Below are 144,179 nucleotides of genomic sequence, written 5' to 3' on the forward strand. Positions count from 1 at the left end.
TTTGTTGCTATATGAAAGCAGTTGTTTTTACCTACACTATTCACATAATCAGTTTGTGAGAATCTTCAGAAAATCTTTAGTTACATAGATCAGATGTGCTGGGTTATATGCTTTAATAAAGAACAGGTCAAGACAGGAAGGTAAATTAAGGTCATCTGTATTTCACATGTGTTGTAATCACCTTTGTGTGGATCTCTGTTTATCTGTGCTAACAATTGTATTCACCACTGTGTTCATCTCTGTGCTCACTACTGTTTTCACCATTGTGTTCACTACTGTTTTCACCACTGTGTTAATCTCTGTGCTCATTACTGTTTTCACCACTGTGTTCATCTCTGTGTTCATCTCATTGTTAATCTCTTTGTTAATCTCTGTGCTAAGGCAGCCTGGGTTTTTTGTGTTAAAGTAAAACACATTTTGCTATAAGCCCAGACGAGTGAAGTAGACCCTACTGACGTGCCCTCACTCTCCCATTTCATAAGTCACTTCCATAAAAGCCGGACTTCCACTACAAAGCAACAACCATGGTACAGAACACTTCTGGTCCAAATTCAGAAAGTATGTCGGGAAGATTATTTTGGAAGTGGAAAAACACAGAGCTCCAAAGCTCACGGGGGCTGGTCCAGGCCGTCAGCTCTGAACAGTAATCCAGGCTGCAGTGCAGCTGTGAGCAACATCAGTCATCCCTCTCTCCCTCTCAGTGACCCACAACCCCCTCCAGAACCGCTCATCACGTCCCTCTGGAACTAACACACCTGCACAGGTGACCTGAGATCACCGGAGCAAATACTGCCCCTTTTTAATGAATTAATGTTTAATCATCTGAAGTTTTCCTTTCTTTATAAGGTTACATTTAAGACAGCAAGCAGACCACTTATTGGCCAAGACTACCTCTCACACTTTAAGTTACCTCTGCTCCTCTAAGAATCAGATACTTTTATCTAAAAGCATTTTAGAAGCTCCCTTTCTCCTGTAAATAAGCATACAGAATAAAAGCTTTTGCTCTGTCAGGTATGAAAAGTACTTGTTCAAGGCCCCACACTGAGGTAAACCGGATCGCCGTGTATGTCAGCGTTATGGACGTCAACAACAGACTCTTTTAGTTTGGACTCTAGGAGGGGAAATTATATTAAAACCCTGTTTGTTTTACTACAGCTCATCATCTAGCTCTATTATCCCCCCTAAACTCTCCACCAAGTTGGAAGATCCAGGACTTTGTCATCCCTGTGATCTCCAGCTTCCTGACAGCCAGACCCCAAGCAGTACGGGTAGGCAAACATGTCTCCCCCACCCTCACCCTCAGCACTGGAGCCCCCCAGGGATGTGTCCTGAGACCCCTGCTGTACTCACTGTACACCTGGGCTTAGTGTGGCCACTTCCAGCTCTACCACCAACATGATGTTTGCTGATGAAACCGTTCTGGTGGGCCTGATCTCAGATGGTACCTGGAGATGACTAAACACCTGGGGCTCTGGTGCCAGGATAATAATCTCCTCCTAAACGTCAGCAAGACAGAGTAGCTGATGGACTGTAGTAAGAAGCAGGAGAGGAACCATCACCCCGTCTGGATCAGTGGAGCCGCAGTGGGAAGAGGAGACAGCTTCAAGTTCCTCTGAGTCCACATCTCGCAGGCTTCAGCCATCCCAACAACGGCCTCTTCTCCCAGAGCCTTCACTCCATAACGCAAACACAGAGGGTGAGGAGGAACTTCTATCCACAAGTCATCCAGGTCCTGAATCAGAATCAGGACCATCCAGCACATCACACTGTGTCGGATCTGGAGTCACTACCTCCGTCCGCCACCAGAGGTCACAATCACCGGAGTTTTAGGAATCAGCTGTTTTCTGTCAAAGTTAATTAGAACCAGTACTAAAGCCTGTCTCCTCCAGCCCTACTTTGAGAAGTATTGCCATCTCTTTATGAGAGACTACTGAGCGTATTCCAAGTGAATTTTCTGATTGTCTTTCTGGTGCTCGTTGATCTCGTTCTGGTTTTGTCTTTTGCCCCTGTCTAGCCCTCCAGTACTTCTGCCTGACCTCACCCGAGTCCTCTGACCTGGCTGTTGGTGTCCTGCCTACCCGTGACCTGTCTCTCCCCTCTCTGTGGCCTCTTTGTGTATTTAGTCTTCCTTTAATTAAAGCACCTCTGCTTGCACACTCTGCGCATGGATCCTCATTCACAGCCTGATCTCCAGGCGTTACAGTCGGTCCTTGCACTCCACACTTTACTTTACTTTACACCTCTGTTCATTACAGCTCTCATTTGCACATTTTCCTATTTCTACACTGTACTGTCCTTCCATTTCTATCATTTACTGTGTATTTTATTCTCTTATTTATCCGCTGCACGAGGTGCAGGAAAGAAAACTTCTAATACCGCAATGCACCAGCACTGACTTTGGCGTAAGTCCAACTGGGGTTGTTTAAATTATGAGATAAGATCATTTCTTTAGAATGGATGTGCCATAGAGAACTAAATGCGGTTTAGTTATCTGGTTTTTTGCGATGATGACAACAGTGTTATGGACGTGTCAATCATACAGTTGCACAACAGATTTCATATGATGATGTAATTGATGATTTTGCAACAAAGAAGGATCGAAAATCAAGTTTTGGATTGCACTTGCATGGTTATTAGTACCTGAAGGATTTGTGCAATTTATATTGGTATTTATATACTGTATGTAATTTATTTATTTATTGCTTTTTTTCCTCTGTTCTTGTTTGCTTTTTGTATTAAAGATTATATGATAAATAATTGTAAGGGGGGGGGGGGGGTCGGTGGCAAGGGGTGGTTTGCCCAGGACGTAAATCTAGCCAGAACCGGCTCTGCCAAACGTACACTGAAGTTAAAGAACTAGCTTATAGTTCCACCTCTACATTTCTACCACCGTCCGAATACAGGTATGTCCACGTCTGACTATATGGTGAGCACGTCTGTAGGTAAACTGATTAATAAAAAAACTGACTAATAGAAAATCTCACCTGTTCACTAGATGAACTGGTACTAAATGCAAACCTGTGCTAGCAGATTTGAAGGGAGACCTTTATTGTGTGAACACCCTCCTGTGGGCCATGCTGTATATGGCTACATATCCCGCAGTGCAGGGTAGGACCACCCTACCCCGAGCTTCTCAACATCCCGCACTTGTCCTGTGTTCAGGCTCCTGAGACATCATATCTAATAAATAAGAACAATCATATTGAATTAGATACTGTGAACTACAAATATAGCTTTAAGAAACTATCCACCTTGAAGACATATGCGTGGTTGTGTGTGTGTGCTTTTACACACAGAGTCAGTCCACGCAGAGACTGATCATGTGATCAGACGGACGCGTGAGCCCTCTATGGCCCACCGAGCCCTCATGCCCTACACCTAATCAGTGATCCATGAAGTTCTACGATCCGCCAACGCCCTCAACATCACTCCACCCAGAGTAGCCAGCAGAGATACTACAGTAGTGCAATACCTCATTCCTAAGGTGAGATGCTATAATAGTGCGATACCTCATTCCTAAGGTGAGACGCTATAATAGTGTGATACCTCATACCTCAAGGTTTCAGCCTGACTGCCCTCTCCTTCTTCTGTAGGGAGTGACTGTGTTTCTCTTGGTGACACCAATCATATAGGATAGGAAGGAGTCCAGAACACCTGACCAGTTAAATAAGTAATATTAGGCAAGGCAAGGCAAGGCAAGTTTATTTATATAGCACCTTTCATACACAATGGTCATTCAAAGTGCTTTACAAATGAAAAGAAAACACAGAAAATGTAAAACAATAGATTTAAGAAATTAATCACATATATAAAGAAAAATATATAATAAAATAACATAGAATGTAAAAAAGTACAGTAAATAAAATAATAAAAAGTAAATAAGATCTAAAGGGGGGGAGCAAAGATAAGAACAGTAAAAATAAAATGTTAGACTTAAACATAAAAAAAAAGAAACAAACACAATAAAATCTAAAATAGGAAGCATGATTAAAACAGTAGATTTAAAGGAAGTTAAATTAATGAAGATAAAAGTGCTGTTACAGAGTAAAGGTAATTAAACTGAGCTGAAGGCCTGCTCAAACATGAAGGTTTTCAGTCTGGATTTAAAGGTATCTAGTGTTGGGGCTCTTCTAATGCTCTCTGACAACCGGTTCCATTTCTGAGCGGCGTAGTAGCTAAACGCCGCCTCTCCATGTTTAGTTTTTACCTTAGGCTGCACTAACTGACCAGTTCCTAATGATCTGAGAGTTCTGCTCGGCTCATATTGTTGGAGCACATCCAATAAATATACTGGTCCTACACCATTAAGACATTTATAGACCAGTAATAGTACCTTAAAGTCTATCCTGTAACATACGGGTATCCAGTGTAAGGATTTAAGGATGGGAGTGATGTGCTCCCTTCTTTTACTCCTAGTGAGAACTCTGGCAGCTGCATTTTGAATCAGCTGAAGCTGTTTAATTGTCTTTTTTGGGAGTCCAGTTAGGAGCCCATTACAGTAATCAATCCTACTAGAAACAAAGGCGTGGATAAGTTTCTTATCTTATCCATATTAGACAGTTTGGCATTTATACATTTTAATATTCACCATTTTAACACGCACGCATGCACGCACACACGCGCACACACACACAGAGCTCTCCCCACAGCAGAGGCATGAATTTAAGTGCCTGACTGGAGCAGTGAGTCAGCAAATTATATTTATGAATTGATTATTTATCATAATTTGTTTTATTTAAATAAAAAGCGGCCTACTTAAGTAAAGTGTGACGCTGTGTGTGTGTGTCAAGTGGTGATTAGGAATGGTGAGGGGTGTGTGTGTTAGTTAAGTGAAGGTTAGAAACAGTGAGGTGTGTGTGTGTTAGGTAGTGGTAAGGGATGGCGAGTGTTACTCTACGTGTCTGGGTTAGAGGCCCTGACTCCCTGTGACATCCTGTGTTCTGACAGGTAAGCGCACCTGTCCAGGTGTGCAGATGGTGTGTTTGGAGCTCTTCCTCTTCTTCAGCTGTCTGATGCAGCGTTTCAGCGTCCACCCTCCTGACGGACACTGCCTGGTCTTAGCGGGCACAGTGGGCATCACCACGGCCCCTAAACCCCTCGAACAAGTTTACTGTTCATTAATAATGCCATATTATTAACAGTAGAATACCCTACATCAGGGGTAATCAACTATATTGTTCCGCGGGCCAAATTTGGCAGATAGCTCTGACCAGCGGTCCGGAGGACGGGGGGGGGGGGGGGGGGGGGCGGCGAACGTAACACTCGTGACGGAGTGTTTTTTTCAATAGCGCTGAAATAAATGCTCCGGTTTAAAATGTATTCTCCCGTCAAAATTAAGAAATATTTTTAACAAATTATTCTGGGTCCGGATGGGATGGCATTTGGGTCCGTATCCAGTTAATCAGGAATGAGATTGGGTCTGGACAGGACTGCGTTCGGGTCCGGATCCGGACCGCGGTCCGCCTGTTGGTGACCTCTGCCCTACATGAACACTAGATGGCAGCATTTAACCCGTGTTGTCCAAACCATGGTCAACAATGTGGAACAGATGTATTTGTAGTAGGGGTGGGTGATATGGGAAAAAAAATGTAGCACGATTTTTTTGCATAAAATCACGATTTCGATTTTTTATCACGAAATTCCATAAAAAAAAATGGGGGGCTACAACGCTTTCTTTCTAAGCAGATTTTAATAAGTGACACTGATAAAGTGCACTATTGCACTAAATATACAATATTTCCCAGCACGTTAAACTTAATTAAGTTAAATATTTATACATATAGTAGAAATGATTCAAAATAATTCGCTTTTTTATTTTCAAAACGCCCATTCTTAACGTCTTCACGTTCTCTCTTGTTTCGTCCTGGAATTACAAGAGGCTTGTGTAGGAGTTTCACCTACTAATCCTTTAAAGTAGGTATAATTTGTTTTACCTTAATTATTTATCAGTCTCATTAATTTAGAATCAGTCTCATATTCTAATTATACCAGAACCACAAGTTTAGTTATCAACTAAAGGTAATTAATGGTTTGGTATCTGAAGGATTCAACTATGAATTCTTTGGAGGTTTTGGCAACAACCACTTTTGAATGACATCAACACAGACAATTTGGTGAAAATAAATGATACATTTATTTAAAACAAACTATTCTAAAACAAACAGCATCAACAAGGATCAGTATATTTACAGTGAAGACTGGGTATCTAGTGTGTGTGTGTAAAAAGGGGAGGAGAGTAATGTGTGCGCGTGTGAGGAGGCAGGAGTTGTAGTTTCAGTTCTCCTATGGAGAATAAAGCAACTAAAATGGCGCCAACTTTAAACAGTAGAGCAGCGCGACTGTGTTAATGAGCTCAGCTGGTTTATTCCAACGTGGTCAAAACAAAGAGTAATGGAGCTGGCTTACTAACTAAAAATTAATGTGGTGTGTCTGAGAATGGAGAAGACTACAAGTTGTTAATTAATCAGATAAATAAAAGATGGTGGCATGCACAGCAAAGAGAACTTTGTATATACAAATCTTGATGAAGACTATCTAAACAAAGTTGAACACAAAACCCCGAGAAGGTTTTAGTTAAACTTAGATAAGTCTGCAGTTCAAGTAACTATGCCAATTTATTAAACTATGCCCAGCGGTTAGACTCTCACGTGTTGAGGTTTGTGGGTGGTTTTGTCATTCTCACTGAATTCTCCTGAATTAGGAGGGAATTTACACCACAGGTTCCTCGTTGATAAACAGCGACGTCGTCCAGGTGTGCTGGGAATCGTCCTTCTGGATATGAAGTCCAGGAATGAGAGTCTCGTTCACGGTTTAACAGGGAATTGATCGCCGTTGTTTCAGTCCGTGTGGCCGCGTTAACAAGCTTGATTGAAGTAGTTTGGTGAATCGGTTGTCGCGGTAACGTTGATTGGTTGCTGGTTTGCACCGTAAGTCGGGCTCGTTAATGAAGTAATACGACTTTCAGCTGTTTGCTGTTAGTCGTTGCAAAGTTTGTGTGTTCTCAAAGAAAACCGGAGAGAGAAAAGGCGGAGCCTCTCTTTAATAGGTCTAACCTCACTGTCAGTCAAACCAGAGAGAGAGATATAGGCCTTTCTCTCGCTTCTGGGGTCGACATTTCCGGTCTAGACGGTTCTGTGTAAAATCATTTACGTTTGGAGCATTCGTACTTCTGCCATGGCGCAAGTGACTAGCAAGTGTTTTTGCAGCGTACCGCTGTGCTCTAATTCCAAACAAAAACAGCCTTATTTGAGTTTCCACTCGTTCCCAGCTGACGAGGAACTCAGAAAGAAGTGGTTGATAGCCATTAGAAGGAGTGAGGGGCCGAATTTCCAGGTTATTAGGAACAGCACGCACGTGTGTAGCGCACATTTTGAGCCGCAAGACATCTACGTTACGGCAAAGAGCAAAACGTGGCTGAAGAAAGGTGCTATACCGCGTCGTTTTAGCTGGACTCAGCCAGCGAGGCAGTCTGTGTACAGCAGAGTGAAATCCCGCCTAGAGGCTTTCCGTGCACATCCTAAGTACAAGACTGTCTGGGCTTTGGGTCTAGAGCACACACACACACACACTATGCTAGGATACCATAATCGGACACATAATTTTGTATGCTATAATACTAGAAATGGGAATAATCACCAACCTCTTGGAATGTTTTGTACAAATATGCGTGCCTTCAGGTGTTTGGTCAGATTTGTTGTGTTAAGCTAGGTTTATACTTTCGCGAGTGACCGTAGCACGCGTCCGCACACCTCGCTCGAACCGCTTGACCGAAACGATATGTGGTAGTGTAAAGAAACACCCCTCAACAACAGGGGAAGAAACATTTACCTGACCAATTTTAATGTTGCTTTGTTTCAGGTTTGAAAAGTGCTGGAATTTAGATTAAAGTGCTTGAAAATGCTTGAAACAAATAAAAACCCGTGAGCTTTGACCTCTAGCTTGTGTGGTTCCTCGCTTTTTTTTAAGGACCGGTAGCACCGAGCCCTTACACGGATCTCCTTATCTACAACATTGGACACTGAACACACAAAATCCAAAAAAAGCCAATGAATGGCTGTTCAGGGTATTTAAACACCTGAACTGTAGACACACCCTTACTTCCGTCAAAGCAAGCTTGTTCCATGTGTTGCCAGTGGTATTGCCACCTGCTGGTTTAGCATGGTACCTACACTCGTATTTGTTAACGTAATACAAGAGAACTGTTCAGTCAGACAGATATTTGTTGTGAAACGAAGTAGTTACAATTTCAAGCATTTTCAAGTACTTAGCCTAAATTCCAGCACTTTTCAAACCTGAAACACAAAGCAACATTAAAATTCGTCAGGTAAATGTTCCTTCCCCTGTTTTTGAGGGGTGTTTCTTTATACTACCACATATTGTTTCGGACAACACTGCAAAGAACGCGGAGTGACACGGCAAGTTTAAGTACCTGTATGAACGTTTCCGCCGTTCACGGGGGTTCGCGCGAGGCGTGCGGATTCACGCGCTACAGTCATTTGTGAAAGTATAAACCACCGAAGCTGTAGCTTGTGAGGCGGCTGCCCCCGCTGCCCGCATTGTTTCACTTTCGGCATATTGCTTGGGATGCCTACGTCTCAAGTGATTGAATACATTTGTTGTACTGGCATCAGACGTTTTTACATGTTCTTTGCACACCTATTTGCACACCTATATCGCTGTAGTTTGGTCTTGGTCAGTGGAAGAAAATCCGAACCAATTCCATATTACAGAGGTAAATTTCCTCTTCGTTACCAGCTCCTCGGTTTGGCTTTCAGCCATCATTGTCCACTTTTAGTTTTTACAAATACAACATGGAGGCGTGGAAGACGCACAGTTCGCTGTGATTGGTCAGTCCTACGTCGGCCCCATCGGCGGGAACCAGCATAAAAAAAAGTCATTGCGCTGATTGGCAAAGGCGATCTATAGGATTTCTCTAATTTGGTAGATCGCCTGCGATTCTCCACTTGTCATCGCCATTCACGATTTTATATCGTCATATCACACACCCCTAATTTGTAGTCATCATACAAAATATATCATGAACAAATCAGCAAGTCATCCTACCTGATGAAACTGAAATGATTTCAGTTGCAATCTGATAGACATAATTACGGAAGTGTATTGCTTGTCCAGCGAGCAACCAGTCATGTTGAATGAATGAATGAATGAATGTTCGATTTATATAGCGCCTTTCCAGATTCCCAAGGCGCTTTACAATTTAACACAGGTACAAGTCACAGACAATCAATCACACACACACCGGCAAGAAGCGGCAGCCAATTGCGCACAGCGTACTCTCTACCGGAAGCCACAGCCCCCTGGGGGACTGAATGGGGTGCAGGAAGGGGAGAGAGGACAGACCCTAGTGGCAAAGCACCATCCACCACTGGGCATACAAGCACACACACGCACGTACACAGACACAGACACTACTTTTTATTGAACATAGAGACACAGACACACACTCAGGGAGAATTTTTTGTTGACTGCCAATTTACCTAACCTCCATGTTTTTGGACTGTGGGAGGAAACCGGAGATCCCGGAGGAAACCCACGCAAACACAGGGAGAACATGGAAACTCCACTCAGATAGGGACTTGAACCCACGACCCCAGTGCTGAGAGGCAAACGTGCTAACCACCAAGCCACCGTGTTGCCCAATGTTGTATACAATCTCATGTAGGTGAGTAGCGTCTCAGGCAAGTAATGCTGGTTCTCGTTTCCAAGAGTAAATATGCACTATTTACTGAAATTCGTACTATTTTATTATTTATAACATTCCTTGTTAATTGTTAGAATTAATACTTATAATATATTTTTATACATTTTGGGATTTTGTCATGTAAAAAATCATAAAATATATATTTTTTCTGCCGATCGAATTCCGCAGACAACCGGCGAAAAAGTGAAGACCCGCAAATTATTTTTCCCATTAATATCTTTAAAAAACCGTGAAAGAGTGAATTCACAAAAGCTGAAGTGCGAAGTGTCGCAGGATCACTGTAACATAATACAAAAAATAAGTATGAACTAACCTACAACTGAGTGCAAAATAAATATTAAATTAAGAGCAACATTAAGATAAAAACTGTACATTCAGATGAAAATATCAACTTAAATGTGCAATCAAAAAGAAAATGTGAGTGAGTGGCAGTGCAAACGTGAATCACGTCCTTAGCAACAGTTCTCTGGGTGACAGTACGTTCAGTGAACGAATCAGAGAATGAACGATGCCATTTGTCTATCCTCCCCTTGTATCATTTCATTCATCCCTCCTTAATTTTCAAGATGCAGTGATGAAACTTTGAAATGACTCAATAGCTGATGCCCCAACATAAAAAACATCAGAATCAACTACACCACAGTCAATTGCCCCTAAACAGTAATTACCCCCACAGGCAAATACCCCCTCAACAACCACCACCCTAATATCTAAACGAACTTTTAACAGGAACAGTAATCCTAATAGCGATCCATAATAACCAACAGCATTTAACATAATTCCTCATAATTGACCAGGTAATCAACCATAACAGACAAAGAGCCTTTTATTGTGTTTTCACCTTAAAATAGCCTATTTCAGCATTTCAACATTATTTCACATTTACATTTTAGCAGGACTTAACCTCATTCAGCAGTGTTAACATTTAAACCTTAACCATCATTTAACAGGTTATTGTAAGGAATGCCACCAGATCTGTCCCTGCCAGCCTCACCTGTCACTAATCACCACGCCCCTTTTTTGACATATATATATATATATATATATATATATATATATATATATATATATATATATATATATATATATATATATACATACACCTTCCCACCACTTCCTAGTCGTGAAGTATTGCCGTTTCCATGCAGCATACCAAGCGTTTCCATTGCCTGTTCGATCTCCTATGTTCTGACCCTTGCTCACTCCCCAGACCTCGTCTCCTGCCCAGTCCTCCTGTACCTCCTGGATTCTGCTCTCCCATTATGACCCTGGACCGTCCCGACCACCCCAAGAGAACGCTATCACTACTGATTTTACTGCTAGTGATTCATGCGCCGTTCTATGTAAACGTGATTCATTTAAATAACGCGGTATACTTCTGCAGTTGGATCCTTCTCTTTCTGGTCATATACGTTACAGTTATCAACATTTAACCAGCATTTAAAGCCATTTTACAGTGATAACATTAAAACAACCTTTAACATCATTTAGCAGGATATAAACATTTAACCAGCCTTTAAAGTCATTTTACAGTAATAACATTAAAACAACCTTTAACATCATTTAGCAGGATATAAACATTTAAACAGCCTTAAATGTTATTTAGCAGGTTATCAACATTTAACCAGACTTTAACATCATTTTACAGTAGTAACATTAAAACAACCTTTAACATCATTTAGCAGGATATAAACATTTAACCAGCATTTAAAGTCATTTTACAGTAATAACATTAAAACAACCTTTAACATCATTTAGCAGGATATAAACATTTAACCAGCCTTTAAAGTCATTTTACAATGATAACATTAAAATAACCTTTAACATCATTTAGCAGGATATAAACATTTAAACAGCCTTAAATGTTATTTAGCAGGTTATCAACATTTAAACAGCCTTTAACATCATTTAGCAGGTCAGCAACATTCATAACAGCCTTTTAGCTGCTTTGTCAAGCCAAGATAAAGTTTGTTCACAAACTTTGCTTTTCTAGTTTTAATTTATCTATGATGTCCTTAAGAACTCATGTGATATGTCAGGGTGAAAGATGTGATTTTACATGGACAAAATACAACCTTATGATTTGTCTCTAGAATATGAGCTGTTTGTTTTTATACCAACTCTTTTTCTGTTGTGTTCATGAATAATTGATAAATACTCTTGACACAAAGAATCTGACACACAAGGCACCATAATTCCCCACACAGAATCAACAGGTCAAAATCAAATGCTAACTAGCTAACTGAGTAGAGAGCTTTGCAATGTTTAGGCATTCAATCGTGCGTTTGAGCCTATATCAGTGGATATTTCAGTTCTCAAACAAATATGATTAAGAGTTTAAGAGATTGACTTGTCACGTCAGTCATTTCCTTTTACATTTAGGGCTCTTATCTAGAGCGACTTACAAAGTGCTTTGTATCTGTTCACAGAATACATCCTAGATAGTAGCACAGATAGGCTAGAATTCAAGATACGCTTGACAACTAAATTACAGGAATCAATGTCATTACCTAGTGTTTTGATTAAAACAGGCTCACTTAAACAGTAGTGAGTCAAAAAGTGCAAAAAACCATAGGCAGACATACCGTTTAAGAACAAGTGTTATCTGCATTTAAGATAAGATAAGATAAGATAAACCTTTATTGATCCCACGAATGGGAAATTCAGTTTTCCCAGGACCCCGGTGTAAAGCACCGAGAACCTAGAGTGGCCACGCTTCGGTCGCGGCCGTACAGAGTAGGGAGAAACATAGAGATAGACATTAGGAGGAGACAAAAAAATATGACCACAGATTATTCTCACGAACAGGACAACAGTCTGTGTGCACGCAAAAAATCCCTATAGCACATACAAGCATTTGATAACACAGACAGTCAAGCAGAGAGAGGCGTGATTCATTCAGATAGGGAGGGGGAGCCAGAGGCCTGGCGATCAAAGTTCCAAATAAGAACACATCCTCAACATCTTCCAGGGAGAGAGGCGCAAGACACAAACTACGCCATGTCCCTCCTGAGCCAAACACATATGCAGATGAGGACGATCCGTCCAGACATGTGGGTTCTCCCACACCATGACTCCTCGTGGAAAAAATAGTGTCAATTGCGTTGAGACCACCTGATCAAATCCATTTTCTTTGTTAAAGTTCGAGAAACAACGTCAGGAAACTAAGACGAGACAAACTAAGCTAGCTGAAGAGGGAAGGGAGTGCAGGAGCAGAGAGAAAGTGCGACCGCCTCTCTTGAAAGCCAGAAGAGAAACATTTACATTTACATTTGCACATTTACATTTTATCTGCAGTATTAGTGCTCATTTGTAGCCAAGCATCACAGTTTTACATCTGATGTGTGATGCTACTGGAAGCCAGTGAAGAGATCGCAGCAGAGGAGTCACATGTGAGAACTTGGGTAGATTGAAAATAAGTTGTGCTCTAGTATTCTGAATCAGTTGTAGAGGTCTGATGACTTGTAGAGGAAGACCTGGTGAAGCTAAGTAATGTTAGATAGAAGGACCAAGTTGGCTAACTATAGGCAGAGACTGGATATGCAAACTAGTATTAGAATTTCAGCCTTCAGGATTCAAAGGAGTTCAAGACGGGTTATTTGTAATCCATCCATTTTCATCCGCTTATCACCTAAAATAAGAAAAAAAAACCTGACCACTAATTACTAACTACACACAAACTGCAGTTTTCATTTCAAATTCTAAAAGACTGCTGGCGATCTTACCAGAACACTATCAGAGAAACCAGAAGGGAATATTTGTCAAATATGGAAATGGAAAACTGTCATAATCCTCATGTGCTATTTAAAACGATTGACTCTGTTCTTAAGGCTCCTCAGCCCGTCAGTTTGGAGGCATCACCTGATGTGTGATAATTTTCTGCACTTTATTGATAAGGTTGTCACTGCAAGAGCTCTTATTACAGTTCCTGCCTCTGGCCCCTCTTATTCTGTCCTTGGCCTGGCTGTGTTTGATAGGTTTGAACCTGTGACTCTGTCGCACGTGGAGGATGTGGTGGGCCATATGAAGCCTTCAGGTTCTCCCTGTGATATTGTGCCTCCACTTTTTTTAAGAGGTTTTTCACAGTACAGGTTTTGGCACTCTGTCTTCAGGTATTGTTCCTGTGAGTTTTAAACATGCTGTAGTGCAACCTTTGCTCAAGAAACCTGGCATTGACCACACTGTATTGGCTAATTATAGGCATATTTCCAAACTGCCTTTTCTATCAAAAATATTGTTTATTATTTTTTATTATTTAAAAGTTGTTTACGCTCAGCTAAATTTGTTCCAAGAAGAGCAAAATATCCTGGAGGTTTTTCAATCTGGTTTTAAAACCCTGCATAGTACAGAGTCGGCATTGATTGATTAGGGTTTTTAATGATATTCTCCTGACCAATGATTCTGGTGACCATGTGATTCTTCTCCTGCTGGATCTAAGTCCTATCTGACAGACAGAATTTCGTGTGTGACCTTCGCTGGCTCTAAATCCTCCTCAGCTCCCATGCCATATGAGGTTCCACAGGGCTCTATCTTAGGACCCCTACTTTTTTCCTTGTATCTGCTTCCACTGGGTTCCATTTTCAGGAAACACTGCATCTCATTTCATTGTTATGCTGACGACACCCAGATATATGTCCCACTTAAAAAGAGAGATACCTCTATAAAACCACTTCTGCTATGTCTAAATGGTATTAAGGACTGGATGGCTTTAAACGTCTTAAATTTTAATGAAAAGAAAACAGAAGGGATGGTGTTTGGCCCTAGTGGTTCCAGTGAAGCCTCCCCTATTAATTTGGGCCCTCTGACATTATATGTGAAGCAAACTATCACTAACTTGGGTTTTAAAATAGACAGTGATTTTAAATTGGACCGCCAAATCGGTGCAGTGGTTAAGTCCAGTTTTTTCCATTTGAGGCTGCTGGCAAAGGTTAAGACAATCATTTCGCACGAGCACTTTCAAACAGTAATCCATGCCTTCATTACGTCTCGGCTGGACTACTGTAGCGCACTTTATTTTGGAGTCAGCCAGTCCTCTCTCAAACGTCTTCAGTTAGTGCAAAATGCTGCTGCCCGACATTTAACGGGATCACGCAAGAGAGAGCACATAACTCCTATTCTGGCCTCCCTCCACTGGTTACCTGGGCATTTTAGAGTTCATTTTAAGATTCTTTTATTTGTTTTTAAATCTTTAAATGGACTCGCCCCGCCTTACCTCGCCGAGCTGCTCCATCCCCGCACCACCTCAGGTCAGCTGATCAGCTGCTCCTGGAGTTGATGCAGCATATGAAAGGAAAAGATTGAAGTATGCAGATTTGGTGGCTGAGGTAAGAGAGCGGGGCTGGCAAGCACATATTAGACCTGTAGAGGTAGGGGCTAGGGGTTTCGTGGCGAAGTCTGCCACAAGACTACTGGCTGAGTTTGGATTTAGAGGCTGTGTGATGAGAGCAGTGGTAAAGGAGTTCTCAGCGGTAGCTGAGAGATCTAGTCAGTGGGTGTGGCTAAGAAGGGCTGAGGTTAAGCACATGTTGAATGAAATTTGACTTTTATTTGTAACATTCTCTAAATGCGAGTTTACAATGGTAAGAAGTCACGCAGCCAACTGATATAATTCATATCCAATATTAACTATATACAGTACACAGTATTAACTATACACAGACGGCCGTTCGGTCTTCGTAACGCGCCTGCCACATTCCAGCGTTTAATGAACCTCACATTGGGGGACGTCAAAAATTGTGTGGCCTATTTAGATGACATAGTCATTTATACCGAAACATGGGAGCACCATCTGGAGGTTTTAGATACTGTTTTCAGACGTCTACATGAAGCCTCCTTGGTTTTGAACTTGGAGAAGTGCGAGTTCGGTAGAGCGGTTGTGTCGTATTTGGGGAAAATGGTGGGGCAAGGTCATGTGAAACCCCTTGATGCCAAAGTGCAGGCTATTGCTGAATTTCCTGTACCGACCACTCGGCGGGAATTAAGGCGTTTTCTGGGAATGGCGGGTTACTATCGATGTTTTTGTAAAAACTTCGCAGTGGTGGTGGCGCCCCTCACAAACCTCCTCCGCAAAAATGCTCTCTTCTCGTGGTCCCATGAGTGTGATGCCGCTTTTCGGGCTGTGAGGTTGTTATTGAGCAGTTCACCCGTTCTGGCTGCTCCTAAAACCTGTACTCCCTTTAAGTTAGAAGTAGATGCTAGTGACACTGGAGTCGGAGCGGTTCTCCTCCAAGAAGGCGATGATACTGTAGACCACCCTGTATGTTACTTTTCCAAGAAATTCTTGAAGCATCAGCTAGCATACAGCACCATCGAGAAAGAAGCTTTGGCTTTGATGTTAGCATTACAACACTTCGAGGTCTATTTAGGTGACAGCCCTCATCCGATACTCGTGTTTACTGACCACAACCCTCTGGTGTTTGTACAGCGCATGTGCAACAAAAACCAGAGACTCATGCGTTGGTCTCTGATTTTGCAGAGTTTTAATTTATCCATTCAGCACAAAAAAGGAACAGATAATGTGGTTGCGGACGCACTCTCTAGGTGTTGAGCTTCGCCCCAGAGGTGCGTTTTTGTGTGGGGGGGTGTTATGTCCATGTGTATTTGGTGGGGGGTTGTTTTCGTTCTGCATGTGTGTTCAGTGTCTCTTCTAGACAGAGTTGCGCTGCCCGGACGAGGGGGTGGTTCTGCGACCTGTGTCGCGGAATGCGGAAGTGATCGGAATGCGGACGCCGGTGGAATGCGGAAGAACACTCCAATAAATACGGATCATTCGTTTGCGTCAGCGCGGCATGCTGGTTCTAATGCTTGGGACTAGTTTGCCGTCTGTGTTATCGATATATGACTGTGCTGATTTTCCTATATGGTAGTTTAGTTCGGTGGACTCTATTTCTGAGCAGAGATTGTCTCGGCTGTTCGTTGTTTATTAATGTGTTGTATATGTTATGGTTTTGTATGGTGCGTGTCCTGGTCACCCCTGGGTAGGGTTGGTGGCTGTTTGATTTAACATTTTGGGTAGTGGTTGTTCTTTTGTTTTGGGTTTTCAGCCTTAGCCAACCTGAAGACAGTGGGGTTTCTCTTTTATGTATATTTATATGTATATGTCCGTCTATCACCTGTATATATATATATCATCACCTGTAACCTACATAAACTCATTTCACTATGCGCTATTGGTCGTACGTGATCTGTCACTAGAGAAGGTACACCATTATTTCACAGTGTTATGGGCCCAACCTAGACTGGGTCGTAACACATGTCCTTCAGTTAACTTCTGTTTACCCTCCACTGTCTGCAGGCCTTGTTGCATATATTTTCCAATTTAAATCAATATAGGCCTACAATTAAGACAGTAAAAAGACTGTAAAGTAGGAGAAGGAGTTATAGGCTACTGAGTGTTGTCATTACATGAATGCAGATGGACATTTTTCACAGGTAATGGGGAACTTCCAGTTTCTTCTTTCACAAATGAATGTGTTAATTTATGTTGCCTAACAAAACCTATACAACAGAAAAAGTTCAGCTTAACACATAGATTTGCAAACTCTACCTATCTATCTAATTATTTGTATGTGGTCGTCCTCACGTTATCTATCATTGATTTGGGCTAGAGCGACTAGTTTATTAGGTGCGTATCTGGTGTGACAAAGGAAGAGAGAGGTCGAGTGTGTGCGAGGTGGTGGCGCATTTTAGGGCATTGTTTTTAATCGCTCAGGTTTTCAAAAGATCATTTCAAACCGACCTCAGTAAAATGATTTAAAAAAATAAAAAAAAACCCCGAAGTTTCAAAAGGGCACTTTCATTGATAAAGGGCAGAGTTGATGTCTATGTGTGCACGCCACTGGGTGTGTGTGATGTTGAGAGATGGGTAGGATTGTCACTTGGCTTTTCCGATAGCCGTCGGGTAGCAGGGTTGTTGGTAAATTTTGTGATGGGCTACATTGTGAGCTTGGAGGGGGGTGGGTCTGGGACGCCAGACTCCACTGATGGGCCTTCTGGAGGTGTTGGGGGCTCAATTCATGGAAACACCAACAAAGGGAGGTGCCTTCCTGATGACCCCAAGGAAATGCTTGCAAGGTATTGTGTGTGTCCATGTCACTGTTTTTGAAGGTCAGTCCAGGTTAGTTTGGTGGTCTGAGTACTTGGCAGTTGAGGCAATGGACCATGAACATAGTGCACTGTGCTTCTGGATCCTTGTCGAGCCAGTATCAGATTGTAGCTGCTGCTGTGTTCTGTTCAAGTAACTAGTGTGGGCATAGGGTGTGTGCAATCTATCTTGTCTTCTTAGTAGTATTGTGTAGGATTAATAGATCATAGTTGTTGGTTAATACATCCTAGCCAAGCCTGTTGCATGACTCCGGATGTTAGGTGCAGGATTTATCATCTTCCTGTATTATGTTACTAAAACAAATCTTAAACCCCACTTTTATTCATTGGCTTTTAACACAGCAAGAGACTTTGTATGTTTTTTTAGTTTTTACTGTTTTAGTTTAATGCATTGATTTGTTCTATTGATTCCTTTTACTGTTTTAGTTAATATTGTTTTATCCATTTTTTGTTATTATTAGTTTTATGTCTAATGTTCTATTCTTATGTACAGCACTTTGTTTCGACTGCCGTTCTTAAAGTGCTCTATAAATAAAGTTGAGTTCTGTGTTATTACTGTTGTACACACTTGTGTTCCTTTCTTTAACAGTTTTAACAGCTTCTTCTTGACTTCTTTCTCTGCTCTTTCTCTTATTTTCTGATTCATTTCCTCTATTTTCTTACTCATTTCTATGATTAGCTCTCTTTGTTCAGTACAGAATTGATTCATATTCTCTTGTGTCTCCATCATCTCTTTTTCCATTTCTTTTTTCAGCTCTTCTTGTCTCTCCTGATTCTCTTTTTCTACATTCTCATACATCTCACTTGTGTAATGATCTACAAGATTAGTGCTGATCATGTCCTTTATCTTATGTATCAGACTGGTGACCTGGGTGCGGTCTGCCATGTTTTCGTTGTTGAAGACATGGTACCGCCCACTACACCTCTTCAGTAACTGGTTCAAATCATCTCCTGCGTCTGCCAGGTATCCCTCTATGGTCTGGTTCTTTAGGCGGTCTCCTCCAGTGAAGACGATTATGCTGTATCTGAACACATCTTCTCCAAACAGGTGCTGCAGCCTCTCTACTACCTTCTGTTCCTCTACAGTGAAGCAGTCCAGTGTGAGCACCAATAGGAACACATGTGGTCCAGGGGAGGAGAGCACAATTCATTCAACCAGCCTGCTAGACTCTGTGATCTTGGTCAGGTCTGTGTCCAACAAGCCCGGGGTGTCGACCACGGCCACTTTACAGTCGTCAACATCTGCTTTCTCTTTTATACAGTTCTTTGTCACTGACCGGGCAGAACAGATTACATCAAACACCTCTTTACCCAGAATGGTGTTTCCTGAAGAACTCTTTCCCACTCCAGTCTTCCCCACCATCACAATCCTCAGCTCAGACACTGGACACAGAAGGAGGAAAATATGGATCCACTTTAAAAAGGATGGATTTGTGGATGGACATAAATATAACACATACATAAATTAGGTTCTGACAGTAACTGTACCCTCTGTACTGGACTAGGGTCTACCAAACTTCCTAGAAAGATTTGATATAGTAAACAGTTTTAGTCAGTTTTAGTGTTTGTCCTTCACAGATTTTAGAACTTAGAACTGCCACATTAAAATGATCAACTTGGGCGTAACGGGCCAGAGAGTGCAAACAAAAAAGTGCCAGTCACAGGGAAAAAGAAAGATTTAATGAATAACATCCATCAACATGGTGGGCAACACAGTGGCTTGGTGGTTAGCACGTTTGCCTCTCAGCACTGGGGTCTTGGGTTCAAGTCCCTATCTGAGTGGAGTTTCCATGTTCTCCCCGTGTCTGCGTGGGTTTCCTCCAGGATCTCCGGTTTCCTCCCACAGTCCAAAAACATGGAGGTTAGGTAAATTGGCAGTCCCAGACAAACTCTCCCTGAGTGTGTCTGTGTTTCTCTCTGTTCAATACAAACAAGTTGTTGTCTGAGTGTGTGTGCATGAATGTGTGTGTGCTTGTATGGCCAGCAGTGGATGGTGCTCTGCCACTAGGGTCTGTCCTCTCTCCCCCCTTCCTGCACCCCATTCAGTCCCCCAGGGGGCTGTGGATCCCGGTAGAGAGTACGCTGTGCGCAATTGGCTGCTGCTTCTCACCGGTGTGTGATTGGTTGTCTGTAACGTAGCTGTGTTAACAATTGTAAAGCGCCTTGGGTATCTAGATAAGGCGCTATATAAATTGAATCATTCATTCATTCATTCACGTTGCCCGTGTCTGTTACGTGTTTTGCCTGCGCTTTATGCGCTATCTGTGTTACAATAAAAGTGATGTCTGTCGCCTAAAGCCGAGGATTGCATCTCGTCCTTCGCCGCTCCGCCATCGTCACAGTAACACAAGCTACTGCTGGGTGATATGGAAAAAAGATTAGCCCAATATTTTTTCCATACTGATCAATATTTATATATATCACAGCATATAATTCTATAATGCTGCCAGTTTCAATGGTATAGTTCATAGTTTATTTGCAAAAAAACTGTAAAACAAATAATGTAAGAAACATTTAAATGTGCAAATGTTTACCTGCTAACAAAATAAACAAGCTTGCCTTGTTGTTGTTGCCACTTCTCTTCATCATCTATATTCTACCACTTGGGAAGATAATCCATGGCCATGGCCTTAACTTCCACTGCTATGCTGATGACACACAGATTTATGTTGGCACTAAATCCACCTCCACTCTGCCTCCTTCCGCTCTCATCTCCTGCCTGTCGGATCTTAGATGCTGGATGCACTCAAACTTTCTGCAGTTAAATCAAAACAAAACCGAAGTCCTGCTTGTGGGTTCAAAAACTGTGGTGTGCAACCTTGGGCTTCTTTTTGATTCCTCACTCAACTTTGAACCTCACATGAGGTCTTTAGTTAAAAGTTCATTTTTCCATCTGCGGAACATTGCTCGCCTGCGTCCTGTGCTGTCAGACAGACGCTGAAATCCTGGTCCATGCCTTAATCTCGTCTCGTTTAGATTACTGCAATGCACTTTTTCTTGGCCTCCCTAAAAATCCTACAGTCTCTTCAATATGTTCAGAATTCAGCTGCTCGAATCCTTACACACACTAACACACCTTACATATCACGCCTATTCTTCATCAGCTTCACTGGTTACCCATCCCTCTGCGTATACAGTTTAAAATCCTGCTGCTATCATATAAATCCCTTAATGGTCTGGCTCCAGATTATTTAGCACAACTTCTACACCCCTATATCCCAAACCAAACACTTAGGTCCACAGACACAGGTCTTCTGGTGGTTCTGCAATACAAGCTTGTTACTGCTGGTGGGCGCTCATTCTGTGTAATGGCCCCAAAACTGTGGAATGGCCTCCCGCAACATCTCCGCCTCTGTTCATCCTTTTCCTCCTTCAAAACTCAGCTTAAAACTCACCTTTTCTCTCAGTATTTTCTCCCTTCCACCAAGTCATAGTGTGATTTAATTATTTCTAATTATTTTTTCCTGATTTTTTTTTTCTCTCTCTCTCTCATAGGATTTTTGTAAAGCGTCCTTGGGTACTAGAAAGGCGCTATATAAGTCTAACTTATTATTATTATTATTATTGTAACTTTAACATTAGAAATAATGGCAATAAAAGCTGTGACTTCATCACAAATTCCTTTGGCATGGCAGCACACATCTCAAAGATTTGCAGAGGTTTAACCAAAAGAAACAAACATTAAAGGGGTAACCAAGTGGATTCAAAAGAAAGGCCCTGCTACATTTAACTCTGTAAAACCTGCAAAATGTGTTTACTGTAAAGCAGGGTGGCGAACGTGATTTGTTGACGGGGGGGTGGTGAACGTAACATTTGTGACGGAGTGTTTTTTCAATAGCCCTGAAATAAATGCTCCAAATTTAATTCTCCCGTCAAAATTAAAAAAATATAGAATATAGAAAATATAGAAATTTGCAGAGTTAATCAGGAATGAGATTGGGTCCGGACAGGACTGCGTTCGGGTCCGGATCCGGGCCGCGGTCCGCCTGTTAGTGACCTCTGGTCTACCATTTGGTTGTTGTAATAGATATCAGAAAGTGTTGGTGTACGTCACCTGACGGCAAGTGTTTGGACTGTGGTAAGAAATGGGACAGCGCGATCCAAGCGCGCTACCGTAATGCCGCGTGTATTACGCCAAGTGTAGATGGGGTGACCGCAGTGTTGTACGGTGGTGGTGTGTGTCGTAATCAGGAACCTGTACGAACCAGTATATCCGTCTTTTTACAGCTGTACGACACACACACCCCACCAGTTACGTTGGCATTCATATCCACACAAAATGGCTTCAGCGGACAAACCATGTGAGTATTTTCGTATTACTGGAAATATTAATGGAGTAGGTAAACTTTCGTGTTTTGGTCATTAGATTCCTATAGAGTCCATTTCAAGTCCAAGTAGCAGCTTCCATAAAGAGTATATTCGTTTCTAATGAATATCATATTAAAATCTCAAATTTTGGCCAACCGCGAAACCAGATGATATTCGATAATTAAATGAAATCGGTGATTTCACAAACAGATTAGATCGAAATGTGCAGTTATTAGACTTAAACGAGTTGCACTTCCTGCTCAGCGCGACACACTGGCCGTTTCTCGGTGCGCACGTCTAATAAACTATATCGATCGATTAACGATCTCTTTAAAGTGAATCAAATTAAGCTCGAAGACATACGAGAGACATTTTTCTTATAGATGAATTGCATTCTAGGTTAAGATGAACAAACTGATTCAATTTGTCGAAAGCTTCACGCACCGCAAAGTGAAAGTAAAACAGGTTTGATCCGCGCCATCACTTGGATGGAATTTTACAGTCACTTGCAATCGGTCATTGTTATTGGCAGTGTTTTAAAATACTATGTGAAATTTGTTTCCTTTTAATTTAACTTTATGGCAGTCGAATTTTCTTCTGCTCATTAATACTTGATAAGCTCTGCTCTATTTGGCTGGTTTACAGCAAGGCAATATAATTCTTCATACAGAAACGACTTGAAGTCAATATGTATGGTGTGATTTTTGTTTCAATAGTTCCACAAAAGCAAAAGTAAATCCAAGAGCAGAAAGTATATGTTATGAATGCAAAACAGAAAAATATATATCAAAATTATATTTTTTATATAATTGGTTATTTGAAACTTATTTTCGTTTGCATTTTGACAAGTTTTTGGTTCCATTGTTTTTGTTTTTTTGGATTTTCCCAGTAAGGTCTTTTGCTTCTGGAATCTCTCTTTGCTTCTGCTTCGTTTTTTGCTTCTGACTTTTGGAACACATTTCACGTGTGGGAGGGTCTTAGATGAAGGCGTTCCTCTGCAATCTCCATTGGTCACTGATTCCGGACTGACACAGAGCTCTGAGACCGCCTCTGGGACCAAGCCACGCCCACCCCACCAGCCTCCCAGCGTTTTCAAACGTGGCGGAACGCGGTGGTTCTGTTTCACAGCAGCATAAACTGAGTTTTACCATTAAAGTTTATACGAAGTTTATAATTAATTGCTAAATGGTCTGTAGATATTGCAAATGTACACTGTATAATAACTACATTAAGCATGCTCACCAGCACGAGCTTTTTAAAATTTTTAGTGAACTGGATGGAGAGAACCAGGGGCGATTTTAGGATCTGGTCTTTAGGGGTGCCCAGCCCCCAGTGCTCACAGAGGCACATTTTTTCTCACCAATTGAGGCGAACTAGTACATTTATAAATTTTGGAGCCGTATTAGTTTTGCTTTGAGTTGTTTTCCCCTACAACATTCAATCTTAAATCAAGTACAAATCATTGTGCTTTTAGCATGTAAACTGAAAAATTTAATTAACTTGAACGGTTAGTTTTTTTGTGCTTGTTTTGAGTTCAAATGACTTAAAATAGGGTAAAATTCTAAGTAAGACCGATTAAGTTCATTATACTTAAAATAAGCAAAATAATCCTAAAACTTGCAATGCCTAGTAAGTCAAAAATTCTTATCAGAGAAAAAAAGATTTATTGCCTTTAAATGACTTAATTTTACTTGTTAAGAATTTTTTTTTTTGCAGTGAAGAAACATACCTTCTCAACCCAGCTCAGGTGCTGGCTGCCTCGCAGATCCAGAAATGTAGAATGTGAACAGCTAGCTTACGACCAGAACAAAATGCCAAGCTGTAGACAATTCTAGCAGCAAACAGTCGCGTGAATGTGCCAACCAATCAGAAGAGATATAGTTGATAAGTGGACTGGTCACAAGCCTCGAAGCAGGGTTGCCAGATTGGCCAGTCGAACCAAAGTATTGCGCAGGTGCAGAGCAAGTTTTTTGCATAATATAATATTTAAAAAATGTGTTGAGCCAGGGGGTGCTGAGCAACCTGACGGTGGTGCTCTAGCACCACTAAAAATACCCTAGCCTCGCCCCTGGAGAGAACATTGATGTGTGGATATGAGTATTTGCAATATCTGGTATGGCGACGGACGGGGGGTGGGGGGCAGCTGGTGTACGAGAGGTGATGCCAAATATAGTAAAATCCATAATAGTAAAAAATACCAAAATTAAAGCCAAATACCAAAATTAAAGCAATACTGAAAAGTGGCCACCCTATATACAACCAGCTTTGTTCACTCACACTGTTTTTCAGTGTTCTGCAGGTACCACACACAAACACACATCACATGCATCTTGTGCTGTCCATATTTTATTAAGAAGTGAACAATATTCATTGAACCATTGAACATAGAGATACTAAACATAATACATGTCAGACATGACATTCAGACACTGTCCGACTCAGAGATAAAAACAAAAAGATTTTAACTTGGAGGGGTGGGAGTAAGAAGAGTAGTCCATTGAAACGCAGAGTGCGGATTAGTTTCCTTCTCACTTTAGACCCGCGGGGATGCTAGCGAATGATCCAGGAGGAGCGAGTAACTAGTCGCTACTATTGTGAATGTAGCAAAACGGTGACAGAAGCTACAGCAGCGATTAAATTAAAAATAATTTAAAGGCTAGCATTAAACACGCTCTTCCCTGTTGACTTCTCTCAGGGTAATGTCGCGCTGAAAAATATTGACCTGTCTTGTCAATATATGGAGCCAGATCCGTAAACGCGAGCCGCTTTCGCCATTCCAGATGGCTCAGTCAAAACCATTACATCTTAATGAACCAATAAATAACATCAGCGGCAAAATTGAGTGTAAAAAATACCAGGGTTTATCATTTAGAACTACAAAAAAATCTTGTTTCTTATTTTACTATCTACCTATTTTTCATAAGAGTTTGTTTTACCGCAAAATATGAAAACTTCAATACGGCGAATTTCGCCGCAAGGTGACAGATTTTCATGCCTGCATCCAGTTCACTAAAATTTTAAAAAGCTCGCGCTGGTGAAGTGTGCTAAATATTAACCGCCATGCTTAATGTAGTTATTATACAGTGTACATTTGCAATATGTACAGACCATTTAGCAAATAATTATAACCTTTGTATAAACTTTTATGGTAAAACTTAGTTTACATGCTACTGTGAAACAGAACCACCGCGTTCCGCCATGTTTGAAAACGCTAAGAAGCTGGTGGGGTGGGCGTGGCTTGGTCCCAGAGGCGGTCTCAGAACTCTGTGTCAGTCCGGAATCAGTGACCAATGGAGATTGCAGAGGAACGCCTTCATCTAAGCCCCTCCCACACGTGAAATGTGTTCCAAAAGTCAGAAGCAAAAAACGAAGCAGAAGCAAAGAGAGATTCCAGAAGCAAAAGACCTTACTGGGAAAATCCAAAAAAACAAAAACAATGGAACCAAAAACTTGTCAAAATGCAAACGAAAATAAGTTTCAAATAACCAATTATATAAAATATATATACTTTTGATATATATTTTTCTGTTTTGCATTCATAACATATACTTTCTGCTCTTGGGTTTACTTTTGCTTTTGTGGAACTATTGAAACAAAAATCACTCCATAAATATGCTTTTAAATATCGGCAAGATTTTGTTGCGGAAAGATGAGCAGCATCTAAGAAAAGTAACATTACCGGAACAGTATTGTAGTGTGTTATTGACGTGCTTTTCATTAATCACTGTGTGCAATTTGTGGAAGAGGAAGGTTGCATTAAGATTTGGTCACTAGTGATGTTTAACATTTTACTGCAAAAGGCCAAGAGCACAGTTTTACGTGAGAATGTGTTTCAAGATACTTCCTTTTCTGTTGTCAAAAATTACTTGTATGCTTACTCAAATTTCTTTGCTCTTACTTGCTGATAGGTCAGTCAGATACTGCCATTTTGGGATTCCTGTGCATGTTGATTTCTTTTGTGGGTCCTAGATTTACCTAGTAACAGCACTGTTAATCGGAATGAGTAAAGGGCTTTGACCAATGAAATATGCTCCTCAACACCTCCACGGGCGTGTGCATGAGCAGGCGTGTGCACGGCCTGTGATGTGATATAAATATAACACCATAGTGATGTTCATGAGAGTGCTAAAAGTGCTCTTATCACATTGACTGTAATAAATGATCTTGTGTCTGTTTTCCAATGCTGCAGGTCCCTCTGAACTCAGGATCATCCTCCTTGGGAATGTGGGTGCAGGAAAGAGTGCAGCAGGAAACACTCTTCTTGGTGTCCCAGCATTTGTGTCTAAGTTGAGTCCTTCTCCAGTCACGCAGCAGTGTGAGGCCCACACAGTGATCCTGGGGGGCAGGCGGGTCACAGTGGTGGACACCCCAGGGCTCTCCATGGGCTCTGACATGAATAAAGACAGACTCCTACAGTGCCTTCAGCTCACACACCCAGGCCCTCACGTGTTCCTGCTCGTGGTTTCCCTAGATAATTCTACAAAGGACCAATTGGACACAGTGGGGAAAGCGGTGGAGATTTTTGGACAGAAGCTCTATGAGTTCACCATTATCCTGTTCACTTTTAAAGATAAGTTAAAATACGTCTCCATTAAGCAGTACGTTGGGTCTGCTGGGTCTAGCCTCCAGACCTTGATCCATCAGTGTGGCCGCAGGTACCATGTGTTCAACAATGAAGGTTCTGGCCAGGATAACCAAGTGGGGAAGCTTTTAGAGATCATAAATGAACTGGTAGATGCTAGATGTGGTATATGGTACAGTCAGGAGAATGATGACATGGAAGATCTTGAAACATGGATGATGGATCTTTCATTTTACCATGAAGGTAAGTAATAACTAGACATTATTTAACGGGGTCTTCAGCATGAAGTAGTAATGTGAGCATGAAGTAGTAATGTGCTCCAGCACTATACCACCTCTGGCCACCAGAGGGAGCTGATGGACTAATCAAACTAAATGAGCTACACTTACTCAGTAGTCCTTACAAGAAGTCCTTACTTATAAGCAGTTCACTCTGAGTTCACTGGTTGGTGCATTGTTGGTCAGTGTTCTGGTGTACGCATCAGCTGGTATCTCGTAGAATTTTCTGGCCTTTCTCTTGAGCCTCTGATTCTCTTTTTTCTGGTTGTACCTGTTCCTGTTTCTAAAACAATGGACACGTTTGTTCCCCTCTCAGTGGTTTTCCTTCTGGCATCCATTGTTCTTTTCTTCCCACCCAAAGTTTTCAGGGAATTTCCTCTTTTGTTTTCTACCTTTTCCTGGCTGTAAACTTTAGCTTCTTTTTGTTTTCAACCCGTTCCATTTGGCCTCTCGGTTCAGGGGTCAAGGTTCATGTTTTCTTAGGGGCTTCCCCAGGTCCGCTTCCTGGTCCCCACAGTTTTACCCCTCCGTATTGCTTCCACTCACTCTCAGTCATAAATCAACTCAACAACTGGATCCTATAGACCAAAACTGGCTCACCCAGTTAATCTCTGGCCAATCTTTGTTACAAGTAGCAAGACTATTACTGATATCACTATTTCAATTACTGGTTTCATTAATATAAATAACAGTAATATGCACAGTGTTAAAACTAGTCATCCACATGTAGTCCTTGCTTCCCAGTGGTGCAACAAAATGGAGCACCATTATGTTGGATATCATATCTTATATTGGAGGGATGGCATAGCCCTATCAGCAACAGGGACACTGGCCAATCACAGGGGTTCATGTGCTCAGGCATCAGAACGGGGAGCTGTGCCCTGTGTGATATTCTGCCCCCAGAAGTCACAGCTCAGAATGAAGCTGTGATTGGTGCATGTGCCTCAGAGGAGGCGTGACATATGTGACAGACCTCACCCTCACTGGTTGGTAGCTGTGACAGTGGACAGATACCTGACCAATGAGAACTGGTCAGGTAAGTAAAACAAAAAATATATATAGACATTTCCTCTTGTTTATACCTTTGTATGTGTTTGAGTAAGATTAACAAACAAGTAAACATTACTGTTCTCATATGTATTATTGTATGAGTATAATTGGTGGGTTGGCATACTCCTGTAAATAACAGTGACACTGGCCAATCACAGGGGTCGGTGAGCTCACACATCAGAAGATGTGTGATTTTCCGCCCCCAGAAGTCGCAGATGTGACACATGTGACAGCCCTCCCCCTCAGAGGTTGGCAGCTGTCATGTGACAGTGAGAACTGGACACAAGTAAAACTAAAATATGTATAGACCTCCGCATTTTTTCATATCTTTGTATGTGTTTGAATAAGATTAACAAACAAGTAAACAATAGTGTTCTCATGTGATGCATAATGACTTAAAATAAAACATCTGTGCAATTATTTAGGTAGACCTGTAAAAACACCACTCCTACACTCAGGGTTTATATGGTTTTTCTTTTCAAAACTATTTATGCCTTAAGAACTAGTCGGTGGTTTGGCTGTAGACAGCTTGTCAAGTTCAAACAGCAACTTTGATGTAGTTTACTTCAAGTTAGGGAAGATTTCATCTGGTGTTTAGGTTGTTCTGTTATTTTTTTGTCTTTAGAGTTATAGGAAACTAGTAATGAAAATATTTTCTATTAGTAAGGATCGAAATGTATAATTAATCACAAATGACTTTCATTTCACTTTCAGAATTTCGACATGATCTATGGATGTTTCCTCATCGGGTGAAAGATCTGGAAGGTGTGTGTGAGGACACCAAGAAAACATTTAAATAAATAAAATAAAAAAAATATTAATAAAAATGGTTACAATTTTTCTCCATTGCATTTCAGAGGTGCATGACAGACATGGACACCTGCAGAGGAAAATTATTCAACTGAAGAAAAAACAGCAAGGTGTGCGTGTGCATGTGTGGAAGCCACTATGGACACCATATAAAAAATATTTTCACTAGCCATTTTGCCATTACTGTTAAATCGATGAATGTATACTGGAAACACAGAAGTGATTAATATGTAAAGACAGTTTATTGATTTATTTTACCACTGCTGGATCTTAAAGTTGAGTTCTTACTCAGACTTCATGTTTATAGATATTACGTGTTTTAACATTATGCAGTTATAATTCAAATAGCTAGAAATCTAGCAGTGAATTTGGTGTGTTAAAACTCCAACAACATCACTATGCTGATACACTACTACCAGTGCAGAGCAGTGTCTCTGTGAGAATGGACTAACATTCAAATAATTCATTCACATGTGTGTCTGGTTGGTGTTTGTAGTGAAGTTGTTGGTGATGGTGCATTGGGGAGATAGTAAGGATTTTTTACATTTTACATTTCAGAGGAGCTTAAAGTTAAAATAAATCAACAATGGGAGGAAATTGGACATCTGATGTCAATGTCAGGTATTTGTGTGTGTGTGTGTGTGTGTGTGTGTGTGTGTGTGTGTGTGTGTGTGTGTGTGCGTGTGTGTGTGTGTCTATGCACGCACACCTGGACACCACAATGGACACCATAGGAATTTTTTTTTTCTGTGGGCATTTCTGTTAAAAGTAATCAATGAATATTGGAAACACAGAAGTGACTACAGTGCATAGGTAGTTGGCCCTATGATTGGAGGTTGGACCCCGATGATGCTGTGGTCATGAGTCTGAGAGAGTATAATTGGAGGGTTGGCATACTCCTGTAAAATAACAGTGACACTGGCCAATCACAGGGGTCGGTGAGCTCACACATCAGAAGGGGGTGATGTCCCGTCTGATATTCTGCCCCCAGAAGCCACAGCTCGAAAATATGCTGTGATTGGTGCATGTGCCTCAGAGGAGGTGTGAGATGTGACAGCCCTCCCCCTCACTGGTTGGCAGCTGTCATGTAACAGGAGACACTTACCTGACCTTTATAGGTGACTTGCAGATAGAACACACGTGGGGTTTCCTTTTCAAAGCATGCCTTTAAAACTAATCAGTGGTTTGGCTATAGACAGGTTGTCAATTTAAAATTTGACAGCAACTTTGATCTAGTAGTTTAGTGGTGATTACTTCATCATAGATGATTTCATCTAGTGTTTAGGTTGTCTTTAGAATTGTTTTAAAGTAGTAATTAAAATACTGTATTAGTTCAAAAAGGTTGGCAAAACAAGCTTCAGCCTTCATCTTTTTTGGCCTCACATGGTGTTGCACCCAGCTCCGCCCCCTCCTGCCAATCTGGTTTTTGTTTGTCCCTCCTGCTCCTCTGTAAGTCTGCCTACTCATTAATGTTCCCACCTGTTTTTTATCCCTAGTTAGTGTATTTAAACTCTGTCTTGTTCAGTGCTGGTTGTTGAAATATTCTGTTTGTTCGACTCTGTGGGAAGCAAGTTTTGTATCTGTCTGGTTGAATCTGGACTCTATGGGTCAGGGAATGTGTATTTGAATCGTGGTTTATGTAAGTTCATGTTCAGTTCAGTTTGCCTGGTTTTTCTTTTTGTTTGTTATGGATGTCTGTATTGGCTTAATGACCCTTGCTGATCACCCTGACTCTGGTTTTGAGTTTGCCCTTAATAAACCTCGCTCTTCTTAGCGTATGCATCTGCCTCATCACTCCATCATACCTTCAGCATCACAGGAGGGTTGTGGTTGTTTATTTATTTATTGTTGTTATAAATGTATAGCGTTCATTGTAAATGTAACATGTAGCGTTCATATGTAAATGAGGACCAAAATAAAAATCACAAATAACAATCAAATTATTTTCCATTATAGGGATGTTTGGAATGTTCGTTCCACCCTACTTGATGTCAAGACCGTTGGAAATTTTGCGAGGTATGTGTGCATTTTCTTTAAAAAGCAAGGAATTAATGAATACTGGAAACGCTGAAGTGATTAGAATGTATAGGCAGTTTACTGAATTTTTTTGTTTTTTGCAACATTTGTATTGCTGATACACTTGTACGAGTGGTGTCACTGTCTCTATAATGAGAATGGTCTGACATTCAAATAAACTCAGGTACAGATGTTGTATAACCTTTGTGTCAATGGGGAGATATTAAGAATTTTTTTACCTGATATTTTTCATTTCAGATGTGTATAAAGATGAAAGGAAACAACTGCGGAGGAAGATTATTGAACTGATGCCAGAACCAGCAGGTGTGTGCATTCATGTAGGCAACACAATGGACACCATAGGAAAAATGTTTTATTCCTGCAGGCATTTCCCTTAAAAGTAATCAATGAATATTGGAAACACAGAAGTGACCACAGTGCATAGGTAGTTGGCCCTATGATTGGGAGATTGGAGGTTGGATCTCCATGATGCTGTGGTCATTAGTCTGAGAGAGTATAATTGGTGGGTTGGCATACTCCTGTAAAATAACAGTGACACTGGCCAATCACAGGGGTCGGTGAGCTCACACATCAGAAGATGTGATATTCCGCCCCCAGAAGATTGAAATGATGTGGCACATGACGGCCCTCTCCCTCAGTGGTTTGCATGTCATGTGACAGTGTACCTGACCTGACCAATGAGAACTGACTACAAGTAAAACAAAAATATACATAAACCTTCTCTTTTGAGGAGTGTTTTGAGGAGTGTTTGACTAAGATTAACAAATAAGTAAACAATAGTGTTCTCATATGATGCATAATGACTAAAAGTAAACTATGTCCTGGTCTAGGTGTCGCGGATGTGACAAGAAGGGAAAGGGCAGGAAAGGGAAATAACTGCCCAAAAGGAGTATGTAGAAAAATGAATGTCTGATTTATTATATAAGGGTAAGCAGGGTGTGTGTCGGAGGAGACCAACCAGGCCCAAAATAACAAACTACATTGTCTAGAAAGCAAAAAGGATAACCTTATCTATCGGTGAAAATAAAATACACAAATCTACACTAAATGCCTATGAGGGGAAAACCAGGAAAAAACATAAAGGGAACAACAACAAAAAAACAGCCTTGGCGCTCCTACTTCCCTCTATGTACAACACTATGTACAGTACTATTTACAATCAGCAACCAAATCCAAGCCACAATCCAATTACTCAAAAACCCAAATGCAGGCAATAGTCAAATGATCAAACACACACACACACACACACACACACACACACACACAACAGATGCACGCCAAATCGAAACACAAGCCAAAATGTACAACACACCAGGAGATAGCATTCTCTCAGCATCCCTCCATCTTGGGGTTTTTAAACATTGTGCGATCAATCAGAAATGGGCCAGAAGATGCCCCGAGGCGGGGTATGCATCTGTTGATCCAGAAAGGGGTGGAGCTTCTTCTGCCGATGTAGACGTTCACACACGGCAATCCAAAAACATTACATTCCACACAAGACCCATGCAGGGTCATAACATCAACATATCTGTTCAATTATTTAAGAAGGTAGACCTCTAACAACAGCACTCCTACACTCAGGGATTTATAGGTGACTGGCAGATACAACTTCTTGTCAAAATATGCCTTTAAAACTAGTAAGTTGTTTGGCTGTAGACAGGTTGTCAAGTTCAATTTTGACAGCGAATTTTCATTTAGTTTTAGTCATAATTTAGTAATCTGATAATCTGATTCAGTCGACTAAAATATGAAGTGTGTAAAATGTAAATGCTTTTTACACAAAATGAAACATTTGTTAACCAGTTTTGTAATATTATTCATGTTTGAAGGACCAATACACACACAGATATATTTAACATCATCTTAATGTATCTGACCTTGCTTATTGAGCATAACAATAACAAAATGTTGAGGATGGTCTGCTCTGCCAGATAAATATATGCATTGATCATAATAAATATTACATTATTTATAGTGGTGGGACTTTAACGTGTTAATTTCAATTAACTAATTACAGGGAAAATAACGAACTAAAAAAATTAGCGCATTTTAATGCATGAGACACTTTTGCACCGTGGAATGTTGCTCAGTGCACGAGGTCCAGACATACAGATTATATGGACGCACAATAAGATGAGCATGATGGAGATGACTGAAGAGGCTACGCTGGTGGATGGGAAATTTAAATATAAGAAACTTCCAGATGGAAGTACAAACACAAATAGTGTTATTTACACTTTATGTAGGAAGGAGTGCGCTTATCACAGGAGCACTTCCACCCTTCGTTACCACCTCAACGCAAAACATGTTGGGGCTAACGCACAGGTCAGTAATGATAACTTAGCTGCTAAATGTATTCCTAGTACGAGCAGTGTCGCCAGTCAACACTCGACCACATGTCGGGGGCAAGATGGATTGCTGTGGACTGTAGACCGCTCTCTTACAAAAAGCGCTGCATATTGTGTCAGCTGATGCAAGTTACGAACTGCCGTCCAGAAAGACAATGTCAAAGAAAATCCAGCAGCTGTATGATGAGGAAAGGGAAGTAAAAACAGGTTATTGTGAAGAGCGCCACAAATGTGGCTCTGACTGGGGATCACTGGACCTCTGTTAGCAACAAGAATTATCTAGGTGTGACAGCTCATATTATAAATGATGAATGAAAGATCCAGTCATTCACCCCACCCCCCAAAAGAAAATATGACACCAAATTATACTGAGACAGCAAAGAATACACGGAGAGTCGGAGCTCAGTTGGCAACTCCTTTACTTGTGATACCAACGGCTTGTTCCGCGTGGCGGAGGAATACAAAAGTAGTACAGCGCACAACAACATATAGTGCCTTCAGTTACTTATTAGTAGGGCTGAACGATTTTGGAAAATAATCTAATTGCAATTTTTTATCTATAAATTGCGATTGCGATTTAAAATCGCGATTTTTTTCCCATTGTTCCACTTCAGGCCTGTGGTTGGCGCCAGAGCGAACTACTCACTTTTTAGTCTAAGACGCTCAATGCATGAGAGTTGGCAACCCTGCAGGTATAGCAACTTGGCTAAAATATGTGCGTGAGGGCATTTGGTAGCGCATATCCAGTGTGTTTAACAAAGCCATGAAGCCGGGCTTGTTCACTACATTAACGGACATTATGTCTTTCACTATGAACTCCGTTACTGCCCGAGTTATTTCAGCGTGCCGCTTCGAATTACATCCATAAGGAGTTACACTTTCAAACGGTTCGGTCAGTGAACTCTGTCTGCTGGACCGCGGTCAAGCTATCCGCGCTTTCGCGATTCATCCGTGCTTTAAATCTTATTGCGCCTATATGCGTGATTTTACGGTATTTCGCTGCTCACCGCATACTAAAGCTGTATAAGCGCAGAGAAACACTTTTGCGTATTTGAAGATGCAGCACTGGTCGTTGGCATTTTAGCCTTACAAATATCATACGAGGCTTTGTGGTGTTTTTTTTTATGCTGAAGGTTTGTAGTGTTACCTCGCGTCGTAGCGACAGTAGCAAGGCACGTTTTGCAGGGTACCTGACGTTGAGCAGCATCTTTTTAAAAGCCAAAGTAATTTCACACAACTGATGTGCTGCCCCTCTTTGGTATTAGACTTTCAGTTGTGTCAGCTTCTGTCGAGCCTGAAGCCATTGTGCAACAAGTTAAAGTGCGCTGTGTTAACTTCACTTCTCCACCTCCCTGCCTCCTGCGGTTTGCTCCGTTCGTCCTCGGCTCGGCTCGCTCCCAAGTCATGTGACCAGTTTAAATCGCAGCCTGTGCGATTAGACAATCGCGTTTAAAAAAATCGCAAAATTATCGCAAATGCAATTAATCGTTCAGCCCTACTTATTAGAGCTACTAAATTCATGACAAAAACCACAAACTTTCACACCTTACACATCCTTCTGAACGCTTCCTGTCTAAAGGGGTCTTTGGGTGAACCCCACATTCCTGACTTTTAAGGTCTCGTGGTAAACCACATTGATGTAACCAGCAGCTGTGTGTCACACCCCCCAGTCCTTTATGTGTATTAAAAGGGGACTTGGAGAACGCCAGTGTGCACATTAGCAAACGGACAAAATAACCCGCAGCGTTAAAAAATGGCATCCTGCCCCAGTGCCCCGCAAAAACCAGCTTGGACACGCCAAGATGGCGCCAGTGTGTGGCGTCCGAGGAGTGCTACTAGCTGTTTTTATGTCATTATAGGCCGTAAGGTGAACCCCGTTTTCGTTCTGATCCGCTCCGCAATCTCCGAACTACATGCCCGTTAGCTGATAAAACGATCAGGTTATATTGCACTTACCAAAAAAGTTTCGCGTCACAGAATCCTGTACTTTGTTTGAACCGAGACGTTTTCTGAAGAACTATTTTCCTCACGCTGAATGACGTCAAAAGACACCGCGTGACCGCGCTAAACCAATCACGCAACGAATTTACGACAACAAACGGGAAAAAATGACAACCTGCCTAGTGCTGTCAAATATAATCTACAGAAAGAAATCTCCCAAAATATAATTTTATAGTGGGCATAAAATAATTATTATCAACAATATCGTTGATTAATATTATTTTATGCCCACTTTATATACAATAACGCACTATTTAGTATTTATTTGGCCCTCAGAAATACATGAATGAGCATTATCATAATCCTCATTCATGTATTTCTGAATTGGGCCAAATTAATACTAAATATTGCTTTATTTACAGCACGAATTAAATTACAATTATGCAAGTGACCTTTCATGTTGTCAGTTGATCAATTAATGGAAATAATTCCAATAATTATTGATAGCCATCCATGTGTTTGTAACAGGAGCTAAATGAATTCCAAGCAGTGCTTTATTTATAGAACAAACAACTATTGTGCAAGTGGATGATAAGGTTACCCTTTCATGTTGTCATTTTTATAAATAAATGGAAATAATTTTATTTATCAATAATTATCAATAAGGACCCTTCAGGTATTCATTTATTCACTAACAACACATAAAAAACTATCAAAACAATGAGGGTATACACATCAACTGGCATAAACTTATATACGTATATACATAACCATAATAAAAGGAATGACTATGACACAAATAGAATAGAGGTAAAATCTCTCTCTCTCTCTCTCACATACACACACACACACACACACACACACACACACACACACACACACACACACACACAGTGTGTGACATGTAGAACAGAATGAGGGGCTGGATTTCTTGTCATCATGTCACTTGAAGGTTTCCATCTTCCAGTCTCTGTCCTTGATGTGAATGAGGACGCTCTACACACACACACACACACACACACACACACACACACACACACACACACACACACACACTCTGTCCTTGGTGTGAATGAGGATGCTCTGGTCATCCTTCACTTCACTTCACACACACACACACACACACACACTCTGTCCTTGATGTGAATGAGGATGCTCTACACACACACACACACACACACACACACACACACACACACACACACACACACACACACACACACACTCTGTCCTTGATGTGAATGAGGATGCTCTACACACACACACACACACACACACACACACTCTGTCCTTGATGTGAATGAGGATGCTCTACACACACACACACACACACACACACACACACACACACACACACACACTCTGTCCTTGATGTGAATGAGGATGCTCTACACACACACACACACACACACACACACACACACACACTCTGTCCTTGATGTGAATGAGGATGCTCTACACACACACACACACACACACACACACACACACACACACACACACACACACACACACTCTGTCCTTGATGTGAATGAGGATGCTCTGGTCATCCTTCACTTCAACAGCTTCCTGCTACTTGTCTTGTACAAAAGAAAAGAACAAAGGATGAATAAATAGGCAGGCAAAAAAATGAAGACTTCATTTTTCCTGGTGGTGTGGTGTTGTAAAAATGGTGCTAGGTGTTGCACCCAAAAAAAGGATTTCTTGTGCACACAGATGTACAGCACAGCCAGCAACACACAGGGACAGTCCCAAGTGTACAAGTGTGAGAGGGGCAGTGGGGGTGGGGGAATGGACCGGGGGATGGGCCTGCTGCTGTAAAGCAGTGTGTTGACCAGACAGGGCATCAGGCTGAGGAGCCACAATTCTAAACAGGTATTCAGTGGCATATTAACATCAGGCATGATATGACATTTATACAAACATACCCAGTACCCCTGTAGTGAAGACTAAACTTGAGAGTTAGAGCTGGTCACTGGTCTACCCTCTTTTGCTATATTCAACCCCGGTGTGTCGGCCAGAACACCACTTGAGGCCAAAATGCATTCAACTCTTTATTCTTCAGTTCAAGGCAGGGATATGAATGTGAGGTGTGTGTTACAGGATGGCTGTGTATAGTGCAAATGTGTAGTTGTGTGTGTGTGGTTCTGAAAATACAAATACAGATATGAGATGTATAATCTCCATTTACAGATAACAAGCACAAATAGAATAAACAGTACAACTGGTGCCTTTGCACCCTCTGGTGGCGAATATATGCAATTGTCTTAATGACTTAATAACGCTGTACAACGAAATATGTAACTACTCATAACAGCGAAATAGTATGCTATGTAAATAGTTATAAGGTAACAAACATACAAACGTAAGGGTCGGACATAACACACACTGTAAAGAAACAAGTCATCGTAACTGAACTAACTTAATAATCACGTGCTAACCGCTAACAAGTTAGCTAAACCCGTGCGGTGAACTCAAAGCGCCGTGATCACACGAACGCAAACGTGATCATATTACATTACAACTACTACTACATTACATCCTCCGCCATCCAGAACAACAATAAACTTACATTAAGTCATGTACGCACGAACGATGCACTATATACAATCAAAATCCCTCGACGAACATCGCACAATGGGCTCCCCACAAAGACCAACTGAAACGAACTCGTCAACTGCCAGAGTGATGACGTCACGTCCAGCCAGTTAAATGGTTACGCTCCTGTAGGGCCTTTTGTACAACCCCATTAAAGTCAAAGTGTGCTTCATTCTATATCAAAGATCTCAAAACAATGGGGGGGGGGGGGGGGGGGGGTATGGGTATTATAGGCATAGGGATGTTATGTATTGGAAAGTAATTTCACACCCACACACATCACATTATGGCAATTCAGACATACATTGATATTAGAATTAGACAAATACAAGGATTGTGTAGCAGTGTAGGCTACATAGTCATTCAACTTCTCCCAACATCTGTGTGTGTGTGTGTGTGTGTGTGTGTGTGTGTGTGTGTGTGTGTGTTGGGGGATGGGATGCATTTGCATAGACTACCTACTGTGTGGTGGGGGGAGAGGGTGATACACAGTCTTACCTGCAGTTAAAGTCTGTGTCTTTGTCAAAGCTTCTTTATGGCGTCTGCCACCCGCGACGACAAATTTGCAGCCTTTCTTGCAAATTATGCAGATGTCAGGAAGAACGGGGCCAGAGCTCGAGATGGACAGGCTTGATCTGGACCGAAGTTTCCTGGTCGGAGTAGTCCCAGTAGTTTGGGGGTCCTGTTGGTCATCTCCCCTCTCTGTTTCTCGCACGAGACGCCGTTTAGTTCTTTCGATCTCTCGCTGGTCAATAATCCTCCGTTACATGTGGGATGTAAACCCGCATCATCGGGAATTTCTTCAAATCCAGTTCAAGACTGTTTGAAACTTTCTGCTACGTCTCTGCACTCGCCCCGCAACTCTAGCCACTGCCGAAGACTATTTCGAAAAGTATTCCACCTTGTGCTGGTGAAATTCTGTATTTCCTCATGTTTAACAGACGATATATGCATGTAACAAATCTTATGTTTCGAGGATTTCTTTTTTTGAACACTTTTGGACGAGATTTCCTCTTCTTCGGTACTGCTGGATCAACGCGCTGCTACAACGACGTCTGCTTCTGTTTACTAGCTCAGCTGACATACCAGCTATCCGATTGGTCCATTCTGATGACGTCTCAACCGTGGCACCTCTCAAGAGCCAAAGTGTTATTACGCCTACCAGGCACTAGTCCTTCCATTAAACGCTGCGAACAAAATAAGTACTGTATTTTGAGCGGCGAAACTTTTTTTTAAACATCAACATAACTCGTTCTTTTTTATGAGCTGAAGCGTGTTTGGTTCGGATAGCGCGGAGCGGAATTTCTTTTCTGAAGGACTTTTTCGATGTTCACCTTACGGCCTATTATTATTGTGTCTTTTATTGGTCAAGTGCATGCTGTGTCCATTGCTTATGATCGTGAGACACTTAAGTATCTGTGCCCAAGTGCTGGAAGGTTATGTGAATGATCATGCTACAAATGATCGCTTTCCACTACCTCCATTAATGCTGCCGGTGGTGTCTGAAGTTTGTTTACCGTACTGTCAGCAATGCAAACAACGGCGGAGAAAGCGTGGGAGATAAGGTGTCTTGCTGGTACGATCGCGTTCTCAGTATCATCAACACTCAGGTTGGATTATTGATTCAATCGGGCACTGTTTCACTGATGGCCTATACAAGCATTTGGGAAAGTGTCTGGTGCAACGTTCACTGGAACAGAGGTACGAGTGGCTGCAGCCGATTGTTCCAGCGCTGTCTCCGCCTGCGTCTATGTTTGCACGTACGGGGAAACCTGTAGGCCTACTGAAGTCTGGTGGAGTGAACTATAAAAATTTACGTGCAATCCCAGGTTTTTTTCCCCAATCCCATGGATCATTAATATCTTTTTGATGTTAGATCATTGTCAAAAAAAGCATTTGGCATGCGTGACTTTGTTTCGTCCAATGACGTGGACTTTTCTGTTTTTAGTAGAGACCTAGTGAAAACTGGTTAAGGCCTGGTGAAAATTAGCTTTGTCCCCCCAATTATTCTTATTTAAATTCTTCAAGGAGCTTAGGTCAGGGGGGTGGCTTGGCTGTTATTTTAAGGACCTTATTTTAAGGACAAATGCTTCACTGTGTCTGTGGCAGAGCTTTTTCAAGTTTTGAAGTTCTGTCACTGTTATGTGCTGTGGTTTATCACCCTCCTAAGTCTCAAGGCTGTTTTATATCAGAATTTTCAGCCTTTCTTCAATAGTTTTGGACTATAAAGTATTGGTTCTTGGTGATTTTAATATTCATATAGACGATGCTTCTGATAGATATGCGACAGATTTCCTGAACACCATGGACCATTTTAACTGTGTTCAGCATGTTGGAGGCCCGACTCATAATGGGGTCACACATTGGATTTGGTGTTCACGCTGGGGTTGTTTCCTCTTTCCTTGTTTATGGAGGACTTATTTATATCCGACCACAAGTGTATTATTTTTAAGATCCCCCTGATTATGACTGCTGCATGCTCTAAACATTATGTACGGTCTTGCTTTTTAAATGACAGTTCAGTGTTTGCTCTTTCAGATATGTTTATTGGGTTTAGTGATCAGTTGTCTATGTGTACTGATGTAAATGATTTGGTTTGCTCTGTTTTAGATGAGGTTGCACCAGTGAAAACGAGGCTAAAATCTGTTGTAAATTCAACTCCATGGATAAATGAGGATATTCAGCATTTAAAGAGAATATGTAGGAGAGTTGAGTGTGAATGGAAGAAGTCACGGCTTCAGGTTCATTATTTATATTTAAAAGATATGTGGTTAATTTTTAATAATAGGTTTTTTAATAACTGCAAATGTGCATAACCCTAGATTTTTGTTTTCTACTATAGATTTGTTAGTAAATGGGGTTGGCCAGAGTGCGTTGAGCTCTAGGATTGATGTGGAAACGTTTTTAAGTTTTTTTGTAAAGTCAGGGATATTAGAAGTAATATTCTGCTTCCTTCTATACACATTACAGTGGTTCCTCAGATGGCTGTACCTGTAGTTTTAGAGCAGTTTTCTCCTATATGTCACGGTCACAGCTCCGGACCCTTCCCTGTGGGCGTGCCGTTACGTTGTCTGCGTGCTGTTATGTCCATATTAGTGCTTCCGTGGGTGTGGGTTGTCTGTGAGCGTGTTCGTAGTCGCACCTGTGCCTTGTATCAAGATCACGAGGGTTTGTGTTAATCACCTATTTAATGTTCGTTCGCGCAGTGTCTTGTGCTCGTCTTTGTCTAAAGCTACGTGTCAGCGTGAGTGTGTGTGTGTGTGTGTGTGTGTGTGTGTGTGTGTGTGTGTGTGTGTGTGTGTGTGTGTGTGTGTGCTGCTTGCGCTCCACACAGAGCTTACTTGTGTAGTTGTCAATAAACGTTATATGTTCACCGTAACCGTCTTGGTGCCTGCCTCCTTACCCGGACGTTACACTTTATCTCTTGAGGAACTAAAAAAGGTTATGCATGGCCTGCACCCGTCTACTTCTTCTGGTGATATTCTCTCTGCAAAATTCTTTAAAAAGGTCTTTGACTCTGTGGGCATTCACATTCAGTCAATTATCAATTTGTCTCTTGAATCAGGCTGTGTCCCAGACTGTTTTAAGCTAGCGATGGTGCACCCTATTCTTAAAAAAACCGGGTCTGGATACTACAGACTGTGTAAAATATAGACCAATCTCAAAGTTACCTTTTGTCTCAAAAATACTGGAGAAAGTGGTTGCTAAACAACTTTTGATAAGTTTGTCAGGTTTTAGATATAAACATACACAGATACAGCCCTGGTGAGGATTTTAAATGATATCCTGATGAATGCTGATGCTGGAGATGTGTTTGTTTTACATTTACATTTACATTTATGGCATTTGGCAGACGCCCTTATCCAGAGCGACTTAAAGTGAATGCCCACAGAGTCAAAGTTTTAGTGTTGTTGGATATTAGTGCAGCGTTCAACACTGTAGAACATAGTGTTTTAATAGATAGGCTGCAAGAATGGGTGGGACTGTGTTGGAGTGGTTTGTGTCATATTTATCAAACAGAAAATTTATTGTGCTGCTATTTCCTGTGGAGTTCCACAGGGATCAGTGCTTGGTCCTATTTTATTTTTATTATATTTGCTTCCTTTGGGAAATTTGATAAGCCGTTCTAATATTTCTTATCATTTTTATGCTGATGATATACAACTCTATTTATCTATAAAAAGCTATGACATGGTTGCAGCTGGTACAGAATGCAGCAGCTTGAGTGCTTACTGGTGCCAAAAAAGAGAGATTATCACACCTGTGTTGGCTTCACTGCATTGGCTGCCTGTTGCCCAAAGGGTAGTTTTTAAGATTTTGGTTTTGACATACCAAGCCTTGCATGGGGGTGGTCCATTGTATATTTCTAATCTATTAGTCCCTTATTCTAATGCTAGGTCACTGAGGTCCTCTAACCAAGAGCTTTTAGTAGTTCCAACGACTAAGAAAACGCAAGGGGGATTGTGCTTTTCCTGTATGTGCTCCGAAACTTTGGAATAGTCTGCCATTAGACATTAAACTTGCTGGGTCTAAGGAGTCGTTTAAAAAAGACTAAAGATATACCTGTACGTTGGTCATGTTCTTACCAGAGTTCTTACCAGAGCATTAACTCGGCTGATACCACTTGTCATTGTTCTTTAAATTGTATGTATGTTTATGGTTATTTGTGCTTCTTGGCAAATGTCTAACTTGCAAAAACACTAGATAATGACATTGACTCCTGTAGTTTAGTAGTAGTCTGACTCAATGGTATCTTGAATTCTGGCCTATCCGTACTATTTCCTAGGATGAATTCTGTGATCGGATGCAAAGCACTTTGTAAGTCGCTCTGGATAAGAGCGTCTGCTAAATGCCATAAATGTAAATGTCATGGCTAGCATTTCTTATGCATGTTTTGTGATGTCTTATATTATTTGGTTTTATGTACGTGTTTTTTTGCTTGTATTTTTTGGCACTTTGTAGGCCCACTTGGAAAAGTGCAATATAAATAAACATTTACTTACTATAACATCTCCAGGCGATCTGTTGTGGACACGTGCAGATTTTTATACATCACTCTTTTTTTTTCTAGTGGAAGTTTTCTTTATAGTGTAGGAGATGCGGGATCTGTCAGCAAAGCTACTGTATGTCGGTCTGTCCAAAAACTATGTCCGGCATCAAAATGACTAGTGCCCAGTTTTGTGGTGTTTCCTCGGCATAAGCCAGTTATGGACATCAAAGAGGAATTCCACAGCATCGTTGGTTTGTCTTTATTTCACACGGACAATAAAGAAATTAAGCAAAGGAGAAGCAATATATAACCATTTCATTCCATTAATATTTTAAGGACTGCTCGTGCCGGCTGCTTCCTGAGCTGGAGGGCCGGGGCTCCCGACCTGGGATGTCTGTGTGCCCAATGAGCCAGCTAGATAGCTGGCTCTCCTCTTCCTCTGGACCCACGCATTCACCCATTTCCTGCTCCCTCCCAGGGTGGGGGTGGGTCGATAGCACGGGGCTGGGCTGGTGGCATCCTGGGGCTGCTGCCGATCCTTGCTGGTCCAGCCATTTGCCCCCACCGTGGAGGGTGTGTTAGTTTGGATGAATGTGTGTTTTTGTCCTTGTCTCTGTGTGTATAGGAAGATGAATGAGTACGTGTTGGGGGGGGGGATATGGGGACGTGTGTATATATTGGGGTGAATGTGTGAGTACATGTGTGGGGGTATATATGTCTGCAAAAGTGTATATGGGTGTGGGTGAATGTGTGTGAGAATGTGTATATGTGAGGGTCTACATATGAGGGTGAGCTTGGGGGTGTATGTGTGTATACGTATGTGTATAAGGATGGGTGTAGGTGTATACATGGTAAGGGTGTATATAAGGGGTAGTGTGCAGGTATGTAGGGGTGTATATATGGGGGTGAATGTAAGTAAGAGTATGTGTATAAGGATGGGTGTAGGTGTATACATGGTAAGGGTGTATATAAGGGGTAGTGTGCAGGTATTTGCTGGGGCTTTGCTACTGGCCCATGGCGGGGGGGGCTCTGTTTCCTCTGGTTCCCCTGGACCTGCGCTGCTTGGTTGGGGGGGCGCTGTCCGGGGTCTCCCTTTCCCGCCTGCGGGGGCGGGCGTGCGGGGATCACTGGGAAGTGCGGCCCTGGGACTCCACGGCTCCTGGGGGGGCCATGGGCGGGTGGGATTCCCGGGTCTTTCTCTGCCTGCCTCTGGCCTCTGGGGGAATGTTGTCGCAGCTTTCTACCCTTGCTGGCAAGTACATTCTGTACATTTATCCTGTGTTGCACTTTTGTGTTGCACATAAACACACATTCATACATACATATACATCACAGTCATTTGTGCTGTATGTCTTGGGTACACTTTCTGCTCTACTTTGCAGTGGTCATTTGAGCTGGTTGTTTTTTTTTGTTTTTTTTTTTAAATTATTATTATTATATCTTTTTTTTTATATGCGTGTGTATATATATATATATGTATATATTTGTATATATGAAGAGTTTGGTTCCAAAACGCTATAAATCCATTTTGATCAATTTGAGTAAAAATGTGTTTTCTTTAGCAAGAAAGTGGTAGGCTGAAAACCACTGTTTTCTGTTTCAAACTTTCAAATACCATACTAAGGTTAAAAAAACACAAACAAATCAAATCAAGATTTTAATATTTAAAGATTTATTTAAAAAAAACAATTCGTTTTTTCGCAAAACGCAATAAATCCATGCCATGTTTTTTTCAAAATGTCTTGTATATCCTTTGGCATCAATAGAACATTTTTTTTTTGCTGAAAATGTGCAAAATACAATAACAAATAACTGTAAATTGTACATCTTAATATAATAGTTTGACCATTGGGCCTAAAAACACAAATTTCAAAACATTTCATTAACGAACAAGACATTGTCACGCTACAGCCCCGAACCCCTACCTTCGAGCATGTGTTAATGTTGTCCGTGTCTTTACATGTACGTCCGTTGGTGTGTGTGTGTGTGTGTTCACTTGTCTCGTTAAGACTAATGTGTTTTACGCGGTGCTTGTTAGGCTACGTGTATATAATGTGTGTGTTTGTATCGTTTGGTGCTCTTCTTTAACGTGACATTCGTTGTGTGTTAAACCGTGTCAGCACGCCGTGAGCGTGTACTGTGTAGTGTATTCTACTGGTGTTATGATGCGCCGTGAGCGTTTACTGTTCAGTGTGTTTGACAGCTGTTTCAAGACGCCGTGAGTGTGTCCAGCGTCAAGCTCAATAAACGTAGCCTTTAACGCACCTCGTCTTTGCATCCTCGACTCCCTCGGACCCGTTACAGACATAAATAGTATAACTATTAACATAAATAGTATAACTGCTATACGAACAGGCTCCTCTATACTATCAAAACCGTTCATTTTCGCGGATTTTGAGAGTGAAAAACGAGATATATTTTAACAAATTAGGCTACAAGAAATGCGGGCCGGCTCAACAGGTCGCGTTCTATGGTGTTTCCATATGTGGTGGTGCGCTGTGATTGGATGAGTGGAGATGTGGCGTTCTGCACTGTAAGACCGGATAAGTTGAGTTTACTTAAAAAATATTTGTAAACCGGTTGCCTTAAAAAATGTAAGTAATGTATGATGAAAACTTGATTGTATTTGACTTCAACTTTTGAGTAGACCAGAATAACAATTACAAGTTTAATCAACTTAAAATGTTTTGTAATGTTAATTTCTTTGTGTATTGAATATACTTAATGTTTTAAGTTCAATATAATCAATTCTAAGTTAAATCAACTTAAAATGTTTTGTACTGTTAACGTCATTTGACATTTAATATACTTAATATTTTAAGTTCAATATAATCAATTTTAAGTTGATTTAACTTGAAATGTTTTGTAATCTCACTTTCTTTGTATATTTAATATACTTAATATTTTAAGTTCAGTATAATCATTTCAAAGTTGGTTTGAATAAAGATATCTAACAAAATTCATTTATTTGTATAATTATAACTCCAAACTTAAATTCCAATGCACTACATTCTAAGTTGGTCTAAATCAAAATGATCTATTAAAAACATTTTTGTGTACCTGTTAAAAATGAATGTTATTATTTTCACAAGAAATTTTACCAAGCAAAAACTAAAATTTTCACATTTACAGTTTATTGCACTTTGTAAGTTTCAGCCTTTAACAAATGGAAAAGTCAGGGAACATGACATTGTAGAAAACATTTTTCATGACCACATTTTGGCTTTGTAGAACTAACAGTATGTGGCTTGCTTAGAACTTTAACTGGGCCAATAAAATATTGTTCAAGCTCTTTACACAATAACATTCTGATTGGTGCAACATTCAAAACTAAGCACCTGGCTTCCAAAACAGTACCTTATAACTTGAAGCCACCTTTTCACATTGAGAGCTGATTTTTTAGGGTCAGTAATTTGGGTGCCAGCTCACTTTTACCCAGGTTGAGCATCACCTGCTGGACAAAGAGGAATGTGTTTTTCATATACTTAGGATATTCCAGGTGCAGAGCGTAGATCAGTCCAAAAAGGACACAGAAAGCCTAAGGAAGGTTGGTCAGTTCATCTATCACAAGATTCCCTTCCAAGATGATCCCAACTCTGACTGGGCTCTGCTGAGGATTGTCTTCATCAATGCAGAGAATCCCCACTGCAGTTTGGCTGTACAAGTCCTTGTCAGCTGGATCCTGGCAGAGGAAAAGAAATGTAAAAAAATAGAAAGAAAAAAAATTATTATACCCCAAATCTCTAAACTGAACAAAACTAAAGCATTGAATTAACTTTTTCCTGATGCATCTCAGTAATCCAGGTTGAAAAAAATATATATATATTTTTTAAGTAACTCGCTGCTTAAGGCCGTTACAGTATGTCTTAGACAACTTCTGCTGACATCTCAAAATTTTGTTGAACATGCTGACACACCGAAGAAACAAAAAGAAATCATCAGTTAAGTCTCTTGAAAATGTACATTTCCATTATCAATGACAATCAAACATGAAACCTTGCTTAAAATTCTAACCTCATGCCAAACTTGCTGATATTTTAACACACATTTCATGTACAGAGCAGCAGAACAGTGATACGGGCCAGTGTGGCAACAACAACTGGTGCTGAGTTCTGGGCACAAATAGGACAGTTGTTGTGGTAGTTTGATCAGCTGCCGCTGAGCGCAGCTTCTTGAAGAGCGTAGCTCGGGAGCCCCTTGTTGCTTTATTTTTAAGAACAATATTGACAGTAAAACATGATTCTTTGTATGGCCATGATTAAAATGGGGTTTTTGTATTTTCTTTTCCACAAAAAACTTTATTCATAGTGTCAGGTTGAAATAGTTGTAGTTTATCATCTGCAAATCTTAATACAACATAGGATTACAAGATTCTAAATAAGGTTCTGGCAATAGAAGAGTGCTAAACATGTATATATATTTGGAACCATACTGTGACATTACTGTACTTTGATCAATGCATGTATTGATAGAACATGAAAAATAAAGAGCTTTTCTGCCATCAATTCATTGGTTGTGTTTGCATAGCTTGTATTATAATATATAATTGTTATTAACAAGCTAGTTGATAAAATATTCTTAACTTATGTCAAACTTATGCTGCTTACACCAGTGTGTTGAACAAAATTAGCATAAGCTGTCTAAAACATAGTGTGAAGGGTCTTTAAGCTGGTATGTGGTTATAGCTTCCATTTTTGTCCTTACAGTACAGGTAAAACATTTAATAATCAGTTTTTAAATGTTTAAAACAGTTTTTAACAGCCTTTTCTGACCATTGAACTAATTGGTGACACAGATGCTTCAATTGTTTGTCTACAACCTGTTTCGCAACAGACAGAATATTATGTGAAACAATGATACAATTACCATAATATCTCCATTACAGAATCCAAAAAAAGAGCTACAACACTTGATAACTAATTCCAAACTCAAATACTTACATTTGAAGTCCTGAAGAAAGCAGAATGATCATCTCCCAAGATGACTGGCAACCCCCGAAGGCAAAGGCACCTAACATCTGTAGGCTCAGTGGTCTAAAATACATACAGATAAACAAAAAAAATTCTTAATTTTTATGGAACAGATTCTAAAAACTTCACTACTAATTATTTAGATCAAAATTTGAATATTCCATAACTTGCAAGTACAGAAGAAAAGACAAAATAAATGGAAGAAAAAGAGAATGGCACTAAAGATAAGAGGACGATGACAGAAAATTAAGCGAGCAGAAAGTGGAGAAAATCACAGAGGATGATCTGTAATTTTTTGGACAGTAGAGAACCTGTAAATTAAAATAAGTGCAAATTAAAACAGAGGTAAAGAAGCTAAAACACCACAGAGATGACAATAAGCAACCAAGAAACAAGTAATATGAAGCAAATAAAAAAATAGCAACAAAAGAGAAAATGATTTGGGCAAGAAAAAGAAACAAAAGATCAAGATAAAGACACAATCTACTAATCTTTGTAGGAAGACACAAAGCACTCTGAAGTAAACAACAAATATTACCTTTGCCTGACATAAAAGTGCTGCCAAAAGCTGGCCAGTAAGGCCCCTCTTCTTCCTAAACAGTTCCATCAAGCTGGGAGAGAAACGGTCAAGTGCATCAAAGAAGTTGTCTTTGAGATTTTTCCCCACCACTCTGCTGAACTCCTGAAAAACCTGAAATATAGGAAACAATGGATAAGTTTATTAAAAATGATTACATTTTTAAAAATTACCCTCAATACTACTGTACATGATTTGAATGAAACAATTTAATACAATTCTTTAAATCAATATGATTAAATGAAAATTACATGCAAAATATGCTGGAAAAAATGGTGCAGGGGCCAGCTTTGACAATTAGAATGCAAGTTAAAATGTATCAAACAAAAAAAAGAACACATAAGGCATTTAAAACATTTACACAAACCTGGCTTTCGGTGAAAAGAGCTGGCCAACGCTGTACCATCTGGCTAACTGCAGGCTTGTCTTTGACAACTTCTTTTCTGCGAAGTGCAAATGTCACATCCATTTCTCTCTTTACAGTGGATCCATTTGGCTTTTTTTTCATCATTTCATTGACCAAAACCTGACGGCATTCTTCCAGGTTGTGGTCATCCATTCCTTCTGGATAATTGGGTAGGAAATTTATTTCCCCCTTCTTTGGCTTCTTAATGGCTTTGTTGGGAGGGTCGCCACTTGTGGAATACCTTCCACGTTTACCACCATTCACAGACACATCGAGTCGGCCCAGCTGGCGCATTTTGGTTCTATAGTTTCCCATTTTGAACTTGAGACTATTTTTCCATGCATCGCATCCACTAGATGAGCCTTGTTCTTTAAGGCATGGGTGTGCTTGTATTAAGGCTTTTGCAACAGCTTCAAACTCTTCCTTTGCTGGGTAAGCTTTGAATGAATACATGGTTTCTGCCAATTTCTCAAGGATATCATGTTTCAGCTCTTTTGTAACCTTGAGACAGACTCCATCCCTGAAATACAGTAGGTTACCTTGGCGAAGTCTATATTCGACATCTACTGCAAATTTGGGAATTTCAAATGCTTCTGGCCACTGAGAACTTCTTTCAGAAGAGACAGACAAGATCTCTGTGTCTGCCAGGCTGACTGAGTTGCTAGACAGGTCAAGGTGTGTAGTGACAGGGACAAGCTCAATCGTTGGAATTAATTTGATGGTTGGTTTCTCGGAAAGCTCTGAGAGATGAGTGAGGTTACAGAATTCATTATTAAATTCTGGATCTTGGTATTGTAAGGAGAAGCTGTAGTTTGTTTGGAGACGGTCTTTAAGGCAGCCAAGCAAATCTTCAAGTGTGTCCGGTCTTGTTTCCATGGTCATCTTTCTAATATCTCCCTCAGTGACTATAATCCTTGTGGTAAACTTCTGCTGCACAGCCATCTGGGGGGAAATGGCCAGGTATTTAGCAAATAATAAAATGCCTTAGTGTCACCATAAGTTCTCCTTGAACCCTGTACACTGACAATGGAAAGACATCATTTAACCCTGAAATCTTCAAGACACACTTACAGGTGACATCATCACACTGAAGTTTGTATGATCGTAAATGTTCACAGTACCATGCTGTCATTTTATTGCAGACAAACACAATCTCTGCATTAGCTGCAATGATCTTTTCAATCTGGGCAAACTCTGGGAGACCCGAGCAAGAACCGGCAGAGAGTATCATGCCTTGACGGTAATTGATTCCATCTACACAGACAGATGATGCAACAAGCACTGAAGTTACAGTTGCTATGTTTTGCACAATTGACCTCTGAACAGTCAAAGGAAAAGAATCAAGCAAAACAGGGGTAACCTTTGTCATTTCAACAGCTGGTCTAAAGAAGGAGTTACAGTCAAGATGGTAACTGACTGCTTTCTGGTGCTTGGTTGCAAGTGTCATGGTAACATTTTTGAAATTCTGAGTAGTACGTACTGCCCTTTTAAAGAAGCTATGTTTGCCCTCAAAGCGCATTGTCCAAACCTCAGACAAGTTGAGGATAATGTTCCAAATAGTGATGCTTGGGCCTTAAACGGAACTCTGGGAATGTGGACTGTAGCAGGCTCCTGTGTTCTGATATCTTGCAGTTAAGAAAGTTCAGTGTTTCTTCAGTATGCCTTTGTGCTACAACAAGCTCAACAATCTCCTTGAGAAGCATGAGAGTTTCCCAAGTGTTGTCCCCTTCAGGGATATAGTGGCCAATAAGAAATGGAAGGAGCCTTATTAGACACCAGTTCTCATGAGCATTGCCACCAATTGTTCCTTTGGCTGAAAACCCCTTGTCAATAACCTGAGGTTTGTCCGTTTTGTCAGCAAATGTGTAGTTAAAGGACTTAATGGCTTCATTGAGCATACCTAAACTGAAATACTTCTTGCTGATCAGATCTGTGAGACAAAGGCATAACTCAAGGGGAACAATGCCGTCCAAAATATCATGCATGATGTCAGGAGGGTACCCAATGACCACATGGAAGTGTTCCAGACTCTCAGTTAAAGGGCATGCTTCTTTCACGCCATAAATCCGACTTAATCCCGGATCTTTTTTCACCTCTTGTACCTGAATATCATGGGACTCCTGTTCTCGAGCTTGAAAGAAGCCAGAACATACCTCTTGTTGTTGAGCGTCACCACTGCTTACTAAGCAAAATCTGCAGAATTTGTCAACAGCAAAGCTTTCCTGGAAGCCTGCAAGAGAGTGGGCACCAAGATTATCAGCTGCCACAAACAAAACTGTTCCTTTAACACTTGCCCCTAGTTGCTCCAAGTAAACCCCACTTTGTTCTAATCATTTTAGATCATAAATCAGAGGCTGGAGAATTTTTGAGTAGCCACACTCTTTGACTGTGGAGGTGTAGCATAGTAGAGCAAGCTGGATTGAGTTTAGGGTTGACCTATATTTTGCAGGAATGTTGACAATAACCCAGTATACTGCACACATTTTGTGTTTCAGTTTTGATGTTCCAAGAGGATTGGCTATTTCAAAGTCATCAATATAAAGGCCAAGGGCGATTGTGAATTCATCTCTTGCAAGAAGTAAATTTTGTTTAAAGTACTGCCCATCTGCACAAGATCTGTATTCCTGTGGGACACTGACTTTTGCCGACATGGCCTTGTCTAAAACGTCTTTTTTGTTAAGCAACTTCTGTAGCATGGGAACAATGGGAACATATGCAAGAGGTTTTTTACCCTTTTCCACAACATATTCAATAGGATTTACCAGTGGAAACACTTTGCGTACATATGCAGCTCTCTTTTTGGCAGTTCCTAAAGGCCCATCTTTATCACAGTATGTCATTACATTACTTTTTGACACTACACTAATAACCTCTTTCACAAACATTTCTTCTGTGTCAAAACAATATTTCTGTAGTACAGTCATGATCCTCTTTTGCAGAAGAGGTTGTGACAGCTTATTGAGCTGACAGAGTTGCTGGATCACTTCCTGCACAACACTTTCTGGTATGTTTAGAACAGACTGCATCTTTAACAGTAAAGATGCTAAATTGTGCTCAAGCTGCATTTCTAGATCATGAAAATCATCGTCACTGGTTACTTCATTCATGTCCTCCAAGTCCTCCACATAATCAGCATAATCTTGTGCAGCCCCCTTGTCATTATTTACATCATCACCACCTAGTATTTCAGATTTAAAGCACTTCCAGTTCTGTGCTTTGTGTTCTTTACTCTTATGTGCTTTGAACGTGCTGTAAACACTGCTTCCAAAGTTACATTCTTTGTAAGGACATGCTACTTTGTGGTTTACTTTCAGGTGTGCTGAATGTAGATGTGAAAAGAACTCTGTCTCAGTGCATGACTCAGAAAATCCACATGACAAACAGCTAAAATTAACTGGTAAAGTTACACTTGTTTGTTGACTGGGTGTTGTGGTGTGAATGCTGCACAAGTGTACTTTTAAGGCATTTAGTGATTTAAATGTACATAGGCATTCTTCATGCAAGCAAGGAAATAGTTCTATCCTTGCATAACTCCCATGTTTTAATCTGTAATGTTTAAACAAATGTGCTCTCTTATCACAGCTAAAAAGACAGTATTTACACTTCCAAAGCATAGTGGTTACACTACTTAGTTTTATGCCCAAACGTTTAGATACATGACAGTATGACAGAAAATAATAGAAATATTAAGCAATGAATGTTATTTTGTTTTTACTTCCAAACGAATATCGCTCTTTCTCGCCGTAAAAACTGGCCGTATATATTTGTTTTTTATAACGTTAACTGAGCTGAAACAGCACTCGTTTGATTATACTTGCTATACAACCGTAACAGTCAAAGTTGGGCTATTAGCTGTCTCCAACATGCAAAGAAATTAAAATAAAACAAACTGGAAATAGTTACCACAGTAGTGCTAATAGTTAAACAATGTTCTTACCACAAGCAGCCAGTCAGTGAAAATGGGGTGAGCAAAAGAAAGAAAATCGCTACTAAAATAAAAGACGGCCAGTTTCCATTTCTCTCGATTTCTCTGTCTCCAACTTTAAAATGGTGACCTAGCTAACAAAGCTAGCAGACAAACATTCATGCTAAATGCTAAACAGTTCACCGTGCGTGTCTCCGTCCGTGTGGTTCCGAGTTCTGAACTGGGTCACCGAGCGGGAGTAGCAGCCATACCCAACATGCTCTCTCTCCTCAGCTACCTCAACTAGCTCAACCGGTGGAGCTTTCACTCACTCGCTAATTCTCCCACTAGCAGCCCCTCGCACTTACAAAATGTCCAGGTAAAATACTGGTGCCTGATCCAAAACAACATTCAGGTCCTAAAAACATAGAAGCTAACAAAGTTAATATGCTTCAAATAAAAAAGAATGACTCTTCTCACATTTACTTCAAGTCTTCATATTTTATCCTGCACTACTGCAATGTGTTGTTGTTTTAAAGTGCTAAAGATATTTTTATTGGCTCTTTCTTTACACATGTTTTTAGGCAAATAAAACATACATGCGCAAGGAAAGATAATGGAAAAAATACTCACTTTTCCGGCAAATGGAAGTTGTCCAGCAGCAGAAAATTGGCGGCAAAATAAAATGGTGTTTCTTTTGCAACTGGATGAACAAACGCGTGGCCAAAACCAAGTTTTAAAAATGTAAGTCCATTTAACTTAAAATTATCCTCACATGTGAACTTTTGCAACAGATTAGTGGACTTTACTTAAGATGTTAAAGTAATGATATAAAACTTAAATAATTTAATTATATTTTAATTAAACAGTTTAAGTCAATACACATTTCGGGTTAACAGTGTGCGGGAAATCAGGAGTGGCGTTTGTTGCATTTTGGAAAGAAAGAGAGAAAGTAGGGCAGTATTACACGGCGGATGTGGCGTTTTGATTAAAATTGAATATTGGCTTTTCAAGAGTGGTCATATACCATTCTGATTCCGGCTCTAACTCATTTTTTTTTTTAAATGGCGTTTATCGCGTTTTGGAACCAAACTCTTCATATGTATGTATATGTTTATTTTCTTCCCCGCCCTTCTGTCTTTTCCCTTTTTCTCTCTCTCCCTTCTTTTCTTTCTGTATTCTATCCTCTCATGGTCCACCTAACCCCAATAATTGGCATCACTTTATTACACAGAATTGTTATTATTTGATATAAAAACAAAGTTGTCCTCCAAAGATGGGGGGGTGGAGGTGGGCCACAAAAAAATAAAATAAAAAATTTGTCCTTCGCTTTTAACCCATCTGTGCGGTTAGAACACACACACACACACACTAGTGATTACTAGGGGGCTGTGGATCACACGTGCCCAGAGCGGTGGGCAGCCCTAGCCCGGCGCCCGGGGAGCAGTTGGGGTTAGGTACCTTGCTCAAGGGCACCTCAGTCATGGCCTCAGGTCTGGGAATTGAACCCACAACCCGGGAAGTAAGCAGTTGCAGTAGTCCAGCTTTGAGATGATGAGACTGTACAAGCACCTGGGTAGCTTCCTGTGATAGAAAGGGTCGTATTCTCCGTATGTTGCAAAGAAGAAATCTGCAGGATCTGGTCATTGGCCTCTCAGAAGTGAAAAGCAGAAGTCTGCCTGTTAAAAAGTTGCAGACAAAATCCAAAGTTAGCTGCTGTTAATTTTGTGCCAATAACATTACAAATATTATAGTTCTTATGAGCTGAAATATTTACCTTGATTTGGTATAAATGATAAGTCTTTGAATCATCATTTACTTGGTTAGATTCTGAATCTTTGCAGGTAGAAATTTTATTGATATTGAAATGACTACTCAAAGTTCATCTTTGGAAAACAATTGATGTCTAGGGGTACAAGTGTGCAAGTTAACAAAGCTCTTTTTCAAAGAGACAAAAATGTGATATGTTCACCTTATCTGAGTCCCTTTGAAAACCTACAGAGCTTTGTTAAGCTTATACATCTGGACATCAGTTTTCATCCAAGAATGAAAACTGCAAAGCCATTTCAAAAAGGGATCAGACTTCTCTGTTATGTTGAATCATGACAATGACATCTGTGAATAAGCACTTAATCTGGGAAAACGCATATAAACAGTGAAGAGGGTTTCAGGAGGTGGCAGATCCCGAAGATCCAGTGTAGTGGTGCAGCAGGGAGAGTCACTCACCTCAAAATAATGGCCAGATTGATTTGTACTGTGAGCTAGCGCTCCTGCTCTGGGCTGTGATGCTCCTGCAAAGTAAACAAAATGTAGGCCAAACTTGGTGCATATTATTTTTTTGCTTTACATATTTAACATATTAGAAAGCATATTGATGTGTAAATGTAAATGTGCCGTATTTTGTCAATCGTGATTTTTACACCGCAATCGAAATTTGTCCTCCGCTTTTGCCCCATCTGTGCAGTTAGAACACACACACACACACACACACACACACACTAGTGGTTACTAGGGGGCTGTGGATCACACATGCCCAGAGCGGTGGCCAGCCCTAGCCCGGCGCCCGTGGAGCAGTTGGGGTTAGGTGCCTTGCTCAAGGGCACCTCAGTCATGGCCTCAGGTCTGGGAATCGAACCCACGACCCTCCGGTCACAAGACCAGTTCCCTACCACTAGGCCATGACTGCCCCCTTGATTCCCTAAGGGTTAAAATACAATGGACAAAATCTTCACAATGATCCCAATAATGGTGTTTTTATTTTTTACACAAACCATACCTGGTCTCCTTCACCCTTTCTTTCTTCAGTGCAGATCTGCATTAGCTTAACTGAGAAGTGGTCCAGCTGCGCTGTGGACGGTGGCGACCGGTTGGGGGCCGCATCTCCGTGACAATTAGAGACCCAATATTTTCTATACCAAAAATTTTTTAATGTTTAAACGACTTTAGTCTTGTCTCAGGGTATCTAATAAATGAATCAAAATCAGAAGCCATGATGATAAAAGGGAAGTGGCCCATAGAATTATCTGAAATAGCCTAATTTAATTTGTCGCCTAACGGGTTCCGATATCTGGGAATTAACATAACTACGAATATTCCTCACATATATAAGGCAAACTACGGGAAGATATTAGTCCAAATTCAAAATGACTTAAAAATATGGGAAATACTACCACTATCCTTTTTTGGATGGGTCGAAACAATCAAAATGAATGTTCTCCCTAGATTGCTGTATTTGTTTATGTCCCTCCCTGTTTGGATTCCAGCATCTTTTTTCAAGAAAATGCAAAAGATGATTTCCACCTTTATTTGGCAAAAGAGAAAGGCCAGAATCAAATTTACTGACATGCCCACAGATGAGGAAGCTTAAATGCATGTGGGTGACAACAGAGATGGTAGAGTTGTCAGAGACTCAATCTGCAATCACTGCTTTTCACATTAAATCATGCACCACCACCCACCCCACCATCCACCCTGTAACCTTTTAATATACATTACAGTCAAATTCACTCTTATGTTTCATTATGTCATTTTTCCTGTAAATAAATATATTTTAAGAATAAGATATAGTTATGTACAGCCATACCACTTTGTACTATATTTTATCTGATGCCATGTGTGTTTCACACCACTCGGATTAGACCTGGAATTAGTAAGTTCAATAAAAATAAATAAATAAATTAAAACTCAATACAGTATTATAAATGTGGAGAATATAATAATATAATCGCACCCTTCTGCTAAATATAAAAATATAATTTTCACTCACGCATTAACTCTGTTGGCAATTTTTTGACATGCTGACTGCTTTTCTCTAACAGTATTACCGCAGTATAACATTTACGTTTAATAATATCTAAATATTCTGCATACGCAGTCATTAATACTTCAAGCTACAGTGGTGTGAAATACGATGTTTCTGCATTTAAGTCCATGATAAATCTTATTTATCTGCATTCCATTAAGAATGCCTTTTATAGTTATGCATGAACGCACTTCTGTCTGGGTCAACCTACTCAGAGTTGAGCGACCCTGATTACTTTAACTCCGATCAGCCGCTTTGGAACTGAAAACTCTGAGTATGTCAGATCGGGGTAAGACAACTCAGAGTTCAGGGTTAAGTTTAGAGTTTTTAAACCCGCTTTCTGGAATACCCCCAGGTTGGTTATAGTTGTTGTTTTGTGTTTATTTATTGTTATAAATGTATAGCTTTGAAATTACTTTCCATTACAGATGAACCTTTTTGGCTGCAATGTCAGATGATGGAATGTTTTGAAGTGAGGAAAACTTTCCAAGGTATGTGTGCATTTCCTTTATAAAGCAATCAGTGAATGAATATTGGAAACACCAAAGTGATAACAATGTATAGACAGTTTACTGAAATTTTTTTATCACATCTAGATCTTAAAGTTCTTACTCAGACTTCATGCTTACAGATATTACGTGTTTGAACATGCAGTTATAATCACATAAATTGCAATATAGCAGTAAAGTTGATGTGTAAAAACACTAGCAACATTCATTATGCCAATAATAATAATAATAATCTTTATTTGTATAGCACCTTTCATACATACAGTACATGCAACCCAAAGTGATTCACAGAATAAATAAAAAGGAAGCAAAGATTTAAAATAGGGGTGGGACGCGATTAAAAAAATTAATCGAATTAATCGGAAGCTTTGTAATTAATTAATCGAAATTAATCGCATTTTAATCGCATTTCAGTATTTAACATGAGAAATATTAATTTAAGTTTGAATGATGAATGAATCAATGAACATAATCAAACTTCAACATCTTGTTTATTTTTCCACCAGTCTACTACACAGACCAATCTATGAGTGCAGAAAACAGTTCAGAACATTGGAAATTCTGACCAAAAATGTTGTTTAATTTTGGGAGTTTTGCTCAGGATATTGGAAGAATTGAAGTAAATCAGAAGATGTTTTTTAATACCATTTTAGATGGTATACTTTTCTTAAATTTCCCAGGCCTCTGCCACAGGCATCTCCATAGTGCCTAGAAGTGGTCTTCTGCATGCTCAAAGCAAATGACTGGATCTTCCATTCATCATCTATAATATGAGCTGTCACACCAAGATCATTCTTGTTGCTAACAGAGGTCCAGTGATCCCCAGTCAGAGCCACATTTGTGGCGCTCTTCACAATAACCTGTTTTACTTGAGTAATAACCTGTTTTTTTTCCCTCGTTCTTACGTACGAGGTTAAGAAGTACTTGGTGCTAAGAACGTTTTGGGAAACTCACCCCTGGACGGTAGTTCGTAACTTGCATCAGTTGACGCAATGTGCAGCGCTTCTTGTAAGTCTTTATCTTCGACCACAGAGAGCGAACAACACAAATAATATGACGCGTCATGTATAAACGCGTGCGGAGTCGCGCGCTACGGTCACTCGCGAAAGTTTAATTCAGTCTTAATGGTCCAATGAAGGTCATTTAAAAACCAGGACATTTCCTCACTTTAAAAAAAAACCCGGGACGACCGGGACAGGATGTGAAATGCGGACGTTTAGGTCACCCTATCGTACTAGGAATACATTTAGCAGCTAAGTTATCATTACTGACCTGCGCGTTAAGCTGGGCGTACACTGTGCGATTTTTGGCCCATTTTCAGCCGATTTTCACTCGTTTTGGCTCAATCGCGTGTCGTGCATCGTATAGTTTACACAGGTAAATGAGGAGCGATTCATACCTCACGACCAGTGTTAATTTTGTTGACGAATAATTTTCGTCATAGTTTTCGTCAACGAACCTTTTTTCATGACGAAAACGAGACGATAACTAAATTAAAACTATACGAAGGGATAAAAACGATGACGAAATTAAAGGACATTTTCGTCAACGAATAAAAACGAGACGAAAATATTGGCCAGCGACGACATTCAATCAGACCTGATTTATTTTTGTGAAAGGTAGGGATAAGTTAAGAAGAGATCCAACCGTAACTACTTTAGCGTACACGGAGAGGCGGGACAAACCGGGTAACCATCCAATCAGAACTAACGTCTTCACATCGCGCAGAACCCGTTAGGACAAAACTAGCCCGTGAACTGTGGTCACTCATGAAATTAAACTCGACGTTAACTCGACAATGTCAGCAGGGAGATAGATGAGCGGCGATATATGGACACATTTCTCCTTTGACTTTGAGAAAAACAAGATGCTGTGTAAACCATGAGGAATGATGATGTCGGGACAAATACGACAAATGAAACGACATCTGCGGGCTATGGCATTGTTTTACGGCGCACAGTTTTATATAGAATCTAATATGCATTGTTCATAAACTCCATATGTTTTCAGGTAGAGCGGACCTACTGGTCATCAATGTTTTGTTATTGTTATGCTCAATAACTATAAGTTCAGGTCAATAGAGTTGTTTGGAAATTTGTTTTTGTATATATTGCACATACAAAAAATAATATTCTGTAACTGGTTAATAAATGTTTCATTTTGTGCAAGTGTATATAATGACTACTACACCATTTATATTTTAGTCAACTAAATTATTTTGATATTATTCGACTAAATTCTAATGATAATTAGTCGACTAAAACTAGACTAAGACTAAAAACAAATCAATGACTAAATTATGACTAAAACTAAATTACATTTTAGTCAAAAGACTAAGACTAAAACTAAATCAAAAATTTCTGTCAAAATTAACACTGCTCACGACCAACTCCCGATCAGAAATCGCAGCGTCGCAAGAATATCAAACATGTTTGAAATTCAAATCGCTCCTCGTGAGAGTATCGCACTGTTGAAGCAGCTCCACGAGCCGACTCTCCCTGCGATTTAGTCGTACAGTTAAAATATCGTACAGTGTACGCCCAGCTTTAGCTGCAACATGTTTTGCGTTGAGGTGGTAACGAAGGGTGGAAGTGCTCCTGTGATAAGCGAACTCTTCCTACATAAAGTGTAAATAACACTATTTTTGTTTGAACTTCCATTTGGAAGTTTCTTATATTTAAATTTCCCATCCACCAGCGTAGCCTCTTCAGTCATCTGCATCATGCTCATCTTATCGCCTGGAACTCGTGCACTGAGAAACATTCCACGATGCAAAAGTGTATCGTGCGTTAAAATGCGTTAATTTTTTTAGTGCGTTAATTTTCCTGTAATTAATTAATCGAAATTAACGCGTTAAAGTCCCACCACTAATTTAAAAACATTAAAAGAAATTAAAGATAAGGAAGCAAACTTAAAAATAATCTAATAAAATGACAAATTATTAAAATAATAGACAAAATAATGTAATAAAGTAAATAAGATGACAAAACTATTAATATAATTAGAACAGACATAAAATGTAACTAAAAATAATAATGTAATGAAGTAAATAAGATGGAAAACTATTAAAATATTTAGAACAGACATTGAATGTAATTAATAAATAATGTGATAAAGTTATGTTGGGGCTTTAACTTCTATCAACCACTTTAGCCCAGCGTGTTCGTTTGATGGGAAAGAGATAGTAGGAACAACATACCAAAATTATAGCAATACCAAAAAGACCTTTATTAAAACAGAGATATCTCTGGAGATCTCACACACACCAAACATGTACACCAGAGAGATCTGAAAGTTACTAGTAACATGTAAGTTATATATGGTATGGCTCCACCCCCTCAGTGCTCTTGCATGGTCATAGTTAGAGTTCTCAACCTACATGCATGACTCTGCATTATTTCATGTCCACTGTGTCCCAGCCTAACAGGGTGTCCTTACAGGCAGTTGGTGCAAGTCACCTTCTGTGGAGCTTATCAGTATAGAACATATTCTACAGACACTTCACTCCCTATAGACCAAACTGTTCTCTGATGCAACAATATGCTATATGGCCCCTTGTGAGGCCCTTCTTAAGATTACGTATAAACTAATAGTTTAAGGCAGCAATTATTTATCTAATTAATAGTTATATCTAATTTTAATATCCATTTCATTGATGAGCAAAATATACTTTTGCTAATGTTATTGCTAAGCAAAAACTTATTTTCTCAACAAACCCCCTTTTAATCTCTGATAAGAGATTACAATCATATTTTCCACTGTTATCCTCTCATCTGACTCCCCGTGATACAACAGTGACATCATACCTGCTTGTTCCCTGAGGATCCCTCTGTTCAATCATAGTGCTGATAAGGCGTTCTGCTAAACTTCTTATACATGGAGTACAACAACGTCTACAAGTAATTATTTCAGCCAAAAATACTGCAACTGAAGTGAGAGCCGACATGATCAGAGCTTTATACTTTCCAAAATGTTTGTCCAGCCATCCTGTAATTGGGTTTTCTGTTCCCAAGGCCTAAAGTTCCTTCCCTTAGATTGAAAGAGTAAATGTAGTAGTTACCCTTTATATTCCCCTTAGACTAATCATACAACCATAGACTATGAGATCTTCCTCTGGAAATATTGAAGCCGGTAATACCATCAGTTTCGGTCGGGCCATTGCACATGCTACGCAGTTCTCCATACCTGTCTCAACTGCCTGACCCGCGATCCACTTTATCCCACGTTATCGCCTGAAAAGCTTGTACTTAATTCTAAAATTTGCTAGGGAGACCATTTAGTATAATCCGATCCGCAGATGCCTTGTAAGCCAGGTTCTGTTATGTTTATTATGAGTGGTAATAAACAACTGCTTAATATTGTTGCCATGATGAACAACAAGGGATGTCAGCTGTCCCACCTTCAAAGCAGCGGTTATCATTAATAGGATCCCAACCTAGATACACATCCGATCCCCTATATGTAGCGTCCTCCCCGACAGTTAATAACGCTGCAGACATCAAATGTCCACGCAGTGGTCTCTCCCAGAACATATTCTAATTCTATACCCCCATAGTCTTTAATACAACCATCTGTTACGATTTTTTTTTTACCCTCGTGCTGTTGTGGTTTTGTGGTCCATGTGTTAACAGCAGCAGTATTATCACACCTTCTACTGTTACCACGGCCGCACAATATCTTAGCCATTTAGGTCTCCACCATACGTCGGTCCTAACCCCCGGCTGTCCGAACAGTCTCAGTGGACTCATTATCCTATTTCTAATTTGTGGGTGACCAATAGTTTTTCTTGACACCTTCGTGCTTGAAGGGCGGGTATACCCAATCAGCCCTTCGCCCAACCCAGTGAACTATTTTGGTCACCCCCTTTTTATTTACTCTAATTTAAAGTGTAAAGTTCCCGGTGGGTATCGTCTATTGTTATCACACGCGAATTTGATTCTAACCCCGAAACCCCTTATACTTGGTTCTCCGTCCGGCGCTACGGCAAAACAAAAACCCAAGACCCAATCCAATCCAAATTACTGCTTTGTTACTACATTACTTTGATACTTAGTTTTAAATCTTTATTTAACTTCCTGCCTAATGTTGTACTGCGATTGCAACACTATAGGATGCTGGAACCTCTTATCTTTTAAGTGAAAAGAGAGGGTGTCTGGATCATGTATGCTCTCAACCTCATACTCCTACACTCTTTTTAACCTTACGACAAGCACAGTTTAATACAATAGAAATAAAGTATAATAAAAGCAAAGCATCTATACTGTGGGCAGTCCCCTGTTGAACAATTTAACTTATTTTTTTATTTATTTATTTTTTTTAACAATGCCAAAGGCCAAACAAAATATAAATGTTGGTCACACTCCACACAACACCTGTACCGGTATTAAGAAAAGAAGAGCACCCAACTCAAGACCTCTTTTATTAAAATGCAAGTGGCCCACGAAGTATGTTCTGTTTTTTTTCTTCGCTGACCCCAACTTCCGTTCCTTTTCCCTCGTTGGGGGCAAGGTGGACTTTACCTTGAAGAGCCCCTGGTGCTTCACTTAAGGTGGTATTGTGACCCTATTGTGAGCTCCGTATCTCTGCGCGCTCCAGCGGTGGTTCTGACGCTCGGCACTGGCTGAGATGGTACCACGTCTCTCCTCTGCCTCTCAGTCGGACGGCGTGTGATGTCCTCTCAACGACTTTGAATGGACTGGTCCACCTGGGTTCCGACCACTTCCTTTTGATGACCTTCAGCAGGACCCAGTTGGTGACGGGTAGATCTGCTCGTGGCTTCAGTTCTGACTCCTCGTGTGGGTCTGGTTGTGGGACTGGTGCTGGCTCCTCTCCTCGTACCTGAACAGAATAAGCTTCACAGATTGCGTTTTAGTGCATTATACCGTTGCTGTACAACCTTGTAGTTTTCCTGTCGGACGTCGCAAGCGCATTGGGGCCCCCATAAAACTTCTTCCTGTCTTGAGCTCATACGGAGTGAATTCTGTAACAAAATTCACTGAAGATCTTCTGGCCAACAATACAAACACATACATTTGTGCACATACCTTTACCTTTATCCTTTGTTACCATTTATAATTCCAATTTAGCCTGAGATTGAGAATAATAAGCCAACCTGTATTTGCGTCTCAAACCCAATTTTGTTTGAAACCCTTGCTAATGAAATGCTTCCCATAATCTAAGCGCCCTAATTTAGTAAAACTATGATGCAGTATCCAGTAATTTATCAACCTTTTGCAGACCGACTTGGAGTCCTGTGGCTTGGTGGGAAATACTTCTACCCAACATAAGAATTTGACCACGACCACTAACAAATACCTTAGTCCCCGTATGGTATTAACATGTCAGTGTAGTCAGTCTGGATCTCCTGGCTCCTATTGCCCAGGAAACCTGCTTAGACCTGGTCTTAAAACACAAGTTATGTGCATTACAAATATTCACATTTTCAGTCCAGTCTGCTATTAAGTCAGTTAAGTATGGGTGCGACCAGTAACACATTTTCCTTCATTTTTGCTGTCCCGTGTGCTTCAGATAACACTGATTAAATCAATTGACTTGGTAAAAACGGTCTCCCATTAGGTCCTTTCCAAACCTCCTTACCTCATTTACCACCTTTGTTTAACCACAACATTTTTTCCTGTAGTTTACGTAGCTCTGAATCCTATGGCAGAGGAGACCACTGTCCTCTGCCCTGCAAACCATCTGATGGGCTCCTGTAACATATCCTGCCTCTTTTTAGCATCCACGTCCGCAGCTGCATTAACTCTGTATTAAACTGCCCCCTTTTGATAACTTGAACATTTAATGATAGCAACTCTTACCAATAGTGACACCTTTTACATCCTAATATTTAATGGGTTTTCCTCCTGAAGTGGTATAACCTACTCTCTTCATACCAAGTTCTACATGAACCACTCCTACCACGTACGCAGAGTGTGTACAGATGTTAACTTTCTTGCCTTCCACCCACCTTAGTGCTGCAATAACAGCCAAAATCTCAGCCCTCTGTGCTGATTGTACTACCCAGTTTTACCTGAATGTGCTACCAAGAACTCGTCTCCCTGAGCTTCCATTACCACCACAAATCCTGATTCAACACCACCATCTCAACTCCTGAACCCGCACCTGTCTGTCTACATGTTCTCTACCCCAGGAGTTGGTTCAATTTAGCTGCATATGCCACCTCAGTTACACACTCATGTGCCGGACACTTCAACATACCATATTAATTCCTTCAAGTGAAAACATTAAGTTTGGGACCATCAAAACCTTCTGTATGTGTTAACACTTGTAAATTTACATAAGCCATAATGCTGTGACTTGTTAGAATATATAATGAATGTCTTGTGATTACGTGTGCCGTTTTATTTATCTATTTATTTAAACAAGTTTTGCTGTCTAACAGCCCACCCCCCCTTTTCTGAAACACAAAAGGGTGTTTCAGAAACATCTAAGGTAATCTGCCTGTGTCTCAAACGTAGCTGGTGGCTGTGAGATAAGGCCAACGTCATGAGGTCCCTCTGACCACAGAGAAGCTGGTATCTGATCTAAAATTAAGTTAGGGTCAAGACGATCACAGCATTCTCTCCCATGGAATCTGCTCAACATATCACATTAGAGTAACTTTGACAAATGACATTGTTTTAATAAACCAAGTATTACAAGACTAAGCATAGCTCACACATAGAATGTTAGTTATTACCCAATTCTTAGCTATAGTGGCTCTCCTAATCATGCCAGTGTCGCTAAGCAGGTGTCAGCCTCACAGGGACCACCACACCCTCAGGTGTCACCAATATGCTCCTGGTTGCAATCTCCCATAGCTGATACTGTAGCTATTCCTCAAATTCCTCCCCATAAACTAGATCCCATATTGGGTCATAAAACAAAGGAACATGCAGTGGGTCGGGTGGCAGGACGCAGGGACCAATAAGAGTCATCCACAGCTTCCAGACCATGAACACAGAGTGGACGCCCCTCGCAGTGCAGGAGTCTGGCTCCAGAAGATGTGAACTGTGGGAGGTCATTCCGTGGAGCTCACCAGTCCTAGAGGGCTACATAACACAGTAGCTCCTAGTTCAAAAAATGTCTCTTCCGCAGTGGTTATCAGGTGCAGTCTCTGATATGAGGAACTGGCGACATTGGGACAGTTTTATGCAGACTTTGATATTCAGTATAACAGTCACAGAATCAGCATCAGGTAAAACGCAGTTGATTGCTGAATGAGTTGCTCCTTTGTGTCAACCAGAAATGACAACCTTTGAGTACAGACAGTGAGGGACAGCATGGGGTCTGTCGCAGCTTTGCTGTCAGAGTTCTCATCTGGGCCCCGTCATGCCCACTGGTTAACTCCACACTCTCCAAGGGGAACAACCCTGAGGCCTCCGAAGGGTTTGGTGCTGGTACATACGGACTTCTGGACCTCCCTTGTCCAATGGCATTCTGAGGACACTCCCTCGAACCAGTGACACTCCTGCCCACAAAGAAACATCCACCCAACATGCCACGACCATAGTTGCCAGGACAACCCTGACCACCCCTGCCCCTTGCCCGACCCCTCCCTCTTAAACTTGAGTTAAATCTCATTGGTGGGTACTCCCACCCCTGTTGCAGATAGGGAACATATTGAGGAGTCTGGGGCGGGCCCCTGTACGCGTACACTGCTTGCGTACACACTTTTCTAAACCAGTTAAGGTGTGAGCGTTGTGACCCTGGGTGTATACCAGTTTGGGACACCCAGATGTATGCTGCTTGGCTCAGATAACTTGTGGGAGTTGACTTATCCAACCATGTGACTAGAAATGGCGGATGCTGCACGTATTGGCCATTTTACAGAGGGCATCACCTAATGCTACATTATGTCTAGTGAGGGGTACTTCATGTAACAGATGGGTTGTGCCTGCTGCATACTAACAAACACTTAACTTAAACAGTAACTTCACTTTAACACTACGAATATAAAAGACCACTGTGACTATGCAAGGAAGAGAAATTTATGCAAGGGAATGTTCACATACACAAAGCATAGGGAAAACACCATAGGAACTAAAGCAAACTAATGATACTGAAACAAAACATAACTTTAGTAACAAATCCAGACTGCTAAAAACATGTATACGGAAGGGAACATATCAATAACCTAAACCAAAAACAAAACTTCTAGACAGGCGGATGCAAAACTAATAATGTATGAACATCTATCATACTTTCAGTACTAACCAGATATCAAAACAAACTAAGAACAGGGGGCTATTTAAACAAGTAAAAATCCAATACCGGCAAAGCTTCTAAACATTTACCTAAACAAACTTATGACCTAAATGACAAAAATAACTGGGGAAAATACTCAAGATCACAAGCACAATAACCCACGATCAGAACATAGAAAACCAAGAACTAAATTACTAAACCTAATGAGATATAACCTAGAAACAGCTGAGACTGCAAATGAAGGCAGGTGTGACAGACAGGAGGGTGCGGAGCCAAGCGTGACAGTGCAACAACGTACTACCAGACCTCTAAAGTCTCCCAAGGCCAAGATCTTTCCTCGGACACATCTACCTCACTTACTCACTTTGCTTACCCCGGTGTGTGCACTATCTATAACTAACTCCACCCAAGTCCCTTCTAACATGCAGTTAACACTTTACCCCACAGCCTGAGCTCCCTTTTTCTAGCCTTAAATATTAATATCTACTGTTAATAGGTATGATGACAAAATTTTCAAACAGCCCCAAGCTTTACAAGAATCACATATCTAGACAGAGCTGAAATATTCCTTTAAAATGATACCTGGATTTTGAAAATTGGTTGAGAATTGATAAAGTTATGATATTTAAAATATCATGTATCACATTAAAATATAATACATTACTTACAATAGAAGTCGTGTGACTGAAATTCACATAATCTAATTCTAATTAATTATAATTAATAATTAATCATAATCATAATCTAATTCGAAGTGATGTTAACTATATTACCATTTAACAACAAGTTATATCAGAAAACAATGAGATTAAACTACACAACACTGGTATCAGTACCGATTTCAAGAAAACACTGTGGGAACGAGTTAAACCGAGACGCCGCTTTTAGCCTAAAGTTGCTAGCTACCGTGACGTTCGATACACCAATGTCAATCATGACTACTTATTTTCCGCGGTCTAGTAAAATACTTTCGCCTGCACGGATTTCGATTACATTTGGTCAGTATTGAGATAAAAGCTGTATTTTTAGGTCCACATATATTTCGATGGTGTCCGGAGCGTTGATGAAGAAAACAGACCGCTTGAAAACAACAAAGTATCTTATCGCTGGTCTCCCGACCTGAAATCGCCTCAGAGTTCACTATTAGCAGTGCCTGATGATTGGCTGGGTTGTGCTTAACGAAGTCACAGTATTATTCAGGAAAAAACACACACCTGCTAGGCGGTGAGGAGTGATGTTTTATGACACCCATACAAAAGTACAACGTAGTTTGGAACACATTACTGAGCCAGAATTTTTCGCATCGAACGTTGGTTCGTCAGCATACCTACTATTAAGGGCGCGTCATCGGTTTTATTTATTTGTACGGTTCCTGCTTTTACATTAATTACTGGATAAATCCCTTTTCACCTCTTGCTGCACGTTAATGGGTGTTAACGAGTTTGGCTCATACAGTGGTGTATTTTCCTGACTATCTGCTGTGTGCACCCCTGGTTGTGGACAACCCCCAGCAAACAGTGTTTGTACATGTGTCACAGAGCTAAATCTTTTCAGCGTTTGATGATTTTGCGTGTTAAACGTGCACACTTTTAGCCAGTCCGTTCTATTTTGCAGCGATGTAACGATTCTCGGTTAGGGGCGGAGGCAAATACACTAGCGAATGAAATTTAACTTTTAGAGCGGCAGGAATGCTTGTCTAGGCACACAACAGGTGCACGCGCTACGAGGCATTTCTCATGAGTACCAACTAAAATTTACTAAACACAGAGGAAGGACAAAACCAAGGCATAACGTACACGAAAATCAAACTACAAAATACAATCAGTCCTAATTTCAAACAAATGACGTAACCTAGCATTAAGACATAAGAATGAAGACACATAGGGAAATTAGAAGTAAATACACCCACTTCTAAACAAAACTACAACACCTCAGACAACGAACAGACTATGCTATTTGTTAAACAACGAAGGAAGAAATCGAACAGATGACTCAGACAATATACCAATGGGATACAGAGAAACAACCAACAACATCAACAGGACAAACTTGACAACCAATCAAACATGAAAAAGAGCCTCGGCGTGGCGAACCCAACTAATCAACACAATAAACGATACACGAACTTATTAACAACTGAACTTGATTTATCATCCCTAAGGTGTAGTCTGAGACCAAAACAAACTATAATGTAGACTAAAAGAACTCATACGAAAGCCAGACCAACGAATAAAAACACTTAACACTCGGTTAACCAAACACAATATATGAACCTCATAGGTATAGTCCAACACTAGGGGAGGGTGCAGAATTTAAGAACTTAACTCTGAACTTAAATACAAGAAATCACAGGACAAGAAAATGCCCAAGAAAGATCACCAAGTTTACCGACCAGACACAAGGACAACTCACACACAATATACAAACAATGTGTGGAACAGAAACGAATGTAACAGACTCAATTATACAAAATGACCCAGACCAGGCCTTACTCAAAATGAAGAGACATACCAAAGACACAATGAACAGCTAATTCTAAATATATGCGAGACCAAACCAAAGGGGAAATTGAATAAATTAAATACAAAGGAGGGAGGAGTCACCGGTGACAGACGAAATTCTAACATTTTATAGTCAATTACATCAACTACACACGGTCCTGCCTTGGTCACTCATACTTTTAACGTCACATAACAGTAATTGTATGAATTACTTTACAAGTCCTAGTCAAGTTTTCCACTCACATAAACCAACACCATAAACCAACCATTTTACATCAAACTATTTGCATACATTTCGTATTTCCTCACCAGCCAAGTTGATAAAAAACCGGTACTCACCAGAAGTAGCCTTCAACCATAGTTACCAGACTGAGACACCATAAGGTTGCATCACCCTCAATCAATTCAGGATCCTGTCCGAATATTGGTGATTCGGGGCTACCCCAGGGCTCCGGGACACCAACGACCCAGCTACCACGGGACGCCACCCGCGGTTTACCGTCGCCTCGTCAGACAAACGGGGGGGTTTGCCACACCCGGGAAAACAAAAATCACTTGTCAGTACAAATATACTTTACGCGATTTACTTTATTTTATTCCTTATTCCTTTTTCCTTTTAAACCATACATTTTTTACCTTTATTTCCTTGTTTACCTTTAAACCATATATTTTACCTTTATTTCCTTATTTACCTTTAAACCATATATTTTACCTTTTAAACCAAACCAAAAAAAAAGATAATAAAAAATTAAAAATTGCTATTTAATTTAGCATCGACCAAACACCATTAGTTCATCACAATTTGGTATTATACAAATGTGCAGAAATTTTGTTGTAACAGGTATTCTGCTTTACCTTTAATTGAGCCGGCTCGGATGAACTAACAGTATTTTAGAAGATGTGTTCCAAAAATCTCTCTTCCCATCACGTCGGGAGGTCACCAAATTGTTGGGGCTTTAACTTCTATCAACCACTTTAGCCCAGCGTGTTCGTTTGATGGGAAAGAGATAGTAGGAACAACATACCAAAATTATAGCAATACCAAAAAGACCTTTATTAAAACAGAGATATCTCTGGAGATCTCACACACACCAAACATGTACACCAGAGAGATCTGAAAGTTACTAGTAACATGTAAGTTATATATGGTATGGCTCCACCCCCTCAGTGCTCTTGCATGGTCATAGTTAGAGTTCTCAACCTACATGCATGACTCTGCATTATTTCATGTCCACTGTGTCCCAGCCTAACAGGGTGTCCTTACAGGCAGTTGGTGCAAGTCACCTTCTGTGGAGCTTATCAGTATAGAACATATTCTACAGACACTTCACTCCCTATAGACCAAACTGTTCTCTGATGCAACAATATGCTATATGGCCCCTTGTGAGGCCCTTCTTAAGATTACGTATAAACTAATAGTTTAAGGCAGCAATTATTTATCTAATTAATAGTTATATCTAATTTTAATATCCATTTCATTGATGAGCAAAATATACTTTTGCTAATGTTATTGCTAAGCAAAAACTTATTTTCTCAACAGTTACCATTAAAATTCTTAACTAAAAGCAGATCTAAACATAAAGGTTTTGAGACTCTTCTTGAAGATGAAATGCCACTGAGCTCATCAGGATGAGAGTTCTAGAGCTTTGGGCCATAGTGGCTAAAAGCACCCTCACCAATCTTTAATCGGCTTTTAGGAATCACCAGTAGATTACTGTATGAAGACCTGAGAGACCTGACTAGAACATATCTAACCATCATTTCACTGAGGTAAAGAGGAGCAAGACCATGAAGACATTTAAAAACCATCACTAGAACCTTGTAAAACTGACCGGTAACTGACAGGAAACAGGTAAATGTCAGTGCAGTGAGTGGAGTGCAGGTGTAATATGATCTCTTTTTCACAATATGATATCTCTTGTACCAGTACTGAGTAGTGCCTCTATGAGAATGGTCTGACATTCAAATTGTATGCGTCATGCTGGAGTTTGTAATAAAGTTGTTGATGGTAGAATTCATTAAATGTACAGATGTTGGTAAACTTTGTCAATAGGGAGATACTAAGAATTTTTAACCTGATATTTTACATTTCAGAGGAGCATCAAGGTGATGATCAGAAATTTCATGACCTGCTAGGAAAACTGCAAGGTATCTGTGTCCATGTCAGTTTTTGACAGCAATTTTTGATTTAGTAAAACATAATCAAATGCAGATACAGGGGTTAGCTAGCTAGTTTTTCGACTATGGTCCGCTGCACCTTATAGCGTTTCACCAGCTTCCCACACACTTGATCCATCTAATCTGATCACTAACACCACCTTGTTGAGCTAAAACAAGTGTCTTACAGCAGGACCCGCTCTAACATGTACAGCTCAGTGTGGATTAAGAAAGGCTAAGCTAGCTAACGGTGGTGCTGGAGGTTTGATGTTCAAAGCTGTGTTGTGATTTTCTCTAAACACAAACACTAAACTGGGGAAAGCACTTTACCCTGCATGTCATTACATTATAAGTAACGACGTTTGATTGGATGTCTACCCGGCTTGTCCATATACGCAGTAGTACGAATTAGTTATGAATTCATGTTTTCCTAACTTGTCCCTGCCTTTCACAAAACTACATCAGGCCTGATTGGATGTTGTCCCTGCCAAACATTTCATCTTGTTTTTATCATTGACGAATATGTCGATTAATTTAATAGTTTTTATCCTTTTATGTACAAAACCCAAAACCAGAAAAGTTGGCACGTTGTGTAAATCGTAAATAAAAACAGAATACAATGACTTGCAAATCATTTTCAACCTATATGCAATTGAACACACTGCAAAGACCACATACTTAACGTTCGAACTGGTAAACTTTGTTATTTTTTGCAATTATTAGCTCATTTGGAATTTGATGCCTGCAACATGTTTCAAAAAAGCTGGCACAAATGACAAAGAAGACAGAGAAATTTGAGGAATGCTCATCAAACACTTATTTGGAATATCCCACAGGTGAACATGCTAATTGGGAACAGGTGGGTGCCATGATTGGGTATAAAAGCAGCTTCCTTGACATGCTCAGTCATTCACATAGAAGGATGGGGCGAGGGTCACCACTTTGTGAACAAATGCGTGGGCAAATTGTCGAACAGTTCAAGAACAACTTTTCTCAATGAGCTATTGCAAGGAATTTAGGAATTTCACCATCTACGGTCCGTAATATCATCAAAAGGTTCCGAGGATCTGGAGAAATCACTACACGTAAGGGGCAAGGCCGAAAACCAACATTGAATGCCCGTGACCTTCGATCCCTCAGGCGGTACTGCATCAAAAACCGACATCAGTGTGTAAAGGATATCACCACATGGGCTCAGGAATACTTCAGAAAACCACTGTCAGTAACTACAGTTCGTCGCTACATCTGTAAGTGCAAGTTAAAGCTCTACTATGCAAAGCAAAAGCCATTTATCAACAAGATCCAGAAACGCTGCCGGCTTTGCTGGGCCCGAGCTCATCTGAGATGGACTGATGCAAAGTGGAAAAGTGTTCTGTGGTCTGATGAGTCCACATTTCAAATTGTCTTTGGAAACTGTGGACGTCGTGTCTTACGGACCAAAGAGGAAAAGAACCATCCGGACTGTTATAGGCGCAAAGTTCAAAAGCCAGCATCTGTGATGGTATGGGGGTGCATTAGTGCCCAAGGCATGGGTAACTTACACATCTGTGAAGGCACCATTAATGCTGAAAGGTACATACAGGTTTTGGAGCAACATATGCTGCCATCCAAACGACGTCTTTTTCATGGACGCCCCTGCTTATTTCAGCAAGACAATGCCAAGCCACATTCTGCACGTGTTACAACAGCGTGGCTTCGTAGCAAAAGAGTGCGGGTCCTCCCCTGGCCTGCCTGCAGTCCAGACCTGTCCCCCATTGAAAATGTGTGGCGCATTATGAAGCGTAAAATACGACAACGGAGACCCCGGACTGTTGAACAACTTAAGCTGTACATCAAGCAAGAATGGGGAAGAATTCCACCTGAAAAGCTTCAAAAATTGGTCTCCTCAGTTCCCAAACGTTTACTGAGTGTTGTTAAAAGGAAAGGCGATGTAACACAGTGGTAAAAATGTACCTGTGCCAACTTTTTTGCAATGTGTTGCTGCCATTGAATTCTAAGTTAATGGTTATTTGCAAAACAAAATAAAGTTTCTCCGTTCGAACATTAAATATATTGTCTTTGCATTCTATTCAGCTGAATATGGGTTGAAAAAGATTTGCAAGTCATTGTATTCTGTTTTTATTTACGATTTACACAACGTGCCAACTTTTCTGGTTTTGGGGTTGTAGTTTGTATTTAGTTATAGTCTCAGTTTTGTCATAACGTAAGAGGTTTGTTGACGGAGGTTTTTTGATGACGGAGGTTTGATGACCATGACGACATGATGACAATGAAATTAACACTGGTTTTAGTTTGATACAAAATGGTTTTTGTGATATTTTTTTTACTGTTCTGTATGGTTCATTTGTAGTTTATGTTAAGCAATTTGGAGTATGAGAAAGGTGCTATGTAAACGTATTACTTGGGGAGATATGAATTTTGTAAACGTGATATTTTTCATTTCAGTGGAGTGCAAGAAGACAGAAAATCAACAACAGTTAGAAAAACTGCGAGGTATCTGTGTGTTTTTGATTTATTGACTGTTCTATGTTGTGTTTCATGTGTAGATTATATAAAGCGATATTGAGTATGAGAAAGACACTGTGTAAGTTAAACGTATTTGGGTAGACATTAAGAATTTTTTTTATATATTTTCCATTTCAGTGGATATTGAAGGACACATGTGGAGGGAAATTGATCAACTGGTAGAAAAATTACGAGGTATCTGTGTGTGTGTTTTAGTTTGGTCTTATACTGTTTTAGATTTATTGACTGTTCTGTCATGTTACATATGTAGATTATGTAAAGTGATCTTGAGTATGAGAAAGGCGCAGTGTAAATTAAACGATTTAGTTGGGAAGGGGAGACATTACAATTTTTTTGCCATTTCAGTGGTACATGAAGAACATGAAGAACACCTGCAGTGGAACATTAATCTATGGAACGAACGACTGCAAGGTGTGTTTCAGAGAAGTTCATATGTCACATAATACAAGTCCAGGTCAAGTCACAAGTCTATTGGCTAGAGTCCAAGTCAAGTCTCAAGTCAATACCAGGATAAGCTTGGGGAAAGAAAATGTAAAATAACTGTTTTATATATTAACTTGGTAGCTCCTATTGTTGGCACCAAACACATCACTCTTTTTCCTTCAGCGCCGGATGTTTTCTTTGTGTAAAACAATCTTAACATGGTGGCAATATTGAGGGACATTCAACTGTTCTGCACATACTAGCGTCAAAGTAAACAACAATATCATTACGGAAATAAGTTTTCTCATTAAGTGAAATGAGTCTTGGACATTAATTTACACACTCGTGTAAAACAATAATTGTAGCAAGTGTAATACTTCAATTTATTTACATTTAACTTAAAATGTTGAGGGTTGTTTTGATGTTTGGTTACAAGTGTCCACTATGCTAATTGGGGCTACTACACTACTACACTTTACATATTAGCTTTAACACTAGGACTCCAAGCATTTTCATACTCCCCTACTAGCTCCCAAGAGGTGCTGGGCACCAGGCCATCCAGGCCTGTCCTTTGTTATGTATATGCAGCTATCACCAGGTAGACGGGGGGGGTGATGATAGTGGGAACTGTGTAGATGGAGAAGAAAAAACCCTGGTCTCCCCTTGGGGTAGGAGTGTCTCGGTGGTGGATGGGTGTGTATGTGTTGGAACTTATATTGAATAATATATTCATAAGTGTGTTGCACATATGAGATATAGTGGCACATATAGTGGCAGTTTTTCAAAAGACAAAAACTATTTCAAATAAGGTAATTTTACCTTAATTTTACCTTAATAGCTCAAATAAGAGCTATTTTGACTGATGAAAATGCCACTTATATGCCACTATAATTCAAATATTATGTTTGTGTCAATTTCACATTATTTCAACCTTTCACTAATCAAATCTCAAACATATGGTCCTGAGATTAGCAGACTTCTTGCAAGAGAGCTTGCAGTCTCATGAGGCAGCCAAAGGTGTGTATTGAAAGGTGTGTCAACAGCAACCACCCACAGCTGACACACGCCTCATTTACATAACACTGGAGGTAAGAAGGGCAGTCATGGCCTGGCGGTTAGGGAACTGGTCTTGTGACCGGAAGGTCGTGGGTTCGATTCCCAGACCTAAGCCCATGACTGAGGTGCCCTTGAGCAAGGCACCTAACCCCAACTGCTCCCCGGGCGCCGGGCTAGGGCTGCCCACCGCTCTGGGCACGTGTGATCCACAGCCCCCTAGTAATCACCTAGTGTGTGTGTGTGTGTGTTCTAACTGCACAGATGGGTTAAAAGCGGAGGACAAATTTCGATTGGGGTATAAAAATCACAATTGACAAAATTAAAGTTTATCACACCTGCCAAGAGAGCAAGAGAAATATGTCATTTGACATAAGTTGGGAGTCTAGTTGGGAGTCTGTCAAAAGCAGGGGTTTTGGTAGTTCTCAGAGTTGTATAATCCAGGTTCAGAAAGTAAAAGTCCTCACCAGGATTTTGCTCAAGCTTGCTAGATTTTCTAATTAGTGCAATCCAGGTAAAATTAGTGGAATCAACACAATCCAGGAAGCCTGAGCAAATTCCTGGTGAAGACTTTTACTTTCTGAACCTGGATTATACAACTCTGGTAGTTCTAGTGGTAATAATGGCCAAGTGTCTAATGTAAACTAAACAAACCTAACCGGGTGTGTTTTCAGGTGCCTTATGAAGTTTGATGTGGTTGGTCCATTGTCTTTAATTTGTTTTCCCACATTCTTTACACATTGTTGTGTCCAAGGATTTAAACTCCCTGTAGCAAAAGGCACCATGTGATACTCCAGCTGTAGCCATGGCAACATTTGACACTTCTCTCCGATTTCCTGTTTGCAATAAACAATGTTGTGATATGTCACTAGAAAAGGGGCCACGTCCCAAATCATCAAAACAAAAGTAAGGAATAATAGCAAAATCCCCACACACTGCGCCTGGATAATGGACTGACATTTATTGTTCATGAGTTATTGTGGACGAGTCCAAGTTGAGAGTCATTAAGGACGAGTTTCAAGTCAAGTCTGAAGTCTTTTTGTAGGCGACTTAAGTGAATATCTCTGGTGTTTGCGTGCACACCACAGAGAAAGATGTTTTTATTCCTGTGGGCATTTCCCATAAAAAGTAATCAATGAATATTGCAAATACAGAAGTGATGACAATGTATAAACCACTGTTTATCACCACTGGATTTTAAATTTGAGTTTGTACTCTGACTTCATGTTTACAGTTATTACGTGTATGGACATTATGCAGTTATGATTCTGTGGCATGGCTCTGTTGCGGTGGTACCAGTGAACCATTACCTCCTAAGCTGATACTACGCCACCCCACTTTTAATACTGGGTGGGGAATCCCTAAAATATTTCTCAAATAAATGAGAAACAAGGCTGTTTCATCACCATATACTTTATTACATCATTCAAAATACTTTCATTACACATAAATAATTTAGATTAATACAATACTTCCCATAGTTCTACTCTAGGCCCAACCATTACTTCCCAAGCCCTAACACTGACGGCCCCTCCCAGTGCTATCCCAGATAAAAATAAACCAAAGTGTGAGGGAGTGTAGCGCCTCACCCTCTCTCCAAAATAACAAAATAATCAAAAACGTACACCCTCCCACAAAATATATACACTACACACCCTCTGAGTAGCGCACTAAAATGAACAATAAATAGAGCTAAAAGGAAACTACCACCAATGTACCTATGGTTGTTATCGTCTTCTCAATAAAACCCCACAATAAATACTAAAAAAGGGAAAAACAACGGCCACCAGACACTTGGTGCTATTTTGCTGCAAGAGAGGCAGAACACCACTTTTAAACATCTCTTCCCACCAAATATTTATCATGCACCATAGCCACAAAATTAGTGCAAACCTGACTAATTATGTACTCCAACGCAAACAACACACACCAATAATAAAATCTATTCAACACACAGAGGTAGCCGTTAAGTAGCTGGCTCACCATTCCACAATTACTAATAAAATCTCATACTAAGATCACACACCGATGCATCGTGTAGAAGATACCAAGCTTCGATTGCAGGCCACCGCTCGACAATCAGGATGAATCACCACCTCCGGAGCCAGATCGCCACAGTTCGAAGCCCAACTCACCAGCATTCACTCCCTGGTTGCTCTCACGCAAACTCAGCTCTCTCTCTTCCTGCAGCAACAGTCACACACCAAACAATTCCGCTCCCCTTTATTACAAACACCGGTCGTGCCACATCTGGAAAGCCCCGCCCTTAATTACAACCCGTCAATCATTACTACGCTCATCTGCTTACCGCCCATTATTGTCCAGGATGTGCAAAGTCACGCACCCCTTACCAGCCATACCACAATTCAAATAGCTAGAAATCTAGCAATGTTAAAACTTGTACCGGTGCAGAGCAGTGTCTTTTTGTAACCTAATATTTTCTGTTTCAGATGAGCATCAACAGACAAGACGACATCTGTGGAGGGAAATTTACAAGGTTATAGGAAATCTGCAAGGTATGTGTGTGTGTGTGTGTGTGTGTGTGTGTGTGTGTGTGTGTGTGTGTGTGTGTGTGTGTGTGTGTATGGATACAATGGATACCATGTAGAAAAATTCCTGTGGATAGTTTTCTTATAATGTAATCAATGGGAATGGTGATTGATTTGGCGGTAAAGAACATTAAATTTTTGACTAATTGGTCTGTTTTGAGACATTGTCCTACTGCAAGTTAATTGCTGCCCAGTGATTTGAGACATTTTCTTATTTGTAAGCAGCAGACACCTGTGTTCACTCCCCAGTTCATCCTGCTGCAGCTGTTATCAGTAGACACTGCATGTGTCTGTGAGACACTATGTTCTACAGATGAGGTGGTTGGATTGTGAACCACTCAGTTTCTCTTTCTTCTTTCTGGTGGATTTGCTCATTAGACCTCCAGAGCTATACTTTATCTTGACCTAATTTTTCTTCCAGTGATTTTTTTTTTATCTCATAAACCTCTTAAGGCTTTTACTAGTGCATTCTTTCAAAACTAGTTTTTGGTCAGTGTTGTAATGGTTCTGAAGCAAAGCCGAAATACACTGAATATTCCAGATAATCTTCAAAGAGAGCACAATGAACACACTGAACTTTGAGCCAAGAAGGGAAAACTACAACACTAACTACATAGCCAATGCTTACAACAACGTTTGGTGCCAAACTCCCCGATCTCTGACCGTGTTCAAGCAATAACAAACCCTTTCCTGCTTATGACCATGCTCAATCACAAAAGCCATAGGTACTGGCATCAGATGTGTGTCCATTTCAATCTGTAGAACAAGAGGGTTGATGTTAAATGTGCTGGAGCCAATGTATGAAATTCCAGACTGTATTTCAGCACCAAAATGGCAAAAGCACTTTTTCACAATTCACAATTACTACTGTAAAGGAGTATGAAATGAGTTTTAGAATCTTGCATTAAACATGGCCCAGAAACTGTGAAGTGAACTGAACCATCAAAGGGTTGAATCATGAGAGAATGGTTTAATAAAGGCTTTTAAATATTTAACGGAGCAAGATGAGAAGATGAGCTCACAACACAAACTGGTACAGATCCAGATACTCATTACTATGCACAGGGACCAGAAAACCCATACAAATGTTTAAATGTTTCTTCAGAATGCTTACCATTTCATGTAACAACAGGATCCCAGATCATACTGTGCAAAAATTTACTTTGTTACTATCTTAAGCACTTTAGGGTCTTTTTTCAATTGTTGTTCTTTATTTTGCAGAGCATGAAAGCAAGCAATCAATGGACAAGGGATTTAAAGAAAGCAGGAGGGGAAGGATGGGATTTGCCTTTAGGAAAGTGGTAAGGGAAGAGAGATTCAACACATAATGGACAAATCTGAGAGAGAAGGAAGACAGAAAATAAGTATAAGTATTTATTCAACAAAACAAACACAAAACGAGCAAGAAAAAAATTTATTACGCCTTTATTACATATGACAATGGTATCATTGACCTATACATGGAAAAAAAACCAAAACTAAGCTAAGTCTCATACTAAGCAGGTTTTGTAAAATGGCAGAATGGCAGTAAAATGGTAAAGTGGCATTTTATCCTGCAAAATATACTATAAAATACATACTGTAACGTACTGATCAGGCAGACAAGGATCCAAGTGCGGATAATAGCCGCTTTTATTGAAACAGCAATCACGGAGTGATCAAACAGGCGAGTAACTCTGTTCAGGGGGTGTAGTGCAGGAGTGATGTAATCGTAGTCAGGAAAGTCCAGGGTCACGCCGATGAGACAGAAGCCATGCTCCAGATGGAAGGAGGCGAGCATGGAGGGGTCCAGCACCTGAGAAGCCGGAACCCACGACCTCTCCTCAGGACAGTAGCCCTCCCAGTCCACCAGGTACTGTAGGATCCTACCTCTGCGTCTGGAGTCCAGCAGTCTCCGTACCATATACGCAGGCCCGTCATCCATCTGCAGTGGAGGAGGCAGACTGGTCCTCGCCTCAGCACTCAGGGGTCCCTCCTGTACGGGTTTCAGGGCATGGAAGGCCCGCGAGACCCTACGTTCCCCTGGCAGGCTCAGCCAATAAGTCACAGGATTAATGTGTTTGGTTATGATGTAGGGACCTGTGTAGCGGTCCGCCAGCTTACCTCTGGGTCCCAGTCGACCATCGTTGGTAGCCACCCATACCTTTTCTCCCACCTTGTAGGCAGGGGCTTCACTTTTCCGGCGATCCGCCTTCGCCTTGAAGCGCCTCACAGCAGCCTGTAGCTTGCGATGTGTGTCTGTCCACACACGCTCCGCTTACACCAGTCCTCCACCACTGGTTGGTCTGATGAGGCAGCATTCCATGGGTATAACTGCGGCTGTCGTCCTAACACGCATTCAAAGGGGGTTTTACCGGTGATTGAACTACGGAGTTCTGTGCGTACTCGGCCCAGGTAAGTAGCGAACACCATGTATCAGGGTATTCACTATAGTACGCACGTAAAAACCTCCCTAGCTCTTGATTTGCGCGTTCCACCTGACCGTTGACTTGCACCCGTAGCCCGTAGATGTGAGGCTGACGGTGATATTGAGTTTCTCCAGGAACTCTCTCCACACCCGTGATGTGAACTGGTGGCCTCTGTCTGAAACAATGTCTGGCAAGCCAAACTGACGGAACACCTCTCTGAACAGCACCTCTGCCGTCTCCCAAGCCGTAGGTAGCCCTGGTAGCGCTACAAACCGTACCATTTTGGAAAACCTGTCAATGATGGTGAGTATGGTGGTCTTCCCCTCTGACATAGGCAGATCTGTAACGAAGTCAACAGCGATGTGAGTCCAGAGCTGTTTGGGTATAGGAAGGGGCAGCAGCTTACCTGCCGGAGGCGTGCATGGCACCTTGCTTCTAGCGCACTCCGGGCAGGAGGCTACGTGCTGCATGACGTCTCTGTGCATCCCAGGCCACCATTAGCGCGCTCCTAGCACCTGCGATGTTCAGGTGGATCCAGGATGACCTGTGCAGGCCTGATAGTTTTCAGGCGCCACGCCGGAATTCCGGCGTACCGACGTGTCGGCGAGAAAAAAAAATTGAGGGGGGGAAAAATCCGTCAAATCATAATGATAAACCACACGCGCGCGCATGCTATATAATCCTTATGATCCTTACGAGGTTCCCAAGTTACGATTTTTCGTGGTTACTACACATCTCCCATTTACTGTATAAAGCCTTGTTTGGACCTAAATGGTTCTGCGTCGTAAACGGAACTTGGTGTTTGGTGTGCGCGGCGTCAGGATTAGTTAAACGCAGCTATGGATAAAGGTATTTGCCAAAAGGCTAGCTTTAGGATAGGATGACTGCATATAGTACGTTATTTACGTACATACATGTACGTATGTTCCGATTTACACCGAAAATCGATTTACGACGGATCAACGTCGTAACCCGGGGACCGTCTGTATTTCAGACATCGGCAGAGCTTCAGAGGTAGATGCAAGATAACTTCAGTATTTTATCTTTATTCTGATTAAGTTAAATTTTTATCAGAAATATAAGAGTGTTTTTTTTGCGCCGGTACAAGTGGTCAGACGATCTAGTTCATCCTGGCCGCCGTACGGCGTAAGGTGTAATACATGAACAAAAGCACAAAATGTATGTCCTAATAAACCAACACAAAATATTTATTAAATTTATTAAATTTTATATATAAAAACTAACTATAATCATAATACTTGTAATTCTTTTAAACTTTATTTGCATAATTTCTTTGAGTTGTCAGGTATCCTATAATTTACTAACAGTAATGAATAAATAATTAATTATGCCTGTTTTTAACATATTGTGTCTAATCTAAATCTTTAGGTTACAGCATTTTCTCAGAATATTATTTACTATCTTATTTATTATTAATTAATTTAAAGATTAATTATAAAATATTCCAAATATGGTACACTAACACTCCCCCCCCCGCTCAGAAAAAGTTCAGGCTCAGGAATTTTTCCCACTATCACCCCTGCCTGTGCCTAGAGAGGTGTGCGTTGGGCTGGTGGAAGGTACCTACGGTGAGGAGGACACCGAGGATGCGGATTAGCAGCGCTGATCGCTCTGTCAATGTCCCAATCCACAGCACTGAGGAAGCAGTCCGCCGGGAGGATCGGCTCTTCCTCCGTGGATTCCTGGCTCTCAGGGAATGACCTGGAGAGCGCATCAGTGCGTCCCTTCTTTCCACCAGGGTGGTAGGTGACCTGGAAGCGAAACCTGGAAAAGAACAAGGACCAGTGTGCCTGCCATGCGTTCATTCTCTTGGTCGACTTAAGATATTTCAGCTTTTTTATGGTCAGTGATGATGGTAAACGAATGTTTCGCTCCCTCTAGCCAATGCCTCCACTCCTCAAAGGCTAGCTTCATGGCTACGGCTCCCACGTCCGAAGCGTCTACCTCCACAATGAATGGCTTATTCGGGTCTGGCTGGTGTAATACAGGAGCGGAAGCGAACGCTCGTTTTAACTCACCTAATGCCTTCCACTTCCAAGGCATTCCACTGCAGCCTCTTGAACCCCCCGCGTAGTAGTTCAGTAAGAGGCTTAGCTATACGGCTGTATGATCGGTTGAAACGCCTATAGAAATTTGCGAAGCCCAGAAAACGCTGAAGCTCGCGCTGTGTGTGAGGCGGATTCCATCCCATCACAGTCTCCACCTTGCCGGGTTGCATGTGCACGGAGCCTGGCCTAATGATGTAACCTAGGAAGCTTACCTCGGTGAGATGAAACTCGCACTTCTCGAGCTTGCAATAGAGCCTATTGTGCAAGAGAGTGCCCAGGACAGCACGCACGTCATGCACATGTTGGTCCTGGGAGGGTGAATAGATGAGGATGTCGTCAATGTAAGCGATGACGCATCTATTCAGGTACTCCCTAAGGACCTCGTTTATGAACGCCTGGAAGATTGACGGAGCCGAGGCCAAGCCGAAGGGCAAGACCTGGTATTCGTAGCGTCCAGTGGACATACTAAACGCTGTCTTCCACTCATCCCCCTCATGGATGCGGATGAGGTTATAGGCGCTGCGCAGATCGAGTTTGGTGAATATCCTCGCTGCTCGCAACTGCTCCAGTGCCGACGGCACGAGCGGAAGCGGGTAGGAGTAATTCACCAAGAGGAAATTGAGTCCTCGATAATCTACGCAAGGCCTCAGCCCACCGTCCTTCTTCTTTACAAAGAGGTGGACGGAGTGATGTAGCCCTGCGCTAAAGCCTCCCTGACATACTGGCCCATGACCTTCTCCTCCTCCTGTGAGAGAGGGTAGACTCTGCCCTTAGGTGGAGTAGTGCCGTCCTTGAGGGTGATAGTGCAGTCCCACGGGCGATGCGGAGGAAGCTGGGCTGCCTTGGTGGCGCTGAAGACCTCCGCGAGATGCCGGTATTGGCTGGGGATTGTTTGGGAGTTGGCTACATTGGGGCTCTCTATACTGGTGGTCAGAAGACGTGCGGGAGCCTGACGATACGCGCGTCTACGTGAAGTGGACCAACGTAAGATAAGACCTGATGACCAACGTATGAGGGGATTGTGCAAATGAAGCCAAGGGAGCCCTAAGGTGACTGAATAACGCAGGTTGGACAGGGCGTAAAACTAGATGTGCTCAGTGTGACCCTGTATCGTGAGACGGAGGTAACACTAGAAGTCCCAGACCTCTTGCCTCCAGTGTTATGTAAATGAGGCGTGTGTCAGGGTGTGGGTGGTTGCTGTTTACACACCTTTCAATACACACCTTTGGCTGCCTCATGAGACTGGAAGCTCTCCTCATCTACAGGACCATATGTTTGAGATTTGATTTGTGAAAGGTTGAAATTATGTGAAATTCACACAAACATAATATTTGAATTATAGTGGCATATTGATCATTCAAAATGGCTCAGATTCTTTTAACCTTATTTTAAGTTTTTGTCTTTTGAAAAACTAGCAATAGGAAAAGATATTTTTACATAAATTTATACAAAAACCCCTCAGCTACTTGAAATAGAATAATATTTTTGAGCAATTTTAACTTATCAATATGGTACTTTTTGCAGTCTCTTCCAAAATCACAACAACCCCCCATTTTTGGAGGAGAACCTTATTTTTATGTAAGGATCAAAAGAAAACAATTCTGGTCGACCCGGGGAGACTAGGGAGATGCTACATGCCGCCACCACATCCAAGGCCAGACCCCCACCACAGAGATTAGCCTGTTCAGCCATACCATTCATACAACATTGGACATCCATATTCACCCAAACACATATACACACACGTATACACCCTCACAAACATGCACCCACACACACCTTCATCCCATATGTGCAACACACACATATATGTACTCACACATACACCTAAACCAAGCGCCCCAAGCCCACCCCAGATACCCCCCAACAGCCACCACTTCATCTCCACCACTGAGGCACTCCTTTCCCAAGTTTCTTCTCCATCTGAGTCAATGGATTCTACATAGTTTACATTATCACCCCCCCCCCCCCCCCCCCCCCCCGTCTACCTGGAGATGGCTGCATGTACATAACAAAGGATGGCCAAATGAACGATGGGATGCAAAAGTCCCCAGCACTGCGCCCCCTGCAGGAGGCCAGGTAGAAAAAGTAAAAAGTGTGGAATGAAAATGCTGGGACTCCTAGTGGTAAGCAGTGCAATAACGTATGATGCCCCCGGCCACAGGTCGACCATCTAGCGCCTGCATGTGTCTTTGTGTCTCCAGCTCCTCCAGCAGCCGCTCCTCCAGCAGCCGCTCCGCCAGCAGTCGCTCCTCCAGCAGTCGCTCCGCCAGCAGTCGCTCCTCCAGCAGTTGCTCCGCCAGCAGTTGTTCCGCCAGCAGTTGCTCCGCCAGCAGTCGCTCCTCCAGCAGTCGCTCCGCCAGACCGCATGCTCCGCCAGACTCAGCTCCTTGTTGTCCGATGCTCCGGAATCGACTAGTGCCAAGACCCCCAAAGAGCAGCCCTAATTTCATTCAACATGTAAGTGTTCCACGTGTGCTAAAAAGTGCCCTTTTCCCCCCTTGAGCACTTGCCCCCCAAAATGTCTGTGCATGCCACTGCTGCAGTCCCATATCCCCCACTCTCCCATCACACACAGATATACACACACACCCTGGAATGCCAGGCTGAATGTTTGGCCCCCACACATTTTCACCTCACCAAATCTGAAGATTGTTTTGTGTCCACAGATCAGCCTGAATTGTGACACAGATTCTGATGATTCCGACAATCCCAGCTATTTCGCCAGGCCTCTAACATGGCGAATGCACCACAGAGGCACCACTCTCCTGAAAAAATCAAAAGCTTTAGCTGAGGATTTATAGCCAAACAAGACAAAAAAGCTGATGATGGTCTAATTAATATGACCTCCACAGATCATACAGGCCAGGGGTGTCCAAAGTGTGTCCCGCGTTCAAATTTTCACTGGGCCACAGCCTCTATTGACTCTGTTACCAAATGTGGGCCGTGTTCAAATTTTCAAAAGCCCGCAGCCTCTGCTGACCACAGAATTTTATATTTCACCAGAAGATGGCAGTAGATTAAAAAAACATTATTTTATATTTCACCAGAAGATGGCAGTAGACTCCAAAATAGCAATTTAATATTTCACCAGAAGATGACGGTAGACTTGGTCTATACTGCAGTCCCATATCCCTCGCACTCCCGTCACATGCAGACATACACACACACCCTGGAATGCCAGGCTGAATGTTTGGCCCCCACACATTTTCACCTCACCAAATCTGGCCCTCACTGCAAAAGGTTTGGACACCCCTGACATTGGCCGATAAACCAGTGCTCACATCTATGTATTTTTGTATATACCCATTTGTTAACTAATGTGCTTAATAATTAATTTATGAAATTCATATAGGCCCTAGCTCTTAGCTAGCAAATGTAGTAGTTGCCATGGTTAAGTGCTTCGTACATCACAGTACTTTACACGGGCAGTTAGCTAGTTAGCAACATTTGCTACAGCTCTAAGATGTGTTATAGATAGTGTTGCCACCTGTCCCGGTTTTCCCGGGACTGTCACGGTTCTCCCGGTCTGTTCCGGGCTGTCCCGGTTTTCCTTCTTTATAATACTCGGTCCCAGCAAAAAAAATAAAAATTCATTTAATGTCCCGGTTCTCACTAGGTTAGTTCAACCGACTATTTAGACTGTTTCTGCACACCTTAAATCCGTCTTTTTTTCTCGCTGACGCGCACCATTGTGCCTCATTGGTGCTGTGGGATCATTTGACTGTACCGACACAATCCAATCGGTACAGGCAGCTCCTGTGTTTAGTGAATCAGTGGCTCCGCTATAGCGTCATTTGAGAAGTTTAAGGAACAATACAGCGGTTGAGATGGGTGGCGAAACAAAGGATGATGACGAGTCTGTGCATAGTAAGTCTGATAAGCCAGTCAAAAAGAAAATGAAACGTTCATCTTATTTCAATAATGACTGGATGAAAAACGAAAATTATGCCGCATGGTTAAAGCCAATTCCTGATGATACATTTTCGGCTACCTGCACCATGTGCTCAGCTAAAATTCTGATTAAACATGAGGGCAAAACTGCATTGGATGACCATGCTAAAACCAAAAAAGATATAAATTGTATGCAAATCACCCGACAAACCAGAACAATTTCATCATTTATGATCAAGAAAGACTCTGAAGAGGACAAAATTGCTGTTGCCGAACTAACCTCTACTTATCACGGTGTGCGACATGGCCACAGGTACCTGTCCACTGACTGTGGGAACAAGGTCAGTGCGAAAAGATTCAGTGATTCTAATATTGCAACCAAGATGTCATGTGGCAGAACTAAGAACTAAGAGGCCCTAGTTGAGAATGTGTTAGCACCATTTAGTCAGGAGAGATTAGCAGCAGAATTGAAGAAACCGCACTATTTTGCAGTGTGTTCTGATGCATCCAATTCTGGCCACACAAAGTTGTTCCCATACACAGTCCAGTACTTCTGTGCATCCGAGGGTGTGAAATGTGGATTGCTAGATTTTTATGAAGACCCAGATGAATCCAGTGAAGCCATATTTAAACAGATAGTGTCCATCACTGAAAAAAGCGGACTTTCAGTCAACCAGATTAGTGCATTTGGTGCAGATAACGCATCAGTTAATTATGGTCGGCACAATTCGGTTTTTCAGAAAGAAGTTAATTCACACATTTTGAAGGGCAACTGCAAGTGCCACATGATAAATAATGCTGTGAAAACAGCAAATCGCGTCTTTAGTTCTTCGGGATGCGATGTAGAAGCCTTTGTGCTTAAGGTGTATAGTGAATTTAGCTGTTCTGCTAAAAAAGAAGAAGTGCTTAAGGAATTCTGCGAATTCACTTTTACAAAATACAGAGATTTTGAGGCATGTCCCTACACGATGGCTGTATTTGCTGCCTGCGATCCAGAGAATTTTAGAGTGCTGGCCAGCTTTGAAGTCTTATTTTGTATCCCTTGGAAAGGATGACTGTCCAAGTATTGTCTGGCCATTTGTGGGCGGTGCTTCTGACACAGAACATGTGGATCATACTATGGCTGAATGCATCCTGGCATTTATGCACAATGTGATGCAGGAATTTGATTCCTCTATCAGGAAGCTAGAGAGTGACAATGCTACTGTCATAGATGTTTACTCAGTGATGAACCGATTGCGCAATCAGCTGAACGCAAGGCGCACCGACAGATTCTATGGAAGTAAAGCAAAACAAATAATGAGGAGTCTTTCACCCCAGCAACAAGATCTCTTCAGAAGCCTGGTAGACAGATTCTTTGAGAAAGCAGTACAGTATATCGAGGGCAAATTTGACTTCACCGACCAGCTTCTTGCACATGCTGGCTGTCTCAGACTTTATGAAGGTCAGTCACTCCAGTGGTCTGAGCTGAATCATTTACTGGACAAACTAGCCCTGGATGTTGATGAAGACAAGCTATATGGTGATGTGGTCATCCTGAATGAATTATCAGGCACCATTCCAAAAGACCTTACTCTTATAGACCGACACTGCCGTCGACAATTCCGGATCCTAAAAATATATCCCCATTCATTCTAGTTTGTGTGGCTTGTTAGTTATTTTTTTAAGTTAAAATTCTGAAGAATGTTTTGTGTCCACAGATCTTCGTGCTTTCTGACACTGATTCTGATGATTAAAAGCCCTTGCTCCAAGGAAAAAATGAGCTTGGCAGCCTGGTAATTTGGGAGGACTTGGAGAATTTCGCCAGACTCGCCGAGACTCAAAGACTCTGAACTCGTTGGAAACACGCCAAACCATCGCGACCAACAGAGTGTTGGACTCACGCCGAACACCGCAGAGTCCAGAAGAGTGATGACAAGAAACCGCAACTAAAGCTCTCACCGAGTCCAACAGAAGATTCTTCTTTATTTTATTTTATTTATTCTACGTGTCGTCATCAAATGTACTTTTATTTCGTCTAGTCTCTCAAGTCAAGCTCCACTTTCTTTCTCAATCAAGTTACCTGCAGTATATAGTAAATACTGTTACCATTAACCTGCCCAAACTTCCTCTTTCTTCTTTTCTATTCTCTCTCTAAAGACCTTGTGTCCGTCCCTGGGTCCTACGCTAGTTAGGCAAGCCTTAGGGTAGTCATATAATCCATTTAAATCTAATGACCACCGACAGTTGTTTATCATTCGCTGTTGTTGTTTAATTTTATATTCTTTGTTGTTCACTATTATATCCCTGGTTTAGATTAATAGATTCAAATATAGGTTTAGTTTCATTTTGAGCCTATTCATTCATCTGCTATTCTTTGTATCAATTGTAATATTAACCATTTAATAAATGTGGACATTTATTCATCTGGTCACGGTGGTAAATACATATTTTGGTCGATGGTATTAGGTCACTGCGCGGAACCAGAACTTAACCCTTTAGTAATGAGACTGATCAAACCATATTCCACCTAACTCCGTTATCACAATACTGGTTCCTGAGCAATCAGGATGGTGCCCCGTTCATAATCCATAAATAACATATGTATCCGTTACATAGTTATGATATTTAACTACCCTACCTGCTTGTGTGTAGGGGTTTTAGTTATGATATTTAACTTCACCACCTGCTTGTGTGTGGGGGGGTTTTAGTTGATATTTAACTTCCCCACCTGCTTGTGTGTGTGGGGGTTTTAGTTATGATATTTAACTACCCTACCTGCTTGTGTGTGTAGGGGTTTTAGTTATTGTCACGGTACAACGGGCCCCCTACTGGTCACCTCCGTCCACAGCGGCAGTTGTCCGGTTGTTGGGTTGTTGTGTTCGTCCCTCGGGTGGGCGGGGCCCGCGATCCGTCTCACCTGAGGGTCGTTTGTTGGTCTATATATGTCTTGTCTTTGTACCAGTTGACCGCTGGTCATTATATCCTTCATTTGGATTAAGTCACAGGTTTTTCGTTTGCGCACTTTTTCAATTAAACCTTCCATTTTCCCTGAGAATTGGCGTGATCACTTCCATTTTATTTGGCTCAGCCTGCCCGTCACAGTTATGATATTTAACTACCCTACCTGCTTGCCTACAACCAAGGACAGAAATAGGTGCAGAAGAAAAATTGATGTGCATAAAACTTAATAAAATATCTGATTCCAAATTATAGAATCTAAAATAACTCACTTCTCAAATAGCTCAGTGCAGGTCGTAGAATACACATAACCAACTTTATAAAGTACCTTGCTATAAACAATAGCCTGCTTTGTCAGAGGTTTATCATGAACATGCGCAGCAGATGGGGTACTTTAGAGGGACGTGGATTATGGTGCCGTGGAGTCTTTAATGTCCATCACACAGCAATCACAATAACACTCAAGAACAAGAGAGTAAATCCAGACACACACAGTGAAGGACAATCACAACTATAAGTAGTGATGTTACCCTTGAACCTGAAGCTTCGAAGCTTGTGTCACAAAAGCAACACCCACTGCTTCGAACCACTGTATCGATGCTTGATTCGTTCCACAATGATCACGTGACCGCTGACATCTGAAGCTTCGTTTCGGCACACAACCGCGTGACTGCTTCAGGGACTGATTCAAAAGAGCAAATCTTCGCGGGCACTTCGAGGGTCGTTCGAGGATTGGTAGAGAGCGTTGCAACAGCGAGAGAGACAGAGACAGAGAGAGAGAGTTTATTAATTTTTATTATATATGTATTGTCTCATTTTGATTTGGTTGTATCACTACAAGAATTCTATTTATTTATTTATTATTTTATTATTATTATTATTATTATTATATATTTTTTTCTAATATTGCTTTGGCAACAGTTGTTATTTACAATTCATGCCAATAAAGCCATTTGAATTTGAATTTGAGAGAGAGACAGAGAGAGAGAGAGAGAGAGAGAGAGACATAGACAGAGAAAGAGAGAGAGAGAGAGAGATGCTTTCTCGTAATGCTTTGGCAATATTGTTGTAACTACAGTCATGCCAATAAAGCTTCTTTGAATCTTGAATCTTGAGAGAGAGAGAGAGAGAGAATAATAATAATTCTCTCTGTAAATATATATTATAATTGTATCTGTTTTTATTGTTATTGTTTTATTATTGTTGTTATTAGTGGTAGTAGCAGTAATAGTAGTTATAGTAGTAGTGGTAGTATTAGTGGTAGTAGTAGAGTAATAGTAGTTTTAATATTTTGTGTATTGATTTATATTGATTTGTATTTTTATGATATATATTTGTATATTGTTTGCCTGCTTTGGCAATAGTGTACCTAGTTACATTCATGCCAATAAAGCATTATTGAATGAGAGAGAGAGAGAGAGAGAGAGAGAGAGAGAGAGAGAGAGAGAGAGAGAGAGAGAGAAATTAGCGAGTAGAATGGAACCATTGCCAAAAAGAGGCCGTTCTGAAGTCTGGAAACACTTCAAACTTTTGCCATCAAATAAGGTTATTTAAAAAATTATAAGAATAAAGACAATTACCTTATTAATAGCAATTAATGACACTTTGTAAGTCTGTTAGATAATAGGCTGTGCACCAATTATGAATTATATTTTACATGTATAAAATCCATCATATTTCTGTGTGTAGTGTTTCATGTCATCAAATCACTAAAACATTTTTAATTGTTTTGGATACCAAGATGTGCACCATTATAAAATTTTCTCTTTCATAATATTAAAATCACTGTGAATTTTAGGTTGTAAAATTTAAAAAATGTTCTGTTTCAGGTGAAGTGCCTGGTCTGCTCTCAGCAGTTGGCTTATAACAACAACACCTCATCAATGCTAAGACATTGTTAATAAAAAAATAAACCAACTTAGCCCCAGCACAGTCAGTGGCGGACTTAGCAATTTGGGGGCTCAAGGCGAATTTAGCTAGGGGGCCCATCAACATTAATATGCGAGAAATAAGTTCAAGTTCACACTACACGATTTTAGGCTGGTTTTTCAGTCGCCGACTGTTTTTGTAGATCGCCGACAGAAACTGTGGTCGGAGGCAAATCGGGGATCATTCGGCGCTCGCTCAGTCGTGTAGTGTGAACTGCTGAAAGACGCTCGCCGAGCCGTCGCCGAGAGGTCGCTGACTCATCGCAGACGACCGGCAGATATCTAGCATGTTTAATATCTAGCATGTTTAATATCTAGCATGTTTAATATGTAGCCCCGTCGGCGACTGAGAGTCAACAGCAGCGTCAACTTTACTACAACACTGTGTTTAAGTTATTGTGACAGCACTGGAGAAATAGTGCGATTGACTATATCTATGTTCACTGCAACGGAGAGATGAAATAATTCTGGCAATTTGGGACTATGGAGTGGTTAAATGGTAAAATAAATAATAATAATAACGAAAATGTGGAGTACATGTACATTGTTTTTCTTCGTGGTGTTGCTGGTTCTCGCGAGTGTTTCGTTTTCGTGTTCTCGTGTTTTTGGACGGCAGCCAGATGAGTCGGCGATTCCCCAGTCGTTTAATTCGTGAGCCCACGTCGCCGATCAGTCATGTAGTGTGAAAGCCACAACAACTGAGAGACTCGCGATTACAGCACAACCAGTCGTGTAGTGCGAACGGCACAAAAACCTGACGACTGAAAAGTCGTGTAGTGTGAACCAGGCTTTAGCTAGACAAGGGGGCCCTACAGTGGGAGGGGCCCAAGGCAATTGCCTAGCAACGCCTCTATGCAAAGACCGCCTCTGAGCACAGTAGAAAAACAGTAGAGTTATGCACAATCATTAGGGGAGAGTGGGGTGATTTGTGCCAGGGGGGAAGTTGTGCCACCCCTTGTTTATAGTGAACCAGAGAAGAAATTGGTTATGTGACCATTAATTTTTGAAAAAACATTAATTTTACTCATCCTGCAAAGAAGAGAGCCTCATTGCATAAGAGGAAAGCACTTTTAAGTTCAAAAAACTGTTTTTTGCCTTTCAAAGTAAAATTCCTATGATCAAGGATTTTTGATTGTTGTGTCCAAACAGTTATAGAGAAGTATGAAAACATTTTACACATGTTTTAGTACTTTGGTAAGCTACACTATGAGTCTATGCAGCTAGCATGATGTTAGCCCAAAACTACTGGATGATGCATTTTTTCCCAAATGGTGGGGTTGGGGTGATTTGTGCCACAGGGCCTGGGGTAAGTTGTGCCAGTGGCACAACTCACACCCACTTATGAATATTTTAAACATATTGTTTTTTTTGTAGTTGTACATTGTATTCTTATATTTAATCACTTAAACTATGTGACATTCTTAATTTTAGACCCAAAATAGAAATAGACCATCATGCCACGGAGTTATAAGAGGAAGACATGCAGGGCTTCCACTCCTCTAGAGGACATGGACAGAGTAGTGAAGAGGTGGAGAAGGGAAGTCTATTGGTCAGGTGGCGAGGGAGATGAGCATATGCAGGATGTCATTTAAGTAAAACATGGAGAAGAAAAAGATAGATGGAAAAGAAATAGGATATAAAAGAACTGGACTTATTTAAAACGTATAGCTTCAACTTATGTAAATGTAAACTGCAATGGATCAATAAGGGAAAAATTAAGATATATGCTAATTATGCTAAAAAAACATAATATTTGCTACTGATTTTGTTTCATTTTGAACTGAACTTTGTTCTGAAGTGTTAGGCCTTGTTTAAGAAAATTTATCTTTTGTGTGCTCATGTGGCACAATAGGCTTGTAGAAAATTAGCCTTTGATGTTGTAAAGTAACTTTAAATAAACCTTAAATTAGTAATTTTGTATTGAATTTGTCTAGCTTTTATATAGCATTCCAGTTCTTGTGATCAAAATATATTATTTTACTTCAGTAATCAATGGCACAATTTACCCCAATGTATTCTCTCCAATGGCACAACTTACCCCGCACTGGGGGTAAGTTGTGCCACGAGACCACTTTTTTTCAAAAAGCTGTATTTCGTAAATTATGTTGGCTTGCGAAGCAGCCAACATTCTCTCTATTCTTCTTATTATTATTATTCTATTCGAGTTTTCGGTAACTTTCACAGGTCGCAGTTTTTGAGCTAGAGCCTTGAAAATTGGCAAGATCACAGATCCCATATGGAAGAAGTGTGCTTGTGCTTTTGGGACATGTCGGACATACGGTGTCCTCAGGACAAGTCCTCAAAGTTGACTTTTTCCCATAGAGAATGAATGGCGGAATGTTCAGAAATGTCCCCAGTTAGTGTGCTGTCATGAAAAATCTCCTGGATAAACAGCTGTAAATTCCTTCCACTTTCATCTAGAAGCTCCATTTAAATTTTAAATGAGAGAGATATTTGTCCTTTCTGGCACGCCAAAATATCTAATCATTTTATCAATTACTTTTAGAGTTATGAGCATTTGTTTGGCACTAGACACAGAAAACTGCCCCATTAACTCCCATGTTAATTTCTCAAAATCAGAACTGTCTTTTTCACAATTTGCCTCTGTGTTTAACTTGTCATAAATCAGACAATATTGGGTCAAACAACACATAAATTACACCAAAATGATCAGCCAAGGGTCCTCTCTCATACAACATCTTCGGTTAAGCGATACGTTAAATAGAGCCCGAAGTACGACCGTTTGTTCGGAGGGTGCAAATCACATTAAACGAGGCTTCTAGAGTGGAAGAGACAGTGTTTCAGTTAAGGGATTTTTCACAATTTGCCTCTGTGTTTAACTTGTCATAAATCAGACAATATTGGGTCAAACAACACATGAATTACACCAAAATGATCAGCCAGGGGTCCTCTCTCATACAATATCTTCGGTTAAGCGATACGTTAAATAGAGCCCGAAGTACGACCGTTTGTTCGGAGGGTGCAAATCACATTAAACAAGGCGTCTACAGTGGCAGAGACCGTGTTTCAGTTAAGGGATTTTTCACAATTTGCCTGTTTTTAACTTGTCATAAATCAGACAATATTGGGTCAAACAACACACAAATTACACCAAAATAATCAGCCAGGGGTCCTCTCTCATACAATGTCTTCGTTTAAGCGATACGTTAAATAGAGCCCGAACTACGACCGTTTGTTTGGAGGGTACAAATCACATTAAACGAGGCTCCTCCACTCAGAGTGGTGTCAGTTATGTTGAATGTGTCTCCCCCTCCCCCTCACACACGTACGCACACACACATGCATCTCTCTCATACCCACTCCACACAGACACACACAGATGGAGCAGAGGAACAGATGGGGAAGATGGAGCAGAGGGGCAGATGGGGCAGGTAGAGCAGCAGGGCAGGTAGAGCAGCGGGGCAGATGGAGCAGACGGGCAGATGGGGCAGATAAAGCAGATGGGGCAGAAGGGCAGATGGATCAGAGGGGCAGATGGGGCAGATAGAGCAGATGGAGCACACACGCACGGAACCTCTTCTCTCCCTCAGTCCCTGCAGCAGTATTAACTGTATAACTGAACAACCACTCAATTTTAACTAACCCACAACCAATTACCCCTCAACAGTAATTGCCCCACCACAGGTAAGTACCCCCTCAACAAAAAAATCACATCTAAACAAGCTTTTAACATAAATTACACAGTAATCTTAATACCCATCAACAACAATAACCCCAACAGGTCAATAACCCCTCAATATCAACTACCCCACAGCCAATTACCCCTCAGCAGTAATTGCCCCAAACAGCTATATTACCTATTAACCGCAACAACACCATTAAACGAATAGCCTTCAACAATATCAAATACATCTGCATTAACTACCCCAATGGCAATAGCCCCTCAACAGTAATTGCCCCACCACAGGTAATTGCCCCTCAACAACAAATACAACATCTAAACAAGCTTTTACCAGGAACTACACAGAAATCTTTAAAGCTATCAACAACAATAACCCCAACAGGTCAATAACCCCTCAATGTCAACTACCCCACAGCCAATTACCCCTCAACAGTAATTGCCCCACCACAGGTAAATACCCCCTCAACAAAACATTCCACATCTAAACAAGCTTTTAACAAGAGCTACACAGTAATCTTAATACCCATCAACAACAATAACCCCAACAGGTCAATAACCCCTCTATATCAACTACCCCAAAGCCAATTACCCCTCAGCAGTAATTGCCCCAAACAGCTATATTACCTGTTATCCGCAACAACACCATTAAACGAATAGCCTTCAACAATATCAAATACATCCGCAATAACTACCCCAATGGCAATAGCCCCTCAACAGTAATTGCCCCACCACAGGTAATTTCCCCTCAACAACAAATACAACATCTAAACAAGCTTTTAACAGATACTACACAGTAATCTTAATACCCATCAACAACAATAACCCCAACAGGTCAATAACCCCTCAATGTCAACTACCCCACAGCCAATTACCCCTCAGCAGTAATTACCCCAAACACCTAAACTACTCCTTAACCGCAACATAATCTAACAATGATAACATTAAAACAACCTTTAACATTAGGCCATCAACATTCAAAACCGCGTTTCGACTGCTTTGCAAGCCAACATAAAGTTTGTTCACAAACTTTGCCTATCTAGTACTATATTTCACATCCAAAGTGACTGATTCCAGGGATGCCCCACATCCTGAAATATATGTACATATTTTAGTTGGAAGCATTACTGTCATAGTCTCACTTTAAAATCACTTTAAGTAAAAACTGGCACAACTCACCCCACTCTCCCCTACCCATGTAGCACTGACTACTTCCACATCCATGATCATAAAATTGTTAACAACCTCATACAACAAACCCACATGAGTGATAAATATAAATAAGTTATCAAAAGACCTGCTCAAAGGTTTTTCTAAGAATTTTTGAAGTTTACAGTGATACATTGTGATGAAATGCATTTTATTATTCAGCCATCACTCCTTTTTCTCAGCATTCTGCTCAACCCAGCAGTGAGATTTGGAAAACATGTGCAACAAACAATGTAGTTTTGTAGTTTTCAGTTGCCTTTATTGAAACAACAAATGTCAAAATTTTAATGCATTTAAACAGTTTATGCTGTAAAAAAAAAAAGAGTTCCCTTGTCTTCAAACCACAAGATACATGAAGCACTTCATGGTTTTGGCCACCAGATGCCGGTACTGTGCACTGTGTCATGAAGCATCGAGTAATGAACCTTTTTTCAACTCATTTCGGAGGAAAGCTTCAGTGCTTCACAAAGCTTCGGTTTGCCATCACTAACTATAAGTGCAGTAGACGCAGAGTCCGTAACGTGGTGAACGCAGGACGACAGACGGACGACGCAGCTCACACACTCACTCCTCTAGGCTCAAGCAATGCACCGGGACGACTGGCAGGACCGGGACGACAATGAACAGGTATCCGTGATTAAGATTTAAGTGGGATAATTAGCAGGTGGGAGTGGCTGTGATGTGGAATGTGTGGTATGTGAAGTGGTCGGTACCCCTGCGGAGCTGGCCCGGCCTACCGTGACATTTACCTTTATCTGAAACTAATAGAGCTCATCAACTATAGCTATTACCATGGAAGACCATAGCTACACAATTAACCAGATTTTTTCAATATCCAACAAAATATAAAACAATAACATAACATAACGTGCAAGGAAGAAGCCGAGGACAAGAAAGAAGAAAAGAGAAGAATAGCAAGAGGAGTAAGAGCAGAGGAAGAGTCCTGCACCCACAATCCTCTCCTTTTATACCCCCCCCCCAGCATCTCAAAGGAACAGCAGTCACAACCAGGTTAACCAATGGGAATCAGGTTGCTGGTAAAGACAACAGAGTACATTTACATACAGAGTGCATTTCCACACAGGACTGCCACCTTTGGGGTGAAGTCTACAAACCTTCTCTGTGAGTGATGGAACTCTTATCCTGTTAGCATAACCTTTACCCAGTACACAACAAGCTGCAAAATGAGACTAAACATGCCACACAAACACACTGATATAACTAAAATACAAATGGTCGGTTTTATCCCATTTCTATGGGAACCTCTTGAGGTAAACCACCATTTGTTGTCCCCCATGGTTTTATGGAGGAACACCAGATCCTGTATCCCCCACAGGAACATCCACCACTACTACAAGTGCCTAATGAACTTTACTACTTACCACACAGATAACTAGCTAGTGATGGATTGTTTCTTTACTGTAGCTGTTATTTGTAGCATATATGTAAATTAATGCTCCATTCCTCAATCTAGATTTGAGATTTCTAGAACTGAACAGACAGACCTGGATGGTTTACCTGAGTTAAGACAGACATTTAATCCATGTGGTAACCCAAAATTCCAGTAGTACTTGGAATTTGTTATGGAAACAGCTACAAAAGCCAAACAACTGGGAGACTGCATCACAACTGTAACTATGTCTCAAAGACATATCACAGCTGTAATTGTTCTGATTATAGGCCAGGCAAGTTTATTTATGTAGCACCTTTCATACACAACGGTCATTCAAAGTGCTTTACAAATGAAAAGAATACACAGAAATATGTAAAACAATAGATTTAAAAGAAATTAATCACATAAAAAATAGAATAAAATAACATAAAATGTAAAAAAGTACAGTAAATAAGATAATAAAAAAGTAAATAAGATCCACGCTCTCTCGTACAACAAACACTCACACAGAGCGCAACCTTCACTCTCACTGGTTTTATGCGAACTGAGTGCTTGTCGGCCCACAGTTATGCGCGGCCACCTGGTGCTCGACTCCCAGCCGAGGGTGAAATTCCCAATCACTCAGTTACCCTGCCTGGTAACCACCAATGGTGCCACCTGTATACCCCCCATGGAGTTCAACCGCCAAACCTCTGGACTCTTGTCGAGTTAGATCCCCTGATCCTGACAGTTCCCTATGAACTGCGTCTGGCATCGCCTGTGTATACACGTACCAGGAGAGAAGTCACAACCTCTGCAGTAAGTTTCTGCTGAGGAGAGAGACAAAGTTAAACTAAAAGCAGATCTAAAGAGGGAGCAAAGATAAGAAGATAAAAATAAAATGTTAAACCTAAACATAAAAAGGAAACAAACACAATAAAATCTAAAATAGGAAGCATGATTAAAACAGTAGATTTAAAGTAAGTTGAATGAATGAATGAATGAATGTTCGATTTATATAGCGCCTTTCCAGATTCCCAAGGCGCTTTACAATTTAACACAGTTACAAGTCACAGACAATCAATCACACACACACCGGCGAGAAGCGGCAGCCAATTGCGCACAGCGTACTCTCTACCGGAAGCCACAGCCCCCTGGGGGACTGAATGGGGTGCAGGAAGGGGAGAGAGAGGACAGACTCTAGTGGCAGAGCACCATCCACCACTGGGCATACAAGCACACACACGCACACAGACACTACTTTTTATTGAACATAGAGCATCAGACACACACTCAGGGAGAATTTTTTTAAAAAGTTAAATTAATGAAGATAAAAGTGCCGTTACAGAGTAAAGGTAATTAAACTGAGCTGAAGGCCAGCTCAAACATGAAGGTTTTCAGTCTGGATTTAAAGGTATCTAGTGTTGGGGCTCTTCTAATGCTCTCTGACAACCGGTTCCATTTATGAGCAGCGTAGTAGCTAAACGCCACCTCTCCATGTTTAGTTTTTACCTTAGGCTGCACTAACTGACCAGTTCCTAATGATCTGAGAGTTCTGCTCGGCTCATATTGTTGGAGCACATCCAATAAATATACTGTTCCTGCACCATTAAGACATTTATAAACCAGTAATATTACCTTAAAGTCTATCCTGTAACATACGGGTATCCAGTGTAAGGATTTAAGGATGGGAGTGATGTGCTCCCTTCTTTTACTCCTAGTGAGAACTCTGGCAGCTGCATTTTGAATCAGCTGAAGCTGTTTAAAAGATGAATCAGTGAACCAATAACCGTGTGTCTCCCAGTTCATTGTCCGGTTCAGCTACCCATCGCCAACCCGACCGACCCACAGCCCATGGTTGAGGTGAGCTAGCTTTAGAGAGATAGAGGCACACCTCGCCCATTTTTAAGTTTTATAGTACCATAAACTTAGCCTATTTTAATTATTTTATTTATCTTTTACTTATTCTTATTTTCTTATTTATTTTCTCTGTTTCCAGTATTATTGCTTTTTATTATTATCTTCTTTAATTCTTTTCATCATTTTATATTTTATATTGTAATTATTTTAATTTCTATTTGAGTTCCTTTAAAATCTTGTTTTTACTTTTTATGTATTATGGGCAACACCTTCCCAAGGTGATAGACCTCGGGTGGTAATAATCTTCTTTCTTTTCTTGTGTAAAGCACTTTGAATTGACAGTGAAAATTGTATTTTCACATGTATTAATTCATTTCTTGATATCAAGAAAAATAGGAATAAAAGATAAAACGGCTTGTCATATACTAGTGGAAATTATATTTTCACATGTATTAATTTAATTCCCGGTATCAAGGAAAAAGGTGCTCGTAAACAGCTCCGTACTCCGGACGCTATATTTTCTCAGAACGTCAGCGGAATCACTTCCGGGTTGCCGTATGCGTCCTAGTAATGTTTCGATTTCAGACTCAACGGGTGTGACAATCCTTATACGATCAACGACGAAATAGAAACATATAGCTAATGTTATGGACTTTAAATGTTTTTGCTTGGGTATAACTAAGGAATAAATAGACGGTCTGAGCATGTACATTTGCTGTACAGGCGACTGGTTTTTTACGTTAGCTAGCTATCGCAGCTAACTAGTTAGCTCAGTTATCTTAGCGAGCGCATTTAAACCTGTTTTTACATGTTAACACGTCGTCGACGGTTTGGGAGATGCGATGCTGAGGCGTGTAACAGTAAGAGGTACCGTATTTTAACATTACTAGCTAGCTAATTGATGTTGGCTTTGGTTGAGCTAACGTGTCTCAACAAGACACTTAACAGCAGGTCTGAAGTGCCAAACGTCTTTGGATCACGACCATTAGAAGAGCAGCAAGCTCTGTGTTAACTACGAGTAACCCTCGTAGTGATCTGGCCTGTCTAATGTCCTGTCCCTCGTAGTGATCTGGTCTTAGGCCCTGTCCCTTGCCAGGTTGGTAACAGACATGCGGGACCGAGTAGGCAGGGAAGCAGCTTCCTGTCCACTTGACGTGTGCATTACTGCAGTAGGAAGTAGATCCACACTAGTGGACCTGTGGTCGGCTGATACTGGAAAGGGCGAGAGAAATGTGTCGTAGCCCCGAATGTTCCTCTTTGTGTGCATGCTGGCTCTGGATAATAATGGCGTTCAAAAAAACCCCTATAACTTCGGGCCCTTTTGACTTCTAACACAAATGTAGCCTGTTCCCCAGTAAGCTTAAGATTACATTCAGTACGAGAAGTGGAGGGTTTGATGTATGGGTATTCAGTTTGATTGGCAATATGGACCAGGCAGGCCACTGCTCTGGGTACACTACATGCCAAAGAATTTTTGTTTCCTATGGCAACCTCTTCAGGACCTATGTGGAGGTGGACATGTATATTGATGGAAAAGTACTTCACAACAAAGTTAACAGGAAAAAACATCTTTATTACACACTGTATACACAGCTAACATTAAAGAAACAGTTTTGGATGTTTAGTCGTTAGCCATGCTAACAGTGTGCGAAACCACACTATTTCACTTGCTGCTTACAATTGATATCTTGGCTCGCACACCACAACCAAGCCCCAGACACATAGTCTATGTACCAAACATACTGAACAGGCCATACATTTGCCATAATCCACTTACACACATTGTCACGCCTCTTTTTGTCATCTCCAGCCCATCTGCATCCAGTCACACTTATCTGTTGCTGGGTCCGGTCTGCAGAGATACCTTTCTCAGTTTGTGAAACACTAAGTTTACTAAGTAACATCTCTTGATGCAGTGGCCACTCTGGGATTTCAGTGCTTTACTCCATGGCCCTGGAGGAGCTTAATTTCCCACTCGTGGGATCAATACAGTTTATTCTATTCTAACAACACTGCCTGTCAAATGGCTAAAAGGTTTGGACCAATTAAATGTTATGTTCCTCAACACACCTACTGGTTGGAAAATGCACAGTGAATTTGCCTACAATCTGCAGTTTGCTTTGACATGGGTTGCTTTTCCCAATCAGTGGGACTGTTGGGAACCATCAGTAACAATTTCATTGGTCAAAACATTTTTGGCCAACGACTTTTGGCAGTGTTGTTATGATGCACAGAATATTGTGTGACCAACAAGTGCACATGTACTCTAAAAGCTAAAGAACAGCAGGCGTGTGCATGGCCTGTGTGATATAATATAAATAACGTCATAGTGATGTTCATGATAATTATTATTCATAAATATTTATCATGAAAATATCGTAAATATTTATTTAATATCGTAAATATTTATTCAACTGTTTTGCGAATAAGACACTTGCTCCCAAGTTTGTAATGGATCAGGATCAAATCTGTAGATTCCTTTGCAGGTTGCTAAGATTGAGAGATACAGCACAGTGTAGTTCAGATCTGTATAACTTTGTAAATCCTGTAAAGCGCTGTGACATGTGTTGTGAAAAGCGCTATACAAACAAACTTTGATTTGATTTTGATTTGATTTGATGATAGTGCTAAAAGTGCTCTTACCAATTACTGTAATAAATGATCTTGTGTCTGTTTTCCAATGCTGCAGGTCCCTCTGAACTCAGGATCGTCCTCCTTGGGTATGTGGGTGCAGGAAAGAGTGCAGCAGGAAACACTCTTCTTGGTGTCCCAGCATTTGTGTCCAAGTTGAGTCCTTCTCCAGTCACGCAGCAGTGTGAGGCCCACACAGTGATCCTGGGGGGCAGGCGGGTCACAGTGGTGGACACCCCGGGGCTCTCAGTGAGGACTCACATGGATAAAGACGGACTGCTACAGCTCACACACCCAGGCCCTCACGTGTTCCTGCTCGTGATTTGCATAGGTCGTTTCACCAAGGACCAGATGGACACAGTGGAGAAAGTGGGGGAGATTTTTGGACAGAAGCTCTATGAGTTCACCATTATCCTTTTCACTTTTAAAGATAAGTTAAAAGACGTCTCCATTGAGCAGTACATTGAGTCTGCTGGGTCTAGCCTCCAGAAATTGATCAATCAGTGTGGCCGCAGGTACCATGTGTTCAACAATGAAGGTTCTGGCCAGGATAACCAAGTGGGGAAGTTTTTAGAGATCATAAATAAACTGGTAGATACTAGTTGTGGTATATGGTACAGTCAGGAGGATGCTGATCTTGAAGCAATGATGACGCGGCTTTCATCTGAAAGCGACATCAGCGGTAAGTAATAACTAGACATTATTTAACAGGGTCTTCAGCATGAAGTAGTAAATAGACTATTACTGGTATTCCTATTTTAATTGCTGGTTTCATTAATATCAATAACAGTAATATGCACATTTATAGTTGGTTGATCCAACAGAAGTCCTTGCTCCTCAGTGGCCCAACAGAATAGAGTTGGATCTATGATTGGGAGTTTAAGCCCCGATGATGCTGCGGCTCAAAAATATGCTGTGATTGGTGCATAGAGGAGGTGTGACGTAACGGCCCTCGCCCTCACTGGCTGGCAGCCGTCATGTGACAGGAGACACTTACCTGACCAGTGGGAACTGGCCACAAGAAATACCAAAAATTTGTGTTTTGGTAGACCTCTAAAAACAGCACCCTTACACTCAGGGCTTTATATATAGACTTGCAGATATAACTCACCTTTTCTTTATAAAATAAAGTTATGAGAGGCAGTGGTTTACTTGAGGTCATGGAAGATTTCACATCATGTGAATGCCACTACAGTGGCTGTAGTTTATCACCAAACTCAACAGATCCATATATAGCCAAATTCATTAAGTTGAAGATGTCAGGCCTGATCATTGACGGTGGTTGGGTATTGGTACAGTTGGACTACTCTGCTGTGTTTTTACAATAATAGTAAAATGAAAATAATGCCGTTTCATGTCAGTGCTGTGTGATCTCAGTAGTCTAACACTACATGTCGGATTATAAAGTCATACTGAGTATGATATGAGTATGTAAATTAAACATATTAACATATATTATTTGGGAAGAGGAGATGTACACTGCCTGGCCAAAAAAAAAAAACGTCACCACCAAAAACACACTAATATTTTGTTGGACCGCGTTTAGCTTTGATTACGGAACGCATTCACTGTGACATTATGTCAATAAGCTTCTGCAATGTCACAAGATTTATTTCAATCCAGTGTTGCATACATTTTTCACCAAGATCTTGCAGTGATGATGGTAGAGTCTGACCGCTGCACAGAGCGTTCTCCAGCACAGCCCAAAGATTCTCAATGTGATTCAGGTCTGGACTCTGGTGGCCAATCCATGTGTGAAAATGGTGTCTCATGCTCCCTGAACCTCTCTCTCACTGTTTGATGAATCCTGGTATGGTCATCTTGGAATATGTCTGTGCCATCAGGGAAGAAAAAAAGATTCATTAATGGAATAACCTGGTCATTCAGTATATTCAAGGAGTCAGCTGACCTCAATCTTTGAGCATATACTGCTGAACCAGACTTGACCAACTGCAGCAGCCCCAGATCATAGCCCCGCCCCCACTGGCTTGTGCAGCACTAAGCATGATGGGAGCATCACTTCACCTGTGTCTCATCTTACCCTGATGACCATCACTCTGTAACAGGGCCAGTCTGGACTCATCAGACCACATGACCTTCTCCCATTACTCCAGAGTCCTTTATGCTTTATCTTTATGCTCCCTAGTAAATTCAAGCCTTTTTTCCAGTTAGTCTCCCTGATTAGTGGTTTCCTTAAGGCTACACAGCTGTGTCCCAATCCCTTGAATTCCCTACGCATTGTGCATGTGGACATGCTATTACTCTCACTATTAAACAACCCTAGCCCTGAATTATGCTGTTGATTTTCTTTGATTTGATTTCACAGAACGTTTAATTGATCGCCGATCATGATCATTTAGGACTATTTTCCGGCCACATTTCTTCCTCAAAGATGATGGGTCCCCACTATCCTTTCAGTGTTGAATAATGCAACTCATTGCACCAGTTTGACAAGCAACTCATTGTACCAGTTGAGGTTTAAATAACTTGTTGCCAGCTGAAAGATAGTCGCCCATGCAGTAATTATCCAATAGGAGGCTCGTACCTATTTGCTTAGTTAAATCCAGGTGTGTGTGTGTGTGTATTTACCTGATATTTTCCATATTTCAGTTTTGCATGAATATGAAGGATATCTGCAGAGGAGAGTTTATCAACTGGAGGAAAAACTGCAAGGTGTGTGTGGAAACCACTATGGACACCATATAGAAAAATATTTTTATTCCCGTGGCCATTTGGTCATTATTGTCAAAACAATCGGTGAATACTAGCAACACAAAAGTGATTAGAATGTAAAGACAGTTTACTGATTTATTTTACCACCGCTGGATCTTAAAGTTGAGTTCTTACTCCAATTAGAAATTAATTAGAAATCTAGCAGTGAATTTGATGTGTTAAAACTCCAGCAACATCACTTTGCTGATACACTACTACCAGTGCAGAGCAGTGTCTCTGTGAGAATGGACTAACATTGTTTGCAGTAAAGTTGTTGGAGATGGTAGAACTCTTGTGAAATATAAAAATGTTGTATAACTTTGGCAAGAGGAGAAGTGTTTTTATCCGGATATTTTCCATTTCAGATGAACATGGAGATGAAAGGTATCAAACTCAGATGGAAATTTATAAACTGCAGGAAAAACTGCATGGTATGTATTTGTATTTATGTGTGCGTGCGCATGAATGCATGTGTGTGAGATTTGAAAATATTATTTTAAAAGGGAAACAATGGGAGCAAATGTTTAATTCCTGTGGATATTTTCCCTTAAAAGCAATCGCTTATAAGAAATTGCAATTGTAGAACTCTTATGCAGCCTCAAAAATGTAAATGTAAAACTTTGGGAAGGGGAGTGTTGTGTATTAGTGTTGTGAATTAGGTGTGGCCTGTGCTGGCGTTTCTCATCCACAGAGATTCTCTGGTACAGAATGCAGAGAATTTGGCTATCTGGCTGCAGCTACACACTATATGCCAAAAACCCCTCAGAGCTGCCCTATACCTGCCTGATGGCGCCCTCTAATGGTGCCTGAAGTAAATACTCATGAAGATAATTTACTAGATGTTACAAAAAATGTTTAACCTGATTTTTTATTTCAGGTGTGCATGAACGTGTAAGACATCTTTTGGAGAGGAAACGTGATCAACTGATGGAAAAACTGCAAGGTATGTGTGTGTGAATGTATGTGACTTGATTTAGCAGTCAAGAACATTACATTTTTGACTAATTGGTGTTTTGAGACATTGTCCTATTGCAAGTTAAATGCTTCCCAGTGCCTCCCATTTTCTTATATGTAAGCAGCAGACATCTGTGTTCACTCCCCAGTTCATCCTGCTGCAGCTGTTATCAGTAGACACTGCAGTGTCTGTGAGCCACTATGTTCTACAGATGAGGTGGTTGGATTGTGAACCACTCAGATTTTCTCTACACCCTTATCTTAAACTCGCTGGTTTTTATCTCATGAATCCACTATTACTAGTGAAGTTTTCATGGTAGTGATGTTGTGGTTCTAAGCTAAAACTGAAACGTACAGTTAAGCAGCCTGTGGTTCAATTCATGGTGCATATATGGTTGAATCACTATTGATTTGCTGACCTGTGCATTGATGCCAAAAGCAGGAGCATTAGTTGTTTTGAAAGGGCAACTGACCCTCACCCTGAAGCTGCACACTCCCACCTTCTTTTAAATCTCCAGTGTGGGAGTTTTTTTACGTTTTCTGTGAATATGAAGGAAAGCACATCATTGATTATAACATGGTCTACAGAAAACGGCATGCAACATTAGTTTACGCATCTGGAAATGCATTGAATATGGCAGCTCATCTTCGAAACCATCACAACAAACATACTGAACTGGGAGCCAAGAGAAAACTCATCTTGCATATCTAACATGAAATGTGACCCTGAACTGTGAACTGAACTGAACCTTGAAAGGGTTGAATCATGAGATAATGGTTTTGTAAAGGCTTTAAAATATTTCACAGTGGAAGATGAACTCATAGCACTAACTGCTACAGATACTAATTACTATGCACAGGGACCAGCAATCCAATACAAATGTTTAAATGGTTTTTCAGAATTACAGTGCTTACAATTTCATAATGGGCATGACTGGCTAACTTTGCTACACAACACTGTACAATTGGCTACAAAATCTCCCTCCCTTTGTATTCCAATTTGACGTGCATCTGGAATTCATCATGCTATAACTGCAGTAGATAGAGATCAGATTTTTAACAACAGGATCCCAGATCATATTGTGCAAAAATGAACTTTAGTGTTTGCACTTCACAATGTCTTTTTCAAGGTTTCTTCTTTGTGTTTTGCAGAAAGAACACATCAAAACCATTAAGAGATCTCTGGTAAGACCGATGGCCAGTGAGCCAATATAGGTTTGGTTTCTGACATTTGCTTCATTAGTTTGTACTTGGAGCAACCAGGCTAATGTAGGTAACCAGTAATCAAAGCCTCACTAAGAGTATTTACACAGATGCATGCCAATTTTTTGCCATATTCAGAATGGAGGAGCATGTAACTGGTATTGGATGGTTAACCCTGATCAGCTTTTAAGACTATAATTGGTATTGTGTAGTAATTATGAAAGAAATGCTGGTAGCATAGACCCTAAAGATTTTTCTTAATGGTTTGATTTTTCCTTTTACACAAACTACTTTTTTTTTTTTACTTTGGAGTAGCCCACCATAATAAATAAAATGTCTAAATAGGAATAGTTTAATTTTTGTAGTTGCAAACAATGTAGTGTTGGTACAGATTACAAAAAATGGTTGTGTCAAAGCAGCTTTTGATGATCCTGACATCTGTTTTAGTTATAGTTCAGAACACTACACAGTATGTCCAGTGAGATTAAGAACCAACACTGAGCTACTTCTCAGTCTTTTATTCGGGTGTCTCAGTTTGCTTCGTGGCTACCTATATTTTAGCCTCAAATGTGGATACTAACTTGATATTCCTTATTTTCCTTTCTTTAGTTGATCTGAGGATTGTGATAGTTGCAAAAACCGGCAGACCAACTACAGACTATAGAGGGATGTTTGGCTGAGGAAAAGAATGATCTCAAACAGGAAAAGGAAAAGAATGACCTCAGACTCTGGAGAGGTGTGATTGGTGCTCCCACGTCTTTAACAATAGAAACATGGAAGACCAAATCCAGGACATCAGCCTCATATTTAAGTTTGTAAACCTGGTGCTGAACCGTGAGGGATGTTGTTACACCATTGAGAGGTTTAGCAATGTGGAAATCACATTTCATTTGAGTCCTCATTCTGCACATTATAACTTATCATTTCCAGTCTGAATACACAAGTATTATTTACAAAGGAGGTAAAGACGTGAACATGTGGTATCTGAAGATGAGAAACTACTGAACAGTAAATGGACTGTGCATTTCCTGACTGATTCAACTAGCCAAACAGGACTTCCATGTTGCATTTTCTATGTAAGCAATGATAAAAGACCTTCAGTAGGAAGGGTGGTGATAAAGGGTTGTCACCAGCCTGATGCATAACCTCATGGACATAGGGGTGACCATTGAAGGAAACCGCTGTACCAGCACGATGTGCCAGGAGAGAAAGGACCTCTGGTTCTGCTTGTACTTATTCTTTGGCAGTGTGTCTTTGCATATATATATTAAAAAACCTACTACAGTTGTCAGAGTAGTTGTTATTCAGCAGGGAGACCATCCAGGGTAAGTAATGCGATATTGCATTAGGTGTAAATGAGGCCCTTAGCAGTTTATGGTGTTTTTATTAAATCTTTTTGTTTTTCCCATCATCCAACAGGGTCCTATCATGCCTTTTCTTAGTCTCATGCTAAACATGTGGGTTAAAAGTGTGAAGTTGGCTGCATAGGTAGAGTGCATTTGCTAGTAGAAGAACTTGGGGTAGCTTCTGTAGGCCATCTGGGTTTTGAAAATTTTCTGAAGATAGAGGTCTGTATCAGTACACAGTTTGGGCCAGTTTACAGCTGGAAGAAATTCTGCACCACTGTAGTTCCCTAGGATTGAAACCCTACATGGATGAATGGGTGGGCATACCACAGTATCACAAATCTTGAAACCTCAGTGTGACCGCTAATATAAGGGTATCTTTTGCACTTAACATGTTTATGAATTTTTGCATTCAAAGCACACTGAACATGGGAGATTACACTGGCCTTTCATGGAAACGTTTTCATAAAGCATGTGTACATTTACATGTAACACATCTAGATTGGTTGCAGGCTATAATACCACAGTTAATAGCCGAATGGTCATTTGTATCACACTTGATGAGCACGTCTTTTAATGTTTTTGTCTTTGCTATAAGAGATTAGTGGAGGATCCTTATATACAGGTGCATCTCAGTAAATTAGAATATCATCAAAGAGTTAATTTCAGTAATTTAATACAAAAAGTGAAACGAATACAGAGATTCATGACAAAATCATCTATTTGAAGTTTATTTCTATTAAATGTTGATGATTATGGCTTACAGCCAATGAAAACCCAAAATCATCTTGACAGCCCTGGGCCCTCTCACTAATGGGGAATATGGTTATTAAAAAGTAAAACACCATCCATATTCAAAGAATTCAAGATTTTTTTTTACTTCAGAAATGTTGACCTACTGAAAAGCAGTAAATGCTCTCAATACTTTGTCGATGCTCCTTTTGCATGAATTACTGCATGAGTGCGGTGTGGCATGGAGGTGATCAGCCTGTGGCACTGCTGAGGTGTTATGGAAGCCCAGGTTGCTTTGATAGCAGCCTTCAGCTCGCCTGCATTGTTGAGTCTGGTGTCTCTCATCTTCCTCTTGACCAGACCTGGGCAAACTATGGCTCGCGGGCCACATACGGCCCGTTGTGCGTCCCTGTCCGGCCCGCAAGAGGCCAATCATAAATGAAACAAATATCTATGTTGTGCGTGCAATACAACTGTGACAACTGCCCCCCACCCCCCCGGACCGCAGGTCAAAAAACGAATGACATTTTAAATGGAAGAAAAATGCACCTTTTTTCTCTGACTGTATTAAAGCTAAATGAAAAGTCTGATCGGTGGAGAGATTATTCAATATAAATAACGATAACTTCTATATTTCACTACAAATTCAAATAAAATTTGAAATGTATGTATGGACATGACATAATATTCAAAATGAATGAGCAAATGAATATTTAATGATTAATCTAAATTAATTAATAAATAAGTCAGGTAATCATTATGGTGAAATAATAAAAACTAAATTTCTATTAATATTCTGAGAAAATGCTGTAACCTAAAGATTCTGTTAGCACAAGACAATATTTTAAAAGCAGGCATGTAGGCATGATTAATTCTTTATTTATTTATTACTGTTATTAAAATTATCGGATACATGACAACTCAAAAAGAAATTATCAAATCAAATTTATTTGTATAGCGCTTTTCACAACACATGTTCTCACAAAGCAGCTTTACAATCTTTACAGGATTTACAAGGTTAACAATACTATGGGTCCAAATCCCTAATGAGCAAGCCAAAGGCGACAGTGACAAGGAAAAACTCCCTATGATGGTGGGGAATAGGAAGAAACCTCGGGAGGACCAAGACTCAAAAGGGAACCCATCCTCCATTGGATGGCCCGTTAGCACAGTCCGTGGTGTGCAGGGTGGTTCTACAGTTCTACAATAGTAGTCACAATTCTTGTTCCCTGGCCAAGTAGTCACAATCCCTTCAGTGCAGATGGTGAGCCTCTGATAGGAGCTAGAATTATGCAAATAAAGTTTAAAAGAATTGCAAGTATTAGATAGATAGATAGATAGATAGATAGATAGATAGATTCAACTTTGTCATTGCATGTCACAGGTACAAAGCAACGAAATGCAGTTTGCATCTATCCAGAAGTGCTTATTCAGAATATAAATATGTAAAATATAGAAATAGAGATGTACATATATACAGGATATGGGTTAATATACAGATTATGCATGTTATATAGGGAAAAATATACAGTTACAAGTGTAATATGAGGTTTAGGTATACATACATATATATATACACATATATATATATACATATATATATGTATAGCTTGCTTGCTAAACGGCAGAGCCGGAGTGGCTAATCGGCAGATTCGGGAGGATTCCCGATGGGCCGGCTCATGTCAGTCTCTAGTTTGGGCCGATTGGGAGGGAAAAATAATTTTGGGCCATATTTGGGCATGAAACTCCCGGGCTGAAAAAGTGTCCCACTCCGGCCCTGCTAAACGGCATCTAATGTTCTTCAGATTTCATCTAAATTAACAATTTGCCAAGCTAACCGTAGCTGATAACATCAACAGAGTCCAAAAATAAGATATTTCATTCAGTTTATAATGCAACATCAAATATTTTGCAGCTCAATTCAATCAAAAATATTGGCATATATGAACAAATACGAAAACAAGCACCCGACAATTTGTGTAAATTACAGTGAATTTATGGCTCAATACCACCCCACAACACTAGATGGCGACAATAGAATAATTGACAAGTGCCACCTCCTCTCTGGTGCCTAATCGGCAATGACATCTACACACAGATAATTTACTTTGGATGTGATATTATTCTACACCACCTTCTGCTCATTTACTTTGGATGCGTTATTATTCTACACCACCTTCTGCTCATTTGCTTTGGATATGTCATTAATCTACACCATCTGCAGTACTGTCTCTAAACCATCAAGAAGAAAAAAAAAAACGAAACAATGACCACCAACTACTGTTGTGCACACTTCTCTGTTCCTTTCATTAACCGTTTTAATGGCTTCTTCTTGACTTCTTTCTCTGCTCGTACTCTTATTTTCTGATTCATTTCCTCTATTTTCTTACTCATTTCTTTGATTTGCTCTCTTTGTTCAGTACAGAGTTGACACATATTCTCTTGTGTCTCCATTTCTTTTTTCAGCTCTTCTTGTCTCTCCTGAATCTCTTTTTCCACATTCTCATACATCTCACTTGTGTAATGATCTACATGATTAGTGCTGATCATGTCCTTAATCTTTTGTATCAGACTGGTGACCTGGGTGCGGTCTGCCATGTTTTCATTGTTGAAGACATGGTACCGCCCACTACACCTCTTCAGTAACTGGTTCAAATCATCTCCTGCGTTTGCCAGGTATCCCTCTATGGTCTGGTTCTTTAGGCGGTCTCCTCCAGTGAAGAGGATTATGCTGTATTTGAACACATCTTCTCCAAACAGGTGCTGCAGCCTCTCGACTACCTTCTGTTCCTCTTCAGTGAAGCGGTCCAGTGTGAGCACCAATATAAACACGTGTGGTCCAGGGGAGGAGAGCACAACGCATTCAACCAGCCTGCTAGCCACTGTGGTCTCGGTCAGGTCTGTGTCCAACAAGCCTGGGGTGTCGACCACGGCCACATTATAGTCATCAACATCTGATTTCTCTTTTGAACAGATCTTTGTCACTGACTGGGCAGAACAGGCTACAGCAAACACCTCTTTCCCCAGAATGGTGTTTCCTGAAGAACTCTTTCCCACTCCAGTCTTCCCCACCATCACAATCCTCAGCTCAGACACTGGACACAGAAGGAGGAAAATATGACAAACATCCACTTTAAGAAGGATGGATTTGTGGATGAACAGACAAATATTAGGTATGATGACAAAATTTTCAAACAGCCCCAAGCTTAAAATGAATCACATATCTAGACAAAGAAATATACATTTAAAATGATACCTGGATTTTGAAAATTGGTTGAGAATTGATAGTTATGATATTTATAATATTGTGTATCACATTAAAATATAATACATTAATTACAATAGAAGTCATGTGACAAATTCCTGATTATTCACAGATTTATGCTTGCAACTTCCTCATTTTATCAGATATTTGTATGAGATTTCTACAGAAGGTAGAGTTTTGTTAGTTCTATCAAATGTAATCATAAAAATATATTTAAATGGTTCCCAGGGACCCCCAGGGCCACTGAAGGACTGTAAGGGGGGGTGGGGGGGGGGGGGGGTGAAGGCAATGCTTGAAAAGACATTTCTGCTGCTTTCAAGTCCAACTACGAGCGATTGCTTCTGACTAGAGTCTAAGCCCCGCCCCAAATTCAAGCGAGCATTCCTATTGGACAGTGATTAGATTTCATTCTGGCACGATTACAGCTTTGGAGAGACACACAGTGGAATACAATGACGTTCAGTCGATTGCATTTCAAGGTGGCTTCTGGCACGAATTCAGCGTTTCTTTCTTTAAATACAAATCCACACACACTGGAGCTTTTACTTTTCATTGTGGCATGTTTTCATCACATCAGTGTTTAAATCAATCTCGTGATCATTACATTTAAAGGAGACATTTATGTCCGTACGGTGAAAAGCAATATCTCTGTGCCGTGATTACATTTCGAGCTGTATTATATTCAATTCTGGCACAAATTCAGTTTTTGGTTTTGAATGCAAATTCTTGTGTATTGTTTTTCAGTAAAGAGATAAAGTGCATTGAAATGTAATGTAATAGTGCTTTTGCATTTCATTTTGGCACGTATTCTGCATGTTTGTATGGAAATGCAATGCATTTTGTGGATTGCATTTCCATTTTTGCCTAGTAGGGATTACAGTTCAATTTGGCACTGAATCATAGTATACATGTCAATAATACTGTATAAACAAAAATATTGACTTGTATGGTTAATAAGTGTATTTGTACTTTTCCTTTGATGAAGTTTCATTTTAATATTAGATACATTCATGGACAAAATTGTCATTAAATCTATTAAGACTCATTGAAATTAATTACAATTAGGTCAATGACGTATGTCCAGTCATACATTCAGTGAAACCCTGTAACGAGAGGGGTAGCCCTCAGTATGTGATGTTAACTATATTACGATTTAACAACCAATCAATCAATCAAAGTTTATTTGTATAGCGCTTTTAACAACTCAAGTTGTCGCAAAGCAGCTTTACAGGGTTTACAAGGTTAACAATACTATGGGTCCAGAACCCTAATGAGCAAGCCAAAGGCATTTCATTCAACAACAAGTTATATCAGAAAACAATGAGATATTAAACTACACAACACTGGTATCAGTACCGATTTCAAGAAAACACTGTGGGAACGAGTTAATCCGAGAAGCCGCTTTTAGCCTAAAGTTGCTAGCTACCATGATGTTCGACACAAATGTCAATCATGACTACCTATATTCCGCAGTCTTGTAAAATACTTTGGCCTGCATGGATTTCGATTAAATTTGGTCAGTATTGAGATAAAATCTGTATTTTTAGGTCCACATGCCTTTTGATGGCGTCCGGAGCGTTGATGAAGCCCACATACCGCTTGAATACAACAAAATATCGCCTCAGAGTTTACTATTAGCAGTGCCTGATGATTGGCTGGGTTGTGCTTGATGAAGTCACAGTAGTATTCAGGAAAAAACACCTGCTAGGCGGCGAGGAGTGATGTTATATGACACCCTTACAAAAGTACAACGTAGTTTGGAACACATTACTGAGTCAGAATTTTTCACATCGAACGTTGGTTCATCAGCATACCTACAAATATATTAATTCAGAAGCACTTTGCTTTACCTCTATCTGAAACATCCTGTTAGTGGTGGGCTGTTAGCAGCGTTCGATAATGTGATACTCTTTATTGGGCGGTATAAAAAATATCGCCATTAATCTATTCTTAAAGTTGGGTTGGGAACTGGGTCAAAATAGGTAAGCAAACTATGATGACTTTCACCTTGATAGTTTAGCTTGGGTACATCCTAACTAGGGATGCACCGAAAATTCGGCCACCGAAAATTTTCGGCCGAAATGGCTTAAATTTGCATTTTCGGTTTTCGGCCGAAATACTTTCATCACCGAAACAACACGGCCGAAACAATGTGTTGTGATGACGCAAACAAAAATCGCCACCTGCACGCGCTTATTTGGATAAAGGCTAGCAAAAAAGTTTTCCAGTGATGGCGCCGAGGCAAAGGACATTACACCAAAAATTATGGAATTCGTTGCCTTAGACGATCAGCCGTTCTCTGTCGTAGAGGATGTGGGATTTCGTAGGCTAATAGAGCACATTGAGCCCCGTTATGTTTTGCAGGGCAGACGACATTTCTCAGAAGCGTGTTTACCTGAGCTGTTTAATGTTGTTGCAACTCGCGTCACGTTTTTATGAGAGAATTTATATTTATCTTTCAGGCCAGTCAATTATAATTAAATTTAACTCGTATAAAATACATATATTTATCCTCTCAGATAAAAACGGTCTGCAAGCGAGTTAAATTTAATTAGTGGTCGGCCCTTGTCAGCGTTATCGCCGTTAACGGCCCACCACTAATTTTATTTTATAATATGCATTACTGTAATGTCAGTGCTAAATAAATATTTTCAAATCAAATTTTGTAGTTGATTTATTCTTTGAAAAGCAATGCCTTGATTTTAGTGAGGTTAGCCAAAAATCCAATGTTACTAATAATTGGCATAATGTATTTCGGTGTTTCGGTTTTTGGCTTTCGGCCTTGGTTTCCTCATTTTCGGTTTTCGGTTTCGGCTAAGAATTTTCATTTCGGTGCATCCCTAATCCTAACCAAATTGCACAGTAAGGGGCGAGAACAAGTTTTCAAACTTGTGAATTACAAAGACTACCACAACAAATAGCACGTGCTTACATGGATGCAGCCACGAAGCCGCCAGGTTTGCTTCATGGAAAATTCATTTTTAAGAAGCTTCCTAATGGAGACATTGACAAGACTAAAGTTGTTTGCACCTTATGCAACTCTGAATTAGTTTATTGTAGGAGTTCTACCAATCTGAAGTACCATTTAAACGCAAAGCACCCGTTTGCTAATGCTGCTGACGCTGGGTCGAGCACTGATGCAGCCCAGGGGAAGAGTCGCCACCAAACTACTCTGAGTGCAACTGAGGCAAGGTCAGCGCAGCTCTATCAGACCAGTTGACCAATCTCTTCACTCAGTGGATTGCCACTAGCTGCCGGCCCATAAACATGGTTAGAAACCCTATCTCAAAGACTGACTTTTAGTCATTACCTGGGTAGCACGCATATTCTGAATGAGCCATTTTAATCTAGATTAATTTCAAGATTTCAGTGAGATTAATCTAGATTTTAAAAATTAATTTATGCCCACCCCTAATATATAATACACACACACACACACACACTGGCCCTTCAGGTAACAATCTAGACACTTTCTTCATGTGAATCTATTTATAGTCTTATATAAGCGGTTGGTACTTACTGAGAGGTGGGTGATCAATACTGCGTGTGTCCTCTGCAGTCTTCTTGTGTGCTGTAAGATTAAAGAAACAGCAATATTGCCTAATTATAGAAGCAGCAAGGCCTTGCAAGTTTGTGATCTCCTGTGATTTATACTGTTTCAACATCTACAGCAGTCGGCAGCCGCACTCATGATGCAGTCTGCAGTGCTGAGTCACTACCAACTAGATAAGACACCAGTCATCTATACTGGTAGTTGCTGAGAGCTGATACAGTATGTGTCAGAAGAAGTACACGGTCATCTCATTTGTCAGCCACTATTCAGCATAGTGTATTAGAGTATAGCCTACACGTGAGAGTTTTGAAGTACTTTTCGGTTTAGTGTACTGTTCACTTTTAACGTGTCAATACATGTTCAGTGTTCATTAGTCTTCAGCGTTCTCCCGGGTAAGTTCATATAACAGTATCTATTGTTTACCTTTACTGATACTTACGCCTATGCAGCTATGCTAGTTGATACATTAGCCATAAAAAGTATTTTTATTACTACACCACTGTTTAATAGGACCCTCATTTGTTAATAATGTTAACTAATCAATATTATAAGTAGTCTACTGATTTTCTAAAACCTTATACAATTCTAAGGTTCACTGATGTAAAACCAACAGTAATAAGAGTTCGAATTATAATTTACTACTGGATAAATGCATTCTAGGCCACCTTATATTAAATTCAGTTGCCATGGTAAGCAGTTAAAATATCTCTCTCTCTAGATCCAGTCTACTGTGCCTCCTCTCCTGATAAGAACATCAATCATACATATGTTTTATTATTCTTACACAATTGTGTTGACTTCGTTCTGTATTTAACTACATAAGGGTTGCCAACTTTTCAAGATCGCTTGGAGTGAGATTTGAACCTGGAGTGGGTGGCGAACGTAAAGCCTGGTTCACACTACACGACTTTTCAGTCGTCAGGTTTTTGTGCCGTTCGCACTACACTGGTTGTGCTGTAATCGCGAGTCTCTCAGTTGTTGTGGTTTTCACACTACATGACTGATCGGCGACGCGGGCTCACGAATTACACGACTGGGGAATCGCCGACTCATCTGGCTGCCATCCAAAAACACGAGAACACGAAAACGAAACTCTCCCAGAACCAGCAACACCACGTAGAAGAAAAAAACAATGTACATGTACTCCACATTTTCGTTATTATTATTTTTTACCGTTTAAACACTCCATAGTCTCAAGTTGCCAGAATTATTTCATCTCTCCGTTGCAGTGATAGATATAATCAATCGCACTATTTCTCCAGTGCTGTTACAATAACTTAAACAGTGTTGTAGTAAAGTTGTAAGAAAGGTGAGGATTTTGTGTTGTTACTGTTTTGAAAGCATTCGAACGTAGATATGGATCAGAGGTAAATAAACTAGATTTTTTTCCCGGCGTGAGAAATCGGAAGTGTGGCGTGAGAGCGTGTGAAGACGGTCAAATAAAAAAATTAAAGTTTCTTTTGTAATCGACTTTAGACGTAGATCAAAACCATCATCATTAAATTTGTACAGCCAGAGTTCGGTAGAGTTACAAAGATGGCAACCCTGCTACATGTATTATCATTAATCTTTGTAACTCTTTCCAGGAGGAGGGACACCCGTGTGTTGTGAATCTGTTCTCCTGGTACCAGCTACCGAACTCTGAGGGCTGTACAAATTTAATGATGATGGTTTTGATCTACGTCTAAAGTCGATTACAAAAGAAACGTTACAATTTTAATTTTAAGGTGGGAGATATTCAAGTGGTTTTACTTTCACTTTGCTGCATGAGGCGCTTTCGAAAAGCTGGACCAGTTTGTTCAATACAACCTACAATTGACCGCATCTGTAAGAAACCGTCTCCCATTTGACTAATTTGTGTTTCGTATGTTTCCCTTTTCAGATCGTTAATCAATCTGATTTTCATGAACAAGCGTATTGTTATTAGTCGTGCGCACCGAGAAACGGCCTGTGTGTCGCGCTGAGCAGGAAGTGCACCACGTTTAAGTCTAATAACTGCACACTTTGATCTAATCTGTTTTGACATCGAATATCTGGCCCAAATTTAAAATATTAATATGAGATTAATTAGATATTAGTTATTTAAGTGAACATAGCCGTGATGGCAGTTGGTTCTATCAAAGTAAAATGGCAGCTGCTCCTCGGTCAAGTCTACACGAACTGAATAACCGAAACGCGGAGGTTTGAAACCCTGCGTCGTTTTACCTACTCATAGTAATAAGAACATACTTTTTAAATACTTTCAGTAATAAGAAAATACTCACACAGCACAGAATCGTCGTTATTTGAAGCCATTTCATGTAGACATATACCGACATTCATCTCCCATATCATCCAATTGCACAGCCGGAGAGCCAACCGCAGTTAGACCTGCAGTTCTAGACCTGCCGCAGTTTTAGATAGGCGCAGCCTAGCGGCTCGGAATGTAACGTAATATCTAGTTTTAGTATGTCGCGGGAGCAGATGGAAGAAAGATATTTATAAGCAACAATAATATATGATAGATATATGATAATGTCTGAAGGTCATTTTTGTGTAATCGTAATGTTTATGTCATGAAGGATGAATCTGGCTAGCGTTAGTGTGTCTTGGTTAGTTAGTTCTGGCTACCTTTATGGCTACTTTGTAGCAAAATCCCTCACTGCAGAAATATGTTCCGGTATGGAATCAGCTACATGTGCGAGGGGGACAACTGGTACGAGTGGCCCCATCATGGCAGTTGTTGCCTGCGGTAACGCAGTTGGTTCTCCCGAAAAGTAGGGTTTCTATGGCTTTAACTATGTTACATAATGACCCCATGGGTGGACATTTGGGGATGCAGAAGTTAAAGGAAAAAGTGAGAGCCAGGTTTTACTGGCCGGGATGGGGGGGGATGTAAAAAGGTGGTGTAGGGAGTGTAGTGATTGTGCATCGCGTAAAGATGCTGGCTCAGCCCCTTGTGCCCCCCTCATACCTTCTGTTACTTCTAGGCCATATGAAAGGATTGCTTTGGACATTCTTGGCCCCCTTCCAGAAACTATGCAGAAGAAACGTTATATTTTAGTTATTGGGGACTATTTTTCTAAATGGACGGAAGCGTTTCCCATACCCAATCAGGAGGCTAAAACAGTGGCCAAAGTGTTTACTGAAGAATGGGTCTGCAGGTATGGGGCTGCGCGGAGTATACACACAGATCAGGGGAGGAATTTTGAGTCCCGTCTGTTTAGAGAACTGTGTCGGTTATTGAATATGCACAAGTCACGCACATCACCGTATCACCCACAGTCAGATGGGATGATTGAACGCTTTAATCGTACTCTTTTGTCAATGTTGTCCCTATTTGTAGAGGCGAATCAACAAAATTGGGATACACTTTTGCCGTTCGTAATGATGGCTTATAGGAGTAGTGTGCACGCCAGTACGGGGTTTAGTCCCTATAAAGTAATTTTTGGAAATGAAATTGTGTTGCCGGTTGATGTCCTCATGAATTCGGGGCTACAAGAAAAGTTTATGACGACGGAGGAGTATGTTGCTAGGATGGAGGGTATTTTATCTACTGTTTGTGAGGCCGTTAGGAAGCATCAAGCTAGGGCGTCGGAGGGGCAAAAGAAGAATTTTGACATGAAAGTTAATTTTCAATATTATTCGGAAGGGGAGCTGGTTTGGGTGAGGAACGAGGCTAGGAAGAGGGGGGTTAGTCCGAAACTGCAAAGACGGTATCGGGGGCCTTATAGAGTTTTGGAGAGGGTTTCCGATGTGTTGTATCGGCTTCAGAGTGAGGAATTGGGTTCGGAAATGGTGGTCCATTTTAATCGCCTAAAACCCTATGTTGCACGGTCATGTCCAGCTACCGTAGACCACTGGGATGGTGGGGGAGAGAGATCCCCCATAGCGGTGCCTAACCTGCAACAACCATCTAGGAGGACCAGAGTGCACCCCACATGTAAATATGGGAATATATGGACATTTAGGAGGTCTGAGCAGTCATCTGCATCCAGCGCCCCGGCCGCCCGCCCTGCGTCCGGCTCTGCGTCCAGCGCCCCGTCCGCCAGCCCTGTGTCCGGCCCTGCGTCCAGCGCCCCGGCCCCCAGCCCTGCGTCCAGCGCCCCGGCCGCCAGCCCTGCGTCCAGCGCCCCGGCCGCCAGCCCTGCGTCCAGCGCCCCGGCCGCCAGCCCTGCGTCCAGCGCCCCGGCCGCCAGCCCTGCGTCCGGCTCTGCGTCCAGCGCCCCGGCCGCCAGCCCTGCGTCCGGCTCTGCGTCCAGCGCCCCGGCCGCCAGCCCTGCGTCCGGCGCCCCGGCCGCCAGCCCTGCGTCCGGCTCTGCGTCCGGCGCCCCGGTCGCCAGCCCAGCGTCCGGCTCTGCGTGCAGCGTCCCGGCCGCTTGCCAGGCGTCCAGCTCTCCGGTTCCTGTTTCAGTGATCGGTATTTCAGGTCATTTGGATGTGCCAGCTCCAGGTCCGGCGATATCACCGGACCCTTTGATGTTGCCCCCTAGACATGAAACTAGCGACTTGGAGGATAGTACAATCTCTTTACGCCCAGGGGCTTTGGGGTGGGCTCAGGACCCTCGACCCAAGCGAATTTGTAGGCGCCCAAGATGGGCCAGTGATTTTGTGTTTCAGTGACTCGGGGACGAGTCTTTTGAGAGAGGGGGGGAATAGTGTGATGAACGTAGAGAAAGAGGGTGGGTTAATTAGGGGGAGGGGTTTAGTGGGATTTAAAACGGAAGAGAGATGCGGTGGGGGGGGGATGGTGCATGACGATGCTTTGTTTGGGACTGGACTGTTCTGTGAATCCGGATTGTGTGGGTGCACTCTGAGGGACTTTGTCGAGATTAAAGAGAACGCGAACACGACTTGGAGGCTTTGGAGGTGTTCGCGACATACCAGAGGAATCTGAGAGACTGCTGAGTGTTGCGCGATGTGTGTTGGTTAACGTGCTGAACGAAGACATCCGACTCCACAGCTACACGGGGGGGTCTTGACGGCCACCCGAACGAGGGAAGTTTGTTATTTTAAAACTAAACTTATGTGTATATGTGTCCGTTGAGAACTGGGGATAGGGTGGGAGATAAACTGTTTGATGAATTAGTATAGGTCTCCCAGCATTAATGAATTAAGTGTGATTATTGGGGGTGTGTGTGTGTGTGTGTGTGTGTGTGAAGTGGTAGTAGGTGACGTGCCTTAATTAATGTGTGTTGTGGTGTGATTTTTGGGTTTTATACAGTAGCACGTGATTGTGTGATCAGAAATGCTGGTAGAGACTGCTATTCTAAACATTGTATGAGTTGGGGTAGGTAGCTGTGGGAAGAGAGTGCCTACTGGTGTATTCTGTGAGGATAGCCGACGATCCTGTCTTAAATAGCCCGTGGGGGTGTGCGGTGATACACAGTGTCTTTTAAGAGTGTTTTGACGAAGGGTTTTTTTCCCGTGATATTTTAATGAGGTATTACTTAATAGCCGGTGGGGGAGTGTGTGTGTGCAGTGATGTCATGGGCCTATTAGAGGGGATGTCAGTCGTGCTGTGTGTAATTAAATGGTGATTATTAATAAATATTGTTATATGGCTTAAACCCGTGTTGATTGTGTAGTTCGGACAGGGGGGAAGGTTTATCAGGCTCGTCCGGACCATACCGGAGGAAAAAAAGGTGGTGGCAGCTATTTAAATGATCCAGTGGCTTAGAGCCCTCTAGTGGCAGTAAGCGGGAATATTACGTAACTAGCTACATAGAGAGAAGGATAAAGGGGGTTTATTACACTACTTTGACTTTGACAGAAATGATAGTCCTAGCAAAAGCAGGGTTGCCAACTTTTCAAGATCACTTGGAGTGAGATTTGAACCTGGGGGGGTGGCGACTGTAAATTGATGACGGGGGTGCGAACGTAAAATGGACACAATTTAAATATTATATCGCGATCGATCGATCGCCAGTGTTTTGCGCCAGAGCGAACTAGTAACTCATCGATAGATTTTTCGGCGTGAGAAATCGGACGTGTGGCGTGTGAGCGTGTGAAGACGGTCAAATGCGTGTGTCTCATGCTCAATGCGTGAGAGTTGGCAACCCAAAAGAGCCATTTCTATTCATTTTTTAAATTTCAGGATGTCATGGAAATGTTTATTGAAGAATGTGTAAAATGCAAACTGAGGTTTAATTGTGTGTTTAAACAATGAAATAAACACAAATGTAATCACATGCTTTTTTGTACTACTTATTCATAGCTACTACTTTTTTCATTAAATTGAAGCTAATTACATAGGTATGTGAATGGTTTATTAATTAATGTGCGATTCAAACCAGTTGAAATGTCTAACAATGATTAGTTTGCTTAATATTCTTATATTGCATTGACAATTAACATTCTAAAATGCAAATATAAATCTAGGGAACATGACAATTATTCTGCCAGTGCTGGGAAAGTAGTGAGTAATTCAATGGAAATCAGCTTCAGGTTGAACACTATTGGATTTGTCATTGGTCTCATTGTATATCACTAGTATGTCAGTGTCATTTCAGTGGCAATGCCTGTTTAATGTAAACCTAATGATGAATGTAAACAAGGTAAACCTATACTATTGTTATACTAGATAAAATAGTCAACATGTACAGATTGGTTAGTCCTAATTAAATGTGTACTAAAAGTACAAGTTCACTATGACTAAAGAAATAATGAATCGAAAAAAAAAAATTCAAATCAAAATTTATTTATATAGCACCTTCCAACAATGCCTTGCATTAACCAAAGTGCTTAACAAAACAAAGAAAAGAATATCATAAAACCATTTAAGGTAAAAGTAGGATATTAAAATGTCAAAATTAAGTGCTAATGAAGAGTTTGGGGGATCAGTTAAAACGGCTTAAGTCCTCTTCCAGTGCAAATTACTGTGGCGAAAAACCCCAAGTATCATATAATATTTGCTAGTTGCATGCCAATGAAGGTATACGAGTAAAATCAATCACTCCTGACATTCTAGAAACGTATGCTTACTCACTGAAAGCATCCGGACAGTAAGCAATTTTTTGCTGATTTTTAATCCAAAATATGCCAGTAATCCAGTAGTTTAATTAAAAATAAAATATCTTCAGGAGACAAGCTGTGTGTGTAAATGACAAAATTAATCAAAACTCCCTAAAAGAACAGGGAAAATGAGGCGTACTACTTCTATTTAAATACAAAATGTGATGTACATTATCGTTTAAAACTTGTCAAATGTTAGAGATTTGGCTAAAACAATTGAGAATCAATGGGCATATTTAACAAATGAACTCTTTATACAATGGATTATTAGAATATACAAGCCCCTGAGCCTACGGCATGCATTGGAACTGCTGGTCTAGAACTGCAGTTGGCTGTCGTTAGCTACATTCCGAGCCGCTAGGTGGCGCATGTCTAAAACTACAGCACGTCTAGAACTGCAGGTCTAAAACTGCAGGTCTAGAACTGCAGTTGGCTCTCCGGCTGTGCAATTGGATGCGGTTGCAACTACATACCATTGACTGTATATATGCTACATACACAAACATACTCTGATCCTGGATGACGTCGTTTCAAAACCCCCCGCAAGAACCAATCACTGGATCGGATTTCATCCGGGAGACCGTGGAGTGGAGGGGGGTCAGGATCCTGCATTAATGAAATTATAAAACATATCTAAAAGACAAGGTTTTTATCATTTATTTAGATTTGCACACAAACACTGTGATGCTAATTGTCATTTCAAAATAATTGCATCTGTCAGTAATAAAGAAGCTGCTGGCAGGGGCGGACTGGGGAGAAAAAGTGGCCCGGGAGTTCCTGACAGACTGGCCCACTATATATATATATAAGTACTGTCAATTCCAGGTGCCGCGATTAAAAGTCCTCACCAGGATTTTGCTCAAGCTTGCTTCAGGAAGCCTGGGCGCCCCACTCGCCATTCGTGGCACGTTTCGGTTTCCTCGGATCGTGCATGGACGAAGTAGGGATTTTGTCCTCAGCAAAAATATAAATCAGTGATCAGTATATATACTGACGTTCACAGACAACGTCGTCCTTTCCATTTCAAGCTGTGACAAAATACGCGATGTTCGCCGCCGCGTCCACATTTACGCTTCACGTCTCCTGGACCCGCCCCTTCAACTTATTCATAAGCAATGTATAGAATAAAACGCCGATGCCATTGGCTGCTAAAACGATCAATCAAAAACAGATTCGTTGATTTCACATGCATCATAAAAGCAAGCCAGCAACCCATGTCATTTTCAGTAAGGCAAATGACATTTGCAATAGTTGTACAGTTGGAGAACAGCAGTTCACTATTGACAGGTGCATCCTCCCTTCTATACAACACGAGCATCCTCCGTGGCGAGAACACAGCATGCGCCAGGCCTTTGAATTAACTACAGGTCTCCATCAGTAAGAAGGCAGCTTGCAAAAGGCTAACGAAGTCATTCATATAGCTGCACAACTCAATATAATATTTAAATGCATATTTTACGGACATAGAGGGGGGGAAAACGCAAAGTAGGACTCATTACAGAATACATTGGCGCCATCTACTGGTTTACATTTGACATTACGAAATCGTCACGCCCATTTATTACCAGATTTTATTGTTGGAATAATCGTTATAAGTAACGTTGCAGTCAAAATATACGATTAAATTGAAACCATGATTTCCTCTTTAGTAAGAAAATATTAGACATGGAAGTATGGGAAGCATGGGAAGTGATACAAAACTATTATATAAAAATGCCATTATAGTAATTATAGAAAAATCATAAGAGTAAACCATAGTAAAATTATAGTAATTCTGCCCAGTTTTTGCAAGATCAGACATGGATAGTTTCCAGTAAGGGCATTAATACACACTCTGATCTGGTGACCATGCAGAAAAACTCACCTTTGCATTACTGGACAGCTTGATAACTAGACCTCCATGCTAATTTTGGTTATTTATTTCTAAACAGGACTGAAGGTCTAACATATGGAGCCTTAGTGTCAGAAGATGAAGGCACAGCTGTACCAGCAACAATCATAATGAGACTCAGAATGAAAGCAGGACAAAAGACTCACAGGTGACATGGACATTTTATTAGGACTTCCTGTTTAGTTCATGATAAAGTCTTTACATGTTATACACAAGTATATCACAAATCACAGAGCACTGCAAATAAACATAAAGCAAAAAGTACTGTAAATATATACGGACTGTCTGCTGACCTTTGCCAGCGGTCTGTTCGGGTAGCATGCCTGGCCGTGTGTGTGTGTTTCACTGTGATTGTGACATTGACCGTATATATAAGTGGACTGGACGACGCGAGTGAAAAGTGAAGCCTCCGTGAGTCAGCTGCCCTCTAGTGGCTGGCTGCAGTACAACTTTTAACCCCGCCCATTCCCATGTAAGTGAACGGGCCGGATGAGAAACTTTGAATTTTTATTACACGTAAAATAAGTTTTTTGAGCAATTATATGTTGTCAATTCTATAACACCCCATTGCGTTAGTATCTCTCCCAGTGTTTTTCTCTATGATAAACAGATTTTATAGAAGTTATTAAGTGTTATTTATTTAAAGGGGTGTGGCGATAAGGTGATTGACAGTTAATAGCTGCGTTGGTTGACATCTAATACCAGACGCTCAAATGTGAACGCGCTCAAGATCAAAGCTCTCGACAGCAAAACTCTCGACAGCAGTATTAAAACCTTTTACGTTTGTTTATTTTGTAAAACGTCAAAAGTTTCTATACTGGTGGGCGTATCCTAACGAATGTCGGGGCGGAGATACGGTCTCTGGCGGAGATACTGTCCTGCCTACCGGTTCTAATGCGCATGCTCTGGCTCCAATTTTCAAGATGGCAGCGTCCGTGCGGCCAAGAAAGTGACAGAAAAACCTACCGAGCATCCCAGACCTCATACAGCCAATGTTTATATTACAAACGTGTAAAAGGACAGTTATATAATGCGCTGTCAGTTGTGTCTGCCAAAATGTGTGGACATTTCAGCCTACAAGAACTCAACATCAAATTTGAGGAAACACAATGCGATAAGTTTGCTGTATGTATAATTTTGTGTAATGTTATATCTCTGAGGTATGCGCTTGTATGATGTAATTATTAAATGTAACGCAGTGCAATACTAAAAACCAGTTCACACTCTGAGTGTACACACTAGCAATATATGATGATTAAGTTTGCTACAAATTGATTCAGTTGGCGTCAAGTTGTAGCTACACGTATTGGCTGACAGTCTCATCAGTTAGTGCCTTTGTGGAACACATTAAAGTTACACAGGCCTAATAATTAGGAACAAACAAAAATACATATTATTTATAATAAATAATTTTTATATATTATATTTATTTATAATAAATTATTTTTGTTATCATTAAAAGTCATTGTTTCTAGTAATTCAATTTCCCATGATGTAATTTATTAACACGAGACGGTACTCATGCATTTACTCACTACTTGAGTAGCTTTTTATCAAAGTACTTTTTTACTTTTACTCAAGAACATTTTTGGATGCATACTTTTACTTTTACTTGAGTAACATTTGGTTCAAGTAACAGTACTTTTACTTGACTAAAATTGTTGAATACTCTACCCACCTCTGGAGTTTTGATAACTGGCACTTACTCTTTGTATGTATGTGTGTGTGTGTGTGTGTGTAGACCAGGTATCACCAAATGGCGGACCGCGGTCCGGATCCGGACCCGAACGCCGTCCTGTCCGGACCCAATCACATTCCTGATTAACTGGATACGGACCCAAATGCCAAAAAAATTTTAACGGGAGACTATATTTTAAACCGGAGAATTTATTTTCAGACGAGTGTTACGTTCACCACCCATTTGAGTGTTAGTTTCGCCCCCCGCTCAACAACTTTCGTTCGCCACCGCGGACCCGGACCTAAGGTCTGAGCTATCTGCCAAAAATGGACCGCGGAAAGATTTAATTGATTACCCCTGGTGTAGACTATACCCTCGGGTATCATTGAAGAAAGTAATGGTGGAAGTTATGGTTGAGATTTTGTGTAAGGTTCATTAAGAATCATTGTTTAAGACCGTATCAGCAAAAGTGCCAAAATATGCAAATTCTCATTTCTGACAACCAAGACAAACATCTACAACTTTGTTTACGTCAGGAATAAACGTATTTCATATTGTTGACATGTTATTCTGAATATACTAGTCACCGCAACAACGTCAAAGGCACCGTCTCCAAATTACCTTAACAAGGATAGGAGTGGCGGTCGCAGAGTCCACAGAGCACTGTAAATTGTTTAGGATGCACTTAATGTAATACAACTTGTTTTATGCTCTTATGATGGACTTCTTAAAAGCTATTGAAATTTGTAGACAACCTGACTACAACAAATTGGTGCAAGGTATAAATACCCATTTATGAGTACAAGGTATAAATACCCATTTATGAGTACAAGGTATCAATACCCATTTATAAGTTTCTGTACATCATTTATGTAATACAACTTGTTTTTGTGGTCTTATGTGCGCAGTTCTCTGTGGACTCTGTGACTGCCACTGTTTGTAGACGGTGCCGTTGTCGCGGTGACTTTAGTACATTCAAAACATGTTATCGATGATTTAAAATATGTATATTCCTGAAGTAAACAGAGTTGTAGGTGTTTGTTTTGGCTGCCATGACTCTATGCCATGATCACTAGCTGATCCATACCATTGCACTAAATATCATATGGATGCCATTTGTCTATCCTCCCCTTGTATCATTTCATTCATCCCTCCATCCTTTGATTTGATAACTGCCTTAATTTTCAAGATGCAGTGATGAAACTTTGAAATGACTCAATAGCTGATGCCTAGCACTAAACTGTACTAAACAAGTACCCCATTAGCCTAGTAGCCTTCAACATCAAATACATCAGAATCAACTACACCACAGTCAATTACCCCTAAACAGTAATTACCCCCCACAGGCAAATACCCCCTCAACAACAACCACTCCAATATCTAAACAAAATTTTAACAGGAACAGTAATCCTAATAGCGATCCATAATAACCAACAGCATTTAACATAATTGCTCATAATTGACCAGGTAATCAACCATAACAGACAAACAGCCTTTTATTGTGTTTCCAGCTGAAAATAGCCTATTTCAGCATTTCAACATTATTTCACATTTACATTTCAGCAGGACTTAACCTCATTCAACAGTGTTAAAATTTAAACCTTAACCATCATTTAACAGGTTACTGTAAGGAATGCCGTCTGATCTGTCCCTACCAGCCTCACCTGCCACTAATCACCACGCCCCTTTTTTGTCATATATATATGTATATACACCTTCCCACCACTTCCTAGTCGTGAAGTATTGCCGTTTCCATGCAGCATACCAAGCGTTTCCATTGCCTTTCGATCTCTTATGTTCTGTCCCTTGCTCACTCCTCAGACCTCGTCTCCTGCCCAGTCCCTCTGTACCTCCTGGATTCTGCTCTCCCGTTATGACCCTGGACCGTCCCGACCACCCCAAGAGAACGCTATCGCTACTGATTTTACTGCTAGTGATTCATGTGCCGTTTTCTGTACACGTGATTCATTTAAATAAAGCTGTATACTTCTGCATTTGGATCCTTCTCTTTCTGGTCAATACGTTACAGTTATCAACATTTAACCAGCATTTAAAGCCATTTTACAGTGATAACATTAAAACAACCTTTAACATCATTTAGCAGGATATAAACATTTAAACAGCCTTAAATGTTATTTAGCAGGTTATCAACATTTAACCAGCATTTAAAGCCATTTTACAGTAATAACATTAAAACAACCTTTAACATCATTTAGCAGGATATAAACATTTAAACAGCCTTAAATGTTATTTAGCAGGTTATCAACATTTAACCAGACTTTAACATCATTTTACAGTAATAACATTAAAACAACATTTAACATCATTTAGCAGGATATAAACATTTAACCAGCCTTTAAAGCCATTTTACAGTGATAACATTAAAACAACCTTTAACATCATTTAGCAGGATATAAACATTTAAACAGCCTTAAATGTTATTTAGCAGGTTATCAACATTTAACCAGACTTTAACATCATTTAGCAGGATATAAACATTTAACCAGCCTTTAAAGTCATTTTACAATGATAACATTAAAATAACCTTTAACATCATTTAGCAGCATATAAACATTTAAACAGCCTTAAATTTTATTTAGCAGGTTATCAACATTTAAACAGCCTTTAACATCATTTAACAGTGATAACATGAAAACATTAACATTTAACATTTACTTAGTAGGTCAGCAACATTCATAACAGCCTTTTAGCTGCTTTGTCAAGCCAAGATAAAGTTTATTCACAAACTTAGTTTTTCTAGTTTTAATTGATCTATGATGTCCTTAAGAACTCATTTGATATGTCAGGGTGAAAGATGCGATTTTACATGGACACAATACAACCTTATGATTTGTCTCTAGAATATGAGCTGTTTGTTTTTATACCAACCCTTTCTCTGTTTTGTTCATGAATAATTGATAAATACTCTGACTGGCTGATTTATGGCAAGGCACCATAATGCCCCACACAGAATCAACAGGTCAAAATCAAATGCTAACTAGCTAACTGAGTAGAGAGCTATGCAATGTTTAGGCATTCAATCGTGCGTTTGAGCCTATATCAGTGGATATTTCAGTTCTCAAACAAATATGATTAAGAGTTTAAGAGATTGACTTGTCACGTCAGTCATTTCCTTTTACATTTAGGGCTCTTATCTAGAGCGACTTACAAAGTGCTTTGTATCTGTTCACAGAACACATCCTAGATAGTAGCACAGATAGGCTAGAATTCAAGATACGCTTGACAACTAAATTACAGGAATCAATGTCATTACCTAGTGTTTTGATTAAAACAGGCTCACTTAAACAGTAGTTAAACTTTTGCCAAAAAGTGCAAATAACCATAGGCAGACATACAGTCTAAGAATAAGAACAAGTGTTATCTGCATTTAAGATAAGATAAGATAAGATAAGATAAACCTTTATTGATCCCACGAATGGGAAATTCAGTTTCCCCAGGACCCTGGTGTAAAGCACCGAGAACCTGGAGTGGTCATGCTTCGGTCGCCGCCGTACAGATTAGGGAGAAACATAGAGAGATAACATTAGGAGGAGACAAAAAAATATGACCACAGATTGTTCTCGCGAACAGGACAACAGTCTGTGTGCACGCAAAAAATCCCCATAGCACATACAAGCATTTGATAACACAGACAGTCAAGCAGAGAGAGGCGTGATTCATTCAGATAGGGAGGGGGGGAACCAGAGGCCTGGCGATCAAAGTTCCAAATAAGAACACATCCTCAACATCCTCCAGGGAGAGAGGCGCAAGACACAAACTACGCCATGTCCCTCCTGAGCCAAACACATATCCAGATGAGGACGATCCGTCCAGACATGTGGGTTCTCCCACACCATGACTCCTCGTGGAAAAAATAGTGTCAATTGCGTTGAGACCACCTGATCAAATCCATTTTCTTTGTTAAAGTTCGAGAAACAACGTCAGGAAACTAAGACGAGACAAAGAAACTAAGCTAGCTGAAGAGGGAAGGGAGTGCAGGAGCAGAGAGAAAGTGCGACCACCTCTCATGAAAGCCGAAAGAGAAACATTTACATTTACACATTTACATTTTATCTGCAGTATTAGTGCTCATTTGTAGCCAAGCATCACAGTTTTACATCTGATGTGTGATGCTACTGGAAGCCAGTGAAGAGATCACAGCAGAGGAGTCACATGTGAGAACTTGGGTACATTGAAAATAAGTTGTGCTCTAGTATTCTGAATCAGTTGTAGAGGTCTGATGACTTGTAGAGGAAGACCTGGTGAAGCTAAGTAATGTTAGATAGAAGGACCAAGTTGGCTAACTATAGACTGGATATGCAAACTAGTATTAGAATTTCAGCCTTCAGGATTCAAAGGAGTTCAAGACAGGTTATTTGTAATCCATCCATTTTCATCCGCTTATCACCTAAAATAAAAAAAAAACCTGACCACTAATTACTAACTACACACAAACTGCAGTTTTCATTTCAAATTCTAAAAGACTGCTGGCGATCTTACCAGAACACTATCAGAGAAACCAGAAGGGAATATTTGTCAAATATTATGGAAAACTGTCATAATCCTCATGTGCTATTTAAAACGATTGACTCTGTTCTTAAGGCTCCTCAGCCCGTCAGTTTGGAGGCATCACCTGATATGTGTGATCATTTTCTGCACTTTATTGATAAGGTTGTCACTGCAAGAGCTCTTATTACAGTTCCTGCCTCTGGCCCCTCTTATTCTGTCCTTGGCCTGGCTGTGTTTGATAGGTTTGAGCCTGTGACTCTGTCGCACGTGGAGGATGCGGTGGGCCATATGAAGCCTTCAGGTTCTCCCTGTGATATTGTGCCTCCACTTTTTTTAAAGAGGTTTTTCACAGTACAGGTTTTGGCACTCTGTCTTCAGGTATTGTTCCTGTGAGTTTTAAACATGCTGTAGTGCAACCTTTGCTCAGGAAACCTGGCCTTGACCACACTGTATTGGCTAATTATAGGCATATCTCTAAACTGCCTTTTCTATCAAAAATATTGTTTATTATTATTTTTTATTTAAAAGTTGTTTACGCTCAGCTAAATTTGTTCCAAGAAGAGCAGAATATCCTGGAGGTTTTTCAATCTGGTTTTAAAACCCTGCATAGTACAGAATCGGCATTGATTAGGGTTTTTAATGATATTCTCCTGACCAATGATTCTGGTGACCATGTGATTCTTCTCTTGCTGGATCTAACTGCTGCATTTGATACAGTGGATCACAAAATTTTAGTTTTCCGATTTGTGGTAGTGCTCTAGAATGGTTTAAGTCCTATCTGACAGACAGAATTTCGTGTGTGACCTTCGCTGGCTCTAAATCCTCCTCAGCTCCCATGCCATATGAGGTTCCACAGGGCTCTATCTTAGGACCCCTACTTTTTTCCTTGTATCTGCTTCCACTGGGTTCCATTTTCAGGAAACACTGCATCTCATTTCATTGTTATGCTGACGACACCCAGATATATGTCCCACTTAAAAAGAGAGATACCTCTATAAAACCACTTCTGCTATGTCTAAATGGTATTAAGGACTGGATGGCTTTAAACGTCTTAAATTTTAATGAAAAGAAAACAGAAGTGATGGTGTTTGGCCCTAGTGGTTCCAGTGAAGCCTCCCCTATTAATTTGGGCCCTCTGACATTATATGTGAAGCAAACTATCACTAACTTGGGTTTTAAAATAGACAGTGATTTTAAATTGGACCGCCAAATCGGTGCAGTGGTTAAGTCCAGTTTTTTCCATTTGAGGCAGCTGGCAAAGGTTAAGACAATCATTTCGCACGAGCACTTTCAAATGGTAATCCATGCCTTCATTACGTCTCGGCTGGACTACTGTAGCGCACTTTATTTTGGAGTCAGCCAGTCCTCTCTCAAACGTCTTCAGTTAGTGCAAAACGCTGCTGCCCGACTTTTAACGGGATCACGCAAGAGAGAGCACATAACTCCTATTCTGGCCTCCCTCCACTGGTTACCTGGGCATTTTAGAGTTCATTTTAAGATTCTTTTATTTGTTTGCTTTAAATGGACTCGCCCCGCCTTACCTCGCCGAGCTGCTCCATCCCCACACCACCGCTCTGTGCCCCAGGTCAGCTGATCAGCTGCTTCTGGAGGGGCTGAGGTCAAAGTGGAAGCTCAGAGGGGATAGAGCTTTTTCCATCGCTGCTCCTAGATTATGGAACAACCTACCACTGCATGTTAGACAAGCCCCTTCACTGTTATACATGGAGGCATAATCAGGTACTTAAATCATTGGCAGGTGCACTTGATAAGAAGCGGTTGGAAGTTAATGGCATGCCAGTTGCTAGTTCCAATAGAGTAATTAGGTTTGTGTGTGATGGGCAGCGTAGCAAGGAGCCAGCACAGTTTTCAAAAGTTGGTGGGAAGTGGGCTGATGCAATGTTGGTTGATGTAGGCTGTAAATTGCAGGTTCCAGAGTGTATTGTCACAAACTTGAGGCCAGATGTTGTGTTGTATTCTGAAAGTAAGCGGATAGTGTATTTCATAGAGCTAACTGTTCCATTTGAGGATGAAGTTGATGCAGCATATGAAAGGAAAAGGTTGAAGTATGCAGATTTGATGGCTGAGGTAAGAGAGCGGGGCTGGCAAGCACATATTAGACCTGTAGAGGTAGGGGCTAGGGGTTTCGTGGCGAAGTCTGCCACAAGACTACTGGCTGAGTTTGGATTTAGAGGCTGTGTGATGAGAGCAGTGGTAAAGGAGTTGTCAGCGGTAGCTGAGAGATCTAGTCAGTGGGTGTGGCTAAGAAGGGCTGAGGTTAGGTGGGGTAAGGATAGTACTTGAAGAGATAAATTGTTTGGTGTGTGTGATGTTGAGAGATGGGTAGGATTGTCACTTGGCTTTTCCGATAGCCATCGGGTAGCAGGGTTGTTGGTAAATTTTGTGAGCTTGGAGGGGGGTGGGTTTGGGACGCCAGACTCCATTGATGAGCCTTCTGGAGGTGTTGGGGGCTCAATTCATCGAAACACCAACGAAGGGAGGTGCCTTCCTGATGACCCCAAGGAAATGCTTGCAAGGTATTGCGTGTGTGTCCATGTCACTTTGTTTTGAAGGTCAGTCCAGGTTTGTTTGGTGGTCTGAGTACTTGGCAGTTGAGGCAATGGACCATGAACATAGTGCGCTGTGCTTCTGGATCCTTGTCGAGCCAGTATCAGATTGTAGCTGCTGCTGTGTTCTGTTCAAGCAACTAGTGTGGGCATAGGGTGTGTGAAATCTATCTTGTCTTCTTAGTAGTATTGTGTAGGATTATTAGATCATAGTTGTTGGTTAATACATCCTAGCCAAGCCTGTTGTATGACTCCGGATGTTAGGTGCAGGATTTATCATCTTCCTGTATTATGTTACTAAAACAAGTCTTAAACCCCACTTTTATTCATTGGCTTTAAACACAGCAAGAGACTTTGAGTTTTTTTTAGTTTTTCAGGGCTCTAGACTAACTTTTTGCACTGGTTGCACTGGTGCACCTAACTTTTTTTCTTAGGTGCACCAGCACAAAAGTTAGGTGCACCCAAATTTTTCGACTGCATCACATTTAACACCGCAGTTTTACCGGTTTCACTTTTTTAATGCTGTCCATATAGACAATATTGACTTGTAAATAATTAACTAACAATTTGTCGCACGCGACATCATTGCTGTACGTCGGGTTTACGTTCCAGCCATTTTTCTTCTGAAGAATTATTTCTGACTTGAATTTAGTGAAGGGAAGTTCTTCTTTTGCAATATTGTAGGCAATGTTAAACTTGATTACCATCTCTGCCTCATCTGATCTGTGTGCTGCTGCCTGCCGGTGAAAGGCAGAGGGGAGCAGTGTTAATTTTGACAGCAATTTTTGATTTAGTTTTAGTCTTAGTCTTTTGACTAAAATGTAATTTAGTTTTAGTCACAAGTTAGTCACTGGAGTTGTTTTTAGTTTTAGTCGACTAAAATATAAATATAAGTTTTAGTTAACTAAAATATAAATGGTCATTATATACACTTGCACAAAGTGAAATTTATTAACCAGTTACAAAATATTATCGTTTGTATATATACAAAAACAGATTTCCAAACAACTTTATTGTCCTGAACTTAGTTATTGAGCATAACAATAACAAAACATTGATGACCAGTAGGCCCGCTCTACCTGAAAACATGGAGTTTGTTATGAACAATACATATTACATTCTATATAAAACTGGGTGCCGTAAAAACAGCAATGTCATAGCCCGCAGATGTCGTTTCATTTGTCGCATTTTTCCCGACGTCGTCGTCCCACATGGTTTACACATGGTTTTTCTCAAAGTCAAAGGAGAAATGTGTCCATATATCGCCTCTTATCTTTCTCCCTGCTGACATTGTCGAGTTAACTTCGAGTTGAATTTCATGAGTGACCACAGTTCACAGGCTGGTTTGGTCCTAACGGGTTCTGAGCGATGTGAAGACGTTAGTACTGATTGGACGGTTACCCGGTTTGTCCCGCCTCTCCGTGTACGCTAAAGTAGTTACGGTTGGATCTCTTCTTAACTTATCCCTAGCTTTCACTAAACTAAATCAGGTCTGATTGAATGTCGTCGCTGGCCAATATTTTCGTCTCGTTTTTATTCGTTGACGAAAATGTCCTTTAATTTAGTCATCGTTTTTATCCATTGACGAAAACTATGACAAAATGTATTCGTCAACGAAATTAACACTGGTCTGTTGTTGAACCACAGGGACCACAGAGACTTTTCCCCGTCGAACAGCTAGTCGCACCGGTGCGACCTCAGATTTTTTTTAGTCGCACCATTGAGAAATTAGGTCGCGCGTGCGACCAAATTGGTCGCACTCTAGAGCCCTGTTTTTACTGTTTTAGTTTAATTCATTGATTTGTTCTATTGATTCCTTTTACTGTTTTAGTTAATATTGTTTTATCCATTTTTTGTTATTATTAGTTTTATGTCTAATGTTCTATTCTTATGTACAGCACTTTGTTTCGACTGCCGTTCTTAAAGTGCTCTATAAATAAAGTTCTGTTATTACTGTTGTACACACTTCTGTGTTCCTTTCTTTAACAGATTTAATGGCTTCTTCTTGACTTCTTTCTCTGCTCTTTCTCTTATTTTCTGATTCATTTCCTCTATTTTCTTACTCATTTCTTTGATTTGCTTTCTTTGTTCAGTACAGAGTTGATACATATCCTCTTGTGTCTCCATCATCTCTTTTTCCATTTCTTTTTTCAGCTGTTCTTGTCTCTCCTGATTCTCTTTTTCTACATTCTCATACATCTCACTTGTGTAATGATCTACACGATTGGTGCTGATCATGTCCTTAATCTTATGTATCAGACTGGTGACCTGGGTGCGGTCTGCCATGTTTTCATTGTTGAAGACATGGTACCGCCCACTACACCTCTTCAGTAACTGGTTCAAATCATCTCCTGCGTCTGCCAGGTATCCCTCTATGGTCTGGTTCTTTAGGCGGTCTCCTCCAGTGAAGACGATTATGCTGTATCTGAACACATCTTCTCCAAACAGGTGCTGCAGCCTCTCTACTACCTTCTGTTCCTCTACAGTGAAGCAGTCCAGTGTGAGCACCAATAGGAACACATGTGGTCCAGGGGAGGAGAGCACAATGCATTCAACCAGCCTATTAGCCACTGTGATCTTGGTCAGGTCTGTGTCCAACAAGCCTGGGGTGTCGACCACGGCCACTTTACAGTCGTCAACATCTGATTTCTCTTTTATACAGTTCATTGTCACTGACTGGACAGAACAGGCAACATCAAACACCTCTTTCCCCAGAATGGTGTTTCCTGAAGAACTCTTTCCCACTCCAGTCCTCCCCACGATCACAATCCTCAGCTCAGACACTGGACACAGAAGGAGGAAAATATGACAAACATCCACTTTAAAAAGGATGGATTTGTGGATAAGCAGACAAATATATTCATTGAGAAGCACTTTGCTTGCACAGTTGATGAAGAACCTCTGTCCGAAACATCCTGTTTCTCAGGAAACTTCACTACAATTAGTCACAATCACCGTTTTATTTCAGGTAAGGTAAAATGACACATCTGCACACATCCCAGCAAGTAAATGGTGAGAGGAATATATTTTAGGCTATCAAAGTAGACCAGAAATGTCTGTGCCACAATCAATTTGCAATAAACGATATTGCCATAAGTATTCGCTCACCCATCCAAATGAATGGAATCATGTGTTCCAATCACTTCCATGGCCACAGGTATATAAAATTAAGCACCTAGGCATGTAGACATTTTTGAAAGAGTGAGTTGCTCTCAGGAGCTCAGTGTGGAACTATGAAAGGATGTTGAAGTTCATAGTGCAAAGAGGTCGCCAACTTTCTGCAGTCAATCACTACAGACATCCAACTTCATGTTTGGTGGAGGGGGGATTATGGTGTGGGGTTGTTTTTCAGGAATTGGGCTTGGCCTCTTAGTTCCAGTGAAAGGAACTCGGAATACTTAAGCATACCAAGACATTTTGGACAATTCAATACTCCCAACTTTGTGAGAACAGTTTGGAGCTGGCCGCTTCCTCTTCCAACATGACTGTGTACTAGTGCACAAAGCAAGGTCCATAAAGACATGGATGGCAGAGTCTGGTGTGGATGAACTTAACTGGCCTGCACAGAGTCCTGACCTCAACCCAAAAGAACATCTTTGGGATGAATTAGAGCGGAGACTGAGAGCCAGGCCTTCTCGTCCAACATCAGTATGCACAAATGTGCTTCTGGAAGAATGGTCAAAAATCCCCATAAACACACTCCTAAACCTTGTGGACAGCCTTCCCAGAAGAGCTGAAGCTGTTCCAGCTGCAATGGGTGAACCAACATCATATTGAACCCTATGGATTTGTAAGGACGGGGGATTTCGGACATGAAATTTTCTGTGGAGTTTTAACGATAAGTGCCGGTCCACAAAGAAAACGAGAACAGAAGCTCATGGACAAAAGTCAACGTGGAGAAAGGCAGAAACAAAGAACTCGCGGAATAATCAACACGGGGAAACAGGGACAACAAAACAAACACGAAATATTCAACGTGGAGGATAATAACCAGGGAAAAACCATCAAAGGACGCCAGGGGAGTAATTGGCTCTCTCACTTGAGTTATAAGTAAAACAAAACCTCCTAAAATAACTAGAGTACAAAATGAACTAAGGACACCAGGGAAAAAAGCTGGCTCTCTGGCAAAATAGGTAAGTGACTGTAGCCCTCTGTTGCCGCAGAGGGGGTGGTGTTTGTATTTATACTGAGTTTGTGGGTGTGGTTCTCACCTGTTAAGCTCCAGTTGTTACTAGTTAACTTTACCCGATCTAACTCTATGACTCATACCAACCATATACCCATAGAGTGGACACAGTTTTACCAGCAGAATGTATTATAAAATATATTTTAGCTATAAAGGAAAATTAATACCAAAAACACAATCCCAAATGTAAATATTAAATTAACAAAATTATTTAGCTTTAGAATCTGTTACAATACTCAAATACTGTGAATAACAAAATACTCTGATCTAGTTAGATAACTGCGATGCAGTTTAAAATCTGTAAGTCTGTAAGACTTCTAGAGATAGCTCTAACCAGATTGATGGTTTCACTTAGCCAACAGGGAATAACCTCGTTTACACTTTGTGTAACTTGGGATAAACTTAAATATAACAAAGTGTACAGAAAATACAACACAACAGAATCTAGGTCTGTCTAGTACTTATCTATAAATTTAGTGTGACCGGTCACCTTTCAATAACTCTTAACGCTTTTGTAAAAGCTGGCATAGAAATAACAAAATAATAAAATGGTGCAGGCCTGTTGAAGTGCAGAATGCAGGGAATCCTCGGCTTTTTATTTGGACAGTACCCGAATCAGTCAGACCCTCCAGAAAGTTGCGATGTTGCGATTTGCAACTTCAATGCAACTTCAAGCAAACACCGCAAATTCAGGGCGGTGTTGCAACTTCAGCCAATCACCGCAACTTTCCCGCAAATTTGACCAATCACTGATGTCGTCTTGATGTGATGTCGACAAACTCCCGCCTTACTTCCGTATATACGTTCAAGAGGAGCAGACTGAAAGCAGCATGAGCGACGAAAATAACAGCAAAAAGATCGGGAAAAGCTACACTACATGAAAGTGGGGATAAACAGGTTTTTTTTTGTTTTCAGTGTTTTATTGTTTCACAACGATGGGTTCATACATGTATTTCCAACAAGTTTAACATTTCTAGTACCAGCCCATCCACTCCAAGAGATTTTTCATAGTCTTTTAAGAGACGGAAAGTCCATTTCTGCCACCGAGCTGTTGCACTTCGAGGGATAATTTCAAGAAAGTGAGAGGGATCATTGTGCATTCTCTGTCCCAAGACCTGTGTTTCAGGGGGCGGGGCATACAAAAACTCGAGAGGGATCATTCCTGCCCAAACTATTTCATACCACAGAGTAAGAGAAATAAAATAATTGCTTGAAGTGTTAAAACCAGGGGTAAAACACAGGATAAGAAGCATAATACCCATAAATAAATAAATCAGGGTTGCCAACTCTCACGCATTGAGCGTGAGACACACGCATTTGACCGTCTTCACACGCTCTCACACCACACTTCCGATTTCACATGCCGAAAAAAAATCTAGTTTAGTTATCTCTGATCCATATCTTTGATTCAAAGTTAGTAGTTCGCTCTGGCGCCAACCACTGGCGATCGATCTCGATATAATACTTAATTTGTGTCCATTTTACAGGCCGCCCGGTATCAACTTACGTTCGCTAACCCCGCCCCGTCAATAATTAACGTTCGCCACCCCCTCCAGGTTCAAATCTCACTCCAAGCGATCTTGAAAAAGTTGGCAACCCTGAATAAATAGGTAAATAGATCATTAAAATGGACTACTAAATAGAGGAAACCATACAACATTTACTCCCTATTGCAATGTACTCACAAAAAAAGCAAAAACACACCGCAACTTCCATCGCAGTTTTTTTGAAAAACATCAAACATTTTAGCCTGCAACAATCACAAAAAAGGCCCGCGAAATCCTGGTGGGACTGATCAGTGCTTAGGTGTAGTGCGCTCACAAACTCGTGCTCCCGCCATCTTGGAATGCAGTGGAGATGGTAATGGTGGCTCACCTGAGGAACTCTGAGCGTTCCAGTAACTCAGAGTGCTATCAGGCGGGCGTCTAGCCCGCGGAGGCTAGACTGAGGAACCCTGAGTGTTCCGGTAACCCAGGGCGCTATCAGCAAGCGGCTCGTCAACTGCTCGTCGAAATAGCTAGCGCTAACGGTTAGCAGAATGCTAATATTGCTGACACTTCACTCAACTCACCCTTATAAACACAGCAGGGTGGCTCTACTGCTCCTTAAAATCTAACTGGTAGCAGTTTACTAGTTTAACCAGACACAGAACTGAAACTCAGACACAAAATGGTATTGGGTCACGCAAGCCACGTAAAATCTTGGTGTCTCTATTTCCCTCGATCTCACTCTGACTCCGACTGACTGATTCAGCCCGCGCTTCTGTGTGAGTGCGCTGGCCCCTCCCCTGATCCACAGGACCACTCTGATTAGAGAAAAAGGTTGATAGATGGTCTCTTACACAATGACTGTAAAGTTAGGTATTGCGAGCAAATGGGATTCCTCTACACTTCACTCTACACTGGCATAATAACTGAGTTAGTTAGCTACACCCTACCAGCTCAAAATTTTCTCACAAATTAGAACATATTTTAACAAAACTGTAAATGTTTACTCTAGAAAATTTAGACTAGGGTTATGGGTTTAACCCTGGGCTACGACAAAAGAAATTCCCAACGTAAATGAGAGCACTGGCAGAGAAAATTACAGAACAGGAAAACTTTAGATAGGCCAGAAGAGTGGCTCAGGAGAGAAAAAGTTCAAACGGAGACAGTAAAACTGGCGAGACACCCAACACCGCACAAAACTGACAGAGACTGGCTAGACGTTAGCAGCAACAACCACAACAATTCAGCAGTGATGGACTGCAACTGTGCTACCTAAATAGGGAGAATAACAGAGGCAGCCCATCAGCCCATGATTGCGCTGACTCGACTCGACTCGTGAGCTCTTCCCTGTAGTGGCAGGAGGAGCCGTCCTGGAGTCAGGCATGACAGGATTAGGAGTCACCGAAGCTCAAATGTGAGTCAAGGAAGGGGAGTGGATACTTATAGTGTATAGTGTATCTCAAAAAACTCAAAAGCTATTGAATTTCTGTAGGAACTGATATTTCTGTGTTGATAACTTGAATCACAAAATCTGATTGCAGCAATCAATTCTGGTCTTCTCTGATATGCTACATGAACACCTTCCCATTGCAAAACTTGCCCCTTGAACCAGTATGGTGGCTTTCAAGATGGCGGCCATGTTCTGGTCAAAGCCTTAAAAATAGGCACCTCTCACCCATTAAGTAAATTAAAATTTATTTATATAGCACTTATCTTAGACAACAGTCACAAAGTGCTTTACACAAAACAGTTCATAAAACAATAAAACAAGCAGCAAGGCAATAAAATGAAATACAATTACAGTAAATTATCCAAAATCCAATTTTAAAAGCTAGGTCTTTAATTGCCTTTTAAATGACTCAACCGACTCAGCTTCTCTTAGGAACTTTGGCAAAGAGTTCCATAGCCTTGGTGCAGTAACTACAAATGCTCGGTCCCCACGAGTTTTTAAGCAAGGGTGAGGAACCGACAACAAACCTAAGTTGATTGACCTAAGACAACGTGTGGCTACATGTGGCTTAAGTAACTCGGTTAGATACAGTGGAGCCTGGTCATGCAGCGTTCTGTAAGTAAGAGTGAGAATTTTAAAATGTATACGTTGTTTGACCAGAAGCCAGTGCAGGGATGATAGTAGAGGAGTAATATGGGATTGTTTATTTGATCGAGTAAGCAGTCTAGCGGCAGCATTTTGTATTGCCTGCAAGCGATTTAGAGCAGACACACTAAGTGAAGTAAATAGGGAATTGCAGTAATCAATGCGAGATTAAATAAAAGCATGAATAAGCATCTCGAGCTCTGAATTTGAGACTACAGATCTAAGTTTGCCAATGTTTCTCAAATGGAAGAAACAAGATTTTGTCAGTTGTTCAACATGTCTATCGAACAACAATGACTGATCAAATATAACACAGAGGTTACGCAGCGTCGTCTGGGTGACTGGGGAAAAAAAACCAAACGATTGTTTGATCACCGGAGTCACCTTACTAGGAGCAACAATCAAAATTTCTGCATTTAGCTGTAGGAAGTTATTTGACAACCAGTTCCTAATGGCTTCCAAACAGTCAAGTAGCCTATGTAGACACTGAATTTCATTCAGTTTAAAGGAGAAGTAAAGCTGAATATCGTCAGCAAACAGATGATAAGTAATGTTAAAACCATCGAATATCTGGCCCAAGGGAAGCATGTAGAGAGAAAATAACAGTGGGCCCAGGACCGAACCCTGCGGAACACCACAGGACAAAAGAACAGAGTCAGCGACATAAAAACTATAGACCAATATCTAAACTTCCATTTTTGTCTAAAATCTTAGAGAAGGTGGTAGCCAATCAACTCACTGCTGCTCTGGAAAAATATAATATATATGATAAGTACCAGTCTAGCTTTCGTAAACGTCATTCTACAGAAACGGCTCTGCTGAGGGTTTCTAATGACCTGCTTATGTCTTCTGACGTAGGTGATTGTTCAGTTTTAGTATTGCTTTAGTATTGCTTGACCTCAGTTCTGCATTCAATACTGTAGACCATCAGATCTTAATCAAGAGACTGAGAGATTGTGTAGGTTTATCCGGTACAGCATTGAAATGGTTTACGTCTTTCATTTTAGACAAAAATGGAAGTTTAGATATTGGTCTATAGTTTTTAAGCTCTGCAGGATCAAGGTTCGGTTTTTTAATCACTGGCTGGACAGATGCATGTTTAAAATAAGTAGGAACACAACCTGTCAACAAGGAAGAATTTATAAGAGTTAAGGCTGCAGAGCCTATATCTGGTAAAACTTTAAAAAATTGTGAAGGTGGAATTATATCCAAGGAACTAAATGAAGGTTTAGTTTTCGCGATAATGTCCATCAGATCTCCTAAGCTAATGGTTTGAAATGACTCCATAATTATTAAATAATGTTGTGGAGGAGCGCTAATTGTACACTTCACAGGCTGGATATTAGATCTGATGTTCATTACCTTATAAGAAAGATAAAAACCTCAGCCCTGCGACAGACCTGTCTGTAGGTACGAACCTCCTGTGTTAACCATGGTTCAGTGTTATGGATAGATTTAGACCTGAGCTTTAAGGGTACAACTTTATCCATGATATTTAAGCAGTGCAGATGAAATGACTGCATTAAAAGCTCAGTGTCATCATGATCAATGTTAAAATCATAGAGCAGGGGTATTCAACTATATTTTTCCGCAGTCCAATTTTGGCAGATAGCTGTGACCTGAGGTCCGGGGCGGCGAACGTAAATTGTTGAGCGGGGGGTGGCGTGTGTCGAACGTAACACTCTTGACGGAGTGTTTTTTTTCAATAGCCCTGAAATAAATGCTCTGGTTTAAAATGAATTCTCCTTTCAACATTAATAAACATATATTTTTTTGGGTCCGTATCCAGTTAATCAGGAATGAGATTGGGTCTGGACAGGACTGCGTTCGGGTCCGCCAGTTGAGGACCTCTGTCATAGAGTGTTGAAAACTGATTTGAAGATCCTCACAACAGATCTGATCAATGTCTACTCCTAATGAGAAAACAAGGTCTAGTGTATGACCACCCGCATGAGTGGGACCTGAGACACATTGTTTAAAGTTAAAAGATTCAGTCTTACAGAGAAACTCAGTGGCTACACTGTCCAAGATGTCATAAATATGTAAATTAAAATCTCCAAGCAATAAAACTCTATCCAGTTTTATAATTGATGTCAGAAGATCAGTAAACTCGGTTAAAAACTGACCAGCTGGACCCGGGGGTCTATATATTAAAACACAATAGAATGGCTTTGTCTTGCCAACTTTTGTTATTTGCGCGTTGACCAGGCACATTTTAAAAGAAAAGTCTGAAGTAGCCCACTGTTTGGGGAGACGTTGGAGACACATGCAATCTCATGTATCACACGCTGTCCATCCCGTTCACGACCACGCTGGATGCACAAAAGAGATCTTTGTAGGACAACTGGAACATTACCCATTGTGGGACTCACCAACCGTAAATAGGACGCTCTACCGCAGCCGCTCACACGCCCCACGGCGTCTAGCATTCCCACAGAAGGACCCAGTGCCACCCAGGAAAACAACGGAGTAGCCTGAACTTGCTTCCAGAGCCGTCGGGATTTCACCTGAACGTCGGCCCTCATACCCCTCCTTTTCCTGTAACGCTTTTCCCGTGAAGTTTTTGATCTTCTCCCCCAGTCATTCAGTAGCGGAACTCCGTGAGCAGGGGAGCAGAGAGTCGGTCCAGTAAATAAAAAGTTTTTAGTGACCGACAAGTTTTCCATAGAGTGTTTTAATTTGCAGCAACATTTGCCAGTCATAGACTAGAGCTGTCGATGCATCATAAGCATAGAAAAACAACACTGAGGATTACCACCATTACTTCGTGGGGTATTCAGATATGTAATTTTCCTTTACTTTTCTGAAATAAGATGGTGCCCTATGACTTTTGACTCACCCTGTACATACATACACACACTGGCCCTTCAGGTAACAATCTAGACACTTTATTCATTTGAATCTATTTATAGTCTTATATGAGCAGTTGGGTACTTACTGAGAGGTGGGTCATGAATACTGTGTGTGTCCTCTGCAGTCTTCATCTTGTGTGCTGAAAGTGTAAAGAAAAAGCAATATATAACTCTCTCTCAGTTTTTACATGTGGTGAGTACATTACCATACCCATCACATGTAAAAACAGAGAGAGACGGACCCAAGTGCCGGCTCGAGCTGACACAATCAACAGTGATGATATTAGTCAACGCGAGAGTAAAGCAAGCACACACACAGTGGCAAAAACACTCCCTACACACAGATCCCAAACTATGCACAGTACTAGCCAGTCAACTTCAGGGTTGTGGTGCTGTAGCCATGGAAACCCCAGTATGAGACGCATTTGAGGGGCGCTGATGGCATAAAGCGTGATCTGTTCTTCATAAACCCCTATGTCCATGTTGACAGGTATAGTGTGCCTAGCCACTTCTCCTGAGGCTAAAGCGCGTCCGTCCAGAGTGGCCACAGTGAGGCGTTTGTCTAGATTGACCAGGGGTATATCTAGCCAGCAGGCGTAACGTGTAACTGCAGGTGTAGGGCTGCGGCAATTGGTTGACACAGTCGATGACGTCAATATTTTAAGTCGACGCATCGGTTTTGTATATTTATTTTTTTGTTTTTATTTTTATTAATGCTCCATTTTAATTTCTAAAATGCGTCCGTTCAAAGAAATGTTTTTCCTCAACGTGTGACATCAGAGAGTCTCCAGTCATTGGTCAGCGCCACTCAAAAGAACAAATGCCACACCAGATTCTGTGACCGTCGAGTTTTGTGAC

The 144,179-nt window shown here is 40.8% G+C and overlaps 5 protein-coding genes and 1 pseudogene across 11 annotated transcripts in view; 2 read left to right on the forward strand and 4 right to left on the reverse strand.

The window, feature by feature from the left end:
- Positions 1–15,902: 15,902 nt before the first annotated feature.
- Positions 15,903–20,778, reverse strand: LOC143497926 (GTPase IMAP family member 9-like; annotated as a pseudogene).
- Positions 20,779–21,987: 1,209 nt separating this feature from the next.
- Positions 21,988–88,126, forward strand: LOC143497917 (uncharacterized). Of its 5 annotated transcripts, XM_076993552.1 has the most exons (17): positions 21,988–22,125; positions 26,322–26,418; positions 26,604–26,957; positions 28,757–28,807; positions 28,900–28,962; positions 29,411–29,473; positions 30,809–30,868; positions 31,127–31,192; positions 56,854–56,916; positions 70,737–70,790; positions 73,245–73,292; positions 73,443–73,499; positions 73,671–73,736; positions 77,252–77,317; positions 78,572–78,651; positions 84,032–84,287; positions 87,422–88,126. In XM_076993552.1, exons 2-16 carry the CDS (start codon positions 26,355–26,357, stop codon positions 84,272–84,274), a joined length of 1,398 nt encoding a protein of 465 aa, XP_076849667.1. In that variant the 5' UTR covers positions 21,988–22,125; positions 26,322–26,354; the 3' UTR covers positions 84,275–84,287; positions 87,422–88,126. The 5 variants fall into 5 exon arrangements, 4 of the variants coding, with proteins under 4 accessions (XP_076849667.1, XP_076849666.1, XP_076849665.1 ...); XR_013125915.1 differs by lacking the exon at positions 87,422–88,126 and adding an exon at positions 79,513–81,521 and having other exon boundaries at positions 26,322–26,957; positions 84,032–84,170; XM_076993554.1 differs by having other exon boundaries at positions 22,055–22,125; positions 26,322–26,957.
- LOC143497921 (sterile alpha motif domain-containing protein 3-like) lies at positions 45,918–51,435 on the reverse strand. Its single transcript, XM_076993560.1, has 5 exons — positions 50,873–51,435; positions 48,681–49,661; positions 48,275–48,427; positions 47,707–47,799; positions 45,918–46,448 (listed from the first exon to the last, which is right to left on the reverse strand). Exons 2-5 carry the CDS (start codon positions 49,659–49,661, stop codon positions 46,305–46,307), a joined length of 1,371 nt encoding a protein of 456 aa, XP_076849675.1. The 5' UTR covers positions 50,873–51,435; the 3' UTR covers positions 45,918–46,304.
- An 11,075-nt stretch (positions 88,127–99,201) lies between the features above and the next one.
- LOC143497925 (GTPase IMAP family member 9-like) lies at positions 99,202–110,563 on the forward strand. The gene is made up of 7 exons (XM_076993567.1): positions 99,202–99,537; positions 101,360–101,983; positions 103,912–103,974; positions 104,379–104,444; positions 104,891–104,956; positions 106,120–106,152; positions 106,780–110,563. Exons 1-6 carry the CDS (start codon positions 99,513–99,515, stop codon positions 106,140–106,142), a joined length of 867 nt encoding a protein of 288 aa, XP_076849682.1. The 5' UTR covers positions 99,202–99,512; the 3' UTR covers positions 106,143–106,152; positions 106,780–110,563.
- Positions 109,175–117,467, reverse strand: LOC143497924 (GTPase IMAP family member 9-like). The gene is made up of 3 exons (XM_076993566.1): positions 117,331–117,467; positions 115,034–115,084; positions 109,175–111,343 (listed from the first exon to the last, which is right to left on the reverse strand). Exons 1-3 carry the CDS (start codon positions 117,398–117,400, stop codon positions 110,526–110,528), a joined length of 939 nt encoding a protein of 312 aa, XP_076849681.1. The 5' UTR covers positions 117,401–117,467; the 3' UTR covers positions 109,175–110,525.
- A 6,542-nt stretch (positions 117,468–124,009) lies between these two features.
- The window catches only part of LOC143497923 (GTPase IMAP family member 7-like), a 30,861-nt gene continuing 10,691 nt past the window's right edge, over positions 124,010–144,179 (reverse strand). For all 3 annotated transcript variants that reach the window (XM_076993565.1, XM_076993564.1, XM_076993563.1), the window contains 2 exons: positions 143,408–143,461; positions 124,010–135,484 (listed from right to left, as the gene is read on the reverse strand). In XM_076993565.1, coding sequence (XP_076849680.1) covers positions 134,652–135,484; positions 143,408–143,461 — 887 coding nt within the window. In that variant the 3' untranslated portion in view covers positions 124,010–134,651. The remainder of the gene's footprint in view (positions 135,485–143,407; positions 143,462–144,179) is intronic.

This window comes from Brachyhypopomus gauderio, unplaced genomic scaffold, assembly GCF_052324685.1.
Source record: "Brachyhypopomus gauderio isolate BG-103 unplaced genomic scaffold, BGAUD_0.2 sc116, whole genome shotgun sequence".
NCBI classification, from domain to species: Eukaryota; Metazoa; Chordata; class Actinopteri; order Gymnotiformes; family Hypopomidae; genus Brachyhypopomus; species Brachyhypopomus gauderio.

Bases quoted from the DNA above. Each gene is read 5' to 3' on its own strand.
- LOC143497924 (XM_076993566.1), bottom strand. From the start codon at position 117,400: ATGATATGGGAGATGAATGTCGGTATATGTCTACATGAAATGGCTTCA. The intron at 115,085-117,330 runs GTGAGTATTTTC...TTAATCTTACAG, and splicing joins TAACGACGATTCTGTGCTGT to CACACAAGAAGACTGCAGAG. The intron at 111,344-115,033 runs GTAAGTACCAAC...TTCTGTGTCCAG, and splicing joins TATTGATCACCCACCTCTCA to TGTCTGAGCTGAGGATTGTG.
- LOC143497917 (XM_076993554.1), top strand. From the start codon at position 22,104: ATGGCTTCAGCGGACAAACCAT. The intron at 26,958-28,756 runs GTAAGTAATAAC...TTTCACTTTCAG, and splicing joins TCTTTCATTTTACCATGAAG to AATTTCGACATGATCTATGG. The intron at 31,193-56,853 runs GTGTGTGCATTC...TTTCCATTACAG, and splicing joins ACTGATGCCAGAACCAGCAG to ATGAACCTTTTTGGCTGCAA.
- LOC143497921 (XM_076993560.1), bottom strand. From the start codon at position 49,661: ATGGCTGTGCAGCAGAAGTTTACCACAAGGATTATAGTCACTGAGGGA. The intron at 48,428-48,680 runs GTTTGTGTAAAT...CCTATATTTCAG, and splicing joins CTCTTTTCACCGAAAGCCAG to GTTTTTCAGGAGTTCAGCAG. The intron at 46,449-47,706 runs GTAAGTATTTGA...TTCCTCTGCCAG, and splicing joins CTTTCTTCAGGACTTCAAAT to GATCCAGCTGACAAGGACTT.
- LOC143497925 (XM_076993567.1), top strand. From the start codon at position 99,513: ATGCTGAGGCGTGTAACAGTAAGAG. The intron at 103,975-104,378 runs GTGTGTGTGGAA...TTTCCATTTCAG, and splicing joins ACTGGAGGAAAAACTGCAAG to ATGAACATGGAGATGAAAGG. The intron at 104,445-104,890 runs GTATGTATTTGT...TTTTTATTTCAG, and splicing joins ACTGCAGGAAAAACTGCATG to GTGTGCATGAACGTGTAAGA.